This window comes from Balaenoptera physalus (assembly GCF_965194825.1).
Source record: "Balaenoptera physalus genome assembly, chromosome: 1".
In the NCBI taxonomy this organism is placed as follows: domain Eukaryota; kingdom Metazoa; phylum Chordata; class Mammalia; order Artiodactyla; family Balaenopteridae; genus Balaenoptera; species Balaenoptera physalus.
Genome location: NC_138882.1, coordinates 89,487,892 through 89,632,070, shown reverse-complemented (window position 1 = coordinate 89,632,070; position 144,179 = coordinate 89,487,892). Strand labels below are relative to the sequence as shown.

The 144,179-nt window shown below is 42.1% G+C and overlaps 2 protein-coding genes across 4 annotated transcripts; both read left to right on the top strand.

Moving 5' to 3' along the window:
- Positions 1-57,524: 57,524 nt before the first annotated feature.
- Positions 57,525-126,604, top strand: LOC309660037 (uncharacterized protein; the record flags this gene model as incomplete). 3 transcript variants are annotated; one of them, XM_082460546.1, is made up of 5 exons in its annotated part: positions 116,271-116,492; positions 120,086-120,221; positions 120,339-120,383; positions 122,114-122,205; positions 126,386-126,604. In XM_082460546.1, the coding sequence occupies exon 5, from the start codon at positions 126,398-126,400 to the stop codon at positions 126,602-126,604; it is 207 nt and encodes a 68-aa protein (XP_082316672.1). In that variant the 5' UTR covers positions 116,271-116,492; positions 120,086-120,221; positions 120,339-120,383; positions 122,114-122,205; positions 126,386-126,397. The 3 variants fall into 3 exon arrangements, with proteins under 3 accessions (XP_082316671.1, XP_082316672.1, XP_082316670.1); XM_082460545.1 differs by lacking the exons at positions 116,271-116,492; positions 120,339-120,383 and adding an exon at positions 57,525-57,797; XM_082460544.1 differs by lacking the exon at positions 120,339-120,383.
- Positions 126,565-141,558, top strand: BCL9 (BCL9 transcription coactivator). The gene is made up of 7 exons (XM_082457874.1): positions 126,565-126,698; positions 127,667-127,983; positions 129,187-129,376; positions 130,280-130,379; positions 134,165-136,406; positions 137,592-137,852; positions 139,191-141,558. Exons 1-7 carry the CDS (start codon positions 126,646-126,648, stop codon positions 140,306-140,308), a joined length of 4,281 nt encoding a protein of 1,426 aa, XP_082314000.1. The 5' UTR covers positions 126,565-126,645; the 3' UTR covers positions 140,309-141,558.
- Positions 141,559-144,179: the final 2,621 nt, after the last annotated feature.

The window sequence follows — 144,179 nt, the reverse complement described above, 5'->3', positions numbered from 1 at the left end:
CCATGATCAAGTAGGATTTATCCCAGGGATGCAAGGATTTTTCAGTATCTGCAAATCAATCAGTGTGATACACCACATCAATAAATTGAAGAATAAATACCATACGATCATCTCAATAGAGGCAGAAAAAGCTTTTGACAAAATTCAACACTCATTTATGATAAAAACCCTCCAGAAAGTGTTGATGTAGAGGGAACCTACCTCAACGTAATAAAGGCCATGTATGACAAACCCATAGCAAACATCATTCTCAATGGTGAAAAACTGAAAACATTTCCTCTAAGATCAGGAACAAGACAAGGATGTCTACTCTCACCACTACTATTCAACATAGTTTTGGAAGTCCTATCCATGGCAATCAGAGAGCAAAAAGATAAAGGGAATCCAAATTGGAAAGGAAGAAGTAAAACTGCCACTGTTTGCAGATGACATGATACTATGCATAGAAAACCCTAAAGATGCTACCAGAAAACTATTAGATCTAATCACTGAATTTGGTGAAGTTGCAGGATACAAAATTAATACACAGAAATCTCTTGCATTCTTATACACTAACAATGAAAGATCAGAAAGAGAAATCAAGCAAACAATACCATTTACCATTTATGGAATCAAAAAGAGTAAAATACTCAGGAATAAACCTACCTAAGGAGGCAAAAGACCTGTACTCAGAAAACTATATGATATTGGTGAAAGAAATCAAAGATTACACAAACAGATGGAGAGATATACCATGTTCTTGGATTGGAAGAATCAATATTGTGAAAATAACTATACTACCCAAAGCAATATACAGATGCAGTGCAATCCCTATCAAATTACCAATGGCATTTTTTACAGAATTAGAACAAATCATCTTACAATTTGTATGGAGACACAAAAGACCACAAATAGCCAAAGCAGTCCTGAGGGAAACATGGAGCTGGAGGAATCAGGCTCCCAGACCTCAGACTATACTACAAAGCTGCAGTAATCAAGACAGTATGGTGCTGGCACAAAACAGAAATATAGATCAATGGAACAGGATAGAAAGTCCAGAGATAAACCCACGCACCTATGGTCAACTAATCTATGACAAAGGAGGCAAGGATATACAATGGAGAAAAGAAAGTCTCTTCAATAAGTGGTGCTGAGAAAACTGGACAGCTACATGTAAGAGAATGAAATTAGAACACTCCCTAACACCATACACAAAAATAAACTCAAAATAGATTTGAGACCTAAATGTAAGACCAAACACTATAAAACTCTTAGAGGAAAACATAGGAAGAACACTCCATGATATAAATCACAGCAAGATCCTTTTTGACCCACCTCCTAGAGAAATGGAAATAAAAACACAAATAAACAAATGGGACCTAATGAAACTTAAAAGCTTTTGCACAGCAAAGGAAACCATAAACAAGATGAAAAGACAACCCTCAGAATGGGAGAAAATATTCGCAAATGAAGCAACTGACAAAGGATTAATCTCCAAAATTTATAAGCATCTCATGCAGCTCAATATCAAAAAAACAAACAACCTAATCCAAAAATGGGCAGAAGACCTAAATAGACATTTCTCCAAAGAAGATATACAGATTGCCAACAAACAGATGAAAGGATGCTCAACAACACTAATTATTAGAGAAATGCAAATCAAAACTACAATGAGGTATCACCTCACACCGGTCAGAATGGCCATCATCAAAAAGTCTACAAACAATAAATGCTGGAGAGGGTGTGGAGAAAAGGAAACCCTCCTGCACTGTTGGTGAGAATGTAAATTGATACACTCACTATGGAGAACAGTATGGAGGTTCCTCAAAAAACTAAAAATAGAACTGTCATATGATCCAGCAATCCCACTACTGGGCATATACCCTGAGAAAACCATAATTCAAAAAAAGTCATGTACCACAATGTTCATTGCAGCTCTATTTACAATAGTCAGGACATGGAAGCAACCTAAGTGTCCATCGACAGATGAATGGATAAAGAAGATGTGGCACATATACACAATGGAATATTACCCAGCCATAAAAAGGAACGAAATTGAGTCATTTGTTGAGACGTGGATGGATCTAGAGACTGTCATACAGAGTGAAGTAAGTCAGAAAAAGAAAAACAAATATCATATATTAACACATGTATGTGGAACCTAGAAAAATGGTACAGATGAACCTGTTTCCAGGGCAGAAATTGAGACACAGATGTAGAGAACAAACTTATGGACACCAAGGGGGGAAAGCTGTGGGGGGGTGGGGGGGTGGGGGGGTGGTGGTGTGCTGAATTGGGCGATTGGGATTGACATGTATACACTGATGTGTATAAAATTGATGACTAATAAGAACCTGTTGTATAAAAAAAATAAAATAAAATTCAAAAATTAAAAAAAAAATACTAAACTTTCTTTGGGTTATTTGTATAAAAATACGTTAATATAAATGTTTCAGACATTACACGAAATTCATAAAAATCTTATATGTTCTGGTAGAATGTTATTTCATAATTCTAGTTATTACTTGAAAATGTATATCTCAGAAATAACTAAATTTCCTTGTCAATTGCATTATTATAAACTTTCATCAAATCTTTAACCGTGGTCATTTTCAAGTCTTTTGTCATTTACAGACAGTTCTGGGTGTACTCTGATGCTTTTGCAAAAATGTTCCTATAAAAGGTTTTCATCTTCAAGGAATTCATGGAAAAGACTCTGACAAATACAGGTTTTTGGTAACTGACTGTACTGCTGAACTGAATGAATAAGCATTTGCAGAACTCTAATGGAAAACTGATGAATTCATAAAAGTGCAACAAGGGGCTTCCCTGGTGGCGCAGTGGTTGAGAGTCTGCCTGCTAATGCAGGGGACACGGGTTCGAGCCCTGGTCTGGGAAGATCCCACATGCCACAGAGCAACTAGGCCCATGAGCCACAACTACTGAGCCTGCGCGTCTGGAGCCTGTGCTCCGCAACAAGAGAGGCCGCGATAGTAAGAGGCCCGTGCACCGTGATGAAGAGTGGCCCCCGCTTGCCACAACTAGAGAAAGCCCTCGCACAGAAATAAAGACTCAACACAACCAAAAAAAAAAAAAAAAAAAATTCTTAAAAGAAACAGAAAAAACCTCATGTGAAAGGATGGACATTTAAAAAAAAAAAGTGCTAACAAAAGATCAAGATAAAAAAAATTAATTACATGGGACTGAGTGAACTGACGAGGATGATAATAATTTTTGTGACTTTCTGTTTGAATTTTAAAAAAAAGAAATCAAGAACTCAACAAAAATAAGTAAAGTGGAAAACTTTAAAAGAAGTTAGAAAAATCTATTTCCAAGTTTTCTAAGTGTGTGGAGATATATTTATATCTATTTCAAAAATAAAATTAAATGATTATTTCCAAACATTTGTTTTCAAAATACTTTTGTTTCTTTTTGAAAAAAACTGCTTTTGTATTTATTGTTAAAACGTCATTTAATTATATGAACTGACAGGTCAAAAAAAGAAAAAAACCAGAGAGGATCCAAATCAACACAATTATAAATGAAAAAGGAGACATTATAACTGATACCACAGAAATACAAAGGATCATAAGAGGCTACTAGGAACAACTATACACCAACATCTGTACAACGTAGAAAAAAGAAATGTTCTTAGAAATGTACAAACTACCAAGACTGAATCTGAAAGAACTAGAAAGCCTGAATAGACCAACTATCAATACTAATAATGATATTGAATCAGTAATGAACAAATCTCCCAATGAAGAAAAGCTCAGGACCAGATTGCTTCACTGGTGTATTTTACCAAACATTTAAAGAAGAATTAACACCAATTCTTCTCAAACTCTTCCAAAAAATTGAAGAGGAGAGGATACTCTTAAACTCATTCTATGAGGTCAGCATTACCTTGATACCAAAGCCAGAAAAGGACACCCACAGAAAAGAAGACTACAGATCAATATCCCTGACAAATACAAATGCAAAAACTCTCAGTAAAATACTAACAAACTGAATTCAGAAGCACATTAAATGGGATTCACGCCTAGGATGCAAACATGGTTCAACATATGCAAATCAATCAATGTGAGATATCACATTAACAGAATTAAAGAAAAAATTATATTATCATCGCAATAGATGTAGAAAAAGCATTTGACAAAATTCAACATTTGTTCATGATAAAAACTTTTAATAAATTAGGTATAGATGGAATGTATCTCAACAAAATAAAGTTCATATAAGTCCACACGTAACATCATACTCAGTGGTGAAAGTTTGAAAGCTTTTTCTCTAAGATCAAGAAGAAAACAAGAGGGCCCACTCTCACAGCTCCTAATCAACATAATACTGGAAATATTTGCTAGAGCAATTAGGCAAGAAAAAGAAATAAAATGTATCAGAATTGAAAAGGAAGAAGTAAAATTGTTTCTATTTGCAGTTGACGTGATTTTATATATAGAAAATCCTAAAGACTCCACACACACACACACACAAACCCTGCTAGATCTAATCAACAAATTCAGTAAAGTTTCAGGATACAAAATTAACATACAAAAATCAGTGGTATTTCTATAATTTATACAGTAACAATAAATTATCTGAAAACTAAATTTAAAAAACAATCCCATTTACAACAGCATAAAAACACAAAATCCTTAGGAATAAACTTAACCAAGGAAGTAAAAGATCTCTATTCTGAAAACTACAAGACATTGATGAAAGAAACTGAAGACATGAATAAATGGAAAGTTATACCCTGTTCATGAATTGGAGGAATATTGTTAAAATGTTAATACTACCAAAACCCATTTTTAGATACAATGCATCCCTATCGAGATTCCAATGGCATTTTTTTAGAGAAGTAAAAAATAATCCTAAAATTTATATGGAATGACAAAAGACCCTGAATACCCAAAGCAATCCTGAGAAAGAAGAACAAAGCAGGAGGCATCACACTTCCTGATTTCAAGCTATACTATGAAGCTATAGTAATCAAAAGAGTATGGTACTGACATAAAAACAAATAGATCAATGGAGGAGAATCAAGAGCCCAGAAATAAACCCAAGCACATACAGAAATAAACCCAAGCATATATGGTCAACTAATATTTGACAAGGAGCTGAGAATACTCAATAGAGAAAAGACAGTGTCTTCAATAAATGGTGCTGGGAAATTGGATATTCACATATTAAAGAATGAAATTAGACTCCTATTTTATATCACTCACAAAAAATTAACTCAAAATGGATTAAAGACTTAAATGTAAGAGCTGAACCCATGAAACTCCTAGAAGAAAACATAGGAAAAAATCTCCTTGACATAGGTCTTGGCAATGAATTTTTGGTTATGACACCTAAAACACAAGCAACCAAATCAAAAATAAACAAGTGAGACTACATACAATAAAAGAAATAATCAACAAAGTGAAAAGACTATGGAATAGGAAAAAATATTTTCAAACCATATCTGATAAATGGTTAATATCCAAAATATATAAGGAACTTAACGAATCAGTAGCAAAACACACACACACACACACACACACACAAATAATCTAATTAAAAACTGGCAAACAACCTAAACAGACATTTTTCCGAAGATGATATATGAATGGCCAACGAGTACATGAAAATATGCCCAACATCACTAGTCATTAGGGAAATGCAAATCAAAACCACAATGAGATATCATCTCCTGCCTGTTTGAATGGCCATCATCAAAAAGACAAGATAACAAATGCTGGCGAGGATGTGGAGAAAAGGGAACCCTTGTGCACTCTTGGTGAGATTGTAAACTGGTACAGCCACTATGGAAAACTGTATGGAGGACCCTCAAAAAATTAAAAATAGATTTAGCAATTTCACTTCTAGGGAATATATCCAAAGGAAACCAAAACACTAACTAGAAAAACATCTACACCCCCATGTTAAGCATTATTTACAATAGCCAAGACAGAGAAACAAAAATAAGTGTCCACTGACAGATGAATGGGTAAAAAACTTGTAGTATATAGTATATACGATGGAATATTATTCAGCCATAAAAAATGAGAAAATCCTGCCATTTGCAACAATATAGATGGGCTTTCAGGGATTTATGTTAAGTGAAATATGTCAGACAGAGAAAGACAAAGACTGTGTGATCTCACTTATATATGGAATCAAAAAAAAAAAAGACACAAGGTAAAAATTTGGATTTACATATGTAATGAAAACACTGAAAATGGTATATATGTGCATAAATATACAAGAAATTTTTTCTCATCTTTTTATTTCTTCCAAAGATAATTGACTATTTAAAACAAAACCAATAACAATGTATTGTGGGGTCTATAGCATATAGAATTAAAATCTTTGGTGACAATAGCACAAAGGATGGGAGGGGAATATAGAAATTCCTCTTACAATTCTAACTATTGTAAAATTCAGACATTAATTGTAAAGTGGTATCTTGAGGTAGATTATGATAAATAAAGGATGTGTGTTGTAAACCTTAGAGCAACCACCGAAAATAAAAAAAAAGCATAGCTAATAAGAAAACAGTAGAGATAAAATGGAATTAAATATCTGGGTAGATGCTAAGTATATGCTTATCTTTATAAGAAATTGCCAAAGTGTTTTCCAGAGTCGTTGCACTCACCACCGGCAATATAGGAACATTCACATTGCTCCACATTTTTGTTCATACATGTATTGTCAATCTTTTTTTTTTCAGTCTTTTAAATTTTATCCATTCAGTTGGATATAAACTGATATCTCATTATGGTTTCAATTTTTGGTTTTCTAGCGGCTCAAGATATACAGCATATTTTCATGTTTTTGCTGGCCATCATGTACCTTCTTTCGTGAAGGGTCTGTTCAAGTCTCTCACCCATTTTTATTAAAATTTTTGTCTTGTTGAGTTAAAAGAATTCTTTGTGTATTCTATATACAAATCTTTGTCAGATATACATATTGTGAATATTTTTCCCCAGTCTGTGGCTTGCCTTTTCATTTTATAACAGTTTCTTATGAAAAGCAGACATTTTAGAGGTTTTAAATTTTGATGAAGTCCAATTTTATGATTTTTAATTTTATTTGTCCTTTTAATGCCCTAACTAGGAAACTTTGCCTTCATCTGAGTTGAAAAGATTATCTGTGTCTTCCTCTAGAAGTTTTATAGCTTTACTATGCTTAGCTCTACGATTAAATTTGAATTGTCTTGAGTATGCTGTGAGGTGAGAGTTGAGGTTTATTTTTCTCCATATGGATATACAATTGTTCCAGCACTATTTGTTGAAAAGACTGTCCCTTTCCAATTGAACTGTATTTGCATCTTTGTGCTGAGCAAAGTAAGCTCAAACACAAAAGAATACCTTCTGTATGATTTCATTTACGTGAAATTCTAGAACAGGCAAAGCCAATCTATGGTAATAGAAATAAGAAAGTGGTCACCTGGGACTGAGGATGGAGGAGACTGACTAGAAAGAGGAAGGAGGGAAATTTGGGGTTATGGAAATGTTCTTTACTTTGATCTTGTTTGTGGTTACTCAAGGTAACCATATTTGACATTGCTAAACTCATTAAACTGTACGCTTAAAATGGGTGCATTTTATTACATATAATAAATATATATTATATATTATATCCTTATATAATATATAATGTTATATCCCAATATATAATATAATATATATAAATTATATAATAAATGAGTAAATATTTTATCCCTGTATGTGATGTATATTTTACCCTAATATATAATATAATATTACATAATATAATTATATATTATATTAATATAATAATATATTACTAATAATATATAAGTAAATTACACATATATAATTTTATATAATTATTATATACAATATTTATTTATAAATATATACATCGATATAAAGTTATAAATATTTATAAATATAATATTAATTCACATATATTTATATACAATAAATATATATAATACCCCAATAAAGTTGATTTTAAATGTACGCTTCTTACCACAGGTTGTAGAACTGTACATAATCTGGCTCCTGCCTCTGTCTCCAGACTTATCTCATACTACTCTCCATCTAGCTCATAATTAGGCTTCTTTCTGTTCTTCTGCTTCAGCCACAGGAGGTGGCTCTTCTTCCTTTCCTGACTCAAGGCCTTTGCACTTGCTGTTCCTTTAACCTAGAGTACTTTCCTCTAACTCTTCTTATGGCTGGTTCATTCTCATTCTTAAGATCTTATCTCAGATGTTCCCACCTCAAAGAGACTGTCCTTTCCATTTTAACATAGCCAGGCCTTACACCTTACCCCAGCCCACTCCCCTTTATGCCTTCCTTGACCTTCACAACCTAGTGAAGGTCGACATGTAAATATGGATCTTCCAAATGTGACCAAAGTTTTTGAGATTCTGTGTATCAATAATTTGCTATTTTAAAATTACAATTAGTATTCCATTTTAGAAATATACCATGACATGTTTATCTATTCACTTTGTTGATAGAAATTTGGGTCAATTCGAGTTGGGTCTATTATGAATAAAACTACTATAAATATTTGTGTATAAGCATTTTGTGGACATATTTTTCATTTCGCTTGCAACACTCACTCAGAAAAGAAGGATATTTGCAAAGTGTCTCATGTTACAGGATACTCAATTATTTTATTTTGAACTACCAAGTACTTTTGGTGGAGAAAGATTAATCAGCTTTAAATGACATCAAACAAATAAAAATATCTGGACATTCAAGAGGTATCCTGACTGAAACGGTGAGAGGGAGGGAGGGAGGGAGGGAGGGGAAGAGAGAGAGAGAGAAATTTATGGATTTAGTAATTTTCCTAGAAGTATGACCTCACAATTTTATCTGTTTTATGACAGCATAAATAAGCATTTTAAATATCAGGTTGAAAAGCAATAGGGTTCCATATGGATATCTACAGAAAATGGGTAAATTTTGGTATAGTCATACAAGACAACATTAAACAAGACATGAACCAGAGATATATGCAAAAACAAGGATAAATCTTATAAATATAAGGAAGATCATCTTATATTTTAGGCTTACCTTATATTTGGTCATCAGTGGTATATAAGTTCTCTACTTTTCATTAAGGAAGTGGTAACTCCATAGGCCCTAATCAAGGAGTATCCCTGGACAGTCATGTTATATCACATGATCCCACCCCTTTCCACCTCATTTGGACAATTGATGTATGTCCAAAGAGCAGCCAATCCATAATTAAAACAAATACATGCAATCATGCTCAATAAAATTAGAACACATGCAATCTGTGCTCAGTGGATTCCATGCTCAGTATGCTTGCCAGAGGTAATAACAAATCCTGTCTTCAGAAGCCTCAGAGAAGGTATAACTAAATGGGGTCCTGAATAAGGAAGGAGAAAAGAAACATTGCAAATATGGCTGAGACCAAAAATAAGGTTTACTGACTCATGTTGTTAAACTAGCTGAAGTGAAACAAAGTATACAAAGAAACAAAATTTTTATTCAGAATAAAATATACAACCGGGATTAAAGAGGGATATTTATAACGATAGAAGGGTTAATTCTCAAGAAGCTATACCAAGCCCACATGTATATGCACTTAATAGCAGAACATGAAAAAGTGATAGAATTGAATGGATAAACAGATAAATCCACTATTATAGTAAATATATCAACACCCATCTCAATCATTAATAGAACAATTGATGATAGTAAACCACTACATCATTTTAAAAACACTACAGAATACCAAGGGCTATAAGTACCCCACCCACTGCCAGTGATGAGGCTTTCATTCCCAGCCAACAGGCTGGTGATCCAGTTCCAAAATCCTTTTTTGAGAGTTTGTTCCCTAGGACCATTCTCAATATCTACTATTTGAGGCATGTCTCCCAGGAAACAGATCTGAGACAGAGATTACTGTTCCCAGAGACTGTTCTCTGGAACACCCCCTGTAAAGAGAGTGAGAAAAGTAGAAGTGGGCAGACAGAGAAGCTGAACTGTGATCCAGCGTTGGCAGAGGCTGCAGTTGATCCCATGTGGAGCTGGGATGACTCATTAGCATTGTCTCAAGTTGAGGCCAGGGGACCAGCCCTCTCTGTCATTGGATGAGAGCTGCTACCAGTGAGGATGTTACCTTAGGCAAGACAGCTCCTTTCAGCGGAGAGCAATTCTTATACAGGGACCTTTCTGCAGGCCTCATTCCTGAAGAGGAATGTGGGCAGTGTAGCATAGCATTTACTACATAAGATCTGAAGCTTAGTTTTGTTACATTTGAGATGCCTACTAGAAAACAAGTGGAGATGTTAAGTAGCCATTTGGGTATAAAAGCTTGAAGCTCAAAAGAAAGGTCTGGGCTATAGACAAATTTGGAGTCAACAGCATTTAGGTGAAATTTTAAAACTGTAAGACTAGGTAGTCTTCTATGTAAATTATACCTCAATTTAAAAAAAAAAAAAGCCTAGGTGACATCGCCAGGGGAATTAGAAGAGAAGTAGTTCAAAACCTGGACCTTGGAGAACGTCAAATTAAGAGGTCTGGAGGAAAAGGAGGAACAAGCCAGTGTAATTGAGAAGGAGCAGCCAGTGGGGTAGGAAGAGAGCTAAAAGTGTGGTGACCATGAAGTCAAGTGCGGAAAGTGTTTCCAGAAGGAAGAAATGATCAACAATGTCAAATGCCACAGATAGGTCAAGGGAGATGAAGACTGAGATGTGCCCATTGAATCTAGCCACGTGAAAGTCACTGGTGATCTTGAAAAGAGCAGGTTTGGTAGAATAGTTGGGGTGGAAGCATGACTGGAGTGAGCTTATGAGAGAATAGGAGGAGAGAAACTGAAAGCATTAAAAATCAGCTGGGTGCTGTGGTTGAGAATCTGCCTGCCAATGCAGGGGACACGGGTTCGAGCCCTGGTCTGGGAAGATCCCACATGCCGCGGAGCAACTGGGCCCGTGAGCCACAATTACTGAGCCTGCGCGTCTGGAGCCTGTGCTCCGCACCAAGAGAGGCCGCGATAGTGAGAGGCCCGCGCACCGCGATGAAGAGTGGTCCCCACTTGCCGCAACTAGAGAAAACCCTCGCACAGAAATGAAGACCCAGCACAGCCATAAATAAATAAATAAAATAAAATTAAAAAAAAAAAATCAGCTGATTGAGATGGAGAAAGACAAATACCATATGATTTCACTCATATATGGAATATAAAAAACAAAAAAAATAATAAACAAAAAAACCAAACCAAACAAAAAGCAAACATGTAGATACAGAGAACAGAGTAGTGGTTACCAGAGGGAAGGGGCAGGGAAGGGAGTGAAACAGGTAAAGGGGATCGACTGTAAATACGTAAAATCATAAAACTAGATGTAAACTCCACTCTTTATACGTATAGCTCTTATATAAGCAACCATAAAACCAAATCAACTTACAAATTAGATATAAGCAAAACCAATAAAATTCAAATTGACCTCATTAAGTTAATGTGACATGTAATACTGTTTTGTTTAAGCAAAATCACCAATGCAGAGTTTATTGATAGAAATGTTACATCTTATTAACTTGGTTCTTTTGATTTTGTGCACAATGGATGTGCACTTAAATCATTGTCATATCACTGCTGATAATTTTCTATTCAAAAAAGGAGCTCATTTAACCACAGATTTGTTTTGGTATGGGTCAATCAATTTAAGGGTGCACCCTTCCCAAATAAAATACTATAATTTAAAAAAATTCTTTTAAGCAAAAAATTACTTATTGCATATTGATTTATTTTTTGCCATTGAACTGCAGCAAGTTGGTATGAACAAAGAATACAAGTAAAACACTTAAAATATTAATACCATACAAATGCTGTACTCTCTGATACGCACAGATCCTTTCAAGTTTGACGTTTCTATTCTCTGTCACAGAATAGTGATGAAAATTCTCCCAGCACTTTCACTTTCTCGAACTAGTACAAAACTTTCATCTACAGATGAGTTGGGGATGTTATTTTTCCTTCACTTGGCAGGAATATGATCAGAAACAGACAGAAACTCAGGTACCAAAACTAGGTGGCCACACTCAGTTTTTAAGATATCCTCTAGGGGCTTCCCTGGTGGCGCAGTGGTTGGGAGTCTGCCTGCCAATGAGGGGACACGGGTTCGAGCCCTGGTTTGGGAGGGTCCCACATGCCGCGGAGCAACTAGGCCCATGAGCCACAACTACTGAGCCTGCGCGTCTGGAGCCTGTGCTCCGCAACGGGAGAGGCCGCGATGGTGAGAGGCCCGCGCACCGCGATGAGGAGTGGCCCCCGCTTGCCGCAACTAGAGAAAGCCCTCGCACAGAAACGAAGACCCAACACAGCCAAAAATAAATAAATAGATAAATTAAAAATATATATATATATAATCCTCTATAATTCAGAATACGTTTATATTATTTTTTAGAGGTTATCATAAACGTGGAACAGATCATGGGAAAACAGAGATTAGAAGCTGCTAAAATGCCTATATTGATCTTTGTAGAGAAAGCTGGTCCAGCAGTTTCCCTTCTCTGCACAAGGATGAAAAAGAAAGAGCTTGGCTGAAGTCTCCAGCCCCTACTATTCTGTGGTTTTCTCCCCTCCCCTCAAACAAAATGGGAGAGGAGCTGACTCTCAGGTGTATTTTGACATTCATTCACACCAATGTGCTACCTCCATTTGCAGGTTTAAACCTTTTAACCTATCATTGTGGAAGGAAAGACTTTCCCTCTGTTAAAGGAAATTTACATTCAGAGCCCCGGAACTGGTGGCTGATACTGGGTCTGGGGATGGAGGAAATATGTAAGAATGATTTCTCCTTAGAATGTAAGCTATATTTAGGAAGGAACTCCAGCACAACCCTAATCTAATCTGAAATCTCACCTGTCTTCGCAGGCTCAGGCAGTCTAACCTAGGGAAAACCATCCCTGCATCAACCTGCCTCAAGACACCCCAAGTCCTTTCTCCACAGAGCTCTCCTCCTCCCTTCCCCTGTGCCATAGCTGGTTCTGGCCTGGGGCACTCTTCCTTTCTGCCCTTCCTCTTTCTGAGGCCTATCAGTCCTCTCCTTCCCATCCCACCACCCCTCCATCCAGGGAGGGAGAAACTGCTCTAGGCCCCCTCTGCTGTGGGGCTGGGAGGTGGTGGGCTGGCATGGATAAAAAGGGAACCTCATCTCAAGAGAGGCTCAAGCACTGAGTTGTAAGACATGGCCTTTGCCTTTCTTTGCTTGGGTGATAATATAGATACTAAGATGCTGAAGATTATAAAACGCAGAACATGATCTCCAGGTCCACAGTGATGCTCTCTAGCTGTAAAAATGGTGGGCAATGCTAATCAGCTAAATGGCAATATGTCTTAAGGGTTTTCTCTGAATAATAAGCTCACTCATTCAACTAGATTTCCTGATCTAAAGAGCTCCCAATGGCTAATAGTCCACTGAAGTGAGGCATGGTAGTATTCTTGACTTTTCTTGAAGAGGAGAAAAGGAAGAAAGATGAACATGACCATAAACTGTGATTAAGAGCATGCAACTCAAATATTTTATACAAGGCATGCTGCTAATTTCTTCCTACATAGTAACATCTATTGTTTTCCTGTCTCATTTTTTTAAAACTTTTTTTTCATTCTTTCAACAAACATTCATTAAGCCTCGTTTATGTGATAGGCTCTCTGCTAAGTGTTTCAGGGTTCAAAGATGAAAAAGACTGGACCCTGCATTCAAGAGACTTTCAGTCTAGAGGACGAAACAAACAATAAACTGTAAAACAAGTAGACAAATAATTGCAATACATGATCACTCCTTAACTTGTTCAGGGCTCATGCAACCATCTGTATTTCCTTTCTTTTTTATTTTCTAATAAAAATCTCCATAATGCAAGGCCCCCCTTGGTCTGCTAAGACTCTGCAGTCTTTGCCTAGTGTCTTGCAGAGAAGGACATTCAGCATATATGTTTTTGGTAATGAAGATACAGACCTTTATATAATGACAACTGATCCATCTATAGATTGCAAGCTCTTTGTGCAGGGACTGTGTCTAACTGTCCATTTTGTACAGCCTCTCATCCGCTGGAAAAGTGCCTTAAGTGCTAAGAAAATGTAGTAATACTCCCCTGCTGCCACCTGGTGCTTTATTTACACTAAGTTAGGCTCAGATTAGTAGATAATGCAACTGAAAGTCATCTACTAGGTTCAACTATAAAATGAAATCCTGTCCCCCAACATACATGCAGGCACACATACATACACACTCACCAAACGCACATATATACTCTCCTGCATTGCTTCCACCTTTGCTAGCCCAAAGCAGCATTTATTCATGCTTTGTTTCTTTATGCCCCACCCAATGCTACTATGAGAGCCAGAAATAAATCATACCTACAGGTTTTCTTGAGCACTGTGTTCAACTAAGACTAGAGAATGGAGCCAAGGTGCCATGATCGAAAAAACATTTGCTTCTGGATAACAAAATCACGTGACAGGTTCAATTCAAGGTTCTGGGGAATCACTGGTGAACAAGAGAAATACATTCTCTGCCCTAAAGGAGGTTAAATTCTAGTGTGGAGAGTCCTGATAACTCCTAAGTAAATAAATAATTTCATGCATGAGTAAGGGCTAGAAAGTACACAAAATACGGGGATGTGACTAAGGCACTACTTCATTAGGGTGTCCAGGGATGGCCCCTCAGAGGAGGTCACAATTACAAGAGGAGGTGATATTGATAATGAGAAAGAGGCAGCCATGCCAAGATCTAGGGGAAGAGCACTGGAGGCAGAAAGGACAGAATAAGCCCTGAGAAGAGGAAGACTTTGGTATCTTAGGGAAGAGGGAAGGCCAGGGTGGCCAGAGAGACATGAAGTGAGTGAGGGGCAATTGGAGGAAAAGGAAGCTGGCAAGAGTGGCAGGGTTGGACTGGCCAGTGACTGGTAGACCATGGTAAGGCATTTGGATTCGATTGTATATGCAAAGGCAAAACCCCTGGAGGAATTTAAGCAAGGGGGTGACACAATCTGTTCTTCTATTCTGCATGTTCACTGTTGAGGATGGATTAGAGGGGAAAGAGTGGAAGTCAAAGACCAGTTAAGAGGCCATTGCTGTCATCTAGGTGTTGAGAGGGTGATGTGTTGTAGCAGACAGTGACGATGGAAGAAGTGTCAGCTTTGAGATATATTTTGTAGGTAGAGATGAAGAGTTCATTGAAGAACTAGATGTGGGAATATGAGTGAAAGAAAGGAATCAAATAGGGCTCCCAGAGCAACTAGGTAGATGATGATACCATTTGCTGAGGTGAGGAAGGCTGCGGTGGGGGAATATATTTGGGAGTGGGAAATCAATAGCTCTGTTTGGCCATGATAGGCTTGAAATATCTGTTAGAGTTCCAAATGGAATAGACATTTAGATTCTAAGTCTGGATCTCGGAGAAGAATCTCAGCTGGAGATATGAGTCATCAACATGTAGACACTACATAAGGCCATGTTTGTTCACCTTACTGAGCTTCATAGCTTCAGATAATATCTTTACCTAACACCCTCTATCCCAGAAAAGCATTTTTCCATCAGCAAGAATAGCAAAGTAAATGATCGGGTGGAATGTTAATAATCTGCCATCCTAAAGAAGAAACTCCAGGCACAGGCATAACATGTCAGACTTTGCAAGGGCTCTGCCCTTATTTTATCGATGAAGAGTTTGGCCTGCAGAAAGGTGAATGGACCAGTGATGTCACATAGCTGGTACATACATAGCAGAGCCAGAGCTTGAACCTACCTGTGTTGGCCCCCGGCACAGTGTCTCCTCAACAATCCCTCCAGCAGCCAAGGTGGCCTGATGATACTACAGTTGGTGGGATGCAAACAAGGTCAGGAGCATATATATTCCACAAATAATTCTAAAATTAACATTTCCATCCATATTTGAGGTTTTCACTCTTTATCCTTCAAGAGTGAGAGTTTTAGGTACAGCATAGAGCAAATACGACCAAAGGTTTTAAAAACAATAATGTCTTCTGGGAACCAAGTCTGTTCAGCTCTATCTCTAAGGCTCTTCTGAGCCCCATTTATCTTGGTCATCAGTGAAGGTCAAAAGCATGCCAGGCTCCCAGGAGTCCTGGGAGTCTGCATCTGCCCTTTGTCACTATGGCATTGGAAAGGTAAGGCACCACTCCGTGACCTGCAAAGCACCACTAGAGGGCTGCAGAGACTAACAATGACAGGCACAGATGGCCAACACCTAGTGGTCCAACCTCCCTTTAGGCAGAGGAAACTGGAGCCTCAGAAAGATTAAGTGGCGCTCCCAAGGCCGCCCAGCTGGTGAGTGGCAGAATCACAGTTCCATCGCAGGTCCTCTGATTCAAAATTCAGTGTGATAGAATGGCAAGTACATGGATTTTAGCGCCAAGAATCCCCTGTTCTGCTGTGTCTTGTTTTGTGTAGTTGGTCAAATTTCCTAACTTGTCTGAACCTCAGCGTCCTTGTCTGTTTTGTGGGTGATAGCGCTTCTGCCATGCCATGGATCATGCTATGTCAGTAAGTTAGCACAGTTGAGAGTCCTGGCATTTAGTCAACACTGGTCAGGCCTTCCCCTTTCTGCTGAGGCCCTGGTTCCTCTCTGAACTAGCTCAGCCTCATGAAGCAGCTTTCAGTAATGAACCCAAATGATCCCATGTGGTTACAATACGCTGCTGCATGTTGAAGTGTACAAAGGGCACTGAACATCACGTAAAAACAAACAAACAAAACTGTAGGAGGTGTATATATCTTTGATTTAACAAAGGAGGCAGGGGAAAGAAAGTGGCTTCCTTGCCATTGTCCTAAGATTTGGGTCCCCAGGTCTCTTCATCCACCCCCAATCAGTGGATGTTTGTTGAGTATCTTTAAGGGGCAAAGGAGTGTGCTGAGCATTGTGGGAGGACACACACACACACACACACACACACACACACACACACACTAATCCTGCCCTCAGCAATAACCACCATTCTGCTCCAGGCTTTGCCTTTGTCACGTTATTTATCTTATCTCATTTATTCCCACAGTCGTCCTGAGACCTGAGAGTCAGGCATCATTGGCTTGATTTCAGAAACTGAAGCTCAGAGAAGTTAAGTAACTCCTCCAAGTTCTAGCAAACAAGTGGCAATGCTGGAGTTTAAGCTCAGGTCTGCCTGTGCTTTCACTATGCCCCCCTTTTCTTTAAGGTGCTTATAATGTAAAAACATGAGAATGTGGGAAGTGCCATAAAAAGAAGGCTTCTGGAAGTCCAGGAGGAAGCTTCTGAGGGGATCAGAAAGGAATTCTGGAGAAAGTGACTGGCAGGGAGGTGGGAAAAGAAAGAAGGAATTCCTGACATATCTATCTGTAGTAAATCTGATGTACCAAATCATGGTGTATTTGGTGTATAAAAGAGAGATAAAGACAAAGGCACACACACACACACACACACACACACACACACACATACACACACTTAGGCTAATTGAATTCTATAAAAGAATACTTCCTGGAAGGAAGTAAGGTCAAAAGCTGAAGTGAAAATTCTAAAGTTGTAACACCAGCGTGCCTCACTACCAACTCGCCCAGGAAATTAATTTCATGTTGAGTTGTTCTATTAAAAAACGCCGACGGAAGTGTCTCCACAAGGTAAACAATGGGAAAGACTCTAGGAACTTCCTAAAGCATTTAAAATAGCCGAAGTCTGGCCTGACCTAATTGGCGGGAGTCGATCAGAGGCCAGGGAATCCCAGTTCCCTTCTACCCACCCCCAGCCTGGCCAACTGCCGCTCAGAGATGCTAGCCCAGTGGCCAAGTGCAGCAGCTGCAAGGCTGCCCCCACCGTAGCCTTCAGAGGTGCAGCCCACCAGCGTGTTAGTCATTGTGAGCATCTTCTGAACATGAACGTCCAGATGCTCTCACAAAGCAGTTCTAGAAATAGCCAGGCACCTGAGCGTAACCCGACACAGGAAGCAAACTTCCATCCGGTACAAAGCACACTCCTGCAAAGGGGCAGGGAGAGGAAGTCATAATTAGAATCATTCATTCATCCAACAGAACTGAGCCTCCAGCTATGAGCCAAATGCAGTCCTCAACCCTGGCTGCCCATCAGAATCACCTGGGAACTTCTAAAAATACCAGTGCCGGGGCTCCACCCAAAACCAATCAAATAAGAATATCTGGGAGTGGAGCCCAGGCCTTGGTATTCTTTAAAGGGTCTCTGGATGATTCTTACGTGGTTGAGAACCACTGTAGTAGATATTATATACACAATACAAAACAGAATCACCAACCAGGCCTCACAGAGCTCACAGTTTCACGGAGCCCTACAGTTTGCAGTGTTTTCTCCAGCAGGTAACACCGACTGACCTCCACGACCAGCTTAGGAGAGTATTGTTCTTGCCCATTTTACAGATGAGACAGCTGAGGCTCAGAGGGAGTATCTGGCTGCCCACCGTCACACAGAAGGAAAGCAGCAGAGCAGGCATAGGAACTGGCTTTTCTAATTCCAGGTCTCCTGCTCCCACATCACTGAGCAATACACAGAGGACTGGGACTTGAGAAAAGGCTCCGGGCACATCATCACTGCACCAGGGCTGGGGTCAAGAAGTGAAAGAACCAACGGGGGTTGGGAGGGGGCGGCTCCTAGATGAACCTGCTTGTCATAACGAATGTCCACCAACCAGCTGATGTCCAGCAGATCCTAAAACTGTGCCTATGTTGATCAACTGTTTGTTTATGTAACTGTTTTCATTAAGGGCTTTTCTAGGCAACAGAGCCTTGTGGCCAGAATAGTAAGTAGATACTTAAAAGATCACCTTGCCAGGCTCAACAACTGGCCTTGGGATACGTATGCTAACAACTCCTAAGAAGAATACAACTTATTGCACAAATTCTTGGGCTGTGAATAGTAGTCAGTACCAGCAGGTTGGCTGATTTGCTGGTCATTCATTAATGGTCAATAGGTGTTTGAGGGGCAGCCTGTGTTAATAGAAAGAAAGCAGGAGACAGGTGCAGCATGTGGCTAAACAGTGAGCCAAACGCAGAGGCTTTGAAATCTAACTCCCCCTCTGGGCGGCTGTTTAGCCTCATAAAACCTTTGCCTCTTTAGGATACACATATAGTTTTGCCTACCCGGCAGTGGGCTATAACATTCCCAAGGTGGGCTCAGAGATATTGAGTCTAGTTTCCCAAGTGCTGGTCCTTTGGGAAGCAGGAATTACTCTTCATAACCAGGTTTACTAGCCCTGTGCTTCTCCTTTCAGCAACTTCGGCCTGGACTCAACTCTGTCTGCTCTCTTAACCACTCTTCCTTCTCACTCCTGGTGTCTAGTCACCAATAAAATGCAACCCTCTCATTTTGCAAATGAGGAGACTGAGGTCCAAAGAGAGACTTAGCCAAAGCCAAGTAGAGGGTGGTAGAGTTAGGACCAGCCCAGCCTCCTGGTCTACCCCAGTTCTCAGTCAGGACAAAACCACCAGGACTATAAAACACTTGCATGTGTAGATCCCATTCCAAAGGCTAATTAGAGGAACTCACGGTTATCAGACTCATTTTAGTAGCCCTCAGGCATGGGTCCAACCTTTGGCAAAGTCATGATGTAAGCAAAGCTAGTCTTATAACCTCTCACCTCTTTCAGGTCAAGAAGAAAGACCTTAGATATGCCGAGATATGTGACTAAGATGCATTACTAACACCTCAGTATATGCAAAACTCAAATCCATTTTTTAAAAGAGGACCCACCAGGAGAAGAATCCAAAAATGAAAGTCTCTGGCAATAGCACTTTTGGTCTGTGATATCTGGATTTAGCTGACCTTCTCAGCTTCTTCAATAACAGTCATAATCATCATCATCATCATCATCAACCTACCATTTACTGAGCACCCAGTATGTTCCAGGTGCTATGAAGCATGCTTTTATATATCATTTAATGCCCATGGGAAGCAGGTCTTATTTCCTCCATAAACAGGTAAGGAAACTCAAATTCAGAATGGGTTATATCTGCACAAGTTCACACAGTTAATAAGTACCTGAGCCGGGGTTAACCCGTCAGCTCAAAAGACGGGGCCTTCATGCCACATACATAAACCTCCTGGACTGAGACTTTATATGAAGAAATATCCAGAAATTGTGGTCATGGCAGGGATTGCACCCAGATCCAATGATGCACAAGGGAGAGAAGCACCTGCCTCCAAGGGCTGAGCATCTTGCAGTTCCCTTCTAACTGCCCCTGACCCTCATCCCACTCCACCCACGTTGGACCATTCATCTCCTTGTTAGTCACAGACCCTGGAGGCTGTGAGGAAAACATGCAGTTTGAGCACAGCCTGGCCCAACCCTGGAATGGAGCCTAATGCCTGTGACATTCATCAACTGGTTAATTTCAGAAAGGCATCCATTTGCACCAGCTGCTTAAAAAGCTCTCGGCCCTCAGGAGACGCTCAGCCAATCACAAGGCAAAGGCAGGGAGTTTTTTCTGGTAACCATATTCAACCGGGTGTCTGCCTGCTGCTTGTTTGGTTGTATAATTTCAGCAAAGCTCAGGAGAGTGGAGAGTAGAGTTAAAATGAATGATCTTATTTTCTTTAAATTATTATTCTTATATGTATGGCTCACATTTGTCCTTAAGTACTTGTGCCCTATTAACCTATTATGATGGTGATGGTCATGATGAAAATGACTGCTGTTCCTCTTTACACGGTGAGAGATGCTTGGCTCTTTCTGACAGGTTCTCTCCATGTGGCTGCATCTTGTATGCGTTTGGAGGGAGGGGAGAGGGAAAGTCACGACAGGTCCAAGATCTGCAAGCCTCAAGTAAGAAATGCCTTTTAGAAATGATTGATAAACCAGAATGCAAACACGTTCACATAGAAAAGGAGAGATCCCTCACCAATCCCCAGAATTAGTTGTCAGTTCCCCTCAAGAGACCAAACGCTTTGTGACCACAGATTTAGAATAAAGGGCATGGGATGTTCTCAAGGAACCATTTTACCTGCCTGGGATGGGGGTGGGGACTGTGGAGGGCCAGCTTCCCCTCTACAGCTAATACTTATCAAGGCCTCTAAATGTGCCAGGCACTGGACAGAAATGATCTCAGTCTTTGCAAGAGCCCTAGGAGAAGGGTACCAGTTATCACCTCATTTTATTGGTGGTAAAGCAGAAGCTTAGAGATCTAGGTCAGTGCACTCATTCAAGCCAGGTGCGTCCAACTACAAAGGTGACCGCTCTCAACCACCCGCTCTGTCCCGTCTCTCTAGGCTTAGGGCTATCTAAAAAGCTGGCATTATCTGGACTTGGACCACCTTCTCCCCTCTATAGCACTGGAGACTTCTGGTTGATTTTTGCTTACATGTTCCCTTTTGTGGTCTCTATGTAAGCCACCTATCTGGCTGCATTTGACGTTTATATTTTTGTTTTAAACTCTGTGGTAATTAGAAAAAGAATTAAAAGTCAAGCCAGAAAAAATACATATATATTAAAAAGAAGTTGGGGAATGCTAGTAGAAGGGTGGGGAGGGAAGAACACAAATATGCAGATACTACATTCTTTCATTTGACAACAAATCTGTGCTGAATACCTACTGGGTGCCAGCTACTGAGTGCTTAGAGCTGACGATAAAAAGAAGAACAGGACTAGGCTATGTCCTCGAGCTTCCCACAGTGTAGTAGGAGTGGGAGTGGGAACCGGTAATGATCCAATGTTCAGGGTATCTGGAAGCCAAGGAAAATACATGATCTGACCTTGCCAAAGTCTCTGGGTGGAAAAGAGGGCTGAGAAGCCTTCATAGTGCTTTTTAAATTATATACAATATCTTCTATTAATTCACTGATAGCATCATAAGATCAATTGAAGTTCCTTTTTTAAGTCCATGTTCAGGACAGAAACATCCTAATATGACAAATATCTAGAAATACTGGCTTAATAAATAAATAATGAAATATGCTGAAGTGGAATTAAAAATAATAATAATAAACAAACATTTATTAATTCGGGTACTAATCTAAGCTCTTTACATGTATTAACTCATTTAGTTCTCACTAGAACTGTAAGAGGTAAGTAGTAATACTATTCCCATTTTACAGACTAAAAAGTTGAGTCACAGAATAATACAGATGTCCAAGTAATACTTATTATCTATGATGTACCTGGTACTAAGGTTAAAGCAAGGAGAAGAGGGAGAAGAATAAGTTTTAATTAGAACAAGACTCAGCCACATACTAGCTCTGCAGACTTGGGTCTTCATGGGTAAAGTGAATGGGTTGGTAGATAATTTCTGAGAGTCTTTCAAAGTCACACCCTGAAAATCCTTCTTAACTTTGTTTCCTATGGAGTAAAGTAAGGAAAGGCAAGAGATGCGAAAAGGAAGATGCCGCTACAACTCCAACAGTTAATACCATAGAACCTGCACCCAGGAGGTAATCAAGAAATATTTGTTGAACGAATAAGTGTATACAGAAATAATTTGTAGAGGAAAGATAAAACGCTCACTCAGAGATGGAAAAAGATTGAGCAGAAAAGAAAGTATTGAACAAAAGCAGGTTCACGAATGGCCAGTGGCAGTGCTGGGGAGGAAGTGTGATATACAGACATCGATAGAGAGGCTTCATGGTAGGGTTGTCAGGAGTACCAGTTCCGACATTAGACTACTTCAAGTTCAAATCCAAGCTCTGCCACTCCGAAGTGTGACTTTGGGCAGCTCCCCCAACCTCTCTGTGCCTGGTTTTTCTTGTCTATAATTTGGGGATAATATTGGTACCTTCCTCACAGAGTTGCTGAAAGTTAAAATGAGATAATACACGTGTAGCCCTGGCACATGGTCAAGTGCTCTATGAATTTAGCCATTGTTATTAATCCTAAATTGGTGTGAACAAGACAGACGAGTAGCATTCCAGCTTTTTCATCATATCCAGCCTGATTATTCCTTGAGTTGTGATGTAAATAGCCAGTTAGTACGATCCCTGGCAAACCCAAAAGGAACTGAGACTAGCTGTCAAGGAGAAGACGAGGTCACAGCATGAGTCATTACACATATACGTGCATAAGGAGGGTCCTTAAAATATGCCAACAAATGTACCATTCCATCTCGTCTGAGGACGGATTCAGAGGAAATGAGCTTGCTTCATATAGGAGGGAAGAATTTCCTGATAAGGGATGAGGTATTGAGTTCTAAGGGAGCAAGAGGGGTTCCTGTTTCCTACTTTTTAGAGGTTTAAATTGTAGAGAGATACGTCCCCTGCTCAAGTGGGGACTTAACCAAGGCCCAGGGGTGACTAGAAGATGATTCATTCCAAGTCTCAGGCCTAAGAATCTAGCATTTGACCCATTCTCCTGGTTGCTTTGGCTCTGTTTTTTCACACTTGACCACTACTTGCTGAGCACCTACTGTTTGCCAAACCCCCCTGAAGGTCCCACACTTCATTGCTGTTCTAGGCCTCTCCTCCCTGCCAGGCCTTTCTAAAGCGCCACAATTGTGCACGTGTGCGTGCAGGTCCCATTCAACCTCAATTCTTGGGCATTCTCCAGGAGCCTATTTCTGACACACACGCTCAAGTCAGCCATGACGACGATGTGCCTCCCTGGAGCGTGCGTCTGAGGATGGGCTGGAGGAGGCGGCGTGGCGCTGGTTCAGACGCCGAGAGCCTCCTGGGCTCCCGCTCTCCGCAAGCGCACCTAGCAACCAGGGCCTTAGAAATCATTAGCGCGATGCACTGACTTCTCTTGATTTCTAGGGTGCTGAGTAATGGGGGTAAATTAAAGAGAAGGACCATATAAATAGACCACTTTAACAAGTGATCATATTCACACATAGGAACCGCAGTGGCAGATCGCAACAACAGGGAAACACAGCGCGCTAATGAGAACGGAAGGCTGTTTTAGTTTCTGCGCTCTGCTCTCCTGTGTTTTGAAACTCAGTTGCAGGAATGTCCTGGGGGAGAAAATTCCACCAGGACAGACTATTATCAAGCTGTCGTGGAGGAGATGGGAAAAGCTTGCCAAAGAGAAACCGATTCGCAGACTGCTCTCCAAAGGAGCCGATGCTGGGTCTGATCAGAGCTCATTCTCTTAATGCTGCCTGATTTTTTGAGAAATAAATGCCCAAGGTTACACTGCATCCTTGCAAACTCCCCAGCCAGCCAGCTCCAGTCACGGCTAGTGGTAGGGCCGGGTTAGAGAGTGTAATCTGACCCCACCACCTGCTGGCTGGCTGGAGGGCTGGCTGCAGGGGAGTAGGGAAGGAAGGCGGGCTTCAGGAATCTTTGTTGAGGGCTTTGCTTCCTCCTCCTCCTTTCCCCATCCTCCCACAGAATTGCTTATTCCTCTGGCAAAACTCTGATTCTCAGAGCCAAGGTTCTCCATGCATAAAGGAGAGATGATAACATTTGTTATCCACTTTTCCAGGGTCTTAGGAGGCTTCCTATTCTAATATTTATAAAGCATCTCGAACTTCTTCAGCAAAAGGTGACCATCTGTAATCACCTTGAACTGTCATTGGCAACTGATATTTATGGAGCATTGACTTTGGATCAGACTGCGTGTTGGATATTATGTATGTATTATCTCATTCAGGCCTCACAACAGGCTGACCAAGAAGGTATTGCTAGCCCTGGCTTTCTGGCAAAGAAAAGGAAGCCCAGAAAATTAAATAAACTTGTCTAAATGTACACAGATGAAGAGTTAGGTTTGAGTCTGACTTCGAAGTTTTCCCAGTATGTGGCTCAGCCTTTCCCATATGCTGTGGATTGTGTCTCCTTGGATTTTCTGTTCATTTATCCAGTGAGTACCGACTATGTGCTGGGTATTCTTCTTCATTCCTTTTTTTTTTTTTTTTTTTTTTTTTTTTTATATATTCTTCTCTATATCTCTGTGTCTGTTTTTCTGTGTCTCTCTGTCTCTCAGTTTCCCTCTGCTATCCCTCCACCCACCACCTCCCAAGCCAGGTGGAGAACAGCACTCTCATCTACAACCTAATTATGGACCAGTAGTTCTGGGCCTTACCCCACAAAGACTTGTTTCCCTGCACTCCTCTCCGCAGCCCCATTCTTATCACATAATTCCCAGAAACCTCAGTACCTGTCCCCTGCTGACAGGGGGCCAGTTCATCTAGGTGAAACTGGCAATTTGGAACTCTGCCTTCACTGGGTGAGCCTTCCTTGGAAAGGTCTGAAGAAGTTTGTTCAGTCATGGAATGCTACAGTTCATTTGACAATAAATCACATATTGCTTGGGGACGGTTCTTCTATTGTTGCCTTTAACAACTGGTTTAGCCCTTACATCTTTCACATGTTTATGTCTTGTTCCTGGAAGCGGGAGTCATGTCTTACGTCTTTTTTCATCAACAGTCCTCACATGTTTAACACATGATAGGCATTCAATAAATATTTGTTGATTTCATAACCCCTTCCTGGGAATGGGTCTGCCTAATTACCCCTCTTGACACATTCTGTCCCTTGATGGATACTCCCATCACCCCCTCTCCCATCTTTTCTTATTTTTTCATTCCTTCCCTTCCTCAGTTAACTCAGCACAAGTCATGGAGTCATGTTTACTTACTAAATCACCTTCTTTGAGTAATACAGGTGGAAAGCAAACCAAATTTGGAGTCTCATGATCTAAGCTTTGGTCACTATATGACAATGGAATTTACTGGCTGCATGATCTCGGCTAAGCCACCAGACCCTTCTGAGGATCCGTTTTTCCCCCAGTCATTGTCTCCAGGTCTTTCCCCTCTCATACCATGCCACTGAAACATATTGCAAAGGTCATCAATGTCCTACCTACAGCTAAATACAGTAGACCTTTTTCAGCCTTTTAGTTTTGACCTCTCGTCACATTTGTCCCTATTGACCAGTTTTTCCTAAACACTCTTCCCTCAGCTTTTATGATATCACCTTCATCTGATACTCTTCTGACTTCTGTAGCTGCTGCTTCCTCTCATTGTTATCTTTCTTATTTTTCTTATTAAAATAGTTAAAATAATTGCTAGCATTAATTGATGCTTACTGTGTGCCAAGATTATGCTAAACTTCCTAGATGCTGTTCCATAAGGGTGGTACTATTATTACCCAATTAAAAAGGAAGAGATCAAGGCTCAGAGAGGTAACATAACTTGCCCAGAGACATATGGCCAGAGTTGTCTGATTCCAAATCATATTGTCTCAACAAAAACAATATGCTTCTCACTCTCCTTTATAGGCTCTCTTCCTCTACCCATCTCTTTACTTTTAGAGTTCCAAGGAGCTCTATGCTGGACCTGTTTCTCCTCTTTCTGTCAACTCTCCCTGGATAATCTCACCCACTTCTTTGTCCTTAATAACCATCTATGAAGAAATACTACTATACTGCTATCTTCAGCCCATGCTCCTCTCCTGAGCTCCAGACCTTTTTCTCCAACCGCCCAAGGCACAGTGACATATGATGTCTCAAACATGACGTGTCATCTTTCCCTCAAGACCTGGTCTTCCTCCCAGACTTCCTATCTCAGTAAAATCACACAACTATCCACCAATTGTCCAAATCAGAAAACTCAGTGTCATCTTTTTCACTTCTCGTTTATCCTCCTTAACACGGCTTCCAAGACCCTTCAAGACTTGGTTCCTGCCTCTCTTTCCAGCTCTGTTTCTTCCATCCCCTGACATTCTTCACCTTGCTGTGATCACACCTTTGCAGTTCCTAGAATGAACCAGCTCATTTGCTTTCTCTGTCTTTCCTGTCTCTGAGTTTGTTTGTTTTCAATCGTACTTCTAACTGCAATATTTTCCATCCCTTGCCCCGCATCTAGCTCAACCTTGCTTACCTACCATTCAGTTCTCATCTTAAATGTCACTTCTTTTGAGAATACTTCCCTAGACCAGATTAAATCTTCCTGCTGGCACTCTTATTTTCCCCAAACATAATCTATCACACTTCACTGCAATTACTTTTCAACTGTAGATGTAGTCTTGTCTGTTGTAGTATCTTGAATATCTAGCACAGCGCCTTGTGTATAAAAGTCTCTCCAAGTATATTGAATGAATGAATGAACCGCAAAATAGAGTCAATTATAACTACTTCTCAGTTATATTGGGTAATTGTGGAAATTGCATGAGACAGTATTTGTGATTATACTTTGTAAGCTGTGAAATTGTAGAACAAACCCCCACAAGAATAAAAAATTATGCATGGTTGATCTCTCCTACTTTTCCAGATTCCTCAACCTCTTTCTGGACCCACCATCTCCTCAACAGTTGAGAGGTCATGATGTATCAGAGTCCCATCAGCTGAGACTTGTCCTGCGCTTTCTCACTTGGGGGTTCCTTTCTGATCCAGGAGCTGCTCAGGTTGTCTTCCATATCACCTCTGTCAGTTCCATCTCCAGCTTGGTTCAATCAGCAGCTGCGCCAAAGCCTTACACTCACCCCTGCAAACCTACAGCTCCATGCTGGTCTAATCCAGTTCAGTTCTTTAGGCTGATTCTCCCCACCCTTGGGAGTCTTAGTGATTGCCTTTGCACTAAGGATAAGTATCTCTGTTCCTAACCACTCTAACAATCCCTCTTGCTTTCACTCACTCCAGAAACTGTTGGAAAGGGGATATTATAACCCGAGGTCATCCTGGCCACTGGAGAAGTTGATGTGGAGAGGAATAGAATGCTGAAAGAGTTTTAAAGCAAACTCTCAATCCATGGATTACAGGGGAGAGAGATTGGAAATGATATGAGAAAAGGGAGAAAGAGAAACAAGGAGTACATGTGAGGGTAGAAGAGTTGTTGGGTGAACAGCATAGTAAATCCATCCTCCCTGGTCATACACTGTTCCCTTGACAACAGCCCATCTCACCAAAGCAGGATAATGTCTCTGGCTAGCTCCAAACAGAGGTGGGTGTCCCATTCTCATCTAGTGCTACCCAACACAGGACGTACATTTGATCTCTTATGATTTAATCTGGAAGCAGAGTTGCTTATTCAGAACCATTCCTGAGCTTAGAGGCCAAAAATCAGAGATAATGTCAAGTGATTTTTTTTTTTTTAAATCACCACCAGGTGTATGTTGTGGGAAAGTCTATCAGTTGGCAGTTTCAAATTATAAAAACAATTACAATAGCCAAAACCCTATTGCTTCATTCACATAAGAAGAGGTTATAGAAGTAAGTGCCTTCTTCTCCACGTCAACACCCTCTCCTTAGATTAACACCCTTTGTGACTTCTTGAAAACTACCCTGGATATTGATTAACCTGAATTTACCTGTAGAAATGTGTGAGGAGAAAGCAGTTAACATGATCTCCCTGCACCATCCGTATCAGGAATGGACAAGCTTTTGCTGCCACAGATGATTGTTTATCTGGCAGTCTAAACACTGGAAGCATCCAAACACTGTACATATGCTAAATGTCTTTTCTTTTAAAGGTTATATTCGTTTGAAATTAACATATCTAAACTCCACACACAGTACCAGTTGGATGCTCCAGGTGAACACGCCTCTCCTATATTCACATGAATGCAGGCACCTTCCCTCAGTCCCTTTATGTCTCTCTTCCCCCGCTCCCCTCTGGCTTCCCTGTGCAGAACCTCCGTCCACCCCCGAACCCCATCCTGGGCCCAGAAGCAGCATTGCTTGTATAACACTCAGAGTGCTAAGCTTACCTTCACCTTTTTCTGTTTTTACCCTGTAATTTGGGGAAGTGACAGAACTGTCATAATGTGTATGTTTAAGTCTCTGAGTTTTAAATTCAACAGAGAAGAAAAGGAGGGGGCTCGTGAAGATGAGAAGGGGAGCAGGTGCGTTTTACAATTTTTCAAGATATTCGTCCCAGAGCCTCATTTTTTCACCCCCGCCCCCCAAAATCCCTGCATAACAACTAGATAGAATGATAAGCAGTGACAACTTGGAAGGCAGCCAGTCTAACAGTATTAGAGAGATAATATAATTTTAGAACTGAAGCGGGCCTCAGACCTGATTTAGTCCGATGCTCTCATGTTAAGATAAGGACAGTGAGACCCAGGGAGGTGTTGTGACTTGCTCAAGGTCACATAGGGAGTTTGGTCTATTACCAGCCCTCTGGACAGCCAAGGCCACACTATCCACACTCAGGTGGGACTTGAGTAGCAACAGCAGCGTCTGTGCAGAGGGCTGGAAGGAGGCAATGGTAAAAGAAGTGAGGGTGCAGGGTGCTGGAAGAAAAGAAGCCAGGAAAGGTTGCAGGGGAAGATGCTAGAGCAGCACAATTTCAAACCGAATGGTCAAGCTTGAGACATCTGGGCATGAGAGGTACCAGATGGGCCTGGAATGGGCAGCAATCAGGCACTGGGAAATTCACTGGGAGTCAAGGCTACCGGAAGAAGCTGAGTCAAAGAGGCTGATTTGCAAACAGCATAGGGCTCTGCATACAGAAGCTGCAGCTGCAACTCAAGGACAGCATTTAGATTTATGGAGTGTAGATAGGACTTTTGGTCAGCATCAGTCACCTCAGCCGGGCCTGTGAATCACAGCCAAATCTAGATGAGTTGTATAATTGACTATGATAATGGGAGGATGAATGGTGGCTGTGATTGCCTGTACCGCAATCAACCCTTAAGATGGCTAGAAATTTTGATCTGGCATCCCTTGGCCCAGATAACGATGTCCCAGAGACACAATGATCACCGTGAATGGAAGCAGCTTCAAAGACAAAGGCCACGATGCACAGCCCTGTGATGGACGAGCCCACTTCGTCATGGGTCAGAGACCAGGTTAACACAGACCTTAGTTGGGGAGGGGTAGGCAGAATGAGGAGAGCAAAGACCTGGAGAATGAAGAGAACTGAATTGACTGTTTTCATCTCACGGATGCAGAAGCTATCGGTAGGGCAGTAGCAAAACATTGGTGCTACAGATACTAAAACGGCAAACCTCTAAACAATTTTACTGCCAGTATATTCAGAAGATTTTGTCACAGGTCTTGAGAAAGTCACTTAACTTTGCTATGTGTCAGGCTAAATCAACACAATGCAAAAACATCTGGATGAAAATGAAATGCCTCTGTCAGTTGTCTGGGTGTTTGGTCTACCTGACGTCAAACAGCTGGATTCTTGTAGACATTTGGATGACGCACTGAATTTTTCATTTTTCATTCAGATCACAAAATCATAGACTCTCCAGCTTGGCAGGAACTTAAAGGTCATCTAATCCCTGATATTTGGCATAGCCTCAAATGACCTGTTTTGTATTATTGTGCACATCAAACACTAAGATATGGGGACGTGTTATGTCTAATTATACATATTGTATTTTATTTAAACACATGTTTATTTTAACATTTTGTTCTCCTTGGCTGTTTAATTGAATTGCAAATGAATCATTTACAGAGTAAACTAGATTATTATATGTATGAAAATACAATGAAATTCTGTAATTAGCCCAGACTTGATTTAAAAAAAAAAAAAAAAGCTGCAGGTGTGCGTAAATGTGCGTGAACCTTGGTGCCACGCTCAGCACAGAGCCAGGAGGCTGCCTGAGTTACCTTCACTCCTAGAGCTCCCTGCTTAGTTTCAGAAGGAGAGTGGTTTGCAGAGAAGTTTGCTTCACCTCTGTTTCACTTCCTTACTTACTCCTGCCACTTAATGAGCTCAAACCAGGTGTCTGTTCCTAGACTGAGACTGAAAGCAAAGTGAGGGCAAAGGACTGTGAAATTCATTAACTCCAGAGATCTGTTTCAGCATCTGAATCTTTCTCATCCAGATGGCCAAGGCTTCATCCCACCCCACCCCCCCTCCATATTCAGAACATTCCTTTGAAAACATTCACCCAAATACAGCTTTACAGAAGAGCTAAGCAAGCTTTCCCTCTCATAGATTCAGCTTATGGTCTAAAGTATGTGTTTAATTTCCCTGACAGTCTGCATGGAGCTTTCCATTTTTTACAAGTGGCTCTTGGAGCCATTGTCTCCTTTATACAGCTAGGCTCCATAGAAATGGGTACAGCCAAATTAAGACACAGGAGCAAATGGGAAACATTTTCCACAACTAAATAATGTGTTCATTGACTTAAAATGATAGTCTGGGGAGAAAAACGAAGTTAGAAGGTCCAGGAAAAGGAAGAAAGGGTGAAATGAGATGGTGAGTCAATGAGGCAGGGAGATCTAGGAAGACTGTTCTGGATGGCAGGAGATGTAGATAAGGAGGTTCTTATATTTGCAGTGATGAAAGCTTATAATGGGCTGGAGGGGAGGTGACAGCAAATCACTCAGTCAGCCCGCCAGCAGCCTTTGCTGGGTACCCACTGTGCACAGAGCATTCTTGGTACTAATAAGTGCAGGGAGTTAGCCAGACTGTAAAAGACCTTCTAAGATGAGCTTGAATACTGGTGGAAGAGACCACCGCAGAAAAGCAACAGCTCTGTGAATGTGAGAGCAGAATCACATTGAATAGTGAAGATAGCTGTAACCTAAGCAGGCAGCAATACAACCCACATGCACAAAAAATAACTCAAGCAATCTAGATAGTATAGGTTTAATATCTATGTATGTCAGAGTTAACGTATATTGAGTGCTTGCTATGTGGCAGATATAGTATTAAGCACTTTATACACGTTACATCTTATATATGAGAAATACGGACAAGCCAAAGAAATCTAAACATCAAGTAATATGCCTGTTCATTTGGTATGAAATGAAGTAAATGCAAGGATATGGATTTGAGGTATAAGAACTTCAGCATTCAAGGATTTGACATAACCAGTTGTGACTATTCATGAGCAGCCCTTGAAGTGGAGGACATGGATTAATTTGTAATTTACTCAGATACCAGAATGACTTATGCTGGGCAATGATTCTCAGCTTTTGAGAGACAATTGTTCACTGCCCACTGTCTACATCTCAGTACAACTTGGTTGTTCTATATGTTTCATTGAGTTTGTCATCATTCTTTTGAAATGATGCTTTACTGCATTTTATGGGGGGATAGTATAAACTATTGTTTTAACTGAGAGCTTGAAGACTTGCAAATATCTTAAGAAGTATAGTTCACAAAGGCAAAGGGTTTCCCGATTTTAAAGAGATGTGGAAATACCCCACAAGTATAGATAAATTCTCCAAAGTCTTTTTATTATCTAGTTCTAGGGTAGGATGGTGATGGAGTCAGAAGGGCCTGTATGTGCAGTTATTTTAGAGCAGCTGCTGCAACAGCTTTGCCCTTCTTAAGTCTCCGGGGGGAGTAACATCTCAGTATTATTCAGAGTTTGGAATGGAGAATTATAAAATATATTTTGGATGGGTCAATTTTTTCCTCAAAGGACAACTGGCTTCATCCTTCCATTCCTGGCTGTGCTGAAGGAAGAAGGCCCTGGCTGTGCCTTGAATGAGGATGGCCGTGTTCTCTACCACGAGAGCCTTCTCTCTGCCCTCTGATCGAATGCAGAGTTGACTCCTGATATAAAGTCAGGCAATCTGAATTTTGTCAAGTAACCCCAGTAGTACACGAAGTTCTGCAGCAACAGGAGTGATGATTAAATAGGGCAGTAAAGTTCTTTCAGGAATTTGAACTGGGAAACTCCCCCCAAAATCAATCAGTACCATGAGATGCATCAGATGAACACAGAATGAACACAGAAGAGCAGCTGGAGAGAACAGCCTGGTCATGCTTGTGGTGAACAGTACAGAGATGAAGGACCACCTCTTGGGTTAGTCCTCCCACTGCCCATATGGCATTTCACTCACTGTTGCCAGATGCTCCTATGGTGTGTCTCTCTTCTTATTGCCACAGGTATGCCTCAATAATCTCCCACTGACTGAGGTATGCTAAGCGAGTGCTGGTTCCTGGAAAACAAAAAATCCCAAGGCTGTCAGAGCTGGTTAGGAATCACCTAGTCAGTGCTACTCAAAGTGTGGTCCAAGGACCAGGGGAATCCACCACCATTCCAGTGTGTGGGAACTAGGAATAGAAACTGAGTAAGCATTTGAAAACTTTAATAGCAATTTGACCTTGCCCCAACATCCAATTTTATGTCTGTTGAATCTAATAATAAAAATTTGAGCTTGCATTTTGTAAATCTGTGGGGATTTTTTCCAGTTCATTTTTCTAGTAATTTACTTTTCTTGTGTTTTACAAAATTATCAGTACAATTGACCTTTGAGCAACAGGAGTTTGAACTGCGTGGATCCACTTATATGCTGATTTTTTTCAGTAAATACGACGACAGTACTACACGATTTGGTTGGTTGAATCCTCAGATGCAGAACCACAGGTAGGGTGGGCTGGCTATAAAGTTATACCTGGATTTCAACTGCGTTGAGTTGGCAACTTTAACCTGGACATTGCTCAAGGGTCAACTGTATATGAAGGACTGGAAATTGTAAAAAGAAAAAAAATTCAAAATGAGTTCTTCACAACAGATAGTTTGAGGAGCACTGGTCTGGTCCCCTGTTTTCAAACTGTGAATCTTTGATTCATGAGTGGGTAGCAACCCATTGATGAGTCATGAAATTAATTTGTGTAGGTACCAGCATTAACATGAGAATAGAAAAGATCAGGATGCATTGCACGTCGTAAGGCTAAGTATTTACTTAAACATTTTGTTAAACTTTTATTTATATGTAAACACACGTGCACGTGTGTGTATATATATGTATGTGTATATATATATATGTATACATATATATATGCAACAGGGAAAGGATCCTGGGATCCCCATGTTTGTTTGTGAAATGTGTCTCTGCTTTCCTCATAGGTGTAGGAAAAAATTTTCGCATCACTGGAAAACTGTATGTTGTCTACAGCACACCATTTTATGTTATCTGATTTTGATTCAATGGGAGCTGTATGTTATACAACTCTGTACATTATAGATAACTGATAGCATTGCAAATATAATTCTTGTCTATAGACATGCAAATTTCCATCACTTCTGGTAGAGGTTCAAATGACTCCCATGCCCCCTGAGGAAGAAGCTAGTTTTGTTTCTTTTTACACATTCATGTCAATATGCCTGATCTAGAAATGGGTCTGTTCCCTTTCAGATTCTTTTTTGAACCAGTTGTAACATCTACCTAGTTCCCTCACTGATTGAATTAAATAAAATCTCTAATGAGTGTTCATTCTAAATCTGTTAAGAGTCATGATTCTACCTTTCCTTGAGAATCATGTTTTAAACAGAGGACATAGTAGACCTTTCATACACCATCAGGCTGTGGTATTTGTTCAAATTTAGGTCATTTCTAATGAAATGGGATCCCTTGACAGGAAGGAATGTCTGGGTCCTAAGCAAGGCTGAGGGCCTTTCACCTGGGTTAAGTTTCTGCTGCTGCCCTGATAGGAATCGAAAGGGGTTTCAGCTGTGAAATGTCTTTCACTGTGAACGACCACGTGCCATCAATGATTTTGATTGCTACACCACAAAAATATTCCTCCCATGCGTTATTCCTGTGATATTTTAAAGTACACACCTCTTTTACTACAGTTCAGAAAAATCTGAAGGTACAGTTTGATGCGGACTGGGCACATTAGAAGTACAAGGTTTCAGATACAGCAAGAAAGAACACTAGCTTGAGAATCAAGAATCTAGATTCTAAGCCCGGCTTGACCCCTAATTAGCTGTATGATCTTAAGCAAATTCATCTCTCTGGCCTCGGATTCCTTATCTGTATATTGACCTAAGTCAACAGCTTTTTGCTTTGTTTGTTTGTTTGTTTGTTTGTTTGATACAACAGTTTTTTCCAAAGAAAGCTTGCACACAATGTCCCAATTTCCAAACCAATGACGGACACTCTGTTCAATAGAGGGTGTCTGCTTGGTTTCAGTTCCCCACACTGTGGTGGCCGCTATTTACGAGGGCCCCTCAGAACTCTGAGAGGCACGGAACTCAAGAGCACTAAAATTCTTTCTGATGTTGTGACGATGTTACAGTCAATTATTTCGTCTCTGAGTTAAGTGTATTAAAAAATACCTTCCAAGCTGTTCCACCCTTTCCTTCCTTGCCCCACCTCCAACCCCTTGACTGTCTCCAGTTTTAGTTCTGACCTTTGGAGTCATCTCCCATCCTCAGTTCCTTCATCCCCTGGGATCCACCCCATAGCTTCAGTTCAAAAATATATCCATTGTATTGTAATAACGTTTAATTATCTGCTTCCCCCACCAGACTGTGAGTTCCCTGAGCTGCAAGTCATGTGTCCTCACCTTTGCTCTTGGGTCCAGCACAGTGCCCGACCCTGTCTTCTGTCCTCAGTACACACTCTACCCACCACTGCATCTCCTGTTCAGAGCTCTCTCCTGAACTAGACAACTACTTGCCAGACATTTCCACTTTGGGTATCTCACAGACTCCTCAAAATCAACACGCCCAGAACTAGCCTTAGCTTCCATTCAGAATCCTTACCTCCTCCTGAAAAGTCTCATCTCTATGAAGGATGCTGCAGTCTGCTGCCCAAACCAGAAATGCTCAACACCTTTCTTTACTTGATTTCCACATCCAAACAGTCACATGTCCCTTCAATTCCTCCTCCTCCCACAATTTTTAACTCCATCTACTTCTCTCCATTCCCACTGCTTCTGCCCTAGGTCAGACCACATGGATAATAAGAGATAGTTTTGATGGTGTTTTCATGGTGCCAAGCGTTATAAAAAAAATAATAAAATCCTCTTCATACATTAGATCCCTCAATGTTCATGCCTACTCTGAAAGTTTAGTACTGTTAATAGTCCCATTTTACAGTTAAGGAGATTGAAGCTCAGGGAGAATAAATAACTTGCCCAAGCTGGGAAGTTTTGGCACTGGAATTTAAACCCCTACCTCTCTAATGCGAATGCTCTAGCCCGTAACCATTACGTTAAAACTGCGATATTGACTGGTGTTGCGTCCCTACCATTAGCCTGGCCCTTTTAAGTTCTTTCTCCATTCTACAGCCCAGGAATTTTTTTTTTTAAAATGGAAGTCTTATCATGGTGTATCCTCTGCTTAAAACACCTCATTGTTTTTCCTTTGCCTGGGTACAGTACAGACTTGTTAGTAGCTCACCAGGCCCTTCATAATCTGGACCCCCTTAACCTCTTGGGTCTCTTTTCTTGCCTCGGCTTCAGTCATGCTGAATCCTTTGCAATCGTGAGGCTGAACCTTGCAGTGTCTCCCATTTGTACCTCCATGCCTCCTTTTTCTTTTCCCTGGCAAATTCTTTTTCCCACCTCTTTACCCAGCCAGCTCGGAGTCACACTCCAGTTCTCAGCTTAGAAATTTTCAACTCTCAGAAGCCCTCTGTGAGCACCTGTATTCCCAGAACACTGTGTATTTTCTGACGATATCACCGTTACTCTACACTGGTAGTACCTTTGTCGGTATCCTCTAGCGAAACAAGCTCCCGGAGTGTGGAGACTGCTGCCGATCTATTCAGTGTTGCTGTTTGCCTTCGGTCGGGTTCCTTAGAAGCACAGCCTGAGACGAAGATTCTTATGCAAGTGATTTATTGAGGGAGTACTTTCAGGTGAGACCGTGGAATGAGGGAAACAGAATAGGGCAAGGGGAGATCGGCTGTGGGCTCAGCTGAAGTCTAGCTTAAGTCTGATGGGGGGAGGGGGGATGGGGCTCTGGGTCTTGAATAACAACACAGAGTTGTCCCACCTTGAGGCAAGGGGGTGAGTTTTCACTACTCCCCCCCAAACATCAGTCATTTCATCATCTGCAGGCTGCCCGCTGAGTATGTGTAGGTGGGGGTGGGAATGAGGGGGCATAACCTCCCAGGTATCACTGCGGGCAGTGCTTTCCACCTACGGTCTCCAGTAAAGGGTGCAACTGTGGGTCCTCAGTGGCTGGCAGATGGGTACACCCTCCAGGTGACGAGGATCTACTACCCACCCCAGCAGCTAGAACATATCCTGCCCCATCACACTCAGTAAATGTCAAAGGAGTAAATGATGGGACTTTTTCATTCATCTCTCAATTTTTTCATTTATTCCTGGCTTCATGATTTTTCCAATGAATTAAATCCCCTAATCTTCCCAGTCTTGATTTTTTTAAAGGTCTCCATTTATTTTTATCAAACTTCTCTGAACTCTAATTACTTTACAGGGTTCCCAAACTTGGATAACTCTAGTTTCTCAATTAGTGAGTTTTGTTACATATTAGCCAAACGTGTTCATGACTGCATATTTCTACAACTTAATTAGTTGTAAAAGGTCTGACTGGTCCCCAGCCAGAATGTACATATCTTCTCAAATCAAGTAGGATTTGTGGGGAGAAGGTTTCAGTCATACCAGCAAATTTGATTTTTAAACCATTTGTCTAGAACAGTTTGCTCCAAAATATCTACATATATCCTATTTGGGGGCTACCCAAATATATCTGTCAATTCTGCATAAGTTGTATACACATTATCGAGGTTTGGGGTCCCTCACCTAGTGGTTAGCTGCTGCCCATTCAGATGGCCTAACATGGGCAGCCCCCTCCCTGGCTAGGAAGCTAGAGAGACCCCCATGGAGGGAAGAAGAATTATTCCACAAGAAGGTTGCTTCTGCTCAAGTGGGCTGGGGCCCTGACTTTGTTCCTCAAGAACATTTTTCTCTCTGGGAGAAATTTAGCCCCATCGGGCTCAGCCAAAAATTTAAGAGCCTTAAAGGTAGAGACTGGGTCTTGTTCATCTTTACATAAAAACTAATAATACTTCAGACTCAACTGTTTAAAAGTACTTTGATATATAATATCTCACAAAAATCACAGTGAACAAAAAATTATTGTCCCCATTTTACCCATGAGAAAACTAAGACATTTGGAGGTCAAATGACTCACCTAAGGGCACGTAGATATTAAGTGGCAGAGCCACCATTCAAACACAGGAATTCTGATACCAAATATGATGGTCTTTTCAGAGCACCTTCCTGTATAACACAAGGCCTGGCACGCCATACGGCCTCATTTGCTGTTTGTTGAGTTGAATTACCTATGACTTCTATTATTCATGTCCAGGGCTCCCCTTCTTTAGTGTAGATAACAAGGAGTGTATGATGGACTAGCCTGTGTCAACTAAGGCATTGTGCCAATGAGGTCAAGGTCATTGGTTCAATTCTCAAAAGACCAGTTACCTTTGTCTCAAGACAGTAGCAATCTTAGTTCCAGTGATACAGGCCACTCCCCTAATCTGCTATTTTGCTCACTAGTGCCTTGGTCAACAGCAAGGAATGGGCAAAAGAATTTGAGAAGAGCAGAGCAAATCCTTCACTAATTCTAATTCTAGGAAGCATGGGGAAGAAAATCTTGTTATTTTAATTTTTTTCCCAGGAGAAGGGACAGAGAATCCATGGAGTTACCTATAGAAGGCTCTGGGTCAATATTCAGGGACTTGAGTAGATCTAGCCCCAAAAAGGCTTTACGAAGGAGGGAGGGAGGGAGGGAGCCATGCTGAAATGATAGCAAGGGCACAGGAAGAAATGACCAGCTGGGACATTCAGTCCAGCACATGTCATGTCTTCAAAGAGGAGGTCACAGGGTACATTTTCTGCTAGAGATAAAGAATTTGAGGAGTAGGAAAGTGTCATGGTTCCAGTGGCTAAGTTTATAATCTAGAGCCCTAAACAAAACCTTCACCCACATTCACCTCCTCCATCCCTACAGCTTAGTCTATGATGCCAACAAAAAGCAAACGCTTTCAAACAGATGCTTGAAAACTGCAGAGCTCTTATTGCTAATAATGTTTATACCATTCAATTCAACGGACACTGATTGACAGGCCTGTTTTACATCTACTACTCTAAAGGCCCTAGGAGTGGGGTGAATTAAGTCTCTGCCTTCAAGTTATAATCCAAGGAGTGAAAGCTTTATAGTATATAACATAAATCAAGCAAAAAAAAAAAAAAAATGCTAATTAAGTGACTGTGCTCCGGGAGATTAAGGAGAAAAGTTGGCTATGATGAGATTCCTTTGGAAAATCTTCATGGGAGAGGACTGAACCGAACTTTGAAGGATTTGGGGGATCTGAATCTGAAGGCAGAGGGAGTGGAAAGAGAATTCCTCCTCTGAATTCAGTGCCCCACCTGCATTTCTGGACCCACCTTACAATTTCAGCCATCGCTGCAGCAACCAGCTGCAAGCCAGAGCAATCTGGCAGCGTTGTAGCTTCGGGTGCCCTGAGCAGCACTGGCTTTCTCTTCCTGGCTTCTCTGCTCCCGCTGCCCGCAGGAACCTGCTCAGCCATTCTGATACACAGGCGAACCTGGAAGTGTGTGGATGTTAACACCAAAAGAACAACACTTGATCAACAGGGAGCAGAAGCTTGTGGTCTAATACTTCCTTCTTCCACCCTGCAGGCTGCCAACTCTGAGAGGCATTGTGCAAGGGCTCTTCAGAGGGTCCTATGTAGGACTGAGCTCTGGTTGCCCACAGTGATGATCAGATAACAAAAGTCTCCATGGATTGGCTTCTCTTTCTTCCCTGTTTCGATCTTCACAGACCTCCCTATCCCCCACCCCCCAATCCTATTCCTTAGCATAACTTCCCCTAATTAATCACCAGTACACAAGCCCTGGTCTTGGAGGGAATCTGGACTAAGAGTGAACTCGGTGCTATTTTCTGTATATCCCTGAAAAGTAGCTGTTTCAGAGACAGGAGTAAGTCACACAATATGACACAGGGAGGGGGCGTGGATTCTCTCTATCACACCTATCAGGCCTCTGACCGACTTCCTCTTTTGCGTTAGTCCTACGGGGACTTGACTTAGAGTCACCAGGGATCTTCAGAGAGCTCCCTGAGACCCGAGTAATGGGGAATACCACATCTGTGGCATACAGGACACTTCACTGAGGGCAAAGCAGCCAAGCCCTGTTCCCTCCCCTCTCCCCAGATGTCTGTGAAAGCTGAAAGGGGTTCTTGTATTCCCAGGCCCAGGATTGCAGGGAGGAGTAAAGCTGAACCTCAGCCTGCCTGCAGTACCCTTTGTGGGACTCCTGTACATCCCTCCTTCCCTCTCCAAGTCTCCAGATCTCAGCACTCAGGAAGGAAGGCTGAGATCGCTCCAGGACCCTCAGCCCATCCTCAGATCAGCACTCGCTCGGGCTACAGACAGCCAGGCTCCCCAGACCCCTGAGCCCTATAGCATCCTCACCAGAACGTGTGCTCAGGAGAGCCATCAGACCGGCTTCCTCTGCTCTTGGCAATAGGCCTGATTCTTCCTGAATGCAGACCATGTTGGGTTTTGTGCCTCACAAGTGAAGCATGATAATAGGAACTTGGAGCGGATGTCACAGGGATATGAGTTTGAGAAACAGATCTAGGCTGAATGCCTAGAGGAGCAGGAGTGATTCAACTTAGTGAAAAGGAAAGATGCGCAGGGACACCAACTGTCCCAGTGACTCAGGCAGACTGACTTAGACCAGAGGAATGGGACAGCGTATGAGAGATTGAGGTCGGATGGAACTTCTCCCTTGTAAGGACCATGAAGGTCTTGAATTTGGTGGGGAGGTGGGGGTGGGAAGATTGTCAGGAAGACTGAAGAGAGGAAGATTACTAAATAGTGTTTCTGGTCATACTAAAAAGAGAAAAGATAGTTTAAAGGTGAGAAAAGCAATGCCCAGAGTCAGCAGTGGTGCTGGGCTTCTTCTCCTCAGCAATCTCTCTGGCCCTGAGTGCCTCCATCAGGGGTAAATTCTACCTTTGTGCACTTGAACGTGCAGGAAAGTGATAAAGAGAAGGAGGAAGGAGAGAGGACAGTGGGAAAGGAAAGGTGAAAGTGATCGCTGTGGGTACAGCTCAGTGTCACCACCCACTGCCACCTCCAGTAATCCTTACAAGGTCCTCTGGGACCTTTGATATGGACTCTGTTCAGAAAAGCAGTGTTGTCTAAGGTTAAGATCATTGGCCTTAGAGTCAGACCCGAGGGTCCCAGCATTGTTGTATTCAGCCTGAACAGCCGTACTCGCCCAGCAAGTACTTCCCAGCCTCAGTTTCCTCATCTAGAATGGAAGCCCCATGAAGACAGGGACTTGGCCTCATTCACTGTAATATCCCTAGAGCCTGTTAGGACACCTAGGAATACCTATTTGCTGAATGAATAAATAAACCTATAAAATGAGAATAATATTAACACTACTCCATAGGCAATAAACATAGTAATGAAGAACATGGACAGTAGAGCCAGACTCCCTTAACCTGAATTCAAACTCAGCCACTTCCACCACTGTAACTTCAGCAGGCTAGTAAATCTCTCTATGCCGCTCTGTACCGGTTTCCTCAGCTGTAAAGTGAGGATAATAATAGGACATCTACCTCAACAGATTATGGTGTGGCTTAAAATAAGTTAATATATGTGAAATGTACAAAATAGTGCCTGGCTATTTATTAGTTAGCTATTATGATTGTTAGGAGAATTACTTGATAAAATCCAGAAAAAATGCTCAGCATTTGATCTTTTTTTTAATTAAAAAAAATTTTTTTTTAATTGAAGTATAGTTGATTTACAATGTTGTATTAGTTTCTGGTGTACAGCAAAGTGATTCAGTTATATATATAAATATATATTCTTTTTTAGAGTCTTTTCCATTATAGTTTATTACAAGATATTGAATATAGTTCCCTGTGCTATACAGAAAGACCTTGTTGTTTAGCATTTGGTGTTTTATTCTATATACTCCTAAACGACACAACTCTCTTATGATGAAATAGAATCAGATATTATTATTAAATATTTTAAAATATAAAAATATTTTAAGCAGTTAGCTCATCACCTGTCACGTCATATCGCAAGCTCTCACTAAACGGTAGCTATTATTATTGTTGTTGCTACTGTTTTTGTTATAAGAAAATCATTCTGATCTCACCAGGCCTGCAGGCTGATGATAAGGCCACAGGTTCATCTTCAGGGTTGACTTTGAATAGGAGCAGGCAATGGCTGGCATTAACTGAGGAAGGATCCCCAGGAAAACTGCTATCCGGTATTGAATAGGGCGAGAGTAGTAGGAACTAAGCTGGTTGTAATGTTTAGCCGCAGGCTAGAGAAATAGACTTGAACAAGAGTGGAACAGGAGAGAAACAGTGACGTGAAGAAGCACGACACTGGGTAGAACGTGTTGTAATACACCAGACCAATTTCTCCTTCTGTACAGTCTGTTACTTCCATTACTAGTCAAAGGGGCTGACTCAATTCCTCAAGAAGTATTTACGAAATTTGTACCATTTTTTTTCAGCACAGTGATAAGGGTTACGGGAAACAGAAAAGCAGTGTAAAGCAGTATGAGTCTTGGGCTTACAATCTCTTGCCGAGAGAATACATGAGATCATGTATGAATATATCCCCAGATGTTTCAAAACAGGTAACTGCTACAATAAGTTAAGACAGGTGAGACATTAATTCATTTGTTCCTCCTTGCATACATTCATTTACTGACTCATCATTTCATGGACACTGAACACCCCTTGTGCTGAAGGCCATAAAGGATAAGGAGCTCAGGAAGCTAAATGCTGCCCTCAAAGAACCGATACTTTAATAAAGAATTGGTGGTGATCTGTATGAGAATGGCTCCAATACAGGGCAGAACACGGTCATGCCCAAGAGGCCTGCTTGGTGTTAACCAAGGGGTCTAGTTGAATAGTCTCATGTGGCTTTTTGAGGATGGTGAGACTTGATGTGATTTGAAGGCTTGGCATCATCTAAACAGATGGGGGTACGGGGTGGCGTGCCAAGCAGGAAGTCGCTAGGAGGAAACTCATGTTAGCAGGGATGAACACGGCTTTTATTTTGTTGATTCATCAATGCATTGAACAAAACTTTTTGGAAATATCCATTATGGGTCTGAAAGATGAATAGGACATTATTCCTTCCCTCAAGCAGTTTCTGGTCTAATGGTGGAGGCACACACATGAAGAACAAAAGTATATTAGAGTGTGATGAGTGTAACAGTAGAGGTCTATGTAAAGTAGGTGCAGAAGGGTGTCATCCTCCTGGGGAATGAGGTGGGGGCTCAGTGGGTCACAGGGGAGCCCAGGCCCTGCATCCATGAGGGACAGCATGTAAAGGCTCTTTAGGAAGGACATTGGAGGCCAGGGTGGAGGACAGATAATGACTGATGACAAACAAGGTAGTCAGACAGGTAGAGATCAGATCTTGAGGCATTTAGAGGACATTCTATGGAATTGGGGCTTTATTCAGAGGATGAGGCAATCAGTGAAAGATTTCAGAGGAGATGACATACCACATTTGCCCTTTGGAAAGATAATGAGAACAATGTCTCACAGTATTTAGGGCCAACTGCGGTTTATAAACCTCAACCTCACGATGACCTTTATCATCTCCAGAGGGGGGTACAAACTTGCTCAAGGTCACTCAAGCAGTAGGAGCAGTAAGACGATTTTTGGTTTCCAAGACCAAACTCTTAACCCCTACGCTCTGCTACCTCTCTGTCTGCGGGGTGGGAGGGCTGGGGAGGGGAGGGGGGAGGAGGGGGAGGAGCCAGAGCCATAGTCAGAATAAAAGATAATGCGGCCAGAGCTTAAGCGGTGGGGGTGGGAATGGTGAGAAAGAAACAGAGTCCAAAACCATTGAGGAAATAGGTCCTACTGGGTGTTGTGATTAATTTGATGTGTAGATAGATTAAAGACGAGCGAGAACTAGCAGGACTCCCAGAGCTCTGCTCCTATAGCTGTATTTCTTGTGGGGCCATCAGCAGTGACAGGACCCAGAAGAAGGAAAGGAGGAGTGTATGAGATAATGCATTGAGGACATCGGAGTGGAGACCCTAGTGGGTAGTGGGCTAGACTCAGCAGGAGCTCAGGAGCCAGGTCTGGGCTGGAGGAAATCTGACGGACTGGCTAGGATGCGTAAAGGGCTGATTAGACAGTAGAGAGCCTAGATGACAGGATGACATATGGACTTGAGTGTGAAGAGAGTAAGAAGTTACTGAGGCCCTTTGATTAGGGAAACAACATGGTCAGCAACAGCTTTTTTTTTTTTTTTTTTAATATTTATTTATTTATTTTTGGCTGTGTTTGGTCTTCGTTTCTGTGCGAGGGCTTTCTCTAGTTGCGGCGAGTGGAGGCCAGTCTTCATCGTGGTGCGCGGGCCTCTCACTGTCGCGGCCTCTCTTGTTGAGGAGCACAGGCTCCAGACGCGCAGGCTCAGTAGTTGTGGCTCACGGGCCCAGTTGCTCCGTGGCATGTGGGATCTTCCCAGACCAGGGCTCGAACCCGTGTCCCCTGCATTGGCAGGCAGATTCTCAACCACTGAGCCACCAGGGAAGCCCAGCAACAGCTTTTTAAATGTCAAGCATCAAACTAAAATATCCAAGAACCAAAACAGAACTTTTATTTCCAGCCCCCGTTCCACCCTGTGGTGCAAATAACACCTCAGCAAGGATGGGCCAGCACGGCCATGCGCAGGGTGGAGACCAAGTTCTGTGAGGCTTAGCAAGCCCTGGGGATGGCAGCTGATCCTCGGCTGTTGTTACTCTCCATGCTGGGGCCGCTGACACATCTCCATTCCTGAGGTGTGCAGGCCCGCTCCACAAGGCGCCCGGCCACATACTCCTTGTCAAGGCTGTGATGTGTGTCCGGTTTTGGAGGTGGTGAAAGGCTGGAGGAGTCCCAGCTTGTCTCTGTTTTTTCTTGTTCCTCATACCACTTAGTGACTGAAAGGTAAAGGATGAAAAGAAATATTGGGAGATGAAATGGAGTAGGAGAGATAATATCTTGAAATATTATCCTGCCACGTAATAAAAATCACATTTTGGGAAAACCAGTTCACAACAGTGGACAAGATCTAACGGAGTGTGGAGAGGATGGAAGAACAGGGGACCGATCGAGAGGCCACCACAGCACCGGGTGTCATACGGGCTGGTGTCATTTACAATGCACTCTTACCTCTCATTTGATCTGCACGGTGACTCTGTCGGGTGGTATTCATTATCCCCATTTTACAGATAAGGCAACCAAGAAAAGATAATCGCATTAGACCAAATCACCTGGCTAGCAGACAGAAGAGCTCAAACTTAAAACCTCAGTCTTCTGGGAATTCCCTGACGGTCCAGTGGTTAGGACTCGGCGCTTTCACTGCCGAGGGCCCAGGTTCAATCCCTGGTGGGGGAACTAAGATCCCACAAGGCTCGCAGCCAAAAACAAACAAGCAAACAAAACCTTGGCCTTCTGATGAAAACTTCTAAGACAGAAGGAATCCCTTGCGCATTCATCACCCACTGCACATCGCATAACGTCAAATTGCTTCTCCAGGAATAAGGTGCTCTAAACATCAGAGCCTAAAGGTGCGTTTGGAGGGTCTGTCTTGAGAGAAGGTCCCGCTGGGAAACAAGGACACACGGCCTTACAGCATTCCTCTGGGCTTCGGGAGGGACTTCCCCCAGGGAGCTGCTTCCAACCACACCGTCAGCCTTCCGCGGGCCCCTGTAGAACTTAACCGTGAGGCTCAGTGAAAAGCCGGCTCCGACGACCGTCCTCTGATTCATGCTAAATGAATCCCTGGTTCGCACTGTCAGAATCTAAGAGGCAGGTGTAGCTCCCCTGACGCTTTCAATAGGAACTTGTTCAAATCATGGAGCCTCTTTAGGAACATTTTTTCAAAGGAGTGGTTTATAATTTCTCATCTGTAGCAGGAGTGAGGGGGCGGATTCGGAGGAGGAAAGAGGAAGTACTGATGGGGAGGCCGGGAAAGAGACCATTCTGGATCAGAGCAGCGAAGATCAAAGGAGGGGGGCGAGTCTCGCTTCTGGAGATGAGAGGCTGGGAGAGAATGCCTGTGAAGGTAAAGGGGAGAAAGAAATGGGATGTGGGAGGTGGAGCCCTGTCTATAGAGAGAGCCAGAAGAGGTTTCTATTTCCCCACAGGAGAGCTGTGTTTAAGGCTCCCTGGCCCCGCCCTCATCCTCTGCAGGGACCTCCCCTGCGGCCCAGCTGCCGCTCCTGGTTCCCACCTTCCTCATCCACCATACCCTCTCCCTCCAGCCTTTATGTAGTTTATGTATTCCAACCCCTATACTTTCACTCACCCGGTTCATGCTTCCTGGATCACTCTCTACCCTTCGCTCTATCTCATTGAATCAGATTGAAGTACCCAATGCCCCATGAGTCTGACCTGATCCTCCAGACCCAGGGGTCCCTGTTGCCTACACCACTGGGTCTCTAGACTCTGCATCAGGATCTCCTGGAGGGCATTTTATTAATTATTAATTAGTTAATTAATCTCTAACCTGTTGGTTCCATTTGGCTTAAACTCAGGTCCCACTTACTGTTGGACAAAATTCGAGCTATTACAGAGTGGCAGCTCCTGTTCCCACACCAGTCATCGTGTACCCGTGTCACACACTAGTTTATGAGTATTGTTAACAATCAAGTTCCCAATTCAATTCAGATCCTTCCTGCTCTTCAACCAGCAGAGAAGTACGATTAAGTTTGGAAAGGATCTGAAATTGTCTACTGGTTTACTGGAGAGCATTTTAAAACACAGATTGCTGGGATCCCCAGTCTCTGGCTCAGTAGGCCTGGAGTGGAGCCTGAGAATTTACCTTGCTAACAAATTCCAAAGTGATGCTGATGCTGTGGTCTGAGGAATTTATATCATTCGTTCAGCCTTAATCACGCACTGCTGGTATTGATACCTTCATTGAGTGTGTATATCCTGCCTCCCAGATGAAACTGTGAACAATCCAAAGGCAGTGATGTGGTAAGTATTACTAGACGGTATCCCTGTCTTGTACCTAGGTGGCATACTCAGAAAAGGTGCCCAGACCACTATAACTTGTTTGTTGGTGTGAAGGGTTAGTAGTATTGATTTTAGGTAAAAGTATGGAATAGGCAGTTTGCCCACAGGGACCTCCCACTTTCCTCGCCTCCTTTCCTCAGCCCATTTCTGTGCCACTTACTCTTCCTGCTCCAGGATGAACCAGGTTCCCCAAAACATATGCCTGCCCTAAAAACCTGGAGTTCTGTGGTCTGCCCCTTAGAGTTTATAGACAATTCTCATAAGAAGTTTGGCTGAAAAGGAAAGAAGTGAGGTAAGGCAGTAGTAGTTAAGAGGGGTATGAGGCCCAGGAGGCTTTTTATTTCATTTTATTTTTTAAAATGAGGGAGACCTGAGCTTATTTAAATACTGATGGAAAGAAGCCAGCAGAGGGGGAGGGGTGGCGGTATGGAAAGGGAAGGTGTAATGGATAAAGGGAGGTCTTTGAGAAGGAGGGTGGGTGGGATTCAGAGTACAGGGAGAAGGATTAGCTTAGACAGGAGCAGGGACACCTCTCCCATTGTCGAGGGAAAAAGAAAAGAATGGGTTTAGAGGTAGGAACAATGAGGCTTTAGACTCTACGAGGCTCCTAGCTCTAACATCTTATGATTCCATGAAATTAAATCGCTACGGTGTCAGTGGCTTAATGTGTCACCTCTCCTTGGCAAAGCTTTAACCCAAAGGAATGAATCTTTCATGAGAGATTCTCAGGCTATGGGAGGCCTGCCAGTAGGGCAGCAGGGCCTTCCCCAGCGGCCTCGAACACCTACCATCCTGCTACACAAGGGGGAATTGGAAAAACAGGACAAATATGCCCAACTGTGACAATATAAGGCCTAGGACAAGATCACAGAGCTGAAAAGTAGATGCTGGAGTCAGACTAGAACCCTTCTTCACTGGACCCCAGCAGCCATTTGGTCCACCTGTATATACCTGTTCATTCCCAGGCCACTTAAAATGGCAAGGAAATGGGGGAAGTATTAAGAACAGCTTCTCCCTAGCCCTTGGAATGGAGACTTGTGATGTCACGCTCCATCCCAGACCCACACAGCCCCAGCCCATCTCTGGGGCTCTGAGAAACACCTGATGGTGATAGGAATAACAAATTATCAAATACCTCCTCAATTAAATTAGCATACAAAGTGCCTGGTACATTGTACCAGAACCTGGATCATAGGAAGAGGTCAATAAATGTAAGTTATCATCATCATCTTCCTCCTTATCATCATCGTCGTCGTCAGCAATCACTATGTGCCTAGGCACCATGCTATATATTTACATATTTATTTATAAAGTATGGGTTTTTCCTAATTACAAAAGATGGTCAGAGTTAAAAAGATCTAACAAGAAATACATAGCAAAAGAAGTGCGAGTGTGGTGTGCTGGAAAGAGGGAAAGCACTGGATTCAGACTGCCTGTGTTTATGTTATGGCTCTACTAATACTAACTGGGTGATCTTGGACATGTTACTTAACTCTTCTGTGCCTCAGTTTCCTCATTTGTTAAATGAGGGCAATAATACTTCTCATAACATAGGGTTCCTGGGAAATTTAAATAAGATATTATATACATAAAGCACTGAGCACGGTGCTTGGCACACAGTAAGCAGTCACTAAAGGTGATTATTATTGATATTATTAATGTTGCTGTTTTATAAATTAAGTTCTCCATAATTCACATCTCAGAAGTAATCAATATCGATAGCTCTTTGCATATTTTTTTCAGTTTTTTTCCTATCTATACCGATATCTCTATATCTATGTCTGTATGTAATATGGGATCCAAAATACGTAAACTATTTCACATCTCTTTATTCACTTGACAGGTATTATGGATGATTCTCAAAACAACCCTACATAGTACATACTGATACACCATTTTGTCTATAAATGGATATTTGATGTACCCTCTCTGAAGGCTACAACTTCACATCCCAGATGTTCAAAGGAAACCTCTGGAGGCTGAGGTATAGGACATGGGTCCATGGCCTTTTTCTGCAAACGGCCAGATAGAAATAGTTTAGGCTTTGCAGACCATATGGTTTCTCTTGCAACTACTTAACTCTGTGATCGCAGTGTGAAAGCAACTGTACACAACATGTGGAGGAATAAGGGTGGCTGTGTTCCAATAAAACTTTATTAACAGAGAACAAAATTTGAATTTCATATGATTTTCACATGTCATGACCATTATTCTTCGTTTGATTTTTTCCAACCATTAGTTTAAAAATGTAAAAATCATCCTTAGATTGCAGGCTGTACTGTACAAAAATGCAACGGGCTGGATTTGGTCCACAGGTCATAGGGAGCAAACTAGCTTGCCATTCTGGAGCCTGGTTGAAAATTAGAGAGGCAGTGAAGCGTAGAAGTAATATCTTAATACAACCTTCCTGCCTTCTCAGAAGGAAGCACCCTTTCCTCTGCTTGAAATGCATTATTCCACCAAATCCACTAAAATCCTACTCAAGGTTTAGATCACGTGCTCATCCTCTGTGAAGGCTTCCCAAAATTCCCTTGAAGAAATGAATGCCGTTCCCCTCTCAGATTCTTTTAACACTTCTTTTATAGCACTACATACTGTACTTTTCCCCGCTACCAGAATCCCTACTAGGCCTCAAAGTCTTGTGAGTTCAATTTATTTGGTGTGCATCTGGAACTCGTACAGTGCTTGCCAACTGAGAAGGATTGAACCGAATTACTGAGCTTCACTCTCACTCTGTTGGGTGCAAGAAAAAGGAACTCATTAGCTCTAGTCTAGGAGGAGGGAGGGAGGGGGGTGATTTAGAATCAGGAACATCTTAAGGAACCTAAATTCAGGAAGCCGCCACCAGAGCTAAAACCACGGTTTCCAAAGCTGACAACCAGGGATCTTCTTTCTTTCTCAGGCCACATTGACTCCCATCTCTACCGTTCTGACTAGACTGATTTCATTACTTTTCTTGTCTCAGCAGTCCTCTCAGTTCAAGAACTCACAGATCAACTCACTTCTGAGAGTCCTAATTTTAAATTTCTGGGAGAGAGGATCTTTTGGCTGGGGTGGGGGCACTGGTTGCATGGTATAAACATAAGTGCTGAAGCTTATCTGAGTGGGTAGTCCAGGAGCTACTCGCCAAGAACGGAGGGAATGTGTTGGGCAGACACCTCAGAATGCCTGTGATGCTTGCTGACTTCATTTATCACATGATGGCTTGTGGTTACTTGTGTGTGTGTCTCTCTTTTCCATTGTCTAGACAGCGTGCTCCTTTAGAACAGGGGCAGAGCCTCACTCATTTTGGGGTCCCCAGTTCCAGTACAGTGTTTTGCACACAACAGGTAATAGCAACTGCTATTGAATTGAATTGAAAACATCACCTTCTATTCAGTCTTTAAGCATCTTTCATCTTTATGAAAGGTACACATTCCATTGCTAGGCAAAAGACTCGTGGCGTAAAAGATAAATTTTCTTTTCCTGGCTTCTGGTTTTTTTTTAATTAAATTGTCTTTAGCTCAGGTAATTGCATTATTTCCATTCCAGGTTTTCAGAGGTCAAACAACCTCAGGTCCAGATGTACTATGAATGCAACTATAATAGTTTCAGAGCAATTATCTCCTTCCAGCTCTGCAGGGCGGAACAACTTGAGCTCTGGAGCCAGGCTAGTAAGAAATCCTGTTATATGTATCCCTCTCAGAGTCAGCCCAAAGTGAACTCAAGGCCAGTTTGAGCAGAGAATTACTTAGCTGTGGCTAGTGGCCTAGGTAGCTGTTGCCTATGCTGGCTTCTAAGCAAGCCTGGGAGCAGCTGAGTGCCCCAGATCATACCTGAATCCCTCTGCCCTTTTACTGAGGCCAGGGAAGCTCAGCCGCTGCAGCCGCCAAGGTCAATCAGGAGAGGCGGCCCTTTCCTGGCTGACTTGTAACTGCTGGAGAGTTTCCCTCCACCGTTTATTATTTCTCCTCTGATCTGCTCCCTTGGGGGAGAAGTTGGCTCATTGTTTACCAAAACCAGTTGCTCCCACCCGTAGCTCTGCTGCCTCTTTCTGCTCTGATGAGCTGCAAGCTTCACGCAGAAGCTGATCTCAGGGAAGAGGCATTACAGACACAGCCCAAGGCAAATGCACCATGTTCTAGTTTGTGCCTTCCTTGCCTTGGCTGACATTGATTCTTGAGGCCTTTCTCAGGCTCTTCTAAGCTCCCTTCTACGTCCTGATTAGAAGGGAGAGGAGACAAGACAAAATGGATTTTACGTCCCACTAAAATGCCAGTTGTATTATTACATATATACTTTGTTCATAACGGACAATTTAAGACTTTCAATGTTGGGGTACTTAATGTAGTTCAAGGCTGATCTTTCTCCCAAGAGGACTGTGTGTGGGTGTGCATATACATATGTGCCACATCTCATGAACTGCATAGAACTCAATTTATCATTAGTTACCCCACTTAAATAACAATTATAAATAAAATCAAATACATATGAACTCAAGCAGATCTCTGACTATCCTTGATCACCTAATCAGACTCCTTTAAAAGCACCCATGGGTCTTTGGCAACAATTAAAGCTTTTTTCAGAAAGTTGCCTGGAGAAAAATAAAATAAAATAAAATAACTGTACTTTAAAAAACTGGTGTTAACATCCTGATCTGATTCACAGGCCAGTTCTCATGTCTGCCCTACCACAGCCAGAGTCCTCTGAGAATGGCATAGATAATTTCTTCAGTGATTCATAGTTATTCTGAAAGGTAGTGTTTTCACAAATGTTTATATACAACCTTTGGTAACTATAGCAAATAGCATGTAAATTATGTTATACTTTTTGGTGTGCAACATCCTTTTTATAGTCTCAAGTATAAAATCTGGTTGTATTACTCTCCTGATTCTGACAATTAAAGTTTCTAATTCATTTAGAAGGACAAAAAAAAAAAATGCCGTTAAGACCTTGGGGCATTTAATCTGTTGGTCACTTCCAGAATGGTTATCCTCTCAGCATACCCACATGTGGGTCCATTCTTCTGATTTATTGTTGTTTAAAAAGAATGAAGAAGCTATATTCATTTATTCTGAAGGAGAGGGGAATTTCTATTTCCCACTACAATGACGGTCTATTTTTACCTGCTATCTCTCTTCAGAGTTCAATAATGTGTATCTCTTGTTAATATGTGTATTTCAACTTGTGTTCCTTTAAACTTTTTTTTTTTTTTTTTTTGGCCTGTAAAAATTGTAGTTCTCAATTTTCTACCCATCTCTTAAAGTTTGGGGGGAGGCATATTACAGTTTGTGGATTACCTGGATACCTTATTTTTCTTTCTTCTATACTGTAGCTTTTGGCCACTAAATGCTCTTTATTGACCTGAAGCTTAGCTAAGAAAAGAAGATGAGGGAATTCCCTGGCAGTCCAGTGGTTAGGACTCCGCACGTTCACTGCCAAGGGCCCAGGTTCAATCTCTGGTCGGGGAACTAAGATCCAGCAAGCTGCGTGGCACGGCAGGAAAAAAAAAAAAAAAAAAAAGAAAGAAAGAAGAAAATTTTAAACTAATAATTTTTAATTTCTAAAACATGATTTGTCACAGTACTTTCCTGAGATGCTTGAACTCTGCTCTGGATTACTTTGAGGGATCTTTTCAAGTAGTATTTTTAAATGATAACATTATTTCTCTAAGATGTTCTGTCTGGAAAATATTTTCACTGAGTGCTTATGTTTGCAGACTAATAGTTCAAGTGGGAAGCTAATAAAGGTAAAACAAATGATGATGCAATTAGTATGTCCTTTCAATTATCTGTGGTTCAAAAAAGTCGATGGTGAGATAGACAATATAAAAGAACAGGAGCTTTGGGTCAAACAGAACCACATTTTGGGCCCCTTATATTTATGAGCTGTGTGACCTTGGGCAAAGCACTTAATCTCAGCAAGTCTGTAAAATGAGAACTAATATAACATCTAACATTTGTTGATTACTTGTTATGGGCTGGGCACTGTGCTAATTATGTCACATGCATTCATTATCTCATTTCATCCTCAAAATAATCCTATGAGGAAGGTACTATTAATATCCTCATTTACAAATGAAGAAATTGAAACTCAAAAAGGTTGAGTAATTTGTCCAAAATCACAGAGTAGCAGAGTCTGTAACTCAATGCCATGTCTGGCTCTAGAGGCCAAGTATATAAACACCACACTATATTGTGTCCCTATCGTAGTACTCTACTCATAAAGTGAGTTATGAGGATTAAATGCGATAATGCAGGAAAAGAGCATGCCTGGCACATAGTTAGTTCTCTTATTCTTATTACATGTTATTACATATTACCAGCAAAAATTTGTATAGCACTTTACTCTTTATAAAGCTCATTGACATAGTAGATCATTACTTCATGATATCATGTGAAGTATCATAAAACTGTGGCTCAGAAAGGTTAAAAGACTTGGCCAAGGTCATTTAGCTTATAAGCACACTGATATGGGAACTCAGATCTTTTAATTCCAGAGCACAGAAACTTCACTGCCTTCTAATCATGGGGGGGGTATATTTTTATATAATTAATTTAAATTATTATTAGAAGAAGTGGCTATTTCTAGATTGAGTTCTAAACTTTCCTGCCTCTAAATTGCTGCTTTATCTTAGTAAATCTTGAAACTTGTTTCTTGATTCTCTCCTTTACGTCAGACAATTCACCTTTGAGAAATGTGAAGAGAAAATCCTCTTTTTCCTGACTCCCACATATTTTTCCCCACAGTTAAATGTATTGATAGATATCATGTAGATATCTATTATGAATCATACACATATAGATAGATATCAAATTATGAATGGGCTGGGTGTTTTAGGGTGAATTTGTAAGTTGGATGTTTGGAAAGCTGAGCATTTTTCCTTCATAAAAACCATCTTTTAGATGGAACTTAAGCCCCACAATGACCCCAGAGGAACCTATCATAAGTATGTGCCAGATGCAGGGAAAGGGGGGGAAAAGGGTGTAGAGGGAGATAAAGCAAAGTCCTTCTCCCTCCTTTAACTCCAGGCTTGCCCCAGAAGTAATTTTGAAACAGACTATTTGCTTGTAGTATTTCCTCTCTTTCTCATAGTTTATGCCATCTCTTCATGCCCCTTTATCTTCTCTTGCTCTGAGCAACCTCCAGATCAGGCCTTCCTTACACCAAGGAGTCCTCTAAATTCTAAAACTAGCTACCTGCCCCTCCCCTGGTCTTTCCACTTCACCTTCCAATCTAAATGGCTGTTGGATATGAACTAGGTGTTTGGAGGAAAGCAGCCTAATGAAATAATTCACACTGAAGTATAAGAGGCTGATTTTCCTTATTCCCTCTAGAGTTTTGCTTTTTAAAAAGATTATTAGTTTTAGACTCACAGACGTAGAGATCAGACTTGCGGTTGTCAAGGGGGAAGGGTGGAGGGAGAGGAATGGACTGGGAATTTGGGGTTGGTAGATGCAAACCATTACATTTAGAATAGATAAACAACAAGGTCTTACGGTATAGCACAGGGAACTATATCCAATCTCCTGGGATAAACCATAATGGAAAAGAATATTTAAAAAAGAACGTATATATGTATAAAATCGAGTCACTCTGCTGTACAGCAGGGATCGGCACAACTGTAAATCAATTATACCTCAATTAAAAAAAAGATTATTAGTTTTGCATGTACATTTGTAATTGGTGGAAATTCTAGCAATGGAACAAAACAAAGTGAAAATAGCTACTATGTAGAAGGTATTTTGGAAGTGATGTGCCGTAATATGGGGAGACCAGCCCAACAAGGGTCTTTCTTGCCCTATCCTTTTATGCCACCAACCTCTGCAGTACACATACGCACACATGCACACAAACACACATCTCATCAGCTACCTTGGCTGCTAATCTTTTCCTCATCAACTGGACAATTATTAGAATGATGGCATTTCAGTGCTGGAGAGGGTTCTAGAGCTAATGTCATTAGCTCATTTTATAATTGAGGAAACAAAGCTCAGGGACAAGGGCTTGGTGAGTGGTAGAATTGGCACGAGGTCTTCTGCCCAAGAATCTAGGGTAATTTCTTCTACACTCCATGCTTAACATTCAGAAGTCTTGCAAAATAAACTTAGAAACACTCATGATTGACCTTGTTCACTTATCCACTTGGATTCTCTTTTCTCTCTTTGGAGTTGGCAGGTAGAAGCCATCACTGCTGGGGGCAAGAGAGTCTGACCTGCTCTTCCTACCAACATGCTCTGACCCAGAGGCTGGAGATTCTCTGTCCTCTGCCAAGTGGGACTGTGGAGGAATTAGAAAACTGGGGCTGTTTGGGGGCCCTGGTACATGCTTTCTTCTTCATTAGCTACTCATGGAGAACATGTGAAAATATGAGGATTTTTATTGCCTCTCTCCTCTTTCGCTCACTGAGCGCTTAGATTTTCACTCTAATAATTGGAACTACTCTTTTCACTCCCTCAGCAGTACAGCAGAGTGGGGGAGAGCACGGTCTCTGGGGAGGCAGGCTGCCTGGGACCATAGCTCAGCTAGCACTTCCTGACTGAGCGAACGTAGCATGTTACTGAACCTCTGTGCCTCAGCTTCTTCTTCTGGAAAATGGGAGCAATAATAGTTTATACTTTATGGGGTTGTTTAATATAGATACCTGCTTAATACATGTTAGCTCTCGTCATCATCGTCATTACCATCAACACCTTGTGGGTGCTTTTAGTTTGCTTTGTAAATTTTTTTAAGGAAGGGAAGCTTTTCTGGTCTTAGCTGCCTTTCTCCATTGCCTGGCAATCTGTAAATCATACAGTCATTAAAGGTCAGGTTGACCCTTTATGCAATTCTTGACTAGGAGGCCTCATTGTATATAGTGAGTCACCACCACTTGGAAGTGGACGGTGAATCAGTAGCCCATTAAGGAGAGGTCAGAAGGTCCCCTGGCTCAAAGTGAGAGGGTCCAAACCTAGCTCTGGGGTGCAGAAAGAAACCGTGCACTTATATGGCTGAGTGGACTTGGGGTGCCATGGAGAACCTGTGCTACTCAGGTCAGAGGACATAAAATGGTGGGTAAATGCTGGAGCTTTAGAATCACACAGACCTGAGTCTGATTTCAGCTCCATCTTTACCTTGCTGTGGGACCTCAGGCAAGTTATTTAACCTCTCTGTGCCTCATTTTTTATCATCTGTAGATAGAGGTGGTCTTAATAGAAATGACTTCATGGTAAAAAAATGCTTGGAAAATGCTGAGAATCAAGTAAATACTCAATCAAAAGGAATTATTTTCATTATCATCACCATTATTATCGTGCATATGGGTCGGAACAGACAGTTCTAGGCATCAGCCATGGAGAAGCAAACTAAGGGGAAAAGGTAGCAGGAACAAGGATGTGTCTGATGTGGTGAGTGTTAGGTAGTGGCGAGCCATTTAGCTAGTATTAAATGTAAAAAGTCATAATTTATTCTTTATTGTACCCCAACGAAGGAATGAGTGTTGTGTGTTGACATAATTTGCATTTTGTAGAGGAAGCGTCAGAGGACTGGAATATAAATAACCTTCCTGCAAAACACCGATCTGGTAGCTCCAGTTAGGAGCTGAGCTTCCATTCAGGTCTTGCTTGTAGAAGGGTAACCATCCCGGCCCAGGCGAAGAAGACCTTGTCAGGTTTATAACTCCACAACTGGCTAAAAATATGAATGTCACATAATCATCCCGTCCTTCTTCTTGATCTCGATTGGCCCTCCTGACTTCATGCCATCTGCAAATTTGCACATCCTTTTGCTCCTTTTTGCTCACGTTTTATGCCTTCTTTTGCCATCTCATTTACTCCGCATGTTTCAATCTCTGGGCTGCCATTTTTCTTCTTCATTTTTAATGCGGTGGTTTTTCTCCTCCTCTCTTTCTCTTCCCTCCTTTACACCCCCACCTTCCTCCTCCCTCCACACCAATCAAATTCCTGCTTGCTTCTTGCCATGTTCATTACCCTACCTCATTCCCCCCTCATTCCTCGAAAACTGCTCACAGAGACTCACCCTTCCCCCTTCCAACTCTCAGTGCCCACCCTCCATAAATTCCAGCAGCCTGGCAATCAGTAACTTTAGCATCACACTTCACAGCTCCCAGAGTTTATACTACTTGTTACTACTCTCCTTGCTACTGCTCTCTAGGGTTCCTGCTAAAAAAAAAAATTTTTTTTTAATTCCACTTAAAAATATCTTGGGTACAAGTTGAACCCACAGTTAAGTTTACTCACACATTTACCGCATTTCCTGGTTTTATTTTAACTAGTAGCTCAGTTCTAGACTCCATTATGCAGTGAAGAAAGACTAGATCCTTAGGGAACACATTTTTTTTTCTACTGTGAAGAAGAAAACCACCTAAACATTCAACAGAAACCCCAGCCCTGGGTCCACCCACTCTCTTATCTCCCCACTCCCCCAAGCTGCAGCTGAAGGGACAAGGCTTTTTCCTTTGTGGAGTCATTGATTTCACTCTTCCTGGAGCTCAGACTGCCTCCCAGTGTGTGTCTGTGTGCACACGTGAGTGGCCTCTGCTGTTTTTGCAGAGGGCTCACCTCTCTTCTGCCATTTTACCAGGACACAGGAGGCTGCTCTCCCGCTCTCCCTCTCCCTCTCGCTTTCTCTCCCTGCCCCCAACTCAGCCTAGGCTTTTTCCTGTCTCTTAACTCCACCAGTGCAGCAGCAACTAGCTGAGCTGCTTGCGTGAGAGAGAGAGAGAGAGAGAGAGAGAGAGAGAGAGAGAGGGGGAGAGTGTGTGTGTGTGTGTGTGTGTGTGTGTGTGTGGTGTGTGTGTGTCTGCGTGCGCAGCTAGGCCAAGCCTGCGAGCCTGCCTGTCACTGGAGAGTTTTAGTTTGCATTCAGAAGAAAGGAGGAGGGGAGACGGGGGTTGGGGGGGGGGGGAGGAAAAGGTGGAGGGGGGAGGAGGGGGGGCGCGGAGAAGGGAGGGAGAATGTCTTGTTTGTGGCTTGTCAGCAATTGCTTGAGACAAGCTTCCATGTGTGAAAGCTACTTGGCATGAATGCCTGGGCCGTACCAAGTGTCACCGCAGCAAGAGGGGGAGTCAGAAGAAAAACAGATCAGACCAGAGCAGACAATAGGCCCCTAAAGTGTTCCCCCTAAGTTGCTTTGATGTTGTCCTAGTGTCTTGATACCAGGAGGCCAGGGATTGCAGGAAAAGGGTCTTTTTTGTCTTCATTCACTTTCCCCCCTCAGTTTCTGAAATGATTCTCCAGAATTTCTCCTCATAAAAAAGGTAAGAGCCCTAACAATTCCTTCTTCTGTGGCAGGCTGGTTCGCCCGTGCCTGGAAGTCGGGGTCTCATTTCTGCGCTGCTCAGGACGAGCGCTGGGGTCCTGCAATTGGAGCTCTAGCCTTGCCCCTGGAAGTCTTCGCAGGCGCTCAGGGCTGGGGATGGCCCCTCTTTCTAGGGAACCCCAGTAACACGATCTGTGCCTCTGGGTTGTTGGGGGAGAAGGGGTGGATGCAGAGGGATGGGAGGAGGGTGTGAGGGTGGAGGGTGTGAGGGGGAAAAAAAGAGAGAGAGAGCAGCCTGAAAGAGAGCGAGAGAAGGGCAGAGCCCTCGTTCAGAGCAGCCCCAGCCCGGAGCCCAAGGAGGCCTCCTTGCAAGCTTGAGCTGTGCCTTCTCAGGCTGAGCAAGGGCCGTCTGAGGCTCTGCCGAGTGCCTGCAGAGATTGCACGGAGCTTTGTGTGTGCGAGTGTGCCTGTGTGCGTGTGCGTGTGTGGACTTCCCACACCCTGCCCTGGCGTGGCTCGTCGTGAAGGGGAGGTACCCCAATCCTTACCACCCGAGCCCAGACGCTCCGAGAAAGAGCGGCATGGCAGGCTAGGAGGGAGGGCAAGAGAACTCTGCCGCCAGACAATCCAGAAACTTTTCCCGTCTCAGGGATTTCTCTGGTGGTAGGGACCGTGAAGCAGCTGTGGGCTGCCCCGTGCCTCAGTTTCCCCGGCTGTAAAATCCAGAGAGCCGACCGGGGGTGCTGCATGCCTCCCTGGGATTTGGTAAAACGGAACACATAACCATTCTGTCTCAAACGCGTGGAGAAAGCTTCGAGCTAGAAATGCTGTGGAATCACAAAGTAGAAGTGTTATCATTGTTCTTGATCATCATCATCACGATAATAAAACCATCATTAAGACACCCTGAGACAAATAGACCGGGGAACACAGATCAAGTGTCTGAGCATTTCTAAGGAAACAAAAAGCCTTTTTCCACCTGTTGGCTTCTGTCCTTTTCTCTTGTGTCTTTTCGTTAGATTTATTGGTCGATTTGTACAGAGAATGGGGTGGGAGGGGTTGGGTTTTCCCCTTTCCTCCTCCTTGGTACATATTTTTTTTAAAAAGAAGGTCAATGTAAGATGCTTGAGACAGAAAATATGCCTCCCGTTATAGGAGTTTATTCAAGACCTTGTGTTTTCTGGCGCTGGCAGGGCATGCAGGCACATCTATAAACTCTACCTTGGAGGTTAAAGATTTTTATTTTGGCTTTTAGAGATTAAACAAGATTTATTTACAATTGCTGTTTATCAGAGAGTAAATATCTTACTGTGTGCGTGAGGGTAAGAATGTGAAGGCTGTTTACTCGCTGGTGATTTTGTGGATAAAACCTTTGCTTTTTAAAGTGACATCTTGAGAGATTGGAGTAGAGGACTAAAATCGGTGCCTAATAGTCAGATAAAAATTTTTTTTAAGAAAAAAAATGTCTGCTTCTTTTCTTGAATTGTGGGTTTCCCTTCCTCAGTTCTTATAACAGTGATTGTTTCAAGGCTCTCAGTTGTAGCTCTCTTTGAATTCTCTGAAGGAATTTTGCTTTCTTACCTAATTCTAGTTTTTCTGTGACTCTGCTACTTGTCCAAAAAAAAAAATCTGTAAAAGTCTGGGAGGCTGTGCTTCCTTCCATTCTAACTGCAAATGTTTATCAGACCGACTCCCTGTGATAGCTAGAGATTGAAGCAAAGCGCCAGCCCTGGTTGAGAATATTTATGTTCTTCCCATTGAGGCCTAGAGAACCTGACTTCTGGGTGTGGGAAAGGATGAAGGGAAGGTATTAACCGGCTTGGATCTGGCAAGAAGCCACCCCTACCCCCTAAAAATGTTTCATTGAACTAGAACGGAACTTCATAGTTTAGAAATTAATTGTTTTCTACTTTGTAAGCAGAAGGTCTTACCACGGTTTGTCTCTGGCAAGATTTCAGGGTCCAGATATATTCCTAAATGGTTAGAATTTCAGAACTGCAAGGGAAAAGAAAGGTTATTCCTCAAGTTTTAAATGAGGGCACTAAAGCCTGGGAAAGATCAGCACCGATCTGAGGGGGCTCAATGCAGCTGTGGTTGCATCCGGATCACACCCTGGGGTTCAGAGTGCCCTGCGTGTCAGTCGTTATGCCAGCCACCCTTACCTGGCCTCCACACTTGACTTTGCCTACCGCAGCATTGGGCCAGCCAAGGATAGGCACCTTTTGGAGTTCTTTTTGCTGTGCTCTGTTATAACAGCACACTCAGCCCTGCTCAAGGCACAAACGTGGCAAACATGTGTCACAACATGAATTTGCATGAATTCATTCGTGTATTCATTTGTTTATTCAACTAGTATTTTAGGAGCACTTGCTATGTATCAGGCACCTTGCTGAGCACTGAGGATGTAGGAAAGAACAAGGCAGATGCACCCTTGCTCTCAGGGAGCTTGCAATCTTGGTGGTAGAATCAACGTTAACTGCATAAACAAATTAGTAATTATAAGATTGATAATATACATTGAACAGCATGCAGATACGATAATGCAGGGCATAAAGTTGTATAAGTCATTGACCTGAAGTTTGTAACTAGGCATAAGCTAACTGTCTTTTTGCCTTTGTGGTTGAGTTCTTCTTGCCCTGGCCAACTTGCATGCCGCTGGTAGCATTCCTACTCACACGGAGTCCAGTGTTTCCAAAGACAGAAGAAAATTCCCTCTCTCTCTTTCCCCCCACCCTCCTCCGCACAATACAACAGAGACACAAATAACGTCTGCTAACCCTTTTACACTTGTACTATTAAACAAGTTCACACTCATTGTGAGCCAGCCTATATAACTGTCATTATCTGGGTGATTCACGTTAGCTATAGCCTCTGTGCACTGTTAAACCAGATGCGCATGGGCAGGGGACATGTGGTTAGTGAGGCTCTTGTCTCACTGTACTTGTTCCATAGTTCTTCCAGTTGATACGAAACACTCAGCTGCAGGCCACTCCGCCGTTATCACTGTCATCTTGGAATTGCAAAGATAGTAGTGTAATGAAATGGCTTTGCCCATCCCTACCAACAAGGACACATATCTATAAAGGGAGAACATTTTTAAAATCTCTTCCATGGGTCGCCTTTTGGTTGGGTTATGAAAATCTTACTGGTTTTATGAGGTCAAAGGTAGGAGCACCCCGACACCCCACTTACGGTCTTGTTTGGAGAGAATATTTGATTGAAATGCCAGTTATTTCCTTGCAGGCAGATTTGTGTTAACGCTTGTATCACTATTTTCTACATCGTGTCTTTCTCAGTACTCAGAGATGTTGTCTTCAATGTTGTCAATCCATTTTTTTTAGATTAATTTCACAGTTTAAAAGGAGGACAGATATGCACCCCCCCCCCCACATAAATCATTAGGTCTGGCGCCTATACTTTGAGACCACACACAGGTTGTGTGGTCAAGTCGTGTGAATAAGAGTCATTTCTACGCACCCAACATTGTTACGCAGTGAGGTTGCTGACCCACATTGTCGCAACTGCCCTGTCCGGCGCTTGGGTAGTCGCCTGCATTTGGCACCTGTGGCCACTGCCTTCTCCTGTGAGCTGTATGACTTCATCTGCATGTATTTGATCACTTCCGAGACACTCCCCCCAACCCCCCTTGTTACTCACTGGGGAGCTGCCTTTGGGGGAGGCGCTCCGAGTTGCCTTAGAAGAGTAATCCAAAGAGAGGGGAAATCTGAGTGGGGAGTTAAGAAGTGAAGAAAACAAGAATCTGGTTGGGGAAAAGATTGAACAGAACTGGGGAGCCAGGCAGCAGTGATCCCAGTCATCCTTAACTCAGGGGGAATAAGAATGAAGACTGTGATGCTATTTTAAAAGGTACAGTGTGTGGATACTTGTATAAATAAAAGTGCTAGAGCCTCTAGTCCTACTGAAGTTAAAACCAGTACAACATGGAAGACAGTACCAAAACTCCTTGGTTACAAGCACTGCTTTTGCATGTAGTTTTACTGAAGGAAATTTTGTGGCCCCGCCCACTCCCAAAGAGACATACATATAAGATGTAAAATGGAAATTTTCTACATTTCCTTTAAGTCTTGACATTTTAATGCACTTTAAAATGATATCTGCTTAGTCCTTTCTTGTAATTAAATAATATTGTTTAGTTAAGTATATTGTTATCCTTCTGTTATATTTGAGTAAGGTTATGTGTCTCATCCAAGGACTCACAAGAACATAAGGGGCAAGATGGCCAACTGATTAAATCTCCCCATTAGGTTAAATCTCTTCAAGAGTTGAGAAGCAAAGGAGTGAGGCAGTCACCAAATCACCATGATATTCAGGTCAAAAGTATTGTGTGGACATGGCATTAAAATAATTGCTTTAGTTTTGGCCCCCTTTTTAAAGACTGAGATTTAGAATGTTGATCAGAAGAGAGGGATCCCCAATTCTTATTTAATAATTACATGTTTTCTTACAAAGTACATTGGACCAGTTTCTGGTTTTGGTTTTGCCGATCTATGACCTAGGACTCCCCGTTCTTCTTCTCCAGACCTCTTTTAGAATGAACGGGTTGGACTAAATCCTCTCTGTTTCCTTCCAGCTGCATTATTGAGTATTTCCCTGATTCTATGAATAGGATCTTCCATGAATCTGGTCTTTTGGTCACCTTACACAAGGCCCAGTTCAAGAACTATGGTTACCACAGGGGAAATGTGGCTTTTGCGGATATATGGGATTAATTCCTCTACACCCAAACTATGTTGACATTTTGAAGTGAAAAGCACAATAGGAAAAAGTGGGATTTTAACTTATGGATTTTAAGAGAATTTGCCAGTCAGCATGCAGGCACATGTGCAAGGAGACTTAAGAACCATTTTCAAAAGAATCAACGATTTTGAATGCATGTCTTCCTGTATAATAAGTATGAATTTAAAATGGACGGGCACTGGGTACATCTCTTAGTTTCACCATTCTCACAGCTTTTTCACAGAAATTGTGCTGTTCCTTTTTGCATTATGCTTACATGTTGTTTTGAGGATGCAAGGGACCAGTTTAAGCAATTATAGTGTTTATGATACATGCTGTATGTTTAATGTTATGCTTTTGGGGATGACAGGACTGTTGATGATCTTTATGATATGCAACTCCTGAAGGATATTGCTGAAGACTTGCTGATAGAATGATAAATAAATAAATGTATGTGTGCATATATATATATATATATATATATATATATGATGCCTTTAGGATGTGAGTAATAAATTGCTTCTGAAATGTGGCCAAGAGTGGGACAAAGAGCGTTGAGAGTGAATGACATTTTTATTAAGCATGTTTTCTATGCGTAATTCCAAGCACTATTCATTTGAAATTGGCTAAAGCTTTGAAAAGATATAATTTAAAAATTTTACATGGTAGCTTTTAATGCAATTTTTAGAACCCCAGAGTAAATTCTTCTGCCATGTTTTAGAAATATCATCTTCCTTGTAGCAAGGGAGACCAGTTAAAGGCTGCTTTGACGATTAGTAAATCACTGACTCTCTTTGAATTGGTCTTATTTCTATCTGGAAAAAAATAGTATATAATATATAATTACTTTCTAACTAGGGAAGGGAATTTTGAAAACCACATATAATAACTTTTTCACTTATATTGTTCTTTTATTCTTGATAGCTTAAAATTTCTGACATTGGATATCTTACTTAACCTTATATAACAATCCTTGGAAGGAGATACATAAGAGAAAGACATTATTGACTTTAAAGATGGGAAACAGGAATAGGTTTGTGAAATAGTATACCGGCACGCTTTTTAGAATGTAAGAATATACTCTCTAGAAATATGTGTAGTGTTTGGTTATTGATAAATGATAAACTATGATGGAAAATAATACTCTACATATTATTGCTGTCAATCTAATTTTTAATGATATAAATAATTATCAAAAGCATTTTTATGCTATTCACTTAAAGATTCAACATGCCTCTAATCTAAAGCTCTGGAGAACTGAAATGATTTCCATGAAAACCAGAATCACTCTTTTTCTTGAAAAATAAATTCACAAACTCAAAATTAACAGTAATGGTGGTTGAAAGAAGCCAAGCCATCATTTGCTCAGAAGAGAAACTTGCGAATCTTGAGGTAGGTTTATCTTGCCTAATACTAGATATATTGGACTGTCTATTACCCTTGGGGCTTGTGTAGTTAGTATATGTTTGAGGAGGAAAATTTCACTGAGGGTCTGTGGACAAGGGACTTTTTGAATGCAGGTCAAGGGAACACTTGCTCTGAGGAGTGGTGATTTATTGTATAGAAATCCATGACATACTGGGCTGTTTAAGGCAACCATACTCTAAAGAATGCAGGATTTTAGCTCTTGTGCCGGTGCCCAGGCACCTCTGCCTGCAACATTCTTCTGCCTTGTCTTTTCCAAACCAACTCCCGCTACTCCTTTAAAACTGATCCTGGGCATTTCTTCTGGAAAGCTCCTTAGACCCAAACCACCCTACCTCTGCTCCACTGTTCCTGGGCTGGGCATTCACTTATGTGGCCCTTATCACGCTGCACTGGAATCATCTGGCTCCCACTCTGGTCTGTGGCCCCATCAAGTATTGGGGCTGTCTTTGGCTTTTGTACCCCTAATGCCTAGCATAGGGTGAAACAGAGCAGGTGATCAATAAATGTTGTTGAATGAATAAACAGTTTATATTGAAATATAGCTTCTTAATAAATTTAACTAAATACAAAAAGAATGACAGGTAAAAATCTTAAATTATACAATCTCATGTCCCACATTTTAAAAAACGGAAACTTCTTATATTAGGGTATTCACTCTTCTCCCCCTTTGCAAAGAATAAGTTACACATTCATAACGAAGTATTTTTATACCCTTGAATCCTCCTTTTTCTGATGTCCAGTTTTTCTCCCCTACAGCTTATTTGTCATGTTTCCCATTCTTGGATCTTGCGCTTCCCTTACCTAAGAGTTTATTTTTTATTTCAAAGAATCAGGTGATAAATGAGTTGGTGAAATTTGTCTTGATATTTAGGTAGTAGCTGAAGAGAACTTTCTTCTGTCTCAGAACAGGGAAAATATAGAGATATTTTGGGGAAGTCGGGACAATCAGGATAGTAAGGTGAGTGACTGACTTCCAGGAATCCGCAATCGTGACCCATCTGAAACAAAGAAGGGGAACAGTACAACTTAACTTTCATCTTCTAAAAAAGGTTTTAAGTGCTGAACCCTCTAGAACAGGCATGCTGGTTGCAAAAAACTGACTCACTGAAATTTCCTCAAGAAAAGGGGCGTTCATTGTGAGGATGCTCACAGATGGAAACTGGAATCAGAATTAGAAATCTTTCAGCTACTGAAGCAGCTCTAGGGACAACTTTCTGTCTTCTATCCATCCCGTCCTCTCACTGTGTGTTTGCTTTACTTGGGCTCCTTTTGCTACCTGCTGGTTTGGTCTTCTAGCTTTATTCTGAGTAACCGCTCTCTATCTCATAGCTTTTGCTTACACAGAATTGTTGCTTCTTTGACTTGCCAAGACCCCCCATGTCCAAAACCCTACCATCTCTACCTTACTTCCTTCCTGGCTTCTTCCTCATAGCTTCTGTCCTTATATTCTTTCATTTGTAGTATTCCCCGTTAACTGCTTCATTCTCTCAGAATTCCCTAATTCAGATTCCCAAGAAAGAATCCAACTCATCTTTCCATTGCCCTTCCTTACAGGACTTTAACCAGCCTGTGATTGGAGTTGCCCAAGGGTCAGAACTACATCTCTAGTCCAGGGTGTTATAGCAAAGGGAGGTGGGTGGGAACGGGGGATTGTCGTTCGGTACAAAACTGGATTGCCTTTTAGTAGGAACTATGGAAGGGCCATCTTCCCTTCCATGTAGCTGGCAACAAATGTACTTGACATGTCTATTATGAGTCCATTATGGAAGTCTAAGAAATTAAGGATAACCAGATTATTAAAAATTAAAATGTTTCATGGATGATGATTATTAAAACTGAAATAAGAAGACCGTGGGAACAAATAGCAAATTTATAACCAGGAAAGAAATTGAGAGAGGGAAGGGTATTAGAGTTAGTTCTTAATGAGTGACATCATTTCATATATTTATTAAAAACGAAAGTAGGTGAATAGTGAAAGGGAGACTATATTGGTATGGATCCCAGAGGCTAGTTTAAAAAGCAAGCATCAGGACTTCCCTGGCAGTCCAGTGGTTAGGGCTCCGTGCTTCCACTGCAGGGGGCACAGTTTCCATCCCTGGTCCAGGAACCAAGATCCCGCATCCAGCATCCTGCAAGGCATGGAAAAAAAAAGCAAGCATCATCCTGGAATTGGGGGCTAGAGGACAAATAGGAATACTAAGGTTAAGGAGTTTCCGCCTTTATTCTCTTCCTGTATTTTCTTCCTCTACTTCTCTGTTCTGTACTTGATTCCTCTTATCTTTAGTTTCTTCTGGAATAATCTGTCATCAATTAGTGATGTGACCTTGGGCTGGTTATTTATTCTCTCTGAAACTCAATTTACTCATCTGTAAAATAGGGCTAATGATTATTATTTCAATAGCTTATTATATGAATTAAATTAGATAGCATAATATATTTAAAGTGACTGGTACACATTACCTAGAATGTAATAGGTGCTCAGTCAATTGTAGCAATTATTCTAGCACACAGGAAGGAAGGAAACATTGACTAAACAATGTGCTGGGCAAAATTTTGCTTGTCATATCATTTATTCCTTATAGCAGTCCTGCAGGTCTTGTATTATTATTTCTATTTTTTTATTGAGGTACAGGTACAGTATTATATAAGTTTCAGGTGTTATTTCTACTTTATGAATGAGGATACAATAATAATACTTAATGGAGTATTTGCTATGTGTAAAGCACTGAGCTAAACCCTTCCATGTGTTGTCATATTTAAACCAAGATAGGTGCTATTCATGTCTTCATCTCATAGTAGAGGAAACTAAGGTCCAGAGAGTTTAACTTGCCCAAAGTCATACAACTAGTAAGTGACAAATCAGAGCTTGTGTGTAAGTCTATCTGAACTTAGGTCAGTCTGACTCTAAAGTTTTCCAAAATCACAGAGTTGATGAATGTGAGTGTGACTAAGTCAAGATTCAGGTCTGGTTTAGGGCAATAATTCTGCCGTTCACTACCAGAGAAACATGCTGATTGATGAAGAATAGTGGTAGCCATACACACACTTATGCTGCATCTGAATCTGAGTGCCGTGATTAGACAGCAAGGGCAAATTTTGGAAAGGGTTCAAAGGGAGAATTTTTTTAATAATTAGAATATGTCAAAATAAGGTCTCTTAGACCTGGTGAAATGATTTAGCAAACATGTGTTGAATGTCTATTGTGGGTCAGGCAGTGAAAAATAGTCTTGACACTGTGGAAATGCAAAATGCATAAGGCTGAATCCCTCTCTTTAAGGTGCTTTCATTCTGGTGGAGGGAGATAGATGCTCACGCAACAAATGATAAAGCATATAGCAATGGATCGAAGGACTGTGGAATCAAGAGAGAGAACATTAATTTGGTGGTGAAGGGAATGGTGGCAGAAGGAACTTGGGAAGGCTTCATGATGGAGATGGCATTTGCAATGGTCTGTGAGGGGACGAATATCAAAGTACTAGAAGGCTTCTATAGCTTCCTTTTCCTTCACGTCAAGGGTTTTATAAAGGGTGGTATAAAGTAGCTAACTACTGTGGTAATATATTGTCAGATAATAGAGTTTTCAAAGATTAGGCTCTTTGACTAAAAGTGGAGAAACATATACTCTGATTAATCATAGAGAATAAACAACAAGGTCCTACTGTATAGCACAGGGAACTATATTCAGTATTCTGTGACAAACCATAACGGAAAAGAATATGAAAAAGAATGTATCAATATATATATATGTATAACTGAATCACTTTGCTGTACAGCAGAAACTAACACAACATTGTAAATCAACTAAACTTCAATTAAAAAATGTTTTAATAATTTAAAACATTAAAGGAAAAAATCATAGAGGCATATTGGCATATTTCTGGTCTATACTTATCTATATTTTTATTGAAGGAATCATAAAATGGAATCCTCTATTCTGTGCAGCCTCAGTTGGGGATGTATAGTTGTCCAGCAAACCAACAAGGGCCTGCAAATCCCTCCAATGGACAAATGGTACACCAGTATCAGTTCTCAGCTGTATTGAGTGGTATTAAGTAGTACTAAGGTACCGGTAGATAGGTCATTTATCCATCTACACTTTGATTGGAGATTTTTCTCTGTAATTGGGACTTCCCAATTTTCCTTACATGCAATACCAGGATTTCTGGAATTTTTTGAGACATCCTAATTTAAAACATTCTGTCTTGTCTCCATAAGTATATTGATGATTGGTAGTCTATGTGTTCTGATTGTTATTTCAGGTTGTTAATTAAATGGAGTTTCCACATCTTAATCCTGTTTATAGAGGCCAAGTAGACATCTTCTGCATATGTACCTTATCCACTTGCAGTGAGAATGTCCATACTTGTCTTTACGCTGTGAGGTAGAAACCCAGCTAAGATCTATTGTTTTGATTTATTTTGGTTCTTTGCTCAAGTTCCCTTTTCCCAAGCTCTGTCAATGGACTTTATGCTCATCTTTTTTTCAAGGCCTGGCTCAAATGTCACAAAGTCCTCACAAAGTCTTTCTCAAAAAAAAAAAAAAAAAAGTCTTTCTCAATTCCTAGAGCCTGAGAAATCTCTCCAGCTCCATGGTGTCCATGTTACTTGTACTTTTCTTGGAATGATCATAATAGCTATACATATGTGTTCACTATCACAAATCCCTTAACAGGTAATAAACAAGAGGACAGGGCCTTAGGTTCTATTCACCGATGTGTCCCTCAAAATACCCAACAGGGTCCCAGCCTTACAAGTGGTTGGTGCTCAGAGGTGTTTATTGAACTGAACTGAGTCGAATTCTTGGCTTCGTTGGATTGGCTTTGGGTATGGTTAACATTGATGTCCGAGCCCCAGTTCCCTTTTAGAAAAGAAATGTTGCTTTAAAAAAAAGTATCATCTTACTGATTTTAGAATGAAAGAAACCATGTAATATAAACAGTTATTGTAATTATTATTAATAAGCATTATTAAAATAGCATGAACTGATAGGATTACTTCCTTCAGGCTTGGAAAACAAACTGGTCTTTTCCATCTCCAGTATCTGTGATTCCTTGAAATTTTATGTAGACAAGTACACGCTAATGTACACTGGAAGGAACAATTGAAACAGCTCATACTCACTGATGGGCTCTGAATTACTCTACTTGTAAGTGCTCAGGAAAAAGATCTCGGATTCATTGTGGATTGCTCAATGGAGACATCTGCTTGCTGTGCAGCCGTAGTCAGAAGAATGAATGAGATATAATAGGCTGTATTAACTTTGAGAATGGGATAAAGGATAATGCAGAAAATAATATAGTGCACATAATTTGGCATTGACTATTTCTGTAATTACAATAAAACACTTTAATGATATACATTGATGTTATGACTTCACCTTAAAATCAGAATTCGGCATTGGGTCCTTTCATTTCAAAGAAAACAAAGCAGAAATACAAAGGATCCAGAGAAAAACAACAGACTGTCTCCAAGACATACAAGGGATTTGCCTGTAATGAGAAACTGAAAAGACAAGGACATTTTAATTTGGATAAAGGGGGGAAAATGACATTGTATAAATTTATTTAAAATTAATGAAAGTTTCAGAAAATTGCTAGAGCTAGCTTCTGATTATCCCTGGTAATGGAGGTCAGAGATAGGCAGGATAATTGAAATCCTTGATAATCTCCAACCCTCATTTTAGCTATTAGTTGCAGCATCCTGTCCTATGAAAAGTTTTAACAGATGAATAAATACAAGACATAGCAGCCCATGGTTTGTCAACTAAATGGCTCATGGGAAAGACAGTCTGGGGTGTTGGGAAGCACACAGAATTTGGAATAAGGTGAGCAGGGTTCTATTTTATCATTTCTGTTTATCATCTGTACAACCTTGAGTGATATGCTTAACTTCTATGAGACCCAGTTAGTTCCCTCATCTGTAAAATGAAGGATCTGTAAAATTACGGGTTTGTTGGGAGAACTAAACAAGCTAGTGGAAGTGGTTGGTGAGCGGTAATGTATGAATTTGAGAGCTGGTTGTCAAGTGCTCCTGCTTTCCTACTTGTCTTGCCCATCTCAAGAGCAGACATGGCTCCCAGCACCTGGGGGCTTACACCACACCTTCCCTTCTCTTGAATCTTCTACTGCTTGTGCTCGTGGCAGGAGATTTTAGAAGAGGTATGCAACATTTCCATCATCTCCAGAATCATCTGCAGCATGCCTATTCCCTTGCTCCCAGAAAGCCTTAAGATAATTTTGCATCTGTTTTTATTAATGCATGATTATTTAAAGGTCATCTCCGGTAATTTTCTCAATAGCCCTTTGAGGTGCATACTGCAATTATCCTCACCTTCCAGATGCAGACGCTGAGGCACAGACAGCTTGCTTAGAGACAGATAATAATGACAGAATAAAGAATCAAACCTATGCTAACTTGCCTCTGGGTTGATTTTAAAAGTCTAAAAACAGACTCATGTGACAGTTCCTGCCCTGGAGAGTGACTGGCTTTTCCTCATTTCCCTAGGAACTCCTACTCTATCCTCGGGCACACAGTTTAGTACTCATCTCCGTCATAGAGCCCATCCTAAGCCCTCTCCTCCCTTGGAAGAAGTCATCTTGTCTACCTGCACACCCTGTATTATAGCTCTTAACAGGCTATTATGTTAACAACAGTAGAAACCCTTATACCCTATTCAGTTAATAGTTGCTGACTTAACTGAACAAGTTAGTTAAAGCAAGAATCATACAAAATGATGGAATCATTCCTTAAGCCTTTATTTCAACTTAAAACATCCCTCAAGTTTTTGATGTAGGGCCAAGGCCTGTCTTTTGAGTTTAGGGCCTCCTATTAGTGCTTTGCACCCTACTTCTCGTATAAGCCACACCTCCGAGGCTTTCACAATCATTTTGTCTCAGTTTCTTTAAAGTGGAGCGAGATCCTAAAGACATTTTGTGAGGCAATCCGATTTTTCCAGATTTAATAATGTTTTACAGTTGGCTCTCCCACGCCTAAGTTGAGAGTACATTTTCAGTAACTCACCTTTTATGTGCCTTTCCCAAACATTCAACTTGGATCTTATAGAAACAACTTATCTCTTTTGCACTCATATTTCATTACTTTAAGTAACTTTAATTAAACTGTGTAATTACGATAATAGGAAGAACTAGCATAAACAACTTTGGGAACAAACAGATTGGCTTCTGGTGAGCAGACAACTCCACAGGTGGGAGTAGCAGGGTGCAGGCCTGCTAGAGTAGCCACTACTGGCTGTGATCACGCAGCATGTCGTGGGCCTTGTCTTTACATTTGTAGAGGGAGTGGAGACCACAGATTAGTCAGTTAAGTGTCGGCCACTTAAGAGAGCCCTGGCTCAGTATGGCTTCTGTTCCATGTCTGGCCTAGAAGATGAATACCTTGAAGGTCTAGCTTTTATCTTTCTGGTTAGTTCCAGAACCTAGCACAGTGGTGGGTGTATAGTGGGCCCTCAATAAACATTGATAAACTAGCTAACTGACTATACCATCAAAAACAAAACTCAGCTTTGCTGCTGCACATCTTCTGGTGAGGGTCCTAAGCACCAATCCACTGGGCAGAAGTTGGATTAGAGAGAAAGAGCTAGCAAATGAATTCCTAATATTGCTGTAAGATGAGATGATATATCACCATTAAGTAGTAAAATGGAAGGCAGGTATAAAGAAGTGAATTTGGTGTAATATGTAATTAACCCAGGTAACTCACTAACACAAAATAATAGTGAGACAATACACTTGATAACATCTTATAAAGGATTAGATAATATTCTTATATGAGGAAAAATCCACATTTACAACCACAGTATTTGACTATAAAAACCTCTCTGATGATTATGTTCTGGACCAGCTGGGTCAAGAAAAAATTTCCCTGACTGATGTATCCTTGCAGCACTGAGTTTATTATATGCTTCTTGTGACAAAGTAAAGCATCTTGAATTGAGCACCAGAAGAGGAAAGAAGTCAGAGCTGAAGGATATTAAACTTGATGGTAGGTTTTGGAGAAGCGGGTAAAGTGTTGGTGATGGCAGGGATATCCTCTTTCCTAAGATAAAGTGGGCAAAAACATTTAGCCTTACGCTCAAAAAATGTGTGAAACAAAATAAACTGAACAAGCACAGTTGGAAAAGTACAGAAAGTTTATATGACAAGGAAATGGGATGAGAAAGAGTATATATATACATATATAGTATATGTGTATGTGTGTAGAGTAGAAATAACCCTCCATAGGATCTGGTGTAAACCTTCTCATTAATTCTTTTAAATTAATTTTTAATTAATTAATTTATTTTTGGCTGCGTTGGGTCTTCGTTGCTGCATGCGGGCTTTCTTTAGTTGCGGCGAGCAGGGGCTACTCTTCATTTCGGTGCGTGGGCTTCTCATTTCAGTGGCTTCTCTTGTTGCGGAGCACGGGCTCTAGGTGCCCGGGCTTCAGTAGTTGCGGCACATGGGCTCAGTAGTCGTGGCTCGCAGGCTCTAGAGCACGGGCTCAGTAGTTGTGGTGCACAGGCTTAGTTGCTCTGCAGCATGTGGGATCTGCCCGGACCAGGGCTTGAACCCGTGTTCCCTGCATTGGCAGGTGGATTCTTAACCCCACTGCGCCACCAGGGAAGTCCCAGTATATATTATATGTGTGTGTGTGTAGAGTAGAAATAACCCTCCATAGGATCTGGTGTGAACCTTCTCATTAATTTTCTGTATTGAGAATCTGTAGGCCAATTCCAATAATTAATTCTTGAGGCCCTCCCTTCTCCTCAAGAGGTTTTGAAGCAGTTGTCTAGAAAAGGAAGAATGGAATTAACACTGTATTGAGCACTCATTGTATGCCAGTTATTATGCTAAGTGTTTAATATATGTGAGCATATGCCTTTGAATATAAGTTGCAATTGATTTTTGTAAGATCCACATTACTTTATGTGCCACTATGAAAGAAAAAAAAAACTTCTCCCAATTAAACCATGGTGTACCGTCAATGTTAAAATACATCTTGATTTCAGAACTATTGAACGTGAAAAGTATGCATCTAAGAATCAGTGAGATGTGGTACCTCATTCAATCCTCCCAACAACCCTTAAATTAAGTATTAATATTGCCGGATGAAGAAAGTGAGGCTCAGAGAGGTCAAGTCATTTGCCTGAAGTGAAGTAGCAGATAAGTGTTAGAGCTGGAGTTTAACCCAAATTAGTCTGTCTCCAAATCCAGTACCCTTTCCATAGTACTATGCTGCTGACGGAAATCAGTGCTTGCCCAGGACTCAGAGATTTTAGAAAATAAATAATAAAAACAATGTATTCTAGTAAAAGCAGTTACTTTTGGACTTGTCTCTCCAAAACCTTTTCTCAGGGGAACACTGAGAGACCCTGGAGTCAAAGAGAGCCATGGATTTCTAAGAGTAGAAGGACAATCTGAGTTCCTCTGGTTCAGTCTCTGTCTGGTGCTTGAACCCCGAACATGACATTCCCCCAAGGAGCCCTGTGGCCTCTGAGAAGCACCAGCAGGGCAGGGCCACTTGGGCAACTCAGTGCACCTTTTGTGAGCTTTGCTTTCATCTACTCACTGGTCCTGGTTCTATGTGTGGAGACATCTAGAGTTAGCCTCATTGTCTTAGCACCACGTGGCCCTTCCCGTATTTGAAAACAAGTATGAGGGCCCCTCCAAGACTTCTTTTCTCTAAGTTGAACAATCTGAGTTCCTTATAGGACATGGTATAGAAATCTCTCTGGCCGCTATTCTGATGTCTGTATTCCTTTTAAAGAGAGGCATTCAGAATTGATCATTTTGTTTCGTATGGAATAGAGAACTATCACCTCCCTTACTTTAGGTACAATATTTCTCTTGGTACAACCTGTGAGTACATTTGATGTTTCCAGCACCTCATCAGGGAAGTATAAACTCCTCCTTCCGCAGCCCCTTCTTCTTTACTCTCCTTCTCTATTTTTTTTTTTTTTTTAAACACCTACTGCTATGTAGGCAACCTGGACTTTAAAATTTATTTTGTTAGAGTTGACTTTCTAAGGATTTTTTACTTTGGACTTTTGTTTTGTTTTGTTGGGGTTTGTTTTTTGTTTTTTGTTTTTGCATTTGACGCTCATCTCTCCCAATTTTGTAACATCCACAAATGAGATTTTTAAAAAAGGTTTTTCAGAGCATTAACAAAAGTATTGCTATACAAATTGAGCCAGACAGAGCCAAAGACAGAGCTGGTTGGGAGGTCGTAGGAAATCTTTTAGTTGTTCAGTACCAATCCACCAAATTCTTCTGTCATACCCTGTATTTCTCTATCTTGTTTATAAGAATATCAGGGGCCTTACACATGCCATCCCATTTAACCTGGGCAAAACGTCCATGAACCAGATATTACTGTTCCTGTTTTACAGTTAGGCAAAATGAGCCTGCGACAGGTGAAAGAGCTTGCCCTGGATCATTTGTTAGAAGCAGAACCAGGATTTGCACCCATGTTTTCACATCCCTTCTCCTCTACCCGTGGATGTACCCCTTGCAAATTACTTTGCTGAAATCCAGAAATGGCATTTTTACCTCATTTTCCTGAACTACAGGAGAGTACTCTTGACCTCAAGGAGCCAAACGTCATAAAAGAAATGCACTCTCTTCCTCCTTCCCCCGACGAACCACAGCCAAGAGAGTGGATACCTCATTCCCCTCTAAGCATAGGTAGGACTCACACCCTTTCCTTCCTGTTGATCTCTCTTAGACACAAAAACAGCATTTGAAAAAAAAAGATTCTTTCCTGGACCCTCTGGGCAATTGAACAGTAGTTGGTCCTGAAGGCCAGGAGCTAGGCCCAGAGAAAACAGAGATTTTAAGAAGCTGGTAAAAGCTAATTACCTAAATTCTTGGTAATAAAGTCAATTTCCATTCCTCAGCACATGCTATGAGGACTTCATATTTCAAAATAAATTACAGTTGTAAAGTTAAAAAAGAAAGGAAAAGAAAACAACAGAAGTGATGCACAGAAGATCCAGGGAACCAGCCATTCTGCTCAGATCATGACTGGTATCCAGCTTGTTGGTAGGGAAGAAGGTGTGTGGGCACGGATGGGATTCATAAGGGGGCGCCACTCCAGCGTGAGGTGAGCCATACACTGAGGAAGTGTTGACTTCCACGTTGCTCTCTCGCTGAGGGACTGATCTTTGGTGGATTCCTTAACCTTCCAGGAGGAGTCTTTTTAACCATTAAATAGTGATAAAAACACGGCACCATTAGTTCATGGGAGCGTCTTGATTCTCAGACATAATTAATAACCGATGGTTTGCAACTAAACAATGCACTAGCAATATGTATAATTTAAATAATGGGGGCATCTGATTATCCTCCTTCATAAAGAGAGTCAAGGTCTGTGCTTGAAGCAAAAGATAGTGAGTGAGGAAAGGTTGCCTTGTTGCTTCCCAAGCAAGCGTTGTGCCCATTTTCTACGTAAACAGAAGGCTTTGCTCGGTGAGGAAGTTCATTCAGTACTTTTCTTCCAAAGCAACGTCGCTGAAGATAAATGAACTCACCGACACAGCTGATTGAGGTAAACCCCAACACGCTAATTCAGTCTTTCTGGAATGCTAATATAGTACAGTGAAGAATTAGGTAATTAGCTGAAACTTTTATCTTTTTTTCTAAAAAGGAACTACTCAACTCAAAATTAATTGCTAAGGGCAATAGTTCTACATTATTTCCCATAAACCTACCTTGGGGATTGAAGGACTGTGGGTAGTGGGAGCCACAGACACAGAATCTGTGTCCTAGGGCACTGTTAACACAGCGCAGGATTTTCAGGCAACTCCCAAGTGACTTTTTCTCACATCCATTCCATGTAAAACAATGGAAACCTATTTCCATGCTTATTTGTGTTTCCCGGGAGCCCTTAAATGCCATGGTGAAGATTAGAGGGCTAGGCCCTTCTTATTCCCTCTAATGATTATTCATAATTTTCTAAAATCATCTTATTGAATGACGCCACCTAAAGATGAATTTTAGGTTTAATTGTCTATTTGTTCATTCATTCATTCAATAAATATTTATCAGGTACCTCCTGTACACTATGTTCTCTGCTAGGGACTAACAAGCATAAAAAATGAATAGGATTCAGTCATCATCCTCCAGGAGCTAATAATTTCGTACAGAGTAAGACATGGACACAGATAACTATAATACAAAGAATAATTTAATAAATGTTTTAAAAAGAGTCGGGCAAAATCCTGTGGGAGGTTCACATCTAGTCAGAAAGAGCAGAGAAAGCATCACGAAGATGGTATCATTTGACTCCAGGGATTGAACAGTATAAGGCATCTCACAGATGTAATTGGAGGAAGCATCCGTTCAGACCCAGGAAACAGCATAAATAAAAGCAAGCCATGTGCCAAGAAGAGTAAATAGACCAGTTTAGCCAAAGCATAGGATGAATGTAGGCACGTATGGAGAGAACAGTAGCTTAGGATACATGGTGAAGGATCTTAATCACTGAGTTAGAGAATTAGAATCGAGTTTCTTGGGCAGTGGAGAGCCATTGAAAGTTCTTGAACAAGAAAAGTGACATAAGCAGACCTTTACTTTTGGAAGATTTATCTGGCAGTAGTATGTGGGGTGGAAGGGTCAGTCCAGAGTCTGGAAGACCAGTTAGAGAGCTACTAGAGTAATGGCGAGAAGTGGTGAGGACTTGAATTAGGGTGACGGCACTGGGAATGCGACGGTGGGATTGAACTTCAGAAACACAAGAGGCCGACTTGATAGGATTTGGCAACAGATTAAATGGGGGTGGGCAGAGACTCACGCACGACAGGTAACTGGCAAAATGATGCTGCTCTTAAGAGAAACTGGATGCATGCACTTATGTACTTACATTTATGTGTTTGGGCGAGGGGATGGCAGGATTAGGAATAATCTTTTTAAAAGGCAAATCAGATCCCATTGCTCCCCTGCTTAATAATATCCAAATGGCCTTCCACTGCATTTAGAATGAAATGCTAACTCCTTACCATGGCCTAGTGTAAGCTCTACATGATCTGGCCCCTGGTTCACTCTAACCTCATCTCTTGGCACCCTCTCCAGTACTTCAGCTTTAGCCACACTGGCCTTCTTTCAGTCCCTGAAATGCACCAACTTTATTCTTGCCTCAGGGCCTTTGCATTTGCTGTACCTTATGCCCAGAACACTGCCCTCACATAACTGGCCCTTCTTGTCAGTCAGGTCTCAGCTTAGATGTTATCTCCTCAGAGAAGCCTTTCCTAACCAATCAATTACCGTACCCTTTGCCCACAGCCACTCTTTATCACGTCATCCTGCTTTTATTCTTCACAGCATTTGCCATAATCTGAAATGATCTTGTTTGTGTACATTGTATCTGTTCCCCTCTAACAAAAGTAAGCTCCAAGACTGTGTCCATATCATCACTATATCTCAATTATTAGAATCAAGCCTAGCATATATGAGGTGCTTCATAAATAGTTGCCGAATGAATGAATGAATGGTTTCTCTTTGGAGAATGTTGGCTTTTTATTCAGGTGTCACATTCGGGTAGAGATGGGCAACAAAGACTTGGATATGTGGGACTAGAGCTCAAGACAGGCCCAGGTTTGACATCTGTCTTCCAGGAGATGAAAAGTCAGGAAACATATTACAGCTCCAGGGCCTTTTTGAGCAAAGGCATCACTTTAATGTTTCAGCCTCAATCGCTGATCCTAAAGCTACAATCTCCGACTCAACCTAATTGTCCAGGTGAGTGTATTCTGTCCTCCAGAGATTGTCTACTTGGTAGACTTTAGCAAAAATGCTACTTTGTCTGAAATAGTTTGGGAATACCTTTTTAGAGTTGACCACAGAGTCTGTAGCACCTTAATAATAATGCAAAATATTAATAACTTTCATTCACTAAGCACTTGTGCCAAGTACTGTAATAAGTATTTTCACATATTATCTCATTTAATCCACCTTAAAACCTTGTAAAGTAGGTAAAAAGGCTCCCTAATTTTGCAATTGAGGAAACCAAGACTGGAAGCATTAAAATCCTTGAAAAATGTCAAAACTAAAGTTTAAATTTAGTCTCAGTGACTCCAAAGCCTGCATGCTTACCCGCTTTGCAGGATGCTCTGTGGTGAGGTGTGTGTATGGGGAGAGTTTGTGGGAGGGTGGGAAGGGGGTGGGAATCTTTCTCTTCCTTTGAATGTGAATGTGACTTCTGAAAACAGCCAGGAGCTGTAGAACAGAATCCCGGTTGTACCATTCAATAGGCGTGTGATCTCAGACTAATAACTTTATCAACGATAAAATGCTGCTGAGAATGCTGTCTCATAGAACTTGTTCTGTCACGTACAATCTGCAAAACACTTGGCACACAGTGGGACTTAACTTTTCACTCCTTCCTTTTTCTCACAAGAGACACAACTAACTTTTGATTCTTTTAGGTTTTGATGGTCTAGTTGGTAGATTATTGAGTCCCTTGCTTTTCCTCATCTTTCCTATTATCATATTTAAGAGTATTGTATAATTTGTTACCACTTCCACAATGAAGTTAGGCAAGAGGTAGGATTGGAGGTTGTACTGTCTGTGAAAGGAACCAGAGAAATGAAGTCTGTATTGATTGATTTAAATTATTGCTTCATTACTGTTTGAAATCTGTGACCTTAGGCAAGCATCCGGGTCTCAATTTGCTCCTCTGTAAAATGAGATCATATTATTTGTCTTCCACATAAAAGGGTTGTTGTGAGGACCAAATAATTGTCACGAAAGAACTCTGGAGAGCATAAAGTCATATATAATTGTAAGGTACTATTATTGCCTTCATTACAAAATGAGGGTCCATCCTTCTTTTTAGAAGGTCTAAAACAATAATAGTGCTCTGATTGTAAACTGCCTGAATTAAACTCATGCCTTCTTTTATTCTTCTATTGAAGTAATTCTCAAACCACTCTCTTATTCTTTTGTTTTTATAAAGTTCTGGCTTAAATGAAGTTTACATCTCCCCTATCCAGTATGGTACCCAATATTCACCTGTAGCCATCTACATTTGATTTAATAAAATTAAATTCAGTTCTTCAGCCACACTAGCCTCATTTCAAGCACTCAATAGCCAACATGTAGCTAACGGCTACCAAATTTGACAGTGCAGATAGAGAACATTTCCATCTTTGCATGAAGTTCCATTGGGTAGCACTGTTGTTGATTTTCTTGAGTTCTATTTTTCCATTCTTTCTCATAGCCCTATAGCCATGATAAAACCAAGCTAGATGTTCTTCAGATGAGGAAATTGAGACCCAATGTAATTGCAAACAACCATATGATAGAATATCAAGGATCGAAAGAATGTTGGCCATCATCTATTCCAACTTCCTAATTTTATACAATAGAAAATTTAAGCCCAAGGAAGTGAGATCACTTGCTTGAGCTCATACAACTCTTCAGTGGATTTCCACTGTTCTTTTCACAGTTTAACTGTGGACACATAAGTAGTAGAGTAGGCTTCTTTTCCTCTTGCAGGGATGCTAATACCATCCATCTCAGAAGAAAATATGCCTGAGACAGAATTTACAAGTTGCTTGCTATTGTCATTCAGCATCCTTCTCCTGCCTGGCCAAATGCTGCTGGTGAGCCCTTCCTATGTCACAGTGAAGATATGCTGAAAGCTGGGGAGCACACCCTTCCATGACTGCCTCTGTTAAGTTACATGGGCCCTAGAAGGCTGGCTGCCTTGAGAACCAGAGTATTCTGTGATTGAGAACCAGAGTATTCTGTGATTGAGAATTTGAATAAATTCCCCAGATCAGCTCAAATTCCATGAGACTGGCCTCACTTCCTCTACACTCATTTAAATCATGAAAATATTGGATCTTTAAGCAAAGTGCAAGGGAATTTAAAATGGGGATTGTTGTTCCCAGGGTTATATGCAATATGGTTGTAAAATGGTAAACAGCTCTTGGTATATGGTAGGTGCCCAGTAGACGTTTAATTCCCTCCCCTCCAGCTCCACCCACTTCTACCCCCATCCTCTTACCAGCTGCTGGCCCTTTCCTAGATAACCAACATAACACTTGCAATTTCCAAGCTGCTAGAACCCTAAACTCCTGTTTCGTTTTGTTTTTTAAATTCTTATCCCTTTGATCAACCTTCTTTGAGAGCCTACAATCAAGGGCCCTGTATATGAACAGTTGCAAAGGTATGCAGGGGGGAGATAGTTTAAGAATTTATCAAGGCAAAGGATGTGGTTGGTATAAAAGCATGTCTAGAAACAAGAGGGTACATTTGAAGTAGGAAGCATACCAGAAAATCTGCGCTGTGTGGTTGCCCTGCCCCTTCATACATCTGTGTGGATTAAACAACTGTGGGTTCCGTTCTTCAGGTGAAATGGCCATTGGGGCCTTATTGGGAAAGGGGTTAGCTGGGTACTTGAGAATCAAATATATGCATAGGCAGAGGTGGGTCCAGGTTTGGGGGAACTTGAAGTTTATTCAATTTGGGGGACTCTCCTGAAGAAAAGAATATTCAAAATTAATTAGGCACAGGACCCTGGAGGGGAGCTGTGAAAGTGAGGCTAAAGCTTCATTGTCTTTTGTCTTTTGTTTATAGGTTTAAGACCTAACTGTGAGGGTTTCTTTACGTTTATGATATCCCATGGGGGAGGGGGAGGCGTAGTGGGGATGCTGGGAGAAAGCTAATCAGAGAAGGATTCTGGATATGTGAGGTTATTGCATCAGGCATCTTTTATTAACTAATCTTGTATGGAAGCTAGAAAAAAAGGCTGAATTGGACCCTGTGGGAAATAGAGTCTGGGTGGTTAGGAAGCTGAAGGGGTGAAAAGAACATCTTTCGATGTGGGAAAGGGGCAAATACTAACATTGTCTGTTTGCAGTTGTGTTTGACTCAGTGAAGTGATATTGTATTCTTTTTTTCCTCTCTTGTTTCCTAAAAAAAACAACCCCTTCCTAACCCTCCCTCACCTGACACACACACACACACACACACACACACACACACACAACTCCAACAAGTGGATTTTACAAACCCATTGGCTTTGATAATGAATTCTTGTAAAAGTGAATTCATGGACTGTACGGAAGCTAGGAAATCAGGGTAAGATTTTTAAAATCTCCTTAACATGTTACTATTACAATAGCAATTCTACTCTGGCCTGCTTTTCACCATCATAGATAATTTATTTCCAAAATATTCTAATTGAGTTGACATTTCACACATACTTGATATATGTCTAAGGGAAATTTAGGAGGGAAGACCAAAATGGAACCCGTTCATTTTTTTTTTCATTTATTTTTGAGTCCAGTAAGAGCAAGGAGAAAATATTTTATTTTAAAAAACCAGATATGTTCAACAATTAGTGGTACAAAAATCAATATTTTTTTAAAGCATCAAACTTGGCTTGTAACTGACACTCAGTAGGGAATAATGCCTAACTCTGTTGAAAGAAAATATGTGAGGAAATAATGAGAATATAAGAAGTGAAAGCGGGCTTCCTTGGTAGCACAGTGGTTAAGAATGCGCCTGCCAATGCAGGGGACACAGGTTCGATCCCTGGTCCGGGAAGATCCCACATGCCGCGGAGCAACTAAGCCTGTACACCACAACTACTGTGCCTGTGCTCTAGAGCCCGTGAGCCACAACTGCTGAGTCCACGTGCCGCAACTACTGAAGCCCGCTTGCCTAGAGCCCGTGGTCTGCAACAAGAGTAGCCCCCACTCGTTGCAACTAGAGAGAGCCCGCGTGCAGCAACGAAGACGCAATGCAGCCAAAAATAAATAAATTAAATAAATTTATTAAAAAAAAAATGAAGTGAAAGCAAGTAGTGTTCCTGCATAATGAAACCTAAATCCGTTCTTGTCCTACGACCTCCACCCCCACCCCAATTTCAAGAATCAATCTCTTCCTCCTCCTAATGCAGAGATACCCTTATTTACTTTGAGGGTGGCATTGCTAGTGACCCAGCAGGTCTGACTGCCTTTCTGCTCAACTGCTGGCTATCTATTTCAAATTTTATGTTTCATTTCAGCTCTAATAATCTCGCACTTTCAAATTGCACGCATACTGCTCTGTAACTCACTTGTGCACACGAACACTGGTAAACCCCATTCACTCTCCTTGATAAAGCCTGCTGTCTCCTTTCTTTTGGAAGGCCTTGCATATCAAGCTTTTGATATGCTAATGATCCCACTGACCTCTGTAGCCAATGCCTTATCTTTTTAGACTTCCAAGGGACCCACTCATCCCAAGAAAGTTCTAGTCACGTTACTTCTCCCAATAGGGCTCTGTTTTAAGTGCTTTAGGGAAAAAATGTGGTCGAATTATCTCGTAAAAGGTGAGTTCCACAGCCTTTAGAGGCTTTATAACCTAACAGAACAAATTCTTCCTAACAAATACCCCGTTGACCATTTAACCTAGAATGCTGGACTTCATGGAATCACAAAATTTCAGAGTTGCAAGGAATCACATTTGGTCCAACATCTCACTGAATGCTTAAAACCCTTCTCTCAGGGCTTCCCTCGTGGCGCAGTGGTTGAGAATCTGCTTACTAATGCAGGGCACACGGGTTCGAGCCCTGGTCTGGGAAGATCCCACATGCCGCGGAGCAACTGGGCCCGTGAGCCACAGCTACTGAGCCTGCGCGTCTGGAGCCTGTGCTCCGCAACAGGAGAGGCCGCGATAGTGAAGGGGCCCGCGCACCGCGATGATGAGTGGCCCCCGCTTGCCGCAACTGGAGAAAGCCCTCGCACGGAAACGAAGACCCGACACAGCCAAAAATAAATATAAAAAATAAATAAATAAATAAGACCTGGTGCAACCAAATTAATAAATAAAAATATTAAAAAAAAAAAAAAAACCCTTCTCTCATTAAATTTCATACCTGGGCAATGTTGAACCAGAAAGCTTGTTGGGGAAAAAAGGCAAAAACAAGCCAGTCTCTTTGTCATTTTACTTGGTTCCAAACAGAACAAAAATTAATAGTTTGTGATTTCTATACACCTATCTGAGTGGGAACCTTTTACTTTTTTTTTTTTCTTTTTTTCAAATATAGAAACGGATCAGATGAAATGGGAGGGCAAATTCAAGAGGACTTTTAGCAGACTTCTTTTACTCGAAGTCCCTTTTACTTTAGCTTCCCTCTTTCCCACAGTCTTTCTAAAAGACATAGTAAGTGAAATAATTAGACTTGAGGACATCTTTGAAGAAAGGCCACCTTCTATCTAGGCCCAGAGCAGAGGTTTTCCAAGAGAAGGTGCATTTCTTTATGTGTATCGTTGTATACATGCTTACATTTCTCCCACGGCTTTTTTATACGTGTCTCCCGTTTCCCATCATTCTCGTCCATTCATTCATTTATTCAGTCATTCCCTGAGTACCTACCACTGTCCCAGGTGCTAGGGATCCCTAGGAATCATAGATAAATTGTCTTCCCTTCAGGGAGAGTACTGTGTAGTGTATGAATAAACAGTCCAATATAAAGTGGCAAAAATGATAAACAGAATCCTGGAGGAGGGAAGGTGACCACCAGGCAGCTGGGGGAAGCAGGGGAAGAAGAAAACTCTTACAGTGAGCTTTACAGGTCTAGAGGAGCCTTCTGGGTGAACAAATGGGGAAGGGAGGCAAGTGGAGGAAGGGCACCCACTAAGGGGGAACAGAATGTGTGAGGTCATAAAGCCACTCGAGAACCAAGCCTTCTTAGTAAATAATTATTTTCTTAAAAAGGATTCTTTTTGGGGAGAGTAGACGGAAATGAGCAAGGGGCCAGGAGAGAAAGGATCTGTCCCACAACAAGGACTTTGAAATTTATCCTGTAAGATCATTCTGACAGCACTTTGGACCAAGGCAAGACTACAGCCAGAGATATTAAATAGCCGACTCTCACAGTGAAACTGGGGGGGAAGGGGTGAAGGTCATTGGCAGTGAGAATGAGGAGGAAGGGGTGTATTTAAAACATTTTGGAGGTAGAATCTGAAAGACAACGTGGTAGTGAGACAGTAGATCCTGGGATGACTCTGGACGCTGGTTTAGGTACCTGGGTATTAAAGGTACCATCTTCTGAATTTAAAAAAAAGAATAGGGGTTAAAAAAGGAAGATCAGCCACAGGAGAAGATTACTTCTGTTTATGCCGAATCTGAAGACTGTGGGACATCCTGATGTCCTAATGCAGCCGGTGGTTGGGAAAAGTCCGGCTAAAGCTCAGTTAGTTTCCACAGACAAATGTTGATTATATACTTTCTATATGTCACCTATTGTGTTCAGAGGATGTCTGGGATAGAGATATTGGTTTGAGAACCATCTGTTTGTAAGTGGCAATTGAAGCTATGGGATATCACCCAGGAAGAGCATGTTGAATGAAAAGAGAAGTCTTGAGATGGAAGTCTGGGGATCCCTGATACTTCATGAAAAGTAGAAGAAAGCTGGGAAAAAATGGGAAGTGAGAGGAGAATTAGAAAGGTGGCATCACAGAAGCTACAGGGAGACAACTGCAAGAGGCCTTGAGGAGTCAATAGTGTGAATCAGGCAGGAGATAGGGTGGAAAGTGCCTTCTGCAGTTGACAGTTTGAAGCCATTTGTGACCTACATGAAAGCAATGGGGTAGATGGGAACTTTGCATTATCTTCTTAGGGTCAGGGATCATGTTTTCAAATTCTTATATATTTATGCTCTACGTTTGTCTCTCTTCCTCATCCTATCCCTTTGCACCCCCCTCCCCAAATACAACATTATTTTCTGATTTCTCTCCTCAATTCCAGACACATTTACAACCACCCAGGGACACCACGAGCAAAACAAAATGCATGCACTTTCATCTAAAAAGCCAGAATCTCTTCCTGTATTCCCTTTCCTACTTAAATAATCCCACCTTTCATCTGGTCCCCTAAGCTAGAACTCTTGGGCTCATTGAATTCTTTCTCTTCCTCACCTTCTACTTCCAAACAGTCATGAGAATCTACTGACTCTACCTTAAAAATATATCCAAATTCAGGATTTTCTTTCTCCATCTAGCACTACGTACATATTTCTTCTAGAACTTATTTCATTTCATCATAATGTTGTGTATGTTCGTGTTTCTTCCTCTAAATCCTGGGATCCTTGAGAATAAGGTTGTCCACTTATTTAATCTTATAACTCTGCCCCTAGTATAGTATCAGGCACCCGGTAGATGCTCAACACGTGTTTGTTGAATGAATGAATGGCAAGACCTTTTCATATTTGACATTTGCTTTACTGTCCAGAAGCTTATGGAACCCTTCCTCTGCCTGTGGTCTGCCCTTTCTGCTCTCTGATCTGCCTGCCAACCTCCCTCTTCACTTTAGCTCCAATTGGATGACATGTGACCTTTGCCTGAAGATGATCAGATGCATTAAACCAACCAGTTAAAATTTGCCCCTCTTCACCCCTCCAACAGAGGAAAACATTTCTCAGATAAGAAGAGGGATAGATAATCTAGTCTTCAGGGGTATAGAGGTATGGGTAATTACTGGAGAGTAATGACCCCTTCATTTCAGGGATTCTGTCTTCCCAAAGTTACCCTATTTTGTGGCTCAGAATAGAAACCCAGTAAGTGCCAGGTGGATGAATGAATAAATGAATGAGCAAAAGCTTGAATGCAGAGAAATGTCAATCAGACCCCCAACCTCAAAGAAGGACCACTTTCTTTCTACCAGGGAAGACTAACTTCAAGGACTTTTAAGGAAGACCCATTTTAAAGTTAGGCCTCATGGTGTGGTTCTTACTAGGGAGATTCTAGCCCTTCAGCCCTCCAGATGTGTGATCATATTCTTTTAACAGATACTTGAAGCAAGAGTGGACCATATTTTCAGGGACAGTCATAGTCGTTAAAGGGGAATGGATGGACATACGTAGTCCTAAAGATACCAGCCCCATTTGGGGCTTTTCCTGGCTAAATGAGGTGAAAGAATAGACAAGACACGGTCTCACTGACACCTCTGCCTCAGGCGACTTCCCGGTACCTCTGTCGTTTGTAGGAACCAGTCTTGGGTTGCTCGGAGGCCCATATTCACTGGGCCATTTCTCTGACGCCTTTAAATGGGAGACCTTGTTTTTTGGCAGCTTCGTAGATTTTTGTTTTCCCTTCTGTAGCAACAAATGTGAAACACTTTTGTTTTTCTTTTGCCTCAGATGAGGAAAGCTGGTATGTTTTCTCAGGCAAATATCCCAACATGCCGTCTTCAGAGGGGCATAGTTCTATGGACCTGGGCACATCATGTAAACTTTCTGATCCACAGTTTTCTTTCTTTTTTTTTTTTAATAAATTTATTTTATTTATTTATTTTTGGCTGCATTGGGTCTTTGTTGCTGTGCACGGGCTATCTCTAGTTGCAGCGAGTGGGGGCTACTCTTCGTTGCGGTGCGCGGGCTTCTCATTGTGGTGGCTTCTCTTGTTGCAAAGCACGGGTTCCAGGCACGCGGGCTTCAGTAGTTGTGGCATGTGGGCTCAGTAGTTGTGGCTCACGGGCTTAGTTGCTCCGCGGCATGTGGGATCTTCCTGGACCAGGGCTTGAACTCATGTCCCCTGCATTGGCAGGCGGATTCTTAACCCCTGTGCCACCAGGGAAGCCCCACAGTTTTCTTATCTGTCACACGAAGGGGTTGGCTGACTTACCCAAATTCTCTCTTAGACCTGCTATGCTGTGATTTGGGGATTCAGAATATTTCCCTCACCACCCTAGCCACAGAGGCCCTGGCTCTCTGTCTGGCATGCCCTAGATAGCACCAGAAGCTGAGTTATCTCAGCTGTATTAAGAAAACAAAAATGATACATTGAAACTGTATTCACACAAAAGACAAAATGAGAATCAGGAGAATGGCATGATGATTCCTCTTATAAAAGGTTTCTTCACTTTACCCAAATATTTACTTATTCATTAATATATTCATTTTTCATCCTCAAATTAATCACCTATTATGTCTTAAGGCCTGTGCTAATTTTTGCTCCCTTTCAGGATTCCTTAAAATTGTGCTCTTCTAATATGTCAAACTGGGGTTCCCTGTGACCAAGGGCCTTTCTCTAAGTCCTTCACTTGCTAGGGTTGCCCATGCTCTTAGGAATGGTAAGGAACCAATCCTTGTGACCAGTAGAAAATAAGGAAGGACTCCTTAGCTCCCATAGGTCTTCAGCCATATAAACCCATCTCCAGCAAAGTAAGAGATGGAGGCCAGGAAGGCCTTGTATGTGCCATCGGCTGCTTAGGTGTAAATCTCTGGAAACATCCTGCCAGATGAGCAGCCAAACCAATCTCTGGCAAAGACAGACTCACACTTGGTCTCAGGGAACCTGCCTGCGCATCTCCCATCCACCAGCTATACACCATGGGGCCCACCCAGGTGTCCCTGCGGACACAGTGGGTCACAGACATTCCTAAGCAGGTCCCATTACAATTAGAGACAATTAATTAGTGGGCAAGAGGTAATAACTCACTGTTATGTGACATTTGCAGTGTGCGGTCAGTTGTAGCATTCATTACCCCTTTTGGTCCTTATAACTGAGGTGGGGAGGATTGCTTTTATTATCCCCATTTCACACAGGAAGAAAGTTAAGCTACCCAGTCTGAGACTTGAGTTTTCTGCTCCAAACTCCATTGTTTCTTCCTTCTCTTTTTGCTTTCTGACCAACCATAACTAAGGCTCTCACCTTTCAAGTGAGGAACCAACTTGACATTGCCCCTGGGCAGTCTATTTCAGACAGAGGCAAGGGTAGTTAAGTGTTTTTCAATCTCCAAAGAGTTAGCTGCAGACAGAGACCCACTTTTCCATCAAAGCCAAGCTCCTGGGTTGCGAAATGCTCAGTGTTCTGGGCATTCAGGCAGGGTCTACCCACCAGCCTCTCCGCAGGGTGATGTTGAGGTCCTTGGATTCTTCCTCAGCAGGTGAGAAACCATCCTCTTCCCTCATCCCATGCCATTTTCCTCCACTGAGAGACCCTGGAGCGAGGGAATCAGACCCAGGGACTGCCTTCACCACAGGATGTGGCCGTGGGCAGCTCTGCAGACATAGGAGTCAAAGAACAGCCCAGACTATTTAAGGTTACCTCCTGAGGAGATGCCAGAAGCGTGCACTAAAGGGGAGGAAAGATGCACCTTCCCAGAGCTCCACATGTCTGAAAAGGTGTAGAAGCTTCTTTGGTTTTGCCCCAAACTCCTGCACTGGAACCCAGTGCTCCACATACATTTATTGAGCATCTACTATATGCTAGTCTCTATTCTGGGTACTGGAGATGAAACACGGTACAAAACAATTCTGTCCTCCTGGAGTTTACGTTCTAGTGGGGTAAAGACTGGAGGCCAGGTTTAGAGCAGGCTTTTGCTGCAAAGGCCCCTAAGAGTCAGATGGCCAATATATTTCCATTCCAGGCTCTTCTGGCAACAACAGAAATCACTTCCAAGATAGGCTGCAGGAAATTCTTGATCTGAGCTGACCATAGGTGACCAGCCAGCCTTTGCATTTTGATCACCTTAACACTTCTCTAGAAGAAAAGGTGCATGGTTTGAAGGTTTCAATTCTCTCTATTATTTAAGAACAGAGGTTTGGGCTTTATTTATGGGTTTTGTTTCCCCCAATAGAACGATCCAGCAAAGATCTGTCTGTGTATAAGTACTCAATATTTATGGAGTCTCTGATTAGACTCTGAGGATAAAAAAGAACCAGAGTCCCTGGTTTCACATGAATTTTTTTCTCAGAGGGAAAAAAACAAAAGCCCCAGTGGTAGAGCCCAAAGAAGATAGCATAAATGAGGATTTTCCACAAGATGGAAGTTAGTTTCATTGTTGTGAAAAGAGTTAAGATATGTAATTCTGATAGGAGCAAACATTTGTCAAAGCACAGGAACTCTAAGGCAGGTAGTCTAATAATGAAGTTCGTCAGGTGTTTGTGTTGGGGAGGGAGCATCTTATTTTCCCTAGAATGCCGCCTATATTAGACACACAATAAAGACTTCATAATTGATTAGTATTGCTGTCTAAGAATAAGGTGGAGAGGCTCACCCCATTGGACAGAACCACAGATTCTCAGAGAAGCCTTCTCTAGTTGCTTCAGTTACAAATGGGAAGGAAAAAAAAGGCAATTCAGTGTAACAGTGATTAAGAGGGCAGGCTCTGGAGTAAGACATGGGTTCAATTCCTGACCTTGTCATATAACAACAGTGACAGATTGTTTCTGTTTTTGAAAATTATTTATTTAGGTCTCAGATTCCTCATCTCTAAAATGAGGAGTATTGCTATAAAGGTTAAGTCAAAAAATTCATGTGAAACAGTCAATACTGGACCTGGCTCAGTACATGCAGCAAATGTCGTTATTTTCCAGGAAGGAGAAGTGACTTGCTCAAGTCACACAGCTAGTTAGAGATAAACCTGAAAATAACTAGGTTTCCTAACTCCCTGTCATGTGCTTTTTCCACCACCGCTGCACCATGCCAGAAAAGAGTAGCAAGACAGGTAACATGAGGACTTAGATCAGAAGTGAGTATTATGGTGCCTTAAAGAAAAAAAAAAGTCCTATTGCTTATTGAGGGCTACCATGTGCCAAGTACCATCCTACATTCCGTATGTGTTACCTTATTAATCCTCACAGAAATGCTGCATGGCATTATCATTAGCCCTACACTAGAGCTGTCAAACTGAGACTTAGGTAGAATAAATAAGTTACCCAAACCCATGTCATACTGTATGCTCTGAAGACTGTGGTAAGACTGTTGATTGTACATGAAATGTACGTGGAAAGCAAAAGGGACTCTGAACAAGGCTGTGAGTAGTCACCCTTTGCTACTGTCACTGATCTCAGTGGCTGCCCCTTCATGGGGAGATGACTGTCATCTGTGGGAGGACACAGCATGATGATTTGAGTGGACAGCATTTTTACAGTATTTGTTTCACTGTGTAGGAGAATCTGCGTAGACAAATGAAGAACCTGCTGCCATCTGGGACCAGAATTCCAGAGGAGTAAACTATCTGCACACCTTGGTGGCAGGGGATGGTGTTTCATTTCCAGTGTGAAATGCCAAATAGTCCAGGAATGATAAAATCACCCTAGTTTTTCTTATGAACTCCTAGAAGTCATCTTTGTTGGTATAAATGAGATCATTTAGCCTAATTAGTTCCAAGCTTAATTAGCAGTAATTATCCCAACATGGGAGTAATATCTGAGCAGGAAGTGCCGAGTCCTCGATTAGATAGATCTCTAATTGGTGTTACAATATTGTAATTAAAGCGTGTTTGTACGCCTCTGCCGCAGCACGCCATTTGTTTCATGTCTGATTAAACAGGGAGACCCAGCAGCCTTTTAGGGGGCCAGGACTTCAGATCTGACTCATATAACATGTTAACCCTGTGACAAAGAAGATTTGAGCCCCTGCCTCCACGGTCACAGCGAGCGTGCTGCCCTGAGCCTGAGGGCATTCCTGCCGAGAGGATGTGTACTTGGCCTGCTTATCCCTTCCCCTCCTGTGTAGCACGTGCAGGAGAACATAAGTATTTGGCTGAAGGTTCACTTTGTAAGTTTTACACTTTTGAGCACAGCCTCATATATAAACTGGAGAAGGCTGTACAAAATGAACAAATAATAATAGCTATCGTTTATTGAGCATTTACTATGTGCCAGATGCTGCACCAAACGCTTTAGATATCAAAACGCATTAAATCTTCAGAGAAAACCTCTGAGATAACAGTCATAATCCCTGTTTTACAGACAAGGACCTGAAGATAAGGGAGTTGCTTCACCTGCTAACTCCAGGTCATCCTTCAGGTCTTACCTTGAACATCACTCCTCCAAAAGGCCAACTCTGACCCCTAGACTAGGTTAGCTCCTTGTCACGTTCCCTCACAAACTTTATTATAATTTAATTGTCCATCTTCCCCACCAAATGATAAACTCATTTCTCCTTTGTTCTCTGCTCTATGCCCAGTGCCCAGCACCCAGCGAAGTGCCTGCAGTATAGCAGGCATTTAACAAATAAGAGCTAAATGAATTGTCAAAGACACCCAACTAATAAGTTGGGTGATTTAGACTTAGCTCTGTGTGGTCCTGTAGTCTGTGTGTTTTCCATTGCATCATGCTTCCTTTTTTTAGTTTTTAAAATTCCAAGGTTAAGTCTCTAGGCGGTACAAGTACAACATTGGAGGGGAGGGTTAGGGGATTTTCTTTCCTCTCATTTTAAAATGCTGTATTACAATTTTGCAATAAGTCCCTTAACCATTCACCATATTTATCTATTCAATGCTTCAACCTTATCTTACAATTTAGAGATTTTTGCCCATAGTCAAATAAGTAATTGAATCTAATAAGCCCAAGAGAATTGGAGTAAACCAGATAAAATTTATGTGCATTTATATACCACTGGATTCTGCAAATTTTTTAAAATGTAACTAGCACTTTCAGAATCTGTATTTCATTGATTCCTGACTATAGTTTTGGCACACTCCAAGAATGTCCAGTTATTTTGAACAGTGACACACAATTCTTGGGATTTTTTTCTTCAAGTTAACTTTGCTGGATGTTTAAAAGGAAATGTGGCACAAGAAACATTGTGGAGGAATAAGAGGCAAGCTAGATCAGAATGGAGCCAATGCCTTTAAAACTTTGGAAATCAACTGCTATTTAATCTTGGTCACAGCTGCAACATATTTGGGGATTAAGAAGCTCGACAAGAATATTTGTTTATTCATTAAAAAATTTTAAACATATTTTTCAAATGAATAGATGATACTTACCCAAAGTATAAAATTCACAAAGAGATAAAAATGAAAAGGCCCCCTTCCACCTTGTCCCATCCCCCAGCCACTTCAGAGATAACCAGTTTTCCATGTTTTTCTGGAGATAGTCGATGAATATGCAAATATATACATTTTAAAAGGTATTATTTCTTTTTTTTTTTTAATTTATCTATTCACTTATTTATTTTTGGCTGCGTTGGGTCTTTGTTGCTGAGCGCAGGCTTTTCTCTAGTTGCGGCGAGTGGGGGCTGCTCTTCGTTGCGGTGCGTGGGCTTCTCATTGCGGTGGTTTCTCTTGTTGCAGAGCACGGGCTCTAGGCACGCGGGCTTCAGTAGTTGTGGCACATGGGCTCAGTAGTTGTGGCTCACGGGCTGTAGAGCTCAGTAGTTGTAGCGCATGGGCTTAGCTGCTCCGTAGCATGTGCGATCTTCCCGGCCCAGGGCTTGAACTCGTGTCCCCTGCATTGGCAGGCAGGTTCTTAACTACTGCGCCACCAGGGAAGTCCTTAAAAGGTATTATTTCTTGATAGAACAGCATAGTACACACTGAATCATAAAAGTGAATTAGCTCACTTCCTAGTCAAGGCAAAAACAGGAAGTGAGAGGGAGGAATTCAATATATAGAAACCAAAAGCACAGAGCTCTGTAAGTCTATTTTCTTAGAAACTATTACTAAACATCACGGTTATTGAAATTTGAAATATGGTCCTAATGAATGAGAAATGCTGCGTGACTTAGGACAATAATGACATCATCAAGTGTGAGTCCTGCATCGGCCTGGGTGTTCTGTTCTAACTCTTAGGATGATGTTTCTATATGGCTGTTTATTCAATATCAGCATAATGAGGCAGATGCCATGGGTTCCAGTCACTTAACGTTAGCAACTTAACTTACTGCTGGTCTCTGTCTCTAGAGGAGTTAGGTGAGAAAATGAGTATGAATTCATACAAATCTATTATCATCGAAAGAGAAATGTCTATATAAAGGACATCATCATTATATATTATTTTGCAAGGACAGGGCTTGATGCATATCTTGGATGACTTATTTTAGTGCAAAAATAATCCACAAATCTTCTGGCAGTTATTACACTAATACTTGGGAATTTTTTTTTGTTCTGGCTTTTGAATAATGAGAAATATCTAACCATGATATTAAAATAATTGGATTTGCATTTGTACAAGTAACAGATAAACAGGGTTAAAACTGCTGCTGTATGAGTATCTTATGATGCCCAAGGAGTGCCCTGGCCAAGGTCATCATCAGTTTACTTTAGTTTATATTTAGAATTTATTGAGCCCTGCGCATGTTAGGCTTTGCAGAAAATCTGATGCCCTGGGAACTGATACTCTTATGTTATTTATCATCTTATTTTGTTTATGAAGGACTTGCCTGTAGTCCCTCTAGCATTTCTTTTCATCAAGGGCTCACCTTGGGTGGAGACAGACTCTGTCGCTTCTCTTATGACTGTGGAAGTCTCTCATGACTCTGAGTAGTGTGTGATTCCCTTCTGAAACGTGCCTTTGGCAAACAAGAGGACCAACGCGGTGGAATGTTCTGGAAGCATCATCAAGGACCACAGTAACCTTTTGTTTTTATCTTAAATATTCTGTTCCATTAGGCCTATAAATGCTCTTGTATTTTGTGTCCCAATTTTTGGCTTAGAAAATATTAGCACTAGAGCTAGAACAAAGTGGCTCTAGTTTTGGGCCCAACCCTTTCTCGCTTTCCTTAGTGAAAAGGTAAGTATTTGCTTTGTTTCTCTGGACCTTAATCTTTCCATTTGTAATGAGACGTTGGACCAAGTGATCTCTAAGTCCCCTTGTCTTTAGCATTTTACTAGTATGAGCTTTGGAGCAGTGCTTCCAAAGTTTTCTACCTATTGTCTCATTGTGGGTTTTAAAAAAAATGTCTCTATGATATCAATCTCTGAATGAATCTGGCTACGATCATGTGATGAATCAAGACATTATGTCTATAAGGACAAACTCCAAAATTTTTGAAATCTAAGTTAATTGATTGTTTCCCTTTTACCCAGCTTAAATTTAGAAAAAACTTGCCTGTCTGTAAAACCTTAATACAATCTGAATTCTCCCTCTCACTGTATATTTCCTCATGGTTCCTGGCCAGCTTTTCTTTGCCATCACAATATTTCCAAGAATCTGCTTTTTCCTCCTGCTGTCTTATAACTGTCTGTGTAACTTACTTCAGTCATTCCCCTTTTACCATTAATAAGTTTAGTTAGTACTGCTGTCTTTTAGGGCACGCACTGTGATATTCATTTTTTGGGCTTCCTCCTCTATATGCCAAGTGCTTGGTACACATTAGGCACTCAGAAAATTGTTGTTGAATTAAACTGAATTTCTGACAATTCCTACCAAACACATCTTCAGAACTTCCTCCAAAGAAACCTTTCTGGACTAAGTCAATTCAGACTTTGCATTCCTTTAATTTGTCTTCCACAGTACTTCTGTACACATGGTTTGTATCATATTAACTTGTGTAGTTATTTGTTCTAGCTGTTCCTTTTGAAGTATCAAAAGTGAACCATAAGGGAATGGTACCCAGACTTGGAGTTAGGAAACGTTGGTTCTATCCCTGCTAATTTACTGGTTGAGTGACCAAGGACAGTCAATCAGCCTCCCTAGGTTTCAATGTTATTGTTGTTGTTTAATCTAAAAGATGGAGGGAGGGAAAAGTTGAGAATGAATCAAATGATTCCAGCCTTAGAACTCTGATATTTGGCATACTGGTTCCCTAACAAAATTATAGACTTCTCAAAGGCAAAGGATTTCCTTTTTCTACAATATGGAATAGATATACTGCCTGACATTGATGGTGCTTAATAAATTCTTCCTTAGAAAATGACCGTTATTCTACGCCTTCTGGCAAGAACGTTAAACCCGAGTGTGCCCCTCTCATATCACAGCCCATGACCTGAAAGGGCTCTCAGATCCGCTCTGGGAATTTCTATTCTGGACTCAGGACATCGGCAGCTAAGACCAGCACACGGCATTAGTCATGAAGTTAAGGGGTACACCTAACAGCTTTGCCTTTTTAAGTAAATGTGTTTATGGTTTGTGCTGCTTTCCTCAGTAAGATCATTTCCTTACAAGTAATGAGAGCTGTGTGTGATATGGTTGAAATCCCGTCCCTCGGCTGAGACGGAGAACTCACGTGATGCTGAGCGGGGCCCATTATCCCACCGGCACTCACAGGAATGCTCAGTCTGGCAAATATTAACTCAGGAGCCACAGCAGCAGTTAGGAGACAGCAGTCTGCCCACCTTCCTGAACCTACCACTTTTGGGGTATTTTTTGATTATCCTTTACTTGGCTTGAACATTGTGCTTATTTCCCCTTTCATTCATTCTTCTTTCCTCCTTAAAAAAAAAAAAAAAAAGCAAAAACAAAACAAGACATTCTATTTCCTCGATTTGTCCCCAACTGAAAGCCCTGATGTCCTCGTTCATTTCAGAGCAAGGCTTTTCCTCTTTTGCCTAAGTGATGTACAGTACATGTATCCACCCTCCCTGCCTCCAAGCCACAGGCCCGGGCTTTGGAAGAATTCTGGAGTCTTCCAGAGGTCTCTGGGAACAGACCGGCTCTGGATAGAATAGATGGGTTGTGAGAGCAGCTCAAAACCATTCCTGTGTGCTGGAGAAGCTTTCTTTGGTGGGAGAGAAGCATATGTTGTTTTTCCATATGGCAGGGAAGGGAATGACATATTAGGTGGAAGAAAGCTAACACACATCTGAATGTATGTAAAGAAAAGACATAACTAACAGGGAGGAGTTGTGGTTTAGGTTAAAACCACAAAGGAAGTGAAGGACGTTACCACCTTCCTCTTTGTGGGTAGAAGATTCTCCTTTGGCTCATCTCATGGGCTCTGTGAGACTGAGTCTTCCTATAGGAATATGTTTATTGCTCCTACCCTTCTAGAAAAGCACCATGCACCGTAGTTTGTGGTCTTAAAGAGTTTAGACTTGCTTTTTAAAGCATGAACCTGCCATAACGTTCTCCCATTTCCAAACTTGCTGTCCCAAACATGCTTCCCTTATCTTAAATAGAAAAGAATTAAAGCTCTCTGGGAAATGAGAGGAAGGAAAAGCCTTTTCCCAGGTTACCTTAGTGATTTCCCTACTTTACTTTAACTCTCCTTTGTTTTCCTAGAAGAAACCTTCTGATTAAGCTTTGACTTAGCAAAGGAAATTAGTAGTAGTTGTGTTCTCCTAATAGCAACCATTCATTGAGCACTTACAATGTGCTGGGTATTTTCCTTATATTGTTTCTGAACTTCCAAAAGTTTTGAGAAATAGGTTTTATTATCCCCATTTTTATAGGTGAGAAAACTAAGGCTAAGAAAAATCAACTCATACTATGATCTTGAACCTTGAACTCAGGTGTGTTTGATGGTAACACTTGAACTCTACCCTGCCTTTCCTTAAAATCTGGCTTTAGAAACATTTCAGCCACCAATGCCACAAACTTAGAAGATTTGAAACTAGGCTCTGCCGCTTATTACCTAGATGACCCTGGACAAATTATTTGATTCCTCTAGACCTTATCTGGTAGGTCTTGACTGGTATGACAATTGCTTAGATAATGTTGGGGAAAGTCCTCCTTATTGGCTTCTTATTAGAACTAAATGAAGCAACCAACATAAAGGGGTAGAATATCAAGTGGCAAACAGTAACCTCCCCAAAAGATAGCCATACACTAATTGTGTGTCGGTCAGGTTCTGGACCAAACTGAAAGAGTTGAAGTTTGCTTGGGAACCTTCCATTTCCTGCCCTAACTCCCCACTCTCACTTTCCAGCAAAAGACGCATCCAAGTGTAAATGGCTAGTTAACACTTGGAAGAGCAAAAGCCATACCTCTTTAAAAACAAAACGAAAGAAGCAAGCTTTCCTTATAGAATTCTTTCTTTCTAAAGCTTGAGACAGGGGTTGTTTTTTGGTTTATTGTTGGCAATGGGGGGGGGGCGGGGCGGGGCGGTTGTTGGAAGAGGAGGAAAAACAAGCATCTGAGTGCCCCCATCCACACTGTGCACAAGGACAGGTCCTTTAATCTATGCTTCTTTTGGGGGATATGTTCAGTGTAGGGTCAATCATAGATTCCAGGTCTCAGCTGCTTTCGATCAGAACTTTTTTTTTTCCTCCTGTGGTGATTTTGCTTGAGTTTTAGACCCAGGCGAATTTCAGTTGCCTGGGTCTGTTTTTCATTGCAGATTTTGTCAAGATTTTACATCTAGGTTGCATTGGAAAGGCTTTTCTCTTTTTTTCTTCTCTGACTATTCTGTGTAAACTTCAGATTTTTTTTCCCAGTTTATTTTATTTTAAATATAATATCAGTGTCTTCCTAAGTACAAGGGTAATAACTAATTATTGTAGAGAATTACTAGAACAAAAGAATAAAGAAAAATTTAATCACTCATGAACCCAGCATCCAGGGCACTATTCACATTTTATTGCATTTCCTTCAGTCTTTTCTCTATGTACATATATATGTATATTTCTATCTATATAAGTTGTATGTACATATGTTTTGCGAAATTAGGATAGAACAATGTATACATTTTATATCCAGCTTTTTTCACATAACTTTATCACGAGCATTTTTCGAATGTCATAAAATACTTTTTGCAAAAGATTTATGGCTGCATATTTCATTATGAACGTACCAAGGTTTATTTAACCATTCCCAGTCTGCTGGATGTTTAGATACTTCTTTGCATAAATTTCTGTCTGAGTTTCCTCATTTCCTTTTTCCTTATAAATAATTCCTAGAAAGGGAATTACAGGGCAATTAGGGAAAAGAGTACAAACTTTCCACTTTTCATTTTAAAAATTATTTGTACCAGATTATTTTAATACTGGCAAGCCTGTGTATGGCCTTTTTAAAGGCTCTTGATATATAGTGCCAAACTGATTTCCAGAAGTGTTGCTCTAGGACAGGGCAAACTATGACACATAAGCCAAATCTGGCCCATGGTCTGTTTTTGTACGGTCCACGAGATAAGAATGGTTTTTACATGTTTAAATGACTGGGAAAAATCCAAAGAAGAAGAATATTTCATGACATTAAAATTATTTGGAATTCTCATTTCAGTTTCCATAAATAGCCTATTTTTGGAACACAGTCATGTTCATTCATTTACATATTGTCTCTGGCTGTTTTCGTCCTACGATGGCAGAGCCCAATAGTTGCAACAGAGATTGTACGGCTTGCAAACCCCCAAATATTTACTGTCTGCTCTTTACAGAAACAGTTTGCTGACCCCTGCTTTCGTATGTAATCCTACATGTTGCATGTGACAGCACTCGTTTGACCACACACTGAACATTGGGATTTTCTTATTTTTTGTTAATTTGAACAAGTCAACAAATATTTACCACGTTTATCCTGTGCCAGGCCTGCATAGAAAATATGATTTATTTATTATATTACTTTTTTGAGTACTAGCTAGAATGAATTTTTTCGTAAGTTCAAGTGATTTTTTTTTCTGTTAATTTTCTGTGTATATGAAGTGTTAAATTTCAACTCAGGTATTTACATTTTTCATATTGCTTTGTGTTAGTTCTTTATATACTAAGAATATTAACTTCTTTTCAGTCACATCTGTTGAAATCTTACTTGTTGGAAATATTTTGTTTTCATTAGGTTGTTTGACTTTTAGTTTTGTGATTTTTTTTAACATACAGAATTTTACATTTTTATGTAGTCAAATCTACTGAATTATTTATTTTTTTCCCTTGATTTTATTCTAAGAATATCTTTCCCTGTCCCCAAGGTGAGATAAATATTCATCTATGTTTCTTCTAGTTTTTTAAAAAAAACTAATTCATTTTTATATTTATCGCTTTAATCCCTCTGGAATTTTGTATTATATGATGTGAGATAAGGGTCTGAATTTTTTTCCCCAAACAGTAGGACAATTATTTCAACATTATTTCTTGAGCAAGCCTTCCTTTTTCTACTTATCTGTGATGTCCCCTTTACTAAATTCTTATGTATCCTGAGATGTGTTTCTGGCCCACATTCTAGTTATCTTTAAGTGTGTGTGTGTGTGTGTGTGTGTCTGTATTCCTTGTGGATGTTCACTTTGTTGTTCCTGATTAAGTCTGTACAGTACACACATCCTGGCTGGATTTTTGGCTTTATATTTTTTTGTTCCTCCAGTGTTTTACTCCTTTACCATTGTAAATTTCAGTAGCATCTCCCCTTCTCGTGGTCAATTTGTCAGGAATGTGGTATAAGCTTATCTCCTAAAAGTACACAAATGGTAAGGAACCTTCCTACCAAACAAGAGATAAAGGCCAAAGCCAGGCCTTGCACCTATGTGACCCCAGAACCGTAGTACTCATTTATAACCACTCCAGGTGACAAATAGCATTTGTAACCTAGGAGGTTGGAGGTTTTCTGGCCGAGTAGTATCCACTGGCATAAAAGGAGCAAATCTCTGGAAGGGGTTCCCAGAAGAGCTGCTACATGATGCACAGTCCCTAACCTTCTGTTAACGGCTCACCCCAACCCGACCTTGGTTCACAATGGAGTTATTTCATTTACCAGGTGTGAAAATAGGATTTTATCACAGAGGAGGGGAGTTATTACCTATCAGGTCTGCTCTTTAGAGGAGCAGAGATTGTGGTGGGACTTATTAAGAGATTTGCTATGCATGGAACATATAATTAGAGATGTGTTCCTTTAAAATGGATTTCCTATCTTTGTCATTTTAGGAGTGCTGTTCTTTTCTGTCTGACAGCCTTCTTTCCCGTGTAGGTTGCGCATATCCTACCGAGGATCTGAATATTTTATACGGCACCCTTCTGCCAAGAGAGGGACCTCAGGGGTGTGACAAAGAGTACAGCTTAGGGGGCTGGTGGGGACTGCCTATAGTTTGGATGCTGATATTAGTCACGTATTGATACTAAGAATGGGAGGGGGGATGATAAAGTAATTTTCATGTTTATTCATTGCTGTCTGGTCCAGGCCTCTGTTTGATAGAGATATTAGGGTCACTCTGAGACTCTCTGATGAAGGAATTCTTGAAAATCAAGAGTTTAGATTTAATTACCTGTTGTTAGAGACAGCCTCAAATTTACTATCTGGTTAACCATATCTGCTTTTTAGAAAGACACCTTGTTTACTATCATGACGAGGAAGTGGCTGAATTTATTATTGTTTAGCGTTTCCAGCACACTTTGTTCTTGCCGAGTGCCTTGGACTTATTTATGTATGCATATCGGTTGCTCTCCACAGCACTCCCATGAGATGAGTGGGTGATAAGTTTTATTATCATCTGCTTTTCCAACGAGGAGGAAACGGGAGCTCCTGAGAAGAGAAGGGGCTTGCCTGGGTTTGCAGCTCAGATTGCCCTTCACCTTGTTAAGGGATCCTCAACAAAAGGGTGATAAAGGCAGCCCTTGCAGCCTTCCTCTGCCCCATCCCAGTCTTGGTGTGCCACCTGCGCCTCATTTTGTACACCACTAACCAGTGGCTGCTCCCTTAAAAGAAATGTCATCACTATTCTTGGCCCCTGACTCTGTGCCGCCGCTTTACACCTCAACACCTTGCTTCCTCACCTGCTTTATAGTAAAGGCGTCTTCCTCCCCTGCTTTGCTTTTAAAGGCCTTACTGTTTTCCTCGCTGCCCAACTCAAATCCCTGGAGTCCTCTGTGACTCAGCCCCTCCACCCACTTCAGTTGCCCAGTGAGCCATGTAGAGTCTGTCATCTGGACGTCTTTCCGTTTGTCCCTTCCCTCCTCTTCCCCCTGCCACTGCCATACTTCGTAATACTCCCTACCTGGACGTCTGTAACAGCCCTTACCACTTTCCAACCTCATCTCTCCTGTCTCTAAATCTTCGTAAGCACGGCTTTGATAAATACCACTCTCCCTCTGGGTCCATTCTCCGGAGCTCCCCACCGCCTTCGATTTAAATGCAGATTCTTACCGTGCATTCAAAGCCTACCATCCTTTTAGCCTTCTCTCCTATTAAGTCACTAAACAACTGCGCGTCAAGATATGGGTAACCAGGCGCTTGCCGGCAGAGGTCCCGACTCGGCGGGTCTGCGTGGCAGCCGGGAAGCTGAGCTGTTAACACTCATCCCCCCATCCCCCCATCCCCCCAGCCCCCCAGCCCCCCACCCCCGTCAGGTGCGCCGCGTGCCGCGCGCTCTGGATCACGCGCGGCTCCAGCACCGTTCTGACCAAGCCATATGCTATCGGCCCTGTGCCTGGCTGTGCTGTTCGTTTCTCCTGAAACATTCCCCTCCCTGCCCCATCTCCACCTGTTGAAATTTTTCTCAGGCTTTCAGGCCCAGCTCAAATGTCTCCTCCTTCAAGAAGCCTTTCTGATTGTTCCAGAGGGTGAGGATGCAAACTCCTCAGCATTAAATGTAAGGTCCGTTCACACAGTACAGCCCGGCTATACAATTCCAGCACCCTCCCTCCCCTCCCCACCTCCTGCCTGGTTCCTCCACTATCCCTAAACTCCTACTGAAAATGCATTCTCAGAACAGGCCCTTTTACACATACCTCTGCCAGGAATGCGGTGCCCCTCCCCCTCCTCCTCCCTTCCCCCATCTCTCTCTCTCTCTCTCTCTCTCTCTCTCCCTTTTTTTTAAAACTTATCCTACTAGACTCAGCTCATATGTCACTTCCTCCGTGCCACATTCATCGCAACCAACAGTCTTTCTAGGCTCTCCCCGCCCCCACCGGCACTGAGTTACTCCCTCCTCTGTGCTTCCCCGGTCTTTTATACCCCATAGTGAACTCAATGCCAGTAGCTTACTTCGTGTTTTACCTGTTTAACTTAACCCTAGGCAGTGACCTTGACTAAGGTTGTATTCTGTGGACCTGGCACCGAGTGAATACTCAGTCACTCCTTCTGGAATGCAAGCATGAGGGAGTTTCTTTCCTCCCGAACCATCCCTCCCCCAGGACGATCTTTGCTCTTTGCACTTTCCCCATAGCATTTCTCTTTCCCCTGTCTTTTCTGTACTTGTTTTATGCCTCCTACTAGATTGCTGGCACCCTTGAGGGGAGAAACCTTGCAGAGTTTCGCTTGCCATCCCCAAGCCTGGTTCCTTACGCGTTGCAGGAGCTCAATAAATGTTTGCTTAATTGAATTGTAGGGTGTTGTGCTCAGCTAGCTGCTAAACAACCCCATTTAAGGGGTTAACTAATAACACTTGGAGAAGTTCTTCTCATTTGGGGGCATTTGCAATTTAATGGGAATCTTAAAAACCCAAAGGAAATGTTCATTAATGGTGGGACCGCAGGCACAGCAGGAAGGCTCATTTTTGGTGGTGCTGGATGAGGACTGGGGAGTTTTTCCAGACAGGGAGTCCTTCACCTTTTTTGTGACATGGACCCCCTTGGGCAGTCTGGTGAAGCCTATGGACAGAATAATGATTTTAAACACATAAAACAAAAGACATTGTGAACAAAAATAGTTATAACGAAATATCAAAATATTAAAGGCATCAAATTTGTGATATAATATTACATGTGTTTCTTTATTAGAGCATTAGTAAAAAAAGGTCTACTGGCAGATCTAATAACTACTGTAATTTTGTCGTAGTGATGCATGTAAGCGATATTTAGGCTATCTGCCACAGCTGTAAGATGATGTGAAGATATCTGTGATTCTATTGGTAAAAAGTCATGAATTGCTCTACCTTGATCTCTTGCTTACATTCAGAATTGAAGGAAATTATAAATTTCAGTGAGAAGCTAGTGAAAATAAAGGTTTATTTTCCCTCCATCTAAATTCTACCTTGGTGTCCACCATGCACCCAGGATTGAGAACCCCTGCTGAGCTGACCCCCCCCCCATATAATGTGGGTGGTGGGTGGTCCTGAAGCCAGTGTTGTTCCAACCTTGGGCTTCCTTTTCTATCTTGAGCTCCCTGATTTTTTGAATCTTTTTTTTTAATCCTTTATTTTCACAGCCAAGGTCTGTAGTCTAATTTTGCTTCATTTACACCAGAAATGTGACAGAAGGAGAAACAAAAAGGATTGTCAGGCCTTGGGGGAGGGAAGACATCTTTAGTCCCTAGCCTGGGAGGGTCTCCTCCCCAAAGTTCTAAGCTTTGGGTAGGGATGGGGTGGGGGCAGGAGGAGGAAGGGTCCACTAATTCTGAGGTGAGAAAGCAGTTGTAGAGTTTACCTGAGTCTCTGCTGGCTCCTAAATTCAGAAGTCAATTTTGGGGCCAAAGAGTCCGATTCCAGGGGTGGTCCAGCATAATATCCATCCTTCTTGGTTGTTGGTGACTAAGTGAAATATCATTGTTCTTGAAAACTGCACTCCCTAATGCTGATGTTGCTTCTAATTTGGGTAAAAGTGTTTGTGCAGTTCTCTTTTTAACATCAAAATACAGGGAACATATTCAGTCCATTCCCAGTTATCCTTATGTATTTTAGTCACTTAGAGGCAATTTTCCCCCAGGTAGATTTACCCTACTGTTTGCCATGCTATGGGACACGTACCTTTGCTCTCAGTGGGTGTATGCTTAGAGAATACAAGTAAATCTGAATATTAGCTAGATGCGTCGCTACCAGGGTAAATACCACATTAGCCCAGATAAACCATCATCCTTGCCCCTAAATGGTAGTGACACCAAACGTTTGCCATTGGCATCTTCCTTTCTTCCTTTCATCTTGTGTGCTTTTTTTTTTTCTTTCGTGATCTTATCCATTTTTATTGCTTTGGCTCTCACCTCTGCACCTCTAGCCTACCCTCTTACCTGGTGGGACATCTCCACTTTAGTGTTTAATGGTCACTTATGATTCTAAAACTTAACTCTCTTTCTTCCTTCACAAACCAGCTTCATCTTTCTAAAGAACATCTTTATTGAGATATAATTTGCATACCATAATTTCACCCATTTTAAGTGTATGACTCAATGATTTTTTGGTAAATTTACAGTGTTGTGCAGCCATCACCAAAATCCAGTTTTATAACATATGCTTCACCCCAAAAAGATTCCTCATACTCATTTGCAGTTGATCCTTATTCCCAGCCCCACTAATCTGCTTTCTGTCTTCATAGATTTGCTTTTTCTGGACATTGCATGTTAATAAACTTATACAATATATAGTCTTTTGTGTCTGGCTTCTTTCACTTAGCATAGTGATTTTGAGGTGCACCCATGTTATAGTATGTATCAGTACTTGATTTTTTTTTTTTTTTAAAGAATTTCACTTTTATTTATTTATTTATTTATTTATTTATTTATTTATTTTCTATTTTTGGCTGTGTTGGGTCTTCGTTTCTGTGAGAGGGCTTTCTCTAGTTGTGGCAAGCAGGGGCCACTCTTCATCGCGGTGCGCGGGCCTCTCACTGTTGCAGCCTCTCTTGTTGCGGAGCACAGGCTCCAGACGCGCAAGCTCAGTAGTTGTGGCACACGGGATTAGTTGCTTTGTGGCATGTGGGATCTTCCCAGACCAGGGCTCGAACCCGTGTCCCCTGCATTGGCAGGCAGATTCTCAACCACTGCGCCACCAGGGAAGCCCCTTGATTATTTTTTATTGTTGAATGTATTCCATCGTATGGATATACCACATTTTTATTTATCCATTCATCAGTTGATGGATATTTGGATTGTTTCCATATTTTGGCTATTGAGAATAATGCCGCTGTAGAACATTCACATACAAGTCTTTGTGGACATATAGGAGTGAAATTGCTGGGTCATATGGTAAATTATGTTTAACTTTTTAAGAAACTACTAAACTGTTTCCAAAGGCGGCTGCACCATTTTCCCTTCCCACAGCAATGTATGAGAGTGACAGCATCTCTCCATGGTCACAACACTTGATATTGTCTGTCTTTTTTTTTTTTTTTTTAATTTCTATTTATTTATTTATTTTTGGCTGTGTTGGGTCTTCGTTTCTGCGTGAGGGCTTTCTCCAGTTGTGGCAAGCGGGGGCCGCTCTTCATCGCGGTGCGCAGGTCTCACTATCGCGGCCTCTCTTGTTGTGGAGCACAGGCTCCAGACGTGCAGGCTCAGTAATTGTGGCTCACGGGCCCAGTTGCTCCACAGCATGTGGGATCTTCCCAGACCAGGACTCGAACCCGTGTCCCCTGCATTGGCAGGCAGATTCCCAACCACTGCGCCACCAGGAAACCCTGTCTTTTTTAAAATCCATCCTAGGTTGGTGTGTAGTGTTATCTTACTGTGGACCAGTGCCATTTTTGAACCACTCTCATTTCTGGCCACAATGCCCCTCTTTTCACCAATTTTATGGCTAGAAGCCAAACTTAAGCTATTTTTCCTTCTATATTTACATGCTGCAGAAGTGAGCTGCTATAACCTTCCTCAGATAGCCCCTGGCTTTGCCACCTCTTCATTCCCCCTCACACTATGCTACCTGGCTCTGCATCATCTCTACACACTAGTCTTCCAGCTGCTCTTCTTGCTGGTTGTAGCTCTCTCTTCAAATTATCCTTCCTGTAGCTGCAGATTCATTATTAGAATAGTAACATGAAAAGGGCGTGTGTGGATGTGGAATCTGGGGATCTGTGCTCTAGTCCAGGAATCACACTCGTTATCACATGACCTTGAATTAGTTCTGGAACTTATCTGAGCCCAGCCTCCTTCATTAAGTTACTTAACCTCTCTTAACACCAGTTAGGAGAGCCCCAGTTTCCTCATGTGCAAGGAAGGATAATAATAGAGCCTATCTTATAGAGTTGTTATGAACCAACCGTATAATCCATGTAAAGTTCTTAGCATAGTGCCAGGTGTATGGGGAACACTCAATCAGTGCTGGCTAATATTACTATTCTAATGATTATTATGACTGTTATTATTATTCACTATGCTGGAGGTATCTTCCAAACCTGTCACATGGTCATCATAAGGACCAGCTGTTACTATGAATGTGAAAATGCTTTGAAAAATACCATGTATGTTGCAGTGGTGTTATTTTTACACAGTTTTTCCCTTGCTCAAGGAGAGAGGCTGTGTAGGATAGCAGCAAGGGCACAGGCGTTGCCGCCAGCCTAGCATTCAAATCTGGACTGAGCTGTTTAACTATTGTGAGGCTTGGGCAAGCCATTTAACCTCTTCATTTTGGTTTTCTCACCTGTAAAATGGGTGTAATTATAAATCACATTCAGGATGATACTGAAAGGAAGGTGCCTGTTCCACGAGCAGTGTTCAGTAAACTATGACTTTTTCTTATTCGTAAAGACTTAGAATGTTGTTTTAGCTATATAAATGCATATATACACATGTTTTGGTTCTGTTTTGATAAATATAGGCATCTATTGCAATATTTGCTAGTATTTTCAAATACACATATCTTTGTTAAATGTCTACCAGTAAATGACATTATAAAAATTATTCATAGAAAAGCTGTAAATTTTTAAGCACGGTACTTTTCTTTTTACAATATTATTTTATTTAGAATGAACAATCTTTTGGTTGAAAGTTACTAACAGAATAAACCATGAAGAAAAAGTAAGCACGTTACTTTTATAATACTAGGGTTTTTGTTACTCTTTTTTTATTGAAGTATAGTTACTGTATAATATTATATAAGTTACAGGTGTACAATATAGTGATGCAATTATTAAAGGTTATATATACTCCATTTATAATTATTATAAAATATTGGCTACATTCCGCATATTGTAGAATCTATCCTTATAGCTTATTTTATGTGGCTTTTTTTAAAACTCACAGTGTACCCTTCTTGCATGCTTTCTCTAAACTATATTTTGTGTCATGAATTCCCAACTTATTTAACCAATTGTATGCCCACTGCATCCTAATACCCGCACTGAAGAGAGGCTGTAGTGGGGGGTAGTTAAGAGCTTTCACCTCAGGTTGACTTGGGTTATAATCTCAGCCCCCACTTAGCTGCATGATTTAGGACAGTTACATACTCCTTGAAGCATCTGAGCCCTCAACTGTAAAATGAGAATAACAGATCATACTTCATGACGTTATTATGGGTATTAAGTGAGACAATATAAATGTAGTGCTCAGAATAGTGCTTGTTACAGGCACATACTAAATACTCAATAAGGGACAGCTGTCATTATGGTTGTTGGAAATGACCTTTACTGTTGTTAATTTTTGGTCCACACATATGCTGTTCTCTTTTCAGTCCCTGGCTTGCTCCTTGTCTCTCTTCCTCTGGGGTCATTGTCCCCTCCTGGAACTGCCTAAATTCTGTTCTTCAAGGCCCAGTTCAACTTCTGACCCTTCAAATTATTGCTTGCTACTCCAGACTTTCCTCACTGCTTTTTTTTTTTTCTTTTTTTTCCTGCAAGTCTAGAGTTTGTGTCATGTCTGTAATACAATTTAGGAATTAATTGTTATTGAAATCTTTTTGCTTCCTCAATTGGACTGTAAGGTCCCTGAGAGGGACTATTTCTTCAGCCTCTAATGAAATTCTCACTCTACTTAATTTGGCACTAAGACAGATAGTAGGTATTTATTAGTTACTGTATAATATTATATAAGTTACAGGTGTACAATATAGTTTTTGATCATGAAGAAAGCCAACATGTAAAAGTCATTATGAAATTTTAAAACCAGGGGTACTTGGTCCCCTGTATAGTCTCCTTCATTAATATGAATCAAGATGTATCCTGAAAAGAATGATTTATTCCAAAACACAGCACAGAGTGGAGAAAGGAGTGGTGGATGAAGAGTTCCAAAGTCAAGGTCAGCACTGTTTGTTAAGTTAGTAAAGCCTGTCTTTACTGACACAAATGACCTTGTTTTTGTTGTCCTCATTACTTCTTGTCATCTCTCTCCTACCTCACCTCTTTCTCCAATCCCAGAGGACCTACTGCCCTCAGAAAGCCCTCTGAGTATCTCCTTCTAGCTTAAGTTTCTGGGGAAGGTTCTCCAAGCTTCAGAATTAGCCTTTTCTTTCTTCTCCATAATATTTCCTCAGTACAGTTGACAGTTAAGAAAGATAGAGGTCTGGCCAGATAAATTATTAAAATAAAACAGGGCGAACGCCCTATTATGTTCCTTCCCAAGGGATTGGGGAAGTGACATCTTAAATCCAAAGGTATGAATTTCTTTCTTTCTTTCTTTCTTTGCAGAGCATGGGCTCTAGGCATGTGAGCTTCAGTAGTTGTGGCACGTGGGCTCAGTAGCTGTGGTGCACAGGCTTAGTTGCTCTGCAGCATGTGAGATCTTCCTGGACTAGGGATCGAACCCGTGTCCCCTGCATTGGCAGGCAGATTCTTAACCACTGCGCCACCAGGGAAGTCCCCCAAAGGTATGAATTTCTAATGATAGAATTTAAAGGAGTGTATTAGGAGAGTTGAAGAGATACCAGTGAGTGAGATTTGATGTGAGAATAAGCGAAGTATTGAGGAGATGGCCTTTTCAGTGCTCCTAAAATCTCTCTGAAGGCCAATCCCATTGTGAATAATCCAGAGATGAACAAATGTAATAATAATAACCAACATTTATTGGGCACTTACTGTGTGCCAGGCACTATTCCTAGACATCTACATTAGTTATTCATTTGTTCCTCGTACTACCCTGTGAGGAAATACTATCATTACTCCATTTTATGGAAGAAAAAATTCGACCCTAGAGAAGTTAAGTAATTTTTCTAGAGTCGCACAGCCCTCTAATGGCAGAGCTGGGATTCAAAGCTAGGCAGTCTGATTGAGAGTCCCTCCACCCAGAGATGGCTTTTTTGAATCATGAGTCTCCCCTTGTAAACATTCTAGGAAGAGGGAAGAGGCAACTTCATGACAAAAACCTAGGTATCACCATCATCATCATAAGCATCACCATCATCACAGCAAACAAGGCACTGTGCCATTGTGTACAGGGCACTGCATAGAATGCTGAGAAGGCAAAGAGGCCTCTGGCCCCACTGCATGTCTGAATCTGACCCCTGAACCCTTCAGGTTGCTTCAAATGCCTCCACTTCCACAAAGCAGTTTCTGCTCACCTCATAGAACTCCCAATAATGTATCTCCTCTGACAGCCACTTTTTGCCTCTGCTCTGCCACTTATTTATTACTTTCTATCTTGTATTGTGGTTATTTATATACATTGTCACACAGCTGAGCCTTTGCACATTGCTGAGTCCTTTGCCTGGCTGACTCCTACGCATTCTTTAAGATTCCACTCAGGTCTTATTGCATTTCCTGACTCTCCTGTCTGGATTAGATACCCCTCCTCTGTGTGCCCCAAACTCCTGGTATTTATCCATATCACAGCATTTACTATACTTGATTATAAATGTTTACTTGTTAGTATTCCTAACTAGATAGATCCCAGATCCTAACATCAGGGAACATGTCCTCTTATTTGAATCTTCAGTACTTTGCACAATACCTGGCACAAATTAGGCATTTACTAAACTTTTTTTTTTCCCAATGAATGAATCTTCCATATAAGTCTAATTATACTTTGAAGACAAAATTGGATATCTCATTCATTTTTTTTGTCCCCCTCAAGATGCCCTGCACCGAGTAGATGCTCAATAAATATAGCAATGACTAAATGACTGCAAAACACAAAGAGCTGTCAGATTCTGCTCTCAGGATATAGGGGAGGACTGGCAACTACAATAAAAGGTAGATGACATTAAAAGTTTGCGTGTCTAGGCTATGTTCTGAAATTGGTGATATAGACATCTACGACTGAAATAAATGATAAAGAAAATAACGTTTTTTCCTATTGAAGTTTGAGGTTATTTGGCCAGTAAAATGCAGTCCAATATTCAAACCCAGGTCCAGGTGACTCTAAAACCAATATTGTTCCTGCAATACGACATTGTTGAGATGTTAGGGTAGAGGGGCCCTAGTTGGGCCCAGAAGAACCAGTAGGGCTAGGGTAATTAGAGATGAATAGGTACTGCACAAATGATAATATACATATTATATATATATTATGATAATTATATCACATATATAATGATATCGTATATGATATATCATATATCATTATATATGATGATTATATATATATATGTGTATATATATATATATATACACACACACACACACACACACACACACACACACACGTCTTTTAGGAAGCTCTACCTGGAAAGAGCATGGAGAATTGACTGATAAGGGGAAAAGCTGGAGGCAGGAATGTCTACTTGGAAATTATTACAAAAGTCTCAACTTGGGAACAGAAAACAAGAAATTGATTTAAGTGGGAATTTGTGGACATTGGTGATTGAGAAAAATACATAGACAGCTGGAAACTTTGAGTCAGGATTACTCCAAAGTTTTGAGCCTAAGTGAGAGACAGTGAATTCAGAAGTGAGACAATTTTGAAAGATGGTGAGTTTTGTTTTTTGATGTGTTAAACTGACTTCTAGATGGGCAAGCTGAGTGGATAGAAATGCAGGATTTAAGCTCAAGAGAGGCCTGAGCTAGACCTGAAGATGTGTTGACCATCTGCAAAGAGGTGATGGCTAAAGTTAGGAGAGTGAGAGAGAGAGAGATCCTAGGGAGAAGTGGAGAAAGAAAAGATCAAAGAACCAAGGAGTTTAAGGAACATTCAAGGAATGTTCAGGTCAAGGAAGTATTAAAATCAATAAAGACAGACCTCTGGCTTCCCTGGTGGTGCAGTGGTTAAGAATCCGCCTGCCAATGCAGCGGACACGGGTTTGAGCCCTGGTCCGGGAGGATCCCACATGCCGCAGAGCAGCTAAGCCTGTGCGTCACAACTATTGAGCCTGTGCTCTAGAGCCCGTGAGCCACAACTACTGAGCCCACATGCCACAACTACTGAAGCTCACGTGCCTAGAGCCCAGGCTCTGCAACTAGAGAAGCCCGTTGCACCGCAACGAACAGTAGCCCCCACTCGCCGCAACTAGAGAAAGACTGCGTGCAGCAATGAAGACCCAACACAGCCAAAAATAAATTAAACAAATACGTTTAAAAATAAAAAAAAGAAGACAGACCTCTAGTTATCTGTTTGAAGGAAATGAAATTACGATCTTGAAGAGATATCTGCACCCTCATGTTCACTGCAGCATTATTTACAACAGCCAAGACATAGGAACAACCTAAGTGCCCATCAAGAGATGAATGAATAAAGAAAATGTGGCGCATATATATATACTATATATATATACTATATATATATATACTATATATATACACTATATATATATATTACACACAATGAAATATTATTCAACAATAGAAAAGAAGGAAATCTTGCCATTTGCCATAACTTGGATGAAACTTGAGGGCATTATCCTAAGTGAAATAAGTCAGAGAAAGGCAAATACTGTGTGATCTCACTTATATGTGAAATCTAAAAAACCCAGACTCACAGAAACAGAGAACAGATTGGTGGTTACCAGAGGCAGAGGGTAGAGGGTTGGGGGAAATGTGTGAAGGTATTCAAAAGGTAGAAACTTCCAGTTATAAGATAAATAGGTTCTGGGGATGTAATGTACAGCATGGTGACTATAGCCAACAATACTGTATTGCATATTTGAAAGTTGCTAGGAGAGTAGATCTTAAAAGTGCTCATCACACACACAAAAATTGTAACTATGCGAGATGATGGATGTTAACTAAACTTAGTGTGGTAATCATTTCACGACATATACGTATATCAAATCATCATATGTACATGTTAAACTTATACAATGTTATATGTCAATTATATCTCAATAAAGTTGTGGGGTGGGGAGGGAGACAAAACCAGAATATCATCGTATCTTGGAATTCAAACTGTAAGAGAGTAAGGAAAGGATATTCATTGGATGGATTTGGTGATTAGGTTTGGCCATACTGGAGAAAGAATTTTGGTAAGTGGTTGGGTTAATTACAGAGGAAGAAAAGGAATTGTGGTAGCAGAGAATGTAGGTTACCCTTTGGATAAGTTGGGAATGAAAAGAAAGGGGAAAAAAAGAGTATTTGTGTAAGAAAGATTTTACTGAAGATACTAAAGTAAAGAGAAAGTAAATGGAAGAGAGAGAACTGAGCAAAACCCTTCTGAGGTGAGATGAGATGACAAGGTTGGTCCTGCAATGTAGGAGTAGTGGATAAAATTTGGAATATTTGCTGTGGGAAATGATATAGGAGGCAATGAGGATGCATAAAAGGATTGCCAAGTAAAAACTAATAAAGTTCAATTGAAGTTTCCATCACCTGAAATTTGATTGAGATCCATTTTCTTGGTTTCATGGTTTTTTTCTAGTAATGTCTGCCAGCCCAGGAGTGGAAACAAATGTAGGTACATCTCAGCCTTAGGAATTTCCATTGCTGGGATGATGGGTGGTCAAGGATTCCAAAAGACAACGTGGCTAATAGGAGCAACCTGGATGCAAACCATGGAGGTGAGGTCAAATCTGCAGTAGTTGGGTACCAATCACAGAGAGGCCGGGAAGAGATTGTGGGAAGTGGGAAGAGTTCAGCAGTGAAGGCAGAACCCAGGAAAAATAACATAGGTGTATCTGAAGGGCAAAATTCCTAGAGAAATGTCTAGTAGAATAAAATGAAATGAAGTAGTAGAAATACTTTCCCAGAATTATTCTTGGGAAAGAGGTTAAGAATAAGAAATGAAATAGTAAATTAGTGGAAACTGAAGAGGAAAGGGGACATGAGACTTTAAGGACAGATGTGAAGAACTGGCCTGAAGACCAAGAAATCTGGGGAGAAATGGTTAGAGCACGTGGAACACATAGGTTGTTAAGCCATGATGGACTATGGCTAAATTGGAAAGCTGGGGAAGGGGATCAGCATTTAACATATCAATCAATTAGGGCTCAGGAATTTGCAGGCTGAATGTCACAAAGTTTGACTTTTAGAAGGCAGGCAATGAGGGTAGGAGGCACAACCATGTAGGTTTGAGTGTGGAAATGAAGGAGAAACATTGGTGGTACCGTCTAAAGGGATCTGAGTGTCACATCACAGATCTGTCAGAGCTTTTACAGATAGGGTGCCTCTAATTCCCAGGTTGTGGAAAGCAGATATGTGGGGACACAGAACAAGACCCAAGCTCACATCAGAGTGCCAGTGGCCCCAGGTGGAGCTGCAGGAAGGCAGGAGGTGGGAATTCTGATTTTTTCCTTCCAAAAGAGACACTTAGCCCTCAATTTTCCTGGCAGGTATGAAGCTCTGGGACTCCCCATTGGCTTAAGTGGACTGGTGAAAGCTAGGATAGGGAGATTTTTTTCTCCTCCATGGGCAACCTAAAGAAGAAATCCCTTCCTGACTATTTTATTACAGCACTGTGAAAGTCAAGATGCCATTCCATTCTAACCCCTCATTTTCAGTCATAAATGATTATCTTGGTAGTATTCCTTTGGGGTTGAAATTTGCCAGTTTTGCTTTAGACAATGAGGTAGATGAATTGGTAAGAAACAGTATAAGCAGCAGGAAATCGTGGACAAACTAAGGGCTTTGACCAAGGCAAGGATTTATTAGGGCCTCTTATAAACCTAGCACCAGCTGGCTGAGTGGGTTCAACCCTTCTGAGTCTTGATTTCATCATTCCTAAGGTAGAATTTCATGTTCTCTCCTACAATAGTAAATATTGTTAGGAATGAATAATCCTTGGAGGTTAGAACAGTGCTGTAGAGTGCTGGACTTAAATTCTAGTCCCTAAAAATGGGCATAATTTTGGCAAGTCATTAAACTTCTATGTCTCAGATTTCTCATCTGTAAAATAGGAGGTGGTTCTTTCCAACCCTAAAATTTAAGTATACGTTTATCAAGAGCTGAGAGAACAAAAGTGTTTCGAAGGTGGAGTTGACAGGTAGAAAAGACTGGCGGCACACTTAAATAACAGATGCTGTGATTACTTGAAGAACTAAGAAGCCAGACATACAATCCATGTTTGTATCACAGTGAGTGCAAGTCATCATTATGAGATGCAAATTTCAGAAAGTAAAAAATCAAACCCAGATCTCATTAGTGTTGAAAGCTTTTATTTTTAACAATATTACCATTTAGATTTTAAAAAATGATTTATCTTAGAATTTCTAGAGTGACAGAAATAGTTTGAAGCTTTTATTTATAGGATGCTTTTAACAATGATTTCATCATTATCCATTAGTATTTATGTATATACAGTGTACTAGATCCCTGTACAGCAAAATAGAATTCTTTCTCAAGTGAGATGGAAATGCATGGAAGTTAGAAAATTCAGAGGAAAAAATTCTAGTAAAAATAGATAAACTATTTCATTACAATAAATAATATTTTAAAGTGCATTTCTATCCCATGTGCAAGGTAGCTAAATTAACATGACTTACAGCTTGCTTAAATTCTCAGTATTATTGCTCTTTTAGCCTAGTGTTGCACATTTAATATTCATTTGCTTTTTTCTTCTGGTTCAATAAATAATTCCGAACTTTGACACATATAAAGTGTCAAAGTTAAGTGAGGGTGTAAGGCCTAGTAAAATGGTTAAGACTTTTTTGCCTGTGTGTCATTATTATAATGAGCTTGTTTTTTGAGCTCTCTGAGCAGAGGTGATCTGGTATGGAACACCCCAGCCCAGAATTTATGTTAGTAGTGGTTTTCTCTTACAGATAAGTCTGTGAATCCCTTCTTTCCATCTACCTTAGCAATCCCAAATGCTTCTTGCATATTTCTGGATTTAGTTGTCTTTTCATATGTCCATACCTGACTTTTTCCTCCTGCCTTCTTTTTACAGAGGTCCCTACTATGTTTCATCAAATATTCTGTCACCAAAACTTGACAAGAAAGCAGTTTAATTATTTCCCATTTGGAATCCTTCAACTGATCCTAAATTTATATTGTTTATACCTGCTTTTGTCTTTTTTCTTTATTTATATGCTCAGTTATAACAGAAGACAAGGAGAAAACATCTTGCTATGAAAAAACAGTTTTTCATAGAATCTAAGCTGCGGAGCCATGGTATAGAAACTTACATGACCAGCTTACAGTTTTAAGTGGTTTCGAAAGCTTTATCATTTTGGGCTCTCGTGTACCATCCTTTACAACCAGCATCATTCGTTAAAAGATTGCCCTAAGGAAGGTTTCCTATTTTCTAGACAGGGAAAGTGACATAGAAATAAGTACCTGGTTAAAACCATGGTGATAGAAGCAAAAGCAGAAAAAAATTTATCTACTTCTCTTGGCCATGTTGCCTCCATCTATCTTCGGGGAGAATACGCAGTACATTATAACATAAGCAGTCTTCGCTTAACTGATTCAGAAAAGCTGCCGGGCCAGTGCATATAGTTGCAGAAACATCTTAGATCAAGACTCTACAAACACAGAGATGTAACACTGTGTTCTGGGGAGGGCTGTGGAGCAGACAGGGCTGTAATAACAGTTGGGCAGGGCAGCAACAAGGGCCACAAAGATAAAACAGGAGTAGTGGGAATCTGAGCTTTATTCAGCAACATGCGCTCACCATGATGCCATCATTTTTCCTTCTAAGAAAAAGTGCAGTCTAATGGGTTACCCTCTCACTTCACAGGGGACAGTGCCGGGATGCCCGGGCTTTGAGCTCTCCAAAGCACAGGCCTTCTAAAAATCAGGGAAGTGATGCTGCGATTAAAAAAGCGGTTGTGAAGCGATTCGAGGATCTAGGCAGAGGTCCTCAATGGGCACTAGGTAGCGATGCGTGAGCGGGGCTGGGCCAGGCCCCATAAGGAAGGGGAAACCCTGCACCAGCCAACACATCTGCAGGACCTGGCGAGAATGTGCTTTGGAGAAGGTGGAGGAGAGTTCAACCCCAAGAGGGGCCTGCACCCTTGGGAGGGGAGAAAGCCGGCAACAGCAAAGGCAGTGCAGAGATTGAGGGGTGAAGACAAGGGACGGGAGAGGGGATGGGGCAGGGTGGAACCGCATCCTGGAGGTGTGCGGGGGTCGCCTTGAAGATTGAGGACTAGGCCGGGACCAGGACAGCAGGGAAGTGTGAGGGAAAGACCCCTTCCTTTGGCAGCTCCTAATGTATTTCTGTCAAAGATGGCCAAATTCCACGCTGCCCTTCCCCCCTCCGCGCCTTTTCCACTGGGCTGCTTCTCAATGCTGCGAGAGGCGGTGGGGTGGTCCGGGTGAGTGTGCGCGTGGGGAGGAAGGTGCGGGAAAGAAGAGACCCTCCCTGGCCGCCCCTCCCACCCCACCGGCCTTTCGGGAGGTTCTTTTAGTTGAGAAAGGGGGCTCTGCCGCTTTAAGGTGGAGAATAGGCGTCACCTCTGGCCGGGTGACGAACTGGGGCGGGGACCTGGTGGGCGTGCCCATGCAAAGCAGGAGGTGGTGCCGGCGGTGGGCGGCCCCATAGTAAAATATTGGAGGGAGGGGCGGGGTCGAGGAGGCGAGGCTACTTGGTGGGCGGGGCGCAGGGGGCGGTGCCTCTTCGGGAAGGCAGGGGAGGGGGAGGAGGAAGCGGCCGGTTGGTACCATTACGCGCGTTCCGGAAGGGGGACAAGTGACATTCCCTTGGAGGGGGGCGGGCCCTTCCCGGCGGCGGGGCCCTTGCTGAGGCGGGGAGGGGCGTTCCCCCTTCCCCCGCCGGGCGGGACGTCGGGGCCGGGGGGAGGGGGCACTTCTTCGCTCGCGTCCGAGGCGGGGCCGGCGGTACCTTTCGTGGCGCGGTGCGGCTGGGGGAGGGCCGAGGGGAGGGGGAAGGGGCGGTACCAGGAGGGGGGTGCCGGAAAGGGGGAGGCGCCGGCGGACAATGGAGCCTATGTGTGCCTGCGGGAGTGGGACGGCGCCGCCGCCGCCGCTGCCGCCGCCGGGGGGAGACGCTGCGCCGCCGCTGCCGCTGGCCCCGGCCCCGGCCCCCCGGGGCTGAGAGCCGCCCCGGACCGAAGCCCCCTCCCCTACTCTGCTCCTCCTCTCCCCTCCCCCACTCCTGCCTCGGGGGTAAGTGGCACCTCAGGGGGAGGGGGAGGGGAAGGACCGAAGCCGGGGTGGGGGGGCCGGGTCCGCGTCCGCGTGTTTTGAGCGGGTTTGAGGGCAGGGGTAGCGAAAGCCGCGAAGGGCTAGGGGGATGGGGTGAGGGGAGAGAAGCGGTGGGGGTCGAGGTCGTAGATTTAGAGTTGAGTCTAGAGAAACCTGTGGGGGGAGATGGGGGGGCGTCCTCTGCCCACCGCTCACTGAGCGGTGGGGAGAGACGGAGGCATCTCTCGGTTTATTTTTTAGAGGTTGTGTCCCAGGCGGTGCTTGGAGAGACTAAACGAGGAGATGGGACGGTCCCAGGGTCCTGGGGTGAAGGGGCATTCGAGGGGCGAGATGGAGAGCTAAATGAGGGAATTCGAGTTGAGTCTGGTGGGGTCTGTTAGACCCCGGAGATAGATAGTGAGGTACAGGGGACTTTGCAGGCCAGTGACTTGTTGGAGGGTTGGGGGGAAGTGAAAGTGAAGAATGTTCTTGTAGTAAAGGGCTCCAGCAGGTGAGGTGGGGGTGTCTAGGTCACTGAGTCATTGTGGGGGTCGTGGACACACCAGTGGTTTCCAAAGTGGAGCTGTAGCCATTAACCTTTGAAAGTTGCAAAGACTATTAAGATGTCACTGGTTAGTGTTGGGCGAGCCTGGTGAAATGGAGATATCCCAAGGAAAAAACAGTGGGGTTGGTTATTATGTTCAGAGAGAAGGGCCAGAGGCCTGTAACAGTGTTGCTGGGGGCCTTATGTGAAGGCTCCCAAGCCTGAAGGAGGAGGCCTGAAATCTGTCCTCCAGAGCCCTGCCCTGTGATAGAGAGGAGTGACTTAGAGCCTAGATTGCAGACAGTTGGGGACTATTAAAGTTACTAGACAAAGTAGAGAAATGGACATAACTATGTGTTGGTAGCGAGAGACTAAGGTGGGGTAGAATTGGTGCAGAGTTAGACTGTGGTTAGGGCAGACACGGACAGATCCCTGGCAATGACTTTAGTGGGAAAATGATTGAGTGGCTGTGTAAAGAGTTACATTTTGATCAATGGTGTGTGATGGAGTATTTGTTAGCATTTGATGTATTCAAGAATTAAGTGTTTATTCTTAGGTCAGAGATCTGGACTCTTGTACACTGAGCACAAAGTGATGAATCAGAATTAGCAAGTAGGAAGGATACGTAGTTGAGAGTAAGGGGTAGGGGGTGCAAATGAATATTGATAGATAAGACTCCTGTGTAGACAAGAACTTTTCACTCTTCATGGAGATTGTACAACATGGTTGTTCTGTTGACTTTGGTTTTTGACTGGATACTAATGATATGGGAAGGTTTAACAAGGAGTTAGTGTGAACAATGTTATGGTCCTAAGTACAAATTTAAGAAGCACCTCCTTACTAACTATTGAAAAAGACCCAATCTGTAAGACACAGAAATGGGTTAATAAAAGCAGTTAGATGGCATAAGGATGCTTTGGGGAATGAGGATTCCATTAATTAGTGGTTTGGATAAGAAGAGAAAATTTAATGCAAAGTTGAGATAGGGATGACCTTTAATAGTGTTAGAATCTAGGATCTAATGGTATTGAACCATTAGAATATTATTTTGTAATAACAGTGTTGAATGTAAGATGATAATAGTTCCTAAACATAACGGTAGATCGATAAGAAGGTCATTGACTAAAAGATGAAGGAACAATTTCCATACTGTTCTCTTCTTATAAAGGCAGGTTTTATGTAGTAACTCGGCTCCTGAGCTAAGGATTCCTGACCTGGATTCTTAGATGACTAGTGTAAGTGAAAAAGCACTTACGTACTTTGGAATTTATTCTATGGGATATTTTTCCCATAGCCTTCAGAAGTGTGTCTGCTCCCGTGGATCAAAATAAAATGCTCTCTGGCTTGTAGGGGAAAAAAGTACAGAGGTTTCACAAGCATTATAATCAACTAAATATTTGATCATGGTGATTTGGTATAGTGGTTAGAGCCTTGAACTTGGAATCAGGAAGCTGGTTTTACCATTGACTTATGTGTGACTTTAAACAAATCTCTCATATTTATTCTCCAGTTTTGATATTTATGAAGTGGGGATACCACTGCTGTAACCACTCACAACGCATTGCAGCGCTTAACAAGTTAATGCTTATCTGCACAGTGCCTTGGACACTTCTGGGAATGAAAGTTTACGTAGCCCAACTTTTTTCTCACTTGTAAAAAACTGCTATCTCTGGAACAGACCAAATTCAGCTTCTGTAACAATTACAGCAGCATGCTTGATCAAGGAACAAAAAGGAGTACCTTATACATCTGCCTTGTTCTATTGTCCAGGTTTTGGTTTTATATTAGTTTTGAAAGGTGATACCTCTTCCCCATTTAGTGGTAAAACAGGATAGTGATGACAATTGTAGAAATGTAAGCAAAGGTCCCCATGGGAGAGTGGGACTATACATGCTGTGAGTGTTAACCTAGGCTGATGCTGACTCTAAATTTGTGTGACCTTGGACATGTTACTTGGCTTCCTGGTGGCTTAATTTTTTTCAACTATGAAGTACTGCTAATGGAATGACTTACTTGTCTGTATGCCTTGGTGACTATGTTAGGGTCTATAGAAACTTTATGTGCTCTAGGTCAGAAGTTCTTAATCTTCTATGTCCCATGTTTTCCTTTGGCAGTTTAACAAAACATAGGACCCCTTCTGAGAATCATGTTTTTTAAATGTATAACATAAAATATATAGAATTACAAATGACACGGAAACAGTTATCAAACTGTTAGACAATTGTAATACAGTAGTTTGTATGTTTATAACACATTAAATAACAAAATGTAGCTTCAGGTCTAATGATACTATAATTTTGAAGTAGTGATGAGTGTAAATATTATGTTGAGAGATCTGCAATAACGGTAATGTGATGTGAAGTGTTTTATGGTTCCTCTTGGTGACATAGTCACGGAATTGCTAATACTGCTGTGGGTTGTTACCTACATTCACAGTTAAAGGTGGTGCTAACTTTTACTTGGAGGTTAGTGAGTATGAAGATCAAAATTTTCGCCAGCCAAGTCCACAGGTGCCACCCCCCCTAAGTCTCTCCAGAGACCCCTTAAGAGGTCGTGGACCCCAGGTTAAGAAAGAGGTCCTGCTCTAGACCAGCTGATTTTTGAAAGTTGAATTATCTAATGGCCACTTGCCTTTTAAGCTTTGTAATATTTTTTTTCAGCATCTTCACCATGCTAAGAACAAGGGCATAGAGAAGATATGAAATAAAAGTCTATTTTACAACCTGTGATAACTGTTCTTGGTTGGGGAGAAAGTTAAAAACAGTGATTAGAATGAGGCTTTTGTGCCTGATGGATTTTGCTTTTCTAAACTTCCCAGTCTTCAGTAGGATAGAAGTAGGCTATAGTGCTCCAGCTTCTTGCATTTTGAGTTTTAGTGGTTTTGCCTTCTTTCCCCATTTTTGACCTAATTATTTTCTGACTATTCCTTCTTCCAAATATTGTTTTGGTCACAGAGCATTGGGGAATGGGTGGTTTTCTTTGCTGATGGTGTGATGGGGTATGAACTTTTCCATTCTTCTCATTCCTGTAGGACTGAATGTGGGACTAGCTGGTGTTACTCCACTTTGACCTAAAAATTCCTTTCTGTTTGGGAGGCAGAGATCACTCTTGGAAAGTTCCTCTGCGTCCCAATGTTAGAAGAGAGAGCAAATTGGACATCTTGAAAGGTAAAGAGCCCGATGATGAGCACGTAACTTCTGTGATTCAGTCTGTGCACTTTGGATTTTGTTTCTGCTTCTGTAGGGTCTCTTGTAAGTTAAAACTATATTTGTTCATTATTGTAGCAGTTCCCAAGGCAGAGGTCATCAAGTTAAATGCAAGTCATAACTGTAAGTGCAATTACCTTATACTTTCCTATGAACAGGGACTTCTGCAATAAGTTATTTCCTAGGAAAGGCAGATGGTAAGAAGTTAAACAAGTATTTATTGTGTCATCATTGATTTGTATGAATGTGAGGCAAGAGTAGCAATACACAAGCCTCAAGCTCATGATAATACACGAATCAACCAGCATTTATTGAGTTTCTTTTGGGCCCTGAGATGATGACCCTTTCCTCAGGGGGTTCCCTGACTATATATAACAGGGATACAATTTTTAAAGTGTTCTAACAGTGTCATGAATGTAATGCTGTGGGGCCATGGAGGACATTCCTGGGGATAGTTTGGAATCAAGGAAAATTTCACAGAGAAGGGATATTTGTGCTGACATTTTACTTTGGGTAGCCATTACTCTAAATGATGATAGATGACGTTCATTTTTGAATGGTTAAATTCTGTCGAAACTCTTGAGCTTGATATAAATTTATTTGCTTGCTTAAAGTTTGTTAGCTTGAAGGACAGTAGGTGAGTTTTTACCCTTCGAGTACGAAAACATATATTAGCATTTTGTTTGGACCAAAGTTTTCTATATAAGTCCATAGTATAGTTTTCTTTTCTCCACATGTTTTGGAAAGATTGGTTCTTCCTATTGTGTGCTTTTTCTGAGAGGAAGGCTTTTAGTAGTTGGCATGCCAGAAGTTAAGAATGAGCTAGGAATGGAATCCTGAGGCCTTTTAGTTCCACATTCTAAGTTTGATACTATGCCTTTTATGGTGTAGTGGTCATAGCATAGAAGTGAAATTTGTTAAACATGACATAGTTGTAATAAACTTGACTTCTTAGAGCAGGAGAGTGGAAAAGGATCATTGGAAGAGTTGAAATCGGAATTATAGAGGTGATTCTGACCTAAGTTAGACTAATTTGTGAATTTATTTACAACTTTGTGGTAACCTTATAGAGTTTCCTTTTAAAGATTCCTGAATAATTTGGCCTTAGGACAATCTGGAACTTGGTTCTTCCTTGCCATTTCAAAACTATAAATTCTGGGCAAAGGGGGAGGCTTGGTGTTATAATTCTAGTTTACAAGGACTAATGTTGGAAATTGTTCTGCCTGGTGAGTTACTTAGTGTTTTATTGAATTATCTAGCTCAAGTCAGTATAGCATTTCACACAGAGTAGGCTTTCAAGCAAAGGAAATCATATGGTCCTGTTGTTCAGTCATATGTTCCCCCAAAAGTATGTGAAAATAAATTTTCTTGCTGCATGCTTGCCCTGTAGAGTTACAGTTGAGAGTAGGGAGGAACTGTGAATGGTATGCACTTTGTGAATTCAAAAGTGTATCTGGAATTTTGAATCTTTCACCTTTACAGTCAGCTCTCAATTCTCTGTACTAATTAGGAATGGGAAGAAGCAAAAATGTGAGGGTTTTTTTCCTACTAAATGTTCAGAAAAGTAGAAAAATTGATTTTATTTGCTATTAATATTTTTCCAGTTTCTAAAAAGAAAATATGCAGTTGGGAAGGAGGGAAAGTCACAAGGCCCTTGAGATATCTACAGATTGGATAATATACCCTTTAATAATTGGAAGGTGATTCTGTTTATATGGGAGGTGATAACTTCCTCCTAAACTAATACTCTAGAATAAATAGGAAACCTGTTCTTCTCTTAAGATAGTAACAAAATGATACTATTGATTTTTTTTTTAATCACTTAGAAACTCTTCTTCTTTATTTTCATCCAGGTGAGGGTCACCTTTGAGACAGGGGTTCCTGGACTCCGCAAGCTCCTCCCCTCCAGGATGAGCACTGCCGTATCGTGACCCTTGGGGTTTTGGTGAGTAGCCTGATGGATGATAGCACTAGAGAGCATGCCTGGCTTAGAAAGATGATCTTGGGGAAAAGCGTCAACTTTTATTCAACAGATATTTTTTGAGCAAATAGCATGTGTCAGACACTATAGTAAGTGCTAGGAATACAGGGATGAACAAATCAGTCTTGATCCCTGCCTTCACGGAGCCTAACATGAGAGATGAATGTTACGCAAATGATCACATAATCATACAACATGGGAAATGTTGTGAAGGAGAAACACAGGATGCTATGAAAAGAGTGTAATGGAGAATTTTGTCTAGATTAGTGGCTTTACAGTATCCTTTCTCTCTGAAGAAGAAACACTGAAGCTGAGCTTTTCTTCACTCAGCAAAAATATTCAACTTGATATGGAAGCTTAGGGGTGAGGGAGAGAGGTATCAAGAATGACTCCAAATTTCTGTCATGAGCAGCTGGGTGGATGAAGGTGCCATTTACTAAAACATAGAAAACTGAAGGGAAAATACTTTTGGGAGGGAGGCTATATACAGATGAAGAATTCATCTTTGTCTTTGTTAGGTTTCAGACATCTAGGGAGATGTCAAGTTGGCAGTTGTGTATACAGGTCAGCAGAGCAGAAGCTGAGCCGGAGATGGAAATTTGGGAGTTGTTGGCATGTAAAGAACTTATAGAATAAGAAGAGAAGAAGCCCCAGGGTAGAGTCGTGAGGAACTCAAAATTGTGGAGGTTGGATAGAGAAGGGGCCAGCAAAGGAAGCAGATGAAGAGTGACTTGAAGGAGGAAGACTGGGAAGGTGTGGTATTATGGGAACCAAGAGAGGGGAGCTTCAAGAAGGAAGTGATCAACTGGCAGAGTCTACGAGATGGAGTAAGATGAGGTTAGAAAAGCGGTCAGTGGTGACCTTAACAAAAGTCATGGTTTTTGTGATCTGTGGGTAGAAGTTGGTTTAAAATGGTTAAAGGGTGAATGGCAAGTAAGGAACTGAAGACTGTGTCTTATCAACTCTGGTAGAGAATCTTGGCTCCAAAGGGGAATAGAATGCCAGAGCTGGTTTTGTTTTGCTTTAATTTTTTTCTTTTCTAAATCTGGAAGATACTACAACATGTCTGAAAGCTGATTGGAAGTATCCAGGAGATGCAGGACGTAGAGAGGTGGCCACCGGCGGGAGTGAAGGTGCTCAGTAAGCTGGAAGGGATGGGACCTAGACCGCCTGTGGTAGGACTGACCTTTGGGGAGAAGTGGGCTATTTTTTTCGGTTTCATTAATAGGGAAGAAAGATGGGATAGGTACTGATAAAAAGAGATTTGCAGATTTGGTGGTGAGGAATCCTGCCTGGTGACTTCTCTTATCCCTGTTAAGTCCTGGGCAAGGCCATGAACTAGGAGAGGAGGATGATGGTTGGAGACGGCGAAGGTAAGAAATGCCATTAGGCAGGATAGATGAGTGAGCTTGCTAGAGGATGGCAGTAGTCATGGTTAACCGGAATGTTTATGTTGTGCTGCTAAGCATTTTCTATGTACTGGCTCACCTTGTCCACCAAGTCCGTGCTTAGCCAGGCACGGCAGTGATGAAGAGCATGGCCAGCGTGTCTGGCTGAATGCCAGCTCCACCACTTACTAGGGTGTGACCCAACTTACTTGGGCAAATTACTTACTGTTTCAGAGCCTCAGTTTCCTCATCTCTAAAATAGGGATAGTAGTAGGACCTGCCTTCTGTGGTTGTTGTGAATGAGTTAGTATGTACACATAGTAAAAATTTTAAGTATTATTTAAGAAGAAAAGAGAGAAAAATTATATAAGCAGATCTTAGAGTTAGGAGATTTAGTTATACTGGGGAAATATCTCACTCTGGATACAATTAACCATTCTGTGGAAGATCTTTTCTAGTCCTTAAAGGTAAACAGTTGAGCACTAACCTGAAAATGTAGGAGCTGCAAGAGTCTCATTTTATTCTTTGGGGTTGTATGATAAGATACCTGGCAGATTTCTTGCTTGGTTGTTTTTGGTGTCAGGCTAAAGCTAGGGTGACTTATTTCAACAACTCCCTTGGATTAGGGGTTAAAACACCTGGATTTTATTCCCATCACTGGATGAGCCCACAAGCTTGTTTCAGCCTTCTGTGCTGTCTTTCCACCCATAAAGTAATGGTAAGGAGATGGCTTAGAGGAAAGAGCAGGTCAGAGAGCACTGATGAGAAACCTGGGAGAAGCCCGTTCACACCTGTGTGCTCCGTCCATTCATCTGTAAAATGCCGTTGATTATTATTATTAGAAATAATCTTTGCTACCAGCTCATCAGAAATGCCTGACAGATTGAGGTGATTTGATATTTGTAATATGTTTAGAGTTTCTTTGGAAGGAGAGTGCAACACAAGTGCCAGGTGTTTCTGCTCTGAGAGGAGCTGGGTACATCACCAAGAGTCCAACCACATTCTTAGTACATCATACTGAGTATTACAGAAAAATCAAAGAACTTGAAAAGAAGGTTCTTGTCTTCAAAGAGCATAGTCTACGTAGGGAGATAAAAAATACACATGGGACTATTCAATTCGACATATGATTGAGTGCTAGAATGTGTGATGCAGACAGAAAGTACCAGAAGAAGTTACAGAAGGGGACTATATAGGTGATAACTTCTTTTTTTTTCCTGAGGTAAATGTTTTCTTATGGCTTTGTCCATGCAAGATTCATTTACTACTTCTGTTTTACCAGTGATTCCCGACGTTTAGTGGGAGGTTACAATATGGTTTATGATCATATATTATGTTGAACTTGACAACCACAATCAGGTTTATAGTCTAAACTGGAAAAAAAAAAAAAAAAGCTAAAGGTGGTGGGGGATAAACGTACAACCTTAAATATAATCAAGACCAAAATGTTTTTAGGATGCTTTCTCCCAAGGTCAGCATAGAAACATTCCATAACATTGTATTCTAGTTCTTTTTCCTGACTTCTTCATTTAAAAGAAAAAAATGTGATTGTACGCACTCAGAACTTCCATAAATTCCTTTCATGGTCTCAGGTAAAATCGCTGGGACTGCTGCAAATTTCTAAATGAAGAAATAGACGTCTAACACTTGACAATGATCATATTCAGTGCCAAGTCCCAGAATATAATGGACCCTCCCAATTTTAGTCCAGTTCTTGAGCCTCTCAAAGTGTATGTAACACCTAAGCTACTTCTAACTCCCTTTGATTCTTTAGCCACTAATCCTGCATCTAATATCCTCATTCAGTCCTATACCCCATGGGTAAAATACCAGAAGGTAGAGCGGGAGGTGCAGGGGGACAGTGGTTACCAAAAAACCACATTGGAACTGCCCTGGAAGGAGCAGTGACTGAAAGTGTATCTTGGTTTTCCCTGAACCAGTTTAGGCTTCCCTAAATAAAGGGCTTTCTCATTTGTTCTCTGGCTAGGTTTGGGAATATTTTCTTGACCTTTTATGCTTCAAATTAGCCTTGCAAATTGGCTCAAAAACTATCTTAGCCTTCAAAGATGTTCTTTTACCTTCCGCATTATGGATCATTCCCATGCTTACCCGTGCCTACAGCTCCTGTCATTAAGCAGTGAGAACACAGGACACATACTCAGCATAATTTAGTAGAAAGATCATAGAAATCAGGGGACAGAACTGATTGTATTTGGTATCGGCTCAATAGTTGATTTCAGAAGTACCTCCTTTAATGTCTCCCCACCCTGAGGCCCTGAGAATATAAAGAGAGAGTAATTTGTTTCATGGTTTGGAATTGGGATGGGTTGGTTACATTTCAGAGCCATCAGAGGTGAAACACCAGATAGTTGCTATGGATTTGGAGTACTCAGTGGTTTCAAAGCATTGTTTTGAAGAAAGAAAAACCCAGGTTTTTGAGGGTTTTGTATCTGGACGTAGAGCAATGTAAGGGAGGATATATGGCTAAAGATAAAAATGTCTTTCTCATCTGCTTACAAACGCCTGGTACACGAAGATTGGGTGGGAGGCTTGTATGCTTGGCAGAAAGTCTTAGTCACTCTTCAGCTGCTTTAGCACCAGGGCCTTTTGGCCGGAACATGCACATCTCCCTTTCCTTTAACCCTGATGGAAGCTGAGGAACCATCTAGCTCTGCACCATCAAGCTGGCGGTGCTTTAGCCTCGGTCCTGCTGTAAAGGTGTTTGATGTCTCCATTTTTGCTCTTTTTGCTCCCAGTGTGCCCTGGAGATGCGAGATTTTCCTTTGGCAGCAGGAGGCACACACCCAGAGAATGCTGGAGCCGCAAGGGGACAGGACCCACTTCCACAGCGGAGAAAAACAAAGAGGAAAAAGGCGTGCAGGTGGCCAGCGCTAAGGGACTCGCCCAGCAAGCAGTGGGCCACTGCCGCTGTCCTCAGCAGCTGTTTCTGCTGCAGCCCGAGAGGAACTCGGTGAGCCCGTCCCTGTTGGTGGCTGCAAGCTCAGGATTTCAATCAATGCATTCCAGTAACCCTAAAGTGAGGAACTCTCCGTCAGGAAACACACAGAGGTGAGGGCTAGGGCCTGGCCCAGCTGCCCCTTGGGGATGTCATAGTGGACCATGAACGCTCATTGGTGGAACAACATGTTGAATTAGAAGCGAATGGGGAAAGAAAAAAAGATAAGTAAATAGTGATAGAATAGTGAATCAGAGTTTAGGTTAGAGTTTTCCTCTGTTATTATTTGTCCATTATTACCCGGCCGCTCCTATTTACCACCCCTCTCCTCACCAAAACATAAAGAAAAAGACCTTAAAGACCAGCCAGTACAGTGAGCTAAACTTGGCACATGAGGAAACCGAGACCTGGAATGGTGAGGAGGCCTAAGGTCCTAGAACTAAAACACCAGCCCCTGGACTCCCACCGTGAGGCCTTTTCCTCTGTTCCGTGGAAGTTAAGCTGATGCCCTAAAAGAGTTTTTTCCTTCTCCCCTGGCGGCCGTGGTTAGTGTGTCTGCGCTGGTGTGATACTGCTTGTTCAGGGAGTAGTGTCCTGGAGGGCTTCCCTAACCTGCCAGTCATGGGCAGGTTTCCTCGCACTCTCCTGGACCTGCTCGTATTTTCCAGCAGGGAGGCTAGTCTCTTGTTACAGCTGTTCCTTGTCATCAGCCGAGGGGCGGGTGGTATTTTGATCTTAACGATGTCTGTTTGTTTACTCTGAGCTAGTCTTAGTGTGAGAGTCATTTCTCTATGTACATAGAAACCGTCGTCCTTTATTGACAGAAGCCCTAGAGATGGGTCCCCATGTGACTCTAGGGTTCCCAAGACCTGGCAGGCCACTCTGCTTGATCCTCCTCTCTGTTGAGAGCTCTGAAATGAGAGCAGGGGAGGAGGGAGCAAGCAAGTGGCTGAGGTGAAAGGTGGGGTGGTTACTTAGTGGTCCAGGTCTCCTTGACCTATGATAAAAATCAGTCCTCCCTCATTTGTGCTGCCCAGTTGTATCCGGTGTCTGATCTCCCTTTGTTATTTGTCTCTTTTAGTAGCCCTAAGTCAAAGCAGGAGGTGATGGTCCGTCCCCCTACAGTGATGTCCCCATCTGGAAACCCCCAGCTGGATTCCAAATTCTCCAATCAGGGTAAACAGGGGGGCTCAGCCAGCCAATCCCAGCCATCCCCCTGTGACTCCAAGAGTGGGGGCCATACCCCTAAAGCACTCCCTGGCCCAGGTGGGAGCATGGGGCTGAAGAATGGGGCTGGAAATGGTGCCAAGGGCAAGGGGAAAAGGGAGCGAAGTATTTCCGCCGACTCCTTTGATCAGAGAGATCCTGGGACTCCAAACGATGACTCTGACATGAAAGGTATGTCTATAAGATATTTGAGACTCAGAGGGAAGTAGGTATTCCTGAGGAAAGGCCTCTGACGTTGGTGGATGCCAGAGAGCCTAATAGCAGCCACGTGGGGAGAGTAGGCGCATCAGATTCAGGAGTTCCCGCAGTTTAAGATGGAACTCTTTCTGGTTGTTTTCCTACTGACTGAAGAATAGTTTGGAACCACCTTGTTGACTTCTTGCTCTTGAGGATGCAAGCGTTTTAGGATGTTCCACGGCCCTAGCCACGTTCTTGTGGATGTTCCTGACCTCCATGCTCTTTGTACTTAAGTGTCAAGCCGGTAGCTCCAGTTTGTCTTTGCCAGGGTCCACCCTGGAGCGGTCTTTCTGACACTGCTCCTCTTCTCCATCAAATTCATCCTTCAAGACTTGGGTTTTGTGCACTCTGGCTGCCAGAGTTGTAGGCACAAAAGGCAGCCCTGGCACTAGTCCAGGTTTGTCACAGTCAATTTCAGTGTGGCAGGAACAAGTGGCTACATGTAGTAGATACAGTAGGCACCAAAATGGAGTGAGCCAGAAAGAGTATGGGACCAATGGCTGTGGTTTTAGGCTTTTTTCCTCCTAGTATAAAATAAAAAATCTTAACTATAGGCCAGAACATGAAACTAGTATTCAAGCAGTGGAAGTGTTACTTCCCGACCCAAATTTGAAACGAGAACCTGGGTGATCGTTCCCCTGTCTTTCCTTTCTTCTTCAGGTGTTTGTAGGAGGCCTGTTACGAGCGCCAGCACTATGCTGGGGGCTGGGGGTGCCATGGTCAGCAAAACAGAAACAGTTGCTATCCTCAAGGGTTTGAATGCACCTAGACAGCAGATCATTAAACAATTACAGTAAAATTTGATAAATGCTGAAATAAGGGGAGTTAGGGGGCTATGGGTTCAACTAGCCGGGGCAGCCAGTCCAGGAGGATCCAAAAGGGGTTTCCAGGAAGGAGGGACATTTATGCTAATATCTGAAGAATGCATAGTAGAGAAGTAAGGAGGTGGGGGGAGAGTGCTTTGTAATTAGTCATTTAGGGAGAAGTGTATTTGTGTTTTTATGAATAGAAGAGGTTTTCTCTTAGCAAGGTACTTCCTCCTTGAAATTCTCAAGGTGTTTGCATTATGATGCTGTAAATGCTGGCAGAAAAAAGAGTTTTATTCTTTCTATGACATGACTCTTTTCATTCTTTTAGAATGTAATTCTGCTGACCACATAAAGTCCCAGGATTCCCAGCACACGCCACACTCGATGACCCCGTCAAATGCTACAGTCCCCAGGTCTTCCACCCCCTCCCATGGCCAGACTACTGCCCCAGAGCCCGCACCTGCTCAGAAGACTCCCGCCAAAGTGGTCTATGTGTTTTCTACTGAGATGGCCAATAAGTAAGTTGATGGCTGTGTCTTGCTATTGGCGTGGCTTGCGTGTTTGGGCATCTAAGTTCTTATTCCCTTTGAAGATTGATCCTTTTTTGGCCCACTTGTATTATTACTTAAAGTTAACCCTACAGAAAGAGGTAAAAGAAAATATAAAACCTCCCCACCCCTACTCCCCAGAGGCAACCACTGATGATACTTCCTTGGCTTTCCTTCCAGAAATTTTTTGTGCTTGTACAAATATACATATATATACTTTTTTAAACACAAAAGGGATTGATTGCACAATATACACTTTTCTGCAACTTAGTATTCTTTTTAAAATGACACAAGTAATGTCCATTTTGGAATAATTAGAAAATGTAAATAACTAAAAAAAAAAAAAAAATCTCAGGAATTTACAGAGATAACTACTGTGAACATTTTGGTACCTACGTCTCTAGTGGATGGATGGATCAATGGATATTTATTTATTTATTTAAAATGTGAATATACCCTAGTTTTTTTCATTTAAGATTTTTAAAATTAAGATATAGAATGAATCTTGGCAGCCTTTAATTATTATTAGGTGTGAGAATTCATTTTACCCTTCTTGGGTTGGGATTTTGAACTACGATTCTCTATAAAACACCTACTAGAGTGGATGGCTTTGAAGGAGAAAATCCTGGGGGTTTTTAATACCTCTTTTGAGATTTGCTAATGGCTATCTTTTAATTTCAGAAGTTTGATGGTAAATGATAGACAAATAATGAAAACCTTTTTCTCTTGATTTCTTCTCATTCAACATTGCTGGTGGTTCTTTATACTTCTCCTTCCTCTCTTATACCAGTTTAATCGGGTTAAAGTGCTTTGGATTTACAGTTAGTGAAATAGGAACAAGTCCTAGTGTGTGCATCTCTTTTGTCTTTGCAGAGCTGCAGAAGCTGTATTGAAGGGCCAGGTTGAAACTATTGTCTCTTTCCACATCCAGAACATCTCTAACAGCAAGACAGAGAGAAGCACAGCCCCTCTGGTACGTCATTTTGGAAATGGAATAATGGTTTAAAGGTTCTGCAGTGACCGTAAAGGTGGGAGATGGTGAATTTCACTGATAGGGAGATAGTCTTTTTTTTCTTCTCCCAGTTTTATTGAGATACAATTGACCGACAGCACCGTATAAGTTAAAAGTGTACAGCCTACTGTGCTGTATACTGTATACTTTAACTTACATACGTGACGAAATGATTACCATCATCTCATATAGATACAAAATTAAAGACATAGAAAAAATATATACTTTTTCCTTGTGGTGAGAACTCTTAGGATGTACTTTCTTAACAACTTTTATATAGAACATATGGCAGCATTCATTATATTTATCATGTTGTACATTACATTCTTAGTACTTATTTATTCTATAACTGGAAGTTTGTGCCTTTTGACTACCCTCCTCCAATTCTCCCTCCCCCAGCCCTTCCACTTTTGGTAACCACAAATCTGATCTCTTTTTCTATGAGTTTGTTTGTTTGTTTGTGGTCATTGACCTACAACACTATGTTAGTCTGTGGTATACACAGAGTGATTCGATATTTCTATACATTTCAAAATGATCACCATGATAAGTCTAGTTACTGTCTATCACCATACAAAGATATTACATAATCGTTGACTGTATTCCCCACACTGTGCATTTCATACCCATGACTTAATTTATTTTGTAACTGAAAGATTGTACCTTTTAATTTTCCTCACCTATTTCTCTCCTCTCCCCAACCCCCTCTCCTCTTTCAGCTACCTGTTTGTTCTCTGCATCTATGACTCTGTTTCTGTTTAGTTATGTTTGTTCATTTGCTTTGTTTTTTAGATTCCACATGTAGGTGGAATCATACAGTATTTGTCTTTCTCTGGCTGACTTATTTCACTTAGCCTAAACCTTCTAGGTCCATCCATGTTTTTGAAAATGGCAAGATTTCATTCTTTTTTGTGGCTAAGTAATATTCCATTGTATATATGTACCACATCTTCTTTATCTCTTCATTTATTGATGGGCACTTAGGTTGTGTCCATATCTTGGCTATTGTAAATAATGCTGCAGTGAACTTAAGGGTACATGTATCTTTTCTAATCGGTGTTTTTGTTTTCTTTGGATAAATACCCAGGAGTGAAATTGCTGGATTGTATGTTAGTTGTATTTTTAATTTTTTGTGGAATCTCCACACTGTTTTCCATAGTGGCTACACCAATTTACATTCCCACCAACAGTGTATGAAGGTTCAATGGGAGATAATCTTGATGGTATAAACTACATTCTGAGCATTTAACCTAATTGTGTGGTTTTAGGCATATCACACTGCATTGGCCTTTTCTACTAACATGCTGATACACTGATGAATTACTAGGAGAGAAGAGGTACAAAATAGAAAAGGAGATATTTAGATATCTTAGGATTTCCATCATGTAGCCATCTCTGGGAAATTATGAATTCAGACCCTCTGTACAGAGCAGGATTTTAAAAAATAGCAAACACTCTTGAGTTACTTGAAGAACAGAAAAAGAGCAGCAACAAAAACTACAGTACTGGAGTACATGCTGATGATACCATAATTAAGGTCTCAGTGACTTTCAAAATGATTCTTATTTATTTCAAAGTGAGAGAACCATTGAATGCTTTTAATTGCTTGATATTTCCAAAATTATAGTAAACGTTAGTCTGTTTCCTCTCTGGAACTTAAGCACCTACTATAAATTACATTAGAAAATGCACATAATGGTTGTTTTAATACATGTAGTGTTCCAAATTGAACCAAAAGATATTTCTTGTGTCTCACATTGTAAAGGCATTGCACCAAATGCTGTGGGGACACTAGAGGTTCAAGATACAGTCCCTGCGTTCAGGAAGCATAAAATCTAAAACTTGGATGAGTCTTAAACATGGGAAAAGTTAAATGACAATAAACGACTGAAGTGACAATTCAATACAGAATGGATGACATTTCATCCTTGTTGTATATGAACATAGAAGTCCCCCCTGTGACATAGCAGGCTTAGGCTTTCCTAGGCCTAGAAAAAAAATTTCATGTCCCTCTGCATCTCTGCTACTCAAGGGTAGACGATGGATATATATAATATTTTAAATGTATATATTTTTAAATTTATACTTTAAAAATATTTGTTTATTTATAATTTATATTGTTTTGGAATGCACAGGGTACATTGCAACTCAAACCGACATTTTATTGACTTAATGACAGATCTTAAGTCATTAAGACAGTTTTCACCTCCACCTTCTCTGGTACTAAAATGAAATCAGAAAAGGAGTTAATAAGGAGGGAATTGGGAATAGTCCAATCACCATTGCTCCAAATCTAAAATAAAAAGGGTGGTACTAAACTGTTTCTTCTGTCACGGTCACCTTGTAGGAAATCAGTGACCACCCTTAACAACAAAACCAAACTTAAACTGGCACTGGAGAGAAAATTAAGGTGACCTCCACACCCCAGTTAAGGAGTCAGAGAGACAGAGGACACTGCAACATCCAGAGTCATCCAAGTTCAGCCAGTCTTACCCCCACCAGTCTCGGTCTGCAGACACAGATGCATGGAGAGTACCAGCAAGTGGAACACTTGCATACATACCCACGGAACGTGAACTGTTCGTGTTCAGGGATATGCATGATGATTCCTGTACAAATCTGCGCCTTGATAAACGTTCCAGAGAGTAGGTGGGGATGTAAGTAAGAGCGTTCAGGGTTTGGAAATACAGCCTTGATTAAGCGAACAGGTAGGAGCAAGTGAACATCAAAAAGGGATCACGCGGCTCACTGGAGGCTGGTGAGAGATCCCTTGATGGAGTCACTAGACTGGGCCCGTCTGTTCTTCAGTACTGCCCTTCTCTAGTACCAGTACCTCCGGCAGTGCTAAGGTGTAGACCCAGAACATTACGAGTCCCTCTTCCAGACACTGACAGCGTCCGTGTCACCTATTGTAGGTGAGCGTGCCTTTACCCAGGACTTAGCATCGGTACTTAATAAATAATAATAAGGCGATCATCCAGCCTGTAGAAAGGGCCGTGTGCTGTCTGTTGGAAAGAACAGATCAAGAGACACCACGAGCTAGATAGCCTCAGATTTCTCTGCCGACCCTTCCTGCCTACAGATGATCTTACTACAGTTAATGTACAAATTCTCGTATGGAATCAGTGATCACAAACTGAAAACAGAAATCGGAGATGTCAGGCCCCTGGAAACTCAAGGAGAGGAGTACTTCACTAGTCACCGTGCCAGGGGAAACACTGAAGTGGAGCGGCCGTACCTCCCGCCTTTGATGGGCAGAGTACAGAGCTGGAAGTGACAACGACTTTCAGTTGAAAACATTAGACTTTTTGATTGACAATGAGAAGTCTACATACCCAGTTATACTTTCGGGGAAAGAAAAAGGTGTTAGGTACAGCCTCCCACATACCAAGAAACTAATCTCTCCCTGAATCAGAAACACATAGTAGACATGTGATATCAAACCTGTTCCTCGAAATAGATACTCAAATGTATTCACTTTGGCAGCGTGGCTTTCCCTTGGCATGCTTTAAAGTTATTGAAACCTAATCTTCAGCAAGGGAAAGAGGATGCCGTCTGACAGCAAAGTGTGAGAAAGAAATCAAAATGTCTGCATGTCCAGAGTGGGGTTGTACATGAGCAGTTTCTACAGCAAGTGTCAGTGTAGATTTATGTGGCTGGGACAAGTCCTTTATAACATATCTTGCTCTTTTCATTGCCCTTCTGTTCAGTTCACCAGTGATTTTTAAAATCTCATTTATCTTCAGAACACACAGATACCTGCCCTTCGGAATGATCCGAAACCTCTCCCACAACAGCCCCCCGCTCCAGCCACCCAGGACCAGACTTCTTCCCAGAACACCAGACTGCAGCCAACTCCACCCATTCCGGCACCAGCACCCAAGCCTGCCGCCCCCCCGCGTCCCCTGGACCGGGAGAGTCCTGGGGTAGAAAACAAACTGATTCCTTCTGTAGGCAGCCCTGCCAGCTCCACTCCACTGCCGCCAGACGGTACCGGGCCAAACTCGACGCCCAACAACCGAGCAGTGACTCCCGTTTCCCAGGGGAGCAGTAGCTCTTCAGCAGATCCCAAAGCCCCCCCGCCTCCACCGGTGTCCAGTGGAGAGCCCCCCGCACTGGGAGAGAACCCCGACGGACTGTCTCAGGAGCAGCTGGAGCACCGGGAGCGCTCCTTACAAACGCTCAGAGATATCCAGCGTATGCTCTTCCCTGATGAGAAAGAATTCCCGGGAGGACAGAGTGGGGGACCCCAGCAGAATACTGGGGTGTTAGATGGACCTCAGAAAAAACCAGAAGGGCCAATACAGGCCATGATGGCTCAATCCCAAAGCCTAGGTAAGGGACCTGGGCCCCGGACAGACGTGGGGGCTCCCTTTGGCCCTCAGGGACACAGAGATGTGCCCTTTTCTCCGGATGAAATGGTTCCACCTTCCATGAACTCCCAGTCTGGGCTCATTGGACCCGACCACCTGGATCACATGACCCCTGAGCAGATAGCGTGGCTGAAACTGCAGCAAGAGTTCTATGAGGAGAAGAGGAGAAAGCAGGAGCAAGTGGTCGTGCAGCAGTGCTCCCTCCAGGACATGATGGTCCATCAGCACGGGCCGCGGGGCGTGGTCCGAGGGCCTCCCCCTCCGTACCAGATGACCCCCAGCGAGGCCTGGGGGCCTGGGGGTGCAGAGCCCTTTGCCGACGGGATCAACATGCCCCATTCTCTGCCCCCGAGGGCCATGGCTCCCCACCCCAACATGCCAGGGAGCCAGATGCGCCTCCCTGGATTTGCAGGAATGATGAACTCTGAAATGGAGGGGCCTAATGTCCCCAACCCGGCATCTAGACCAGGTCTTTCTGGAGTCAGCTGGCCAGACGATGTGCCAAAAATCCCAGACGGTCGAAACTTCCCGCCTGGCCAGGGCGTCTTCAGTGGTCCTGGCCGAGGGGAACGTTTCCCAAACCCCCAAGGATTGTCTGAAGAGATGTTTCAACAGCAGCTGGCAGAGAAACAGCTGGGTCTGCCCCCGGGGATGGGCATGGAAGGCATCAGGCCCGGCATGGAGATGAACAGGCTGCTCCCTGGCTCCCAGCGACACATGGAGCCGGGGAGTAATCCCATCTTCCCTCGAATACCAGTGGAGGGCCCGCTGAGCCCTTCTCGGGGTGACTTTGCAAAAGGAATGCCCCCACAGATGGGCCCCGGTCGGGAACTCGAGTTTGGGATGGTTCCTGGTGGGATGAAGGGAGATGTCAGTCTAAATGTCAACATGGGCTCCAACCCTCAGGTGATACCTCAGAAGATGAGAGAGGCTGGGGCGGGGCCCGAGGAGATGATGAAACTCCGCGCCGGCGGTGCAGACATGCTGGCTGCTCAGCAGAAGGTGGCGCCCCTGCCCTTCGGCGAGCACCCTCAGCAAGAGTACGGCGTGGGCCCCAGGCCGCTCCTGCCCGTGTCTCAGGGTCCGCGCGGCAGCACTGGCGTGCGGAGCCTCAGAGAGCCGATTGGGCCCGACCAGAGGACTAGCAGCCGGCTCAGTCATATGCCACCACTACCTCTCAACCCTTCTAGTAACCCCACTAGCCTCAACACGGCCCCTCCCGTTCAGCGCGGCCTGGGGCGGAAGCCCGTGGATCTCTCTGTGGCAGGCAGCCAGGTGCATTCCCCAGGCATTAACCCTCTGAAGTCTCCCACGATGCGCCAAGTCCAGTCGCCGATGCTGGGCTCGCCCTCGGGGAACCTCAAGTCCCCCCAGACTCCATCGCAGCTGGCAGGCATGCTGGCGGGCCCAGCTGCTGCTGCTTCCATTAAGTCCCCCCCTGTCTTGGGGTCTGCTGCTGCTTCGCCTGTTCACCTCAAGTCTCCATCGCTTCCCGCCCCGTCACCTGGATGGACCTCCTCTCCAAAACCTCCCCTTCAGAGTCCCGGGATCCCTCCAAACCATAAAGCACCCCTCACCATGGCCTCCCCAGCCATGCTGGGAAGTGTAGAGTCAGGTCAGTATGCCTTCATCCTCACAGTTGCATCTTAAAGCCAGAGGTTGCGAAAGCCTGATTTACGTACTTTAAGAAAACTGGTGTCTTAACCTGATTATGCAACCAAAGGAGGTGGCTTTTGCCAAGATGGACGTATTTGTGGCAGAGTGCATAATCGGGACTTCCATGGGGTTATGCTCTTAGTGCAGAATATGTTTCTCAGATAGGACTGGGAGGAAGATGGGAAATGTGCGTCATTTCGCTGAATGATTTACATTTGCACAGTGAACTCACGGTGGTGGAATAGAATGTCTCAACAGTGGGTAAATGTGGCCTTAAATACTAGATCCACCCACTTCAAAGGGCTGCCTTCATCATGTCAAGAGAGTCTGAGTATCATCCCAAGCAAAGAGGGGAGGCTGCTGAGAGACTTGAGTGGTTCTCGTAAATACGTGTTGACCATAGAAACTGTTACCGAAACATTCTCCTTGGTAAACTGCTGTTCTCACAGATCAGCTACAATTTATTAGTATTTTCTTCCTAGGAGAAGCTCTCACTGATGATGGTGGTTTTGTGAACGGGACCAGAGGTGGTCAGTGGAAGATGAGCACTGAGGTATAAATACTAGGTCTGTGCTGTCTCCACTTGAGAAAGAATCAGAATAAGATAGGAGGTTTATCCTACCAAGCTAAAGTGTGTCTCTCCGTTGGGGAGCAGTTCACAAAAGCAGTACAGTGGAGTTGCCCCCTCAGACCTTTTCAGTTCAGACATCTTGGTGGCAGAAAATCAATCAAGAGCATGTGTAGGGCGATTCTGTTCGTACCTGGGGTGGGATTGCTAATCTGGCTTCCTAGCATACTAATGCCTGAGTCGAATTCTAAATTGTGATTGGCAAGGGATAGAGATCCGTTAAGAGTTGCCTGTAACCCATGGTTTTCCCAAGTTTGAACTAATATTTCTTACGCATTCTTGGTGTGTTTGTCTTCCCATCTGCTGAGCTGTCACCTCCATCTCACACTGCAGTCTCCCTCTGCACACACACGGAGCTTGACTAGAGACTGATGATTCATGTCCTGGGTCTCATAACACTGTCCTGTTCATCTGTCTCATTCCTGGCCCTGCTGGTTCATAATGATATGCCCAGTAGCTTTCAAGAGAAATCTAATTCCCTGCCCTTTTTTGTTTTGTCTTGCTTTCTTCTCCTAGGTGGCCCCCCACCTCCTACAGCCAGCCAGTCTGCCTCTGTGAGTATCCCGGGAAGTCTTCCCTCTAGTACACCTTACACCATGCCTCCAGAGCCGACCCTTTCCCAGAACCCACTGTCTATTATGATGTCTCGAATGTCCAAGTTTGCAATGCCCAGTTCTACCCCGTTATACCACGATGCCATCAAGACCGTGGCCAGCTCAGATGACGACTCCCCTCCAGCTCGTTCTCCCAACTTGCCATCAATGAATAATATGCCAGGTAAGAAATCAGGAAGATAGGATATGGAGCTAGCTCTGGACAAAAGAAAAACTTCTTGAAGTCTTTTCTTGATGGCTGGACGTTCACCAAGTTGAAAAAGTATACCATCTGAGTTAGTTTCAGTAAAACTAAAGTGTCTTGCCTAGAGTAAGAGAATGATCACAATATTTTTTATTAGCTTAATTCAGTATTTGTTGATAAGAAAGCAGGTTTCTTTGTAGTTCTTGTCATTTTCTTATGGAAGTTTTGATGCTTCTGTGTACCTAGATGCTTTTTTTTTTTTTTTTTTGGTGGAGGTTGGGGAGGTCCTCCTGGCACAAAACTGAGAGCGGTATCTTTTTAACATGCTGATCGGAATGTCTTTAGTCCTCAGATATTTTCCTGGAAGGGCAGCCTCAAACCACAAGCAGCCACAGGATTTCAGACAATGGAAAGCCCCTATTTCCTAGAGAATCACTTTCTTTAGGACTAGAGAGAGAATAAAATTCCTCCCTTCCCTACTCATTCTGTTCTCCTTCACTCCTACACCTCCCGTCTCCCCAAATCTCACTAGTAGGACATGATCTGGTATGGTGAAGGTGGTCAGTAAAGAGACCATGACTTTTGAGCCATGGGTTTCTGGTTCCAGTTTCGTTCTGATTGTTAGGGATGCTCTTTATCATCAGGCAGGTGAGGGCATGCTCTGTGGGTGGCACAAGCACCATCCTTACCATTCTCAGTGGTTAACTCCATGGAGAGACCAAATATTTAAATGTCCCAGAGACCAGAGCAGAACCTGTGTGTTTTCCTTTTCCATTAAAAATTAGCCTTTCTTTACCATTCCATATAACGTAGAGTTCAAAATGCTCTCTCTGTAAGGTAATATAAAATAGTGATGCCAAGTATCAATTGAAAAAGGCCTGTTTGGTTTCCTTGTTCTTACTGCTGATTCTTAGACTCATAGGACTAATTAGTCCTCTTTCTCCAAAAAGGACCATACTGAGTCATCCAGGCAAATTGTTTTCTTCTATATTAAATGTCTCCAATGAAGAAGACTGTACTCATCTGCATATTCACTTGTAACTTTTCACACAGGAGACTTCTTCCTAGCTGTCTTCTATATACCTTTGTGTCCTACAGTTTAAGACTCAATAATGTATTGTCTTGTAGAGCTGTCGGTTTGTGTGCCCCAAAATGTATTATAATCTTACTGAGGGCAGAGATTGTGCATTGTATGTTTCCCCAGCACAGTACCGTGCACACTTGATGCACAATAGTTTTTTTGTTAATTTGATTTATGATAGTTTTCCTGAGTTGCTTTTGGTTAAGTTGATTCCTTTGATATCTTTATTTTTCTAGGAATGGGCATTAATACACAGAATCCTCGAATTTCAGGTCCAAACCCCGTGGTTCCAATGCCAACCCTCAGCCCAATGGGAATGACCCAGCCACTTTCTCACTCCAATCAGATGCCCTCTCCGAATGCCATGGGACCCACCATACCTCCTCATGGGGTCCCGATGGGGCCTGGCTTGATGTCACACAATCCTATCATGGGGCATGGGTCCCAGGAGCCTCCGATGGTACCTCAAGGACGGATGGGTTTCCCCCAGGGCTTCCCTCCAGTTCAATCTCCTCCACAGCAGGTTCCATTTCCTCACAATGGCCCCAGTGGGGGGCAGGGCAACTTCCCAGGAGGGATGGGTTTCCCAGGAGAAGGGCCCCTTGGCCGCCCCAGCAACCTGCCCCAAAGTTCAGCAGATGCAGCACTTTGCAAGCCTGGAGGCCCAGGGGGTCCTGACTCCTTTGCTGTCCTGGGGAACAGCATGCCTTCAGTGTTTACAGACCCAGATCTACAGGAGGTCATCCGACCTGGAGCCACCGGAATACCTGAGTTTGATCTGTCTCGCATTATTCCATCTGAGAAGCCTAGCCAGACACTGCAATATTTCCCTCGAGGGGAAGTCCCAGGCCGTAAACAGCCCCAGGGTCCTGGACCTGGGTTTTCGCACATGCAGGGGATGATGGGCGAACAAGCCCCCAGAATGGGACTAGCATTACCTGGCATGGGAGGTCCAGGGCCAGTGGGAACTCCGGACATCCCTCTTGGTACAGCTCCATCCATGCCAGGCCACAACCCAATGAGACCACCAGCCTTTCTCCAGCAAGGCATGATGGGACCTCACCATCGGATGATGTCACCAGCACAATCTACAATGCCCGGCCAGCCCACCCTGATGAGCAATCCAGCTGCTGCCGTGGGCATGATTCCTGGCAAGGATCGAGGGCCTGCCGGGCTCTACACCCACCCTGGGCCTGTGGGCTCTCCAGGCATGATGATGTCCATGCAGGGCATGATGGGACCCCAACAGAACATCATGATCCCCCCACAGATGAGGCCCCGGGGCATGGCCGCTGACGTGGGCATGGGTGGATTTAGCCAAGGACCTGGCAACCCAGGAAACATGATGTTTTAAGCTGCTAAGATTGGATGTGCCGATCCTTGTCAAGATGAGATTCCAGGTCCTGAGAGCTGCTTTGAGGGAGTTCCAGGAGTACTGTTGGTCATGCAATAGGAGAACAGAGACCCAAGGGCTGCTTTGGGGGAGGGGGGAACTCGAGAATGTATGGATTTATCTGAAAACAAATTATTCATTTAATCAACAGGTGTGTTTTTTTTAAGATTTATTTTTTAAAAATTATTTTTGTGGACTTGGGTATCCCATGATGGCACCTACTTTTGGGAATCTGTAGCCGTGCTTTGAGAATTGCCGTGGGTCATGTGTTGCACCATTCTCTGTATGTTTACGTCCTTTGGACTGGCTTCTCCCAGGATTCTTTTCTGGTTTTGTTTTTGCTTTGGGCTTTATTTTTTTTGTGTGTACTGTACTATATTGTAAAAGGGATTTTAGCAGAGACTTTAGTCTTTGGGACAAGAGAACAGGAATGCTGGGCTGTTTACTTTAGGTGGAGAATCCATCTTCAGACCTTTGGACTATTTTCTTTCAACTCCAGTGTATAGAAAAACCAAACTACGACCTCAGAGCAGAGTATTAATGAAAAGCACAAAAAGAGGAACTAAGTTCAGCGAGGGGTGGGGGGAGGGGGGAGATTTTTCTTTTTAAAAATAATGATGCTTAGGACATTTGTTTTTCAGTTCAAGTGCTCTTCAGCACTGTCTGTCTCTCCCAATCTGAAGACCCACCTTCACATTTTTCTCTTGTTTTCCCTCCTCTCTCCTTCCCTATCTTCTTGGTTAAGTGAGTTTCCTCCTGTTGTGTCCCCCACTGGTGACCCCCTGCTTCCCTCCTCTCTTTTTCCCTTTGGCAGCTGCAATAGACGGTGTTATTTGGGGGAAATAAATCTAACGAAGCCTCGCCTTCCATGCCGAGCGTTGTCCCGGCTCTGGGAGGGAAGGGTCTGTCTTTGGGATGCTCGATGGTCTTCTTTGCCCTTCGTCTTTTCTTCCCCAGCCTACCCTTCCCTGCCCGCCTTGTTTTCTGTTCTCCTTTTACTAGGAATTCCCAAGTGAATTTTATTAATGTGGGAGTGGAACAGATGCTAAAAGCTATCCAAGATTTTGTTTTTGTTTTTAATTTTGTGTTTCCTTCCCTTTCCTCCCCGTCCCATGCGTCAAACGTTCTGTGTAACCTCCATTGAATTTGGTACAAAACCACTCACCAGAGCTGTGGTGTCAGAAAAATAAAATATATTGTTTCTTACAAAATTGAATTGCCTTTTTTGTCCATTTGGATTCCTGTTTGTTCGGTATTGGGCATATTAGTTGCCATGTGACCCAGAAGCATAGTAGCTTTGTATCGGAGTTGATCTGGATGAAGGTTAGGGGAAGTACATAAAAGCGCTTTTGCAGATGAAGCGTATTGCTTGCTGTTGAGGCGTAACTACTCGTGTAGACTGATCCTGTGCTGTTTCTGTCCCAATCAGGAAATCCTAGCTACAGGCAGAGGAGCAGCCCTGGTCCCCATGCCCCACCTCTAGAGGCAATTCATGGTCTTTACTGGGAATTTTTGTGAGAGCCAATGTAATGGTGTGAGGTAATTAAGAGACCAAAGGTGTATTTTTAGTCATTTGAAAAGCCATGAAATGTCCCTGGAGCTTGTCAAGGTGAAGTATTCTTACTGCACCCGCAATCGTGGGTCTCTGTCGTCCGTTCTGCTTCCCCACCTCGCTGCCTGCCCGCATCCCCTCTGCAGGCCCTGCTCAGTCTACACAGCTCACTTCCACGCACACGCCTTCGGCACGCCAGCGTGTGTCCCGCAAGGTACGCCTCTAAGGGACCAGCTGTTTGTGTTTCTGTGCAGTTAGGTTTGTTCTGCTGTGTGTATTTGAGTTGTAGGCGTCTTTAGCTAAGCAAGTGGGCGTCCGTGTGCGTGTCTGTTCTCAGGTGAGAGAATCTAAGCGAGGAGCAGCAGGTGCAGCGTCGTCTGCAGACAGGCTTGTACAGATTGGGCTCTGCCGGTGTTCCACAGTCTGAGTTTTACCTATGAATGTTTCTCTCTCTCCCCGAGAGCGTTTTGAGAGTCACTTTCTCTTCCACCTTCAGCAGCCCTATCTTCTCAGTAACACAAGAGCCCCAGACCACAAAAGTGAGATTTAATTTGAGCACCTCCTCTACCAGTCACCTCCACTCTACTTGCGTTCCCTTGCAAATTCTTGAGGGGCCCTAGGAAGTAGGTTGTAATCATCTCATTTGCAGTTGAGGAAACTGGGCTCACTGGTTTAAGAATTCTGACACAATCAGATCTTTACAGAGGGTCCTGGGCGGTGAAAATTTTACCTTGTGGAGAAATTAGGAGAGTACAACGAGCATTTTGTTTCATGAATTTAGCCCTGTTCCTAGGTTCTCTGGCTTTGAAGTAACAGAAGAGAACAGGGAAACAGCTAGGCATGGGGAGCGTGAGATGAGAGCCCTGAAAGGAAGGCTGGGACCTGGCGTTTGTCCACTGGTCTGGCTTCGTGGGCAGCCCCACTTCCTGCTGCATCTCATAGTGCTGTGGTCACTAATGCTGTGTGGTCCCTTTGCGTCTGTCCCAAGGAGGGAGCCAAAGGCAGGCAGGAGTCTTGTGGACCCTTGCTGGGAGAGGCTGGGGATGTGGCACTCTGCGCGCTGCCCCCTGCTGGAGAACTTGCAGCAGTGCAGACCAACATACCCGTTTCAAAGAAGCTGGGTTTTGAAAAGACCCCTTCATAAATCTTCATTCATTTACATTTTCAGCATGTACATTTCATCATGATGACATCTGGTAAACTAAGTTCATTTGGGGTTTAAATGTAACAATTTCTAATTTGCCACTCTTGCTATGAAATAAAATCACATTTGAGAGATTGGATGCTTTTGCATGGAGAACTAATGATGCAAGATTTTTTAAAAAATCAGTGAAGGGGTGATAAAGATGTTTCATGTTAACATAATCCCGTGAAAGCCAAGGCAGTCTCTCCCACTCCTGCCCCTGCCAAAATTTTGGGATTAAATGAAGGAGATACAATAATGATGTGTAACTTCATTTCTGGGCCAAGTGGTGAGGTGTGGATCATAGCATTATTTCTTAAGGACTAATGAAGCCTATGTGGTATTTTCCCTAAAACAATGTGAAATAAAATTACTTACTTTTTTAAAGGATCTGCACTTATAAATGAAAACAAGCAAACATAACTGGAGGACCTTATGAAGGGTTGGGGCAAGAGAAAATAAGTTTTAAAACAATTTTACATATTTTAAAGCTGTGATCCAAAAAATTGATCCAAAATTTCTCCCAGCCTCCCTGCTCTCCTGTACTTCTTGATATTGTGATCGTGATGCAACTTCTGTCATCAGGGCAGCTTCCTGGCCATGTGACCTGTGCAGCTGCACAAGGCCCAGCTTGGTTTAATGCTCTGCTGTCACATGTTGAAATTCTTAATAATCTTTGAACAGGGGCTCCACATGTCCGTTTTGCACTGGGTCCCACAGATGAAGTAGCCGGTCCTGGCTGTTATGAAAAATTCCAGCAGCTCCACAGCAGAGCTGGGATCCTGGTCTCTGTCTTTATTCTTGCTTTCTCCTTCCCAGTGGCCAGGAGTACCCTAGACAGGGTGGGTACTGTTTAAACTGTCTACACTTTAGCCACTTCCTTTTCCTTTTCTGACTACTTTTAAAGTGCTGAGAGGAGAGGAAAGCTGTATTTCACCCAAAGACTCATTTATTCAGCAATCAGCAACCATTTAGAGAGTGCCTAGTGTGTGTCAAGAACTGTGCTAAGGCTGGGACCAGGAAATGCGTGTGTGAATTGACCATTCCGTGTACTAATGATCATTGCCATAGTGAAGGTGCGGACAGAGTGCCACGGG

Excerpts from the sequence above, each read along its gene's own strand:
- BCL9 (XM_082457874.1), top strand. The coding sequence starts at position 126,646 with ATGCATTCCAGTAACCCTAAAGTGAGGAACTCTCCGTCAGGAAACACA. Across the intron at positions 127,984-129,186 it reads CGATGACTCTGACATGAAAG|AATGTAATTCTGCTGACCAC; the intron begins GTATGTCTATAA and ends TCATTCTTTTAG. Across the intron at positions 136,407-137,591 it reads GCTGGGAAGTGTAGAGTCAG|GTGGCCCCCCACCTCCTACA; the intron begins GTCAGTATGCCT and ends TTCTTCTCCTAG.